At 47.7% G+C, this 125,690-nt stretch overlaps 7 protein-coding genes across 10 annotated transcripts; 4 read left to right on the top strand and 3 right to left on the bottom strand.

Annotated features, from left to right (window-relative positions):
• Positions 1–7,318: 7,318 nt before the first annotated feature.
• On the top strand, positions 7,319–8,768 carry SOWAHA (sosondowah ankyrin repeat domain family member A). Its single transcript, XM_082063252.1, has one exon. The coding sequence runs from the start codon at positions 7,328–7,330 to the stop codon at positions 8,663–8,665; it is 1,338 nt and encodes a 445-aa protein (XP_081919378.1). The 5' UTR covers positions 7,319–7,327; the 3' UTR covers positions 8,666–8,768.
• Positions 8,769–16,382: 7,614 nt separating this feature from the next.
• Positions 16,383–45,206, bottom strand: SHROOM1 (shroom family member 1). Its single transcript, XM_082063663.1, has 8 exons — positions 45,116–45,206; positions 24,419–27,127; positions 24,101–24,250; positions 22,926–22,996; positions 21,556–22,128; positions 21,056–21,206; positions 19,260–19,532; positions 16,383–17,474 (listed from the first exon to the last, which is right to left on the bottom strand). The coding sequence occupies exons 2-8, from the start codon at positions 27,020–27,022 to the stop codon at positions 17,220–17,222; spliced, it is 4,077 nt and encodes a 1,358-aa protein (XP_081919789.1). The 5' UTR covers positions 27,023–27,127; positions 45,116–45,206; the 3' UTR covers positions 16,383–17,219.
• A 3,262-nt stretch (positions 45,207–48,468) lies between these two features.
• Positions 48,469–50,740, top strand: GDF9 (growth differentiation factor 9; the record flags this gene model as incomplete). Its single annotated transcript, XM_082063528.1, has 2 exons — positions 48,469–48,892; positions 49,788–50,740. 2 exons carry the CDS (start codon positions 48,469–48,471, stop codon positions 50,738–50,740), a joined length of 1,377 nt encoding a protein of 458 aa, XP_081919654.1.
• A 2,650-nt stretch (positions 50,741–53,390) lies between these two features.
• On the top strand, positions 53,391–53,967 carry UQCRQ (ubiquinol-cytochrome c reductase complex III subunit VII). The gene is made up of 2 exons (XM_082063268.1): positions 53,391–53,605; positions 53,749–53,967. The coding sequence occupies exons 1-2, from the start codon at positions 53,452–53,454 to the stop codon at positions 53,841–53,843; spliced, it is 249 nt and encodes an 82-aa protein (XP_081919394.1). The 5' UTR covers positions 53,391–53,451; the 3' UTR covers positions 53,844–53,967.
• A 3,145-nt stretch (positions 53,968–57,112) lies between these two features.
• On the top strand, positions 57,113–59,767 carry LEAP2 (liver enriched antimicrobial peptide 2). Its single transcript, XM_082063269.1, has 3 exons — positions 57,113–58,049; positions 58,627–58,757; positions 59,631–59,767. The coding sequence occupies exons 1-3, from the start codon at positions 57,993–57,995 to the stop codon at positions 59,665–59,667; spliced, it is 225 nt and encodes a 74-aa protein (XP_081919395.1). The 5' UTR covers positions 57,113–57,992; the 3' UTR covers positions 59,668–59,767.
• Positions 59,768–60,288: 521 nt separating this feature from the next.
• On the bottom strand, positions 60,289–104,508 carry AFF4 (ALF transcription elongation factor 4). Of its 3 annotated transcripts, none has more exons than XM_082063258.1 (22): positions 104,102–104,508; positions 90,673–90,799; positions 88,541–89,320; positions 87,290–87,334; positions 86,321–86,407; positions 81,763–81,799; positions 80,325–80,373; positions 79,510–79,530; positions 78,902–78,956; positions 77,871–77,908; positions 77,382–77,544; positions 75,936–76,853; positions 73,849–73,937; positions 72,141–72,369; positions 69,871–69,962; positions 69,190–69,253; positions 68,614–68,750; positions 68,142–68,213; positions 67,345–67,438; positions 66,957–67,000; positions 66,277–66,497; positions 60,289–65,876 (listed from the first exon to the last, which is right to left on the bottom strand). In XM_082063258.1, exons 2-22 carry the CDS (start codon positions 90,793–90,795, stop codon positions 65,758–65,760), a joined length of 3,477 nt encoding a protein of 1,158 aa, XP_081919384.1. In that variant the 5' UTR covers positions 90,796–90,799; positions 104,102–104,508; the 3' UTR covers positions 60,289–65,757. The 3 variants fall into 3 exon arrangements, with proteins under 3 accessions (XP_081919384.1, XP_081919385.1, XP_081919383.1); XM_082063259.1 differs by lacking the exon at positions 104,102–104,508 and adding an exon at positions 96,681–96,879; XM_082063257.1 differs by lacking the exon at positions 104,102–104,508 and adding an exon at positions 96,757–96,863.
• A 2,285-nt stretch (positions 104,509–106,793) lies between these two features.
• Positions 106,794–117,430, bottom strand: ZCCHC10 (zinc finger CCHC-type containing 10). Of its 2 annotated transcripts, none has more exons than XM_082063545.1 (4): positions 117,375–117,430; positions 113,812–113,973; positions 112,001–112,042; positions 106,794–108,602 (listed from the first exon to the last, which is right to left on the bottom strand). In XM_082063545.1, the coding sequence occupies exons 1-4, from the start codon at positions 117,413–117,415 to the stop codon at positions 108,335–108,337; spliced, it is 513 nt and encodes a 170-aa protein (XP_081919671.1). In that variant the 5' UTR covers positions 117,416–117,430; the 3' UTR covers positions 106,794–108,334. The 2 variants fall into 2 exon arrangements, with proteins under 2 accessions (XP_081919671.1, XP_081919672.1); XM_082063546.1 differs by lacking the exon at positions 117,375–117,430 and adding an exon at positions 115,014–115,182.
• Positions 117,431–125,690: the final 8,260 nt, after the last annotated feature.

The raw sequence follows: 125,690 nt of genomic DNA, 5'->3' as shown, positions 1-125,690 counted from the left end.
GGGAGAGCCACGCAGCATCACCTGCAACACAGAAAACCTTCGTGTTGGAGTGGGACTTAGCGATGCTTGTGAACGTCTCCAGGGCGGGGGGCAGAGGATGGAGCAGACTCTGTTCAGTGGTGCCCAACGCCAGGGTGAGGAGCGACGGGCACAGACTGAAACACAGGAGGCTCCATGTGAACATGAAGAGAAACTTCTGTACTTTGAGGGTGCCAGAGCCAGGACCAGGCTGCCCAGACAGGCTGTGGGGTCTCCTTCTGTGGGGACACTGAAACCACCCAGACATCCTGTGCAACCTGCTCAGGGTGAAGCTGCTTTAGCAGGGGGGTTGGAGTAGATTAGATGATCTCCAGAGGTTCCTTCCAACCCCAACCATCCTGTGATTCTGTGGCTGTAGAAGTGCCAGGAGCATCCCCTGAATCCTGCAGAGGATATGTGTGTATATATATATATATATATACACACACACAGAGGTATATAGAGACTCATTTCCCCATCTCAAGAAACTCCCAAGTGTTCGGCATCCTGGAAGGCCATGAGATAGCGCAGGGCAGCAGCGCCTCTGCACCAACTTGCCTGTCACACAGGAGTTACACCCAAGTTCAAGTACACTACAGGGGACTGTCAGGTCTTTCCTCTTCACTCCTTCCCACATGAAGCACAAAGCCAATCCCATAGCCAGCATCCTCAGTCTTTGTAATCTGCAGACATTTGTATGTTACAAGCTGTTAGCACAGAGCATAGTTTTCCTTGCTTTCTGGTGCCCTCTGCTGCAGTGCACCCAGGAAGGAGCCGCTCACCAGAGCCGCCTGTGCTCTCCCATGCAGCAGGGTCACCACACCAGGACCTCCAGCCCTGAGCCACCTGCTGGTTTTGTCTTCGGCTTTCCCGTCTTTCTGTCGGTCGCTGTGTCCTCGGCTTTTCCCCTCACCCTCTCTCTCTCAGCAATGCGTTCTGCAGCATCCTGTGCACAAAGGAGGGCCACAAATATCCTTGTTACCTAATTATGAAACAGCTAAAGCTCCGAGCCCCACCCCAATTGCTAAAAACAGTGAACAACTGTGCTTAGGCCCTGTTGCCAGTTGTTTTTCAAAAGGTTTGCCAAATTCCAACTTTTCAGCAAGGAAAAGGAAAGATACCCAATATCCCAGTTCCTTTTATTCATTGCCCACAAAAGCACAGTCCCTGGAGAGCCCTAAAGCAGGACTGAAGTACTCAAAGACAATCAAACCTCAACAACCAAATTAAAACAGAACTTAGACTTAATTAAAATACTCTTCATGTTAACTTCTCTCTTCTCCCTTACCTGCTATTTGTGCTCTTAACAAAGGTCTCCTGCTCCCACGGCAATATCAATAAATGGGACGGCGCTGTGCGGGTGGGCGCTGAGCTCCGTGTTACAGCAGCTGTGCAAGATCCTGTGTTGTATCTGCACATCTTTGGTTCTTCCCAAGACTCTTTGGGATCCACCTGCACTGCAGGAGCTCTGGGAAGCACGATTCAGCCCAGGAGGGGACTGTGTTGGTGCTGGAGAAATAAAACAGGATATGAAAATGAGGAGTAGATAATTAAATAGAGGGGGCGAGGGTCATCACATGTAAGCGCTTGTGATCAGGCGATGAGGAAGAAGGTTGTATTCTCCCTTGAAGCAATTTCAGGGCATTTTCTGAGGAGGTGTTATCCAGGTGATGTGCTTTTTGAAATATAAATCCAGAGCAGGTCAGAAGAGCTGTTTTTCTGTCCTTCCTGAGTGGACCACCTACGACCAAATTAATTCTGCTAATCCATATACTAGTTCCGGCTAAAGCTAGGTTGCAAGAACATTGTATTTCTCTAAAAAGGCCATTGCTGAACACCATCTGTTAATTTATTTTCTTGGATCACCAAAAATGACAAAAAAAACCCACAAAACTCAACCTTCTTCCTGTCACAGCCACAGCTTTTTGTCAGTGCAGCCGTGTGCCGGAGCTGCAGGGACAGCAGAGCTGCCCGCGGGCCGGGGACACCACGAGCCACAGGTCCCTCTGCCCTCAGCAGGGCCGCAAACTCCCGGAACCTTCATTCATTTATCCCGTGGAGGTGTCACCTTAGTGCAGACCTGACACTCACTTTGCCATCTTGTTTCTTTGGCCAATTCCCAAAGGTTCTCCAGTTCTCTCCTTCAGCAAAAGTGGGGAAGGTAGAATCTGGTATTTCTAATGCACAGATGCAAGTAGAATAGTTTATATAGAAGCAAAGTTAATTTTCCAGGCTGCCTTTCCATATCACAAAGAAGCAAAAATAAACAGATAAAAAGGTTTAAAAGTTAGGCATTTTTGTGGGTTTTTGAGAATCCAACCTTCGGATTCCTGATTTAAGACAATGTAAAACTCTTGTTTAACACATGCTTAAATGCCTTTATGCCAGGTACTTTGGGAGGAGTGATTGAGTTCGATTCATTAAGAGCTCTTTTCCCTGCCGCTAAAGTCCAGAATGTAACAGCACAAGGCTGACAGCAGATTCCCAGAAGCTCCTGGTTTCTGTGAGCTGCAGCCTGGATGCAAAGGCTCGGGGCATGAAGGACATTCTGGGACATCGCAGCAGATCAAGGGACTCGCTGCTGTGAGCACCTGCAGCCGAGGGCTCTCACCTGTGTCCCAGCGTGGGGCACGGCCCTGGGACAGCGGGCACTGGGGAAAAGCTCACAGTCATTTTTAACCACCTTGTTATTTCAAAAAGCAGACTATTTCTACTGCCAGTTAAAGAGAAACCCTGCCGATTTCAAAAGCTTCAGGTGCATAAAAACCGCTTCAAGAGGAGAGAATTGGATTTGCTGGCTCCTTTAACTGCTAAGGCTTCAGTTGTTATGGAAATCATTCCTAATGGTTTGAGAATTAGATGTATATTACAGCTGGATGCTCCTGCAAGGATTTTAAACTCAGTGGAATATTTGTACCTGCTAAATCCACAGTGAATTTAGGATGAGTTGCAATTTTCTACAGGTAAAGAGCTGGGGCAGAGAAAACAAAGGGCTGGAGAGCAATAAACGTGCACAGAAATGCGATCACAGGCCCTTTTACTTCACACGAAGCCACAGTGGGCAAGGGATGGTCCTACCAGCCCCATGAACACCACAGCAAGAGCAAGGCATTCGGAAGGTGGCTGCATCCCCCAGGGCTGGGTAAAATCCTCCATCTCCAGACCCAGGTGCTGTAGATAAACAGAATTCTTCACATTTCTCAGCACGGGCTGGAGGAAGCAGCTGGGCACTTCTTGCCAAGTATCCTTCTGGGGAATATTAGAAATCAAACAGTTCAATAGCTACTCTTTTAGCAGCGCTACCGCCAAGCACCTTCCTAGACTTCCATCAGTTATACTGATAATATACGAGACCTAGAAGTCTTTTTCTACAGAATTGCTGTCTTTCTAACCTGGAAATGAAGAGGAGCTGTAAATCCATTTCCCCTATGGACACTGAGCAGTCCCAGTGGATGTAAGTGGGATGGCTGGAAACAGACCCCAAATTTCCCCGCCTGCTGATGTTAAGGGCAGTATTTCCACACTGTTCCTCACGCCAGGATTGCGTTGTCCTGCTGGAATTCCCCCAAGTTCACAGGCACTATCTGAAAATCAGAGGATGTCGGGGATGGGTCCTTGCATCATCTGCATAGAACAAGCAGTATTTAATAAATACAAACTCTGAGATACGTGGAGAAGTGCATTTGAATGGTTGCTATTGAGAAACACCATCTGAACTGATTACTGAGGTCCTTGAGTTACAACTGAACCTTGCTCATTTATGAGAAAATGCCTTTTATCTGCAATACTCTTCCCCCCACTCCCTGCCCCTTCACTGACTTTAGCTCGATTGTTTATCTATGGAAGGTTACTGCATTTCTCCACGGAACAAAGGGCGGGCTATTTTCTTCACAATGCGTTCTCTCTGTTTCACATGAATATATCAACAAGGAAAGTGGAAAACCATGGGCTTTGTCATCCTATTTATTCTGGGAACCCTGATTTCATTTCAGAGGAAAATAAGTTCTCCTTGAGGTACAAATCCCAGCCACAGTCAGTAGCACCTGAGCTTTGCCCTTCAGCAAAGCACAGGTGGCCTGTCCCACGGAGACTATCCCCTGCCTTCCCTTTTTCTCCCTTCATTGCTTCCACCCCAGTATCTCACCTTCCCTATGGCTCTGCAGATATCGTGTGGGACAGAGCAGGACCTGGAATGCCACCTCCTTCTGTTTGGAAGTGCCCAGAGAAATCACTTTGCTCTAAGTGCTTGGCTTGATCTCCCACTGTACTTCCTGGTGTTGTGCAATGTCAATAATTACAGTCAAATAACCTTTCCCTTCCTCCCCTGCGGGGGTGGCGCAAGGCCCCAGACTCTCTGTGCCACTCACTGCACTGCAATGCTGATCATTGGAAAGCTGGTGGAACATCTTCCCAGGAAAGATAATTCTCCTTAGTCTCACAGTTCAAAATAGAGGCCGGCTCTCTACGGCTTGTGACGTAGAACTAGCACTATTTGTGTTTAAAAGTAGTAGTAAATTAATTTAATCATGGGTTTCTGTACATTTTTTTTTGTCTCAGCCAGTAAATTAAAAATATCAAGACAGTTGACTTGAAATCGCCTACGAAGCAGCCCACAGAATTCTGTATATAGCCCCGCAAAAAAATACTTGCTTTGTAGGTTTTTAGTGACACAGAAAAAGAGGCAGAACTTCTCATGCTTTTTAAGGCTGGAAATTTCAGATGGCTGAAGAGCATAACACCCATAATGCTCCAGGCTTTTATTATCTATATTAATAAAATGCCTTCAAACAGCTTAAGTTTTGCAGCACAATCTGATCAGAATATGACCAGCCATCAGCAGACGAAGAGGAGGTCACTGGGGTCTGGTCTGCGGTACCTGGCACTCAGCATGAAGGGTGGGCAACCAAAAGGCATCAACAGGTAAAGGGAAAGGTTGGCAAACAGGATGCACCCCGTGCTGCGGTCTGGAAACGGTACGGAGGGTTAGGCAGAGGCACTGTTTTCTTAATTACAGAAAGCACAGGGCTAATCTAACACCCTCTCAAAGACCGGGAACAGAAGCATAACCACCCGGCACGGGCTGCCCGCAAAGGATGAAGTGAGCGCACGTGGAACAGGCGGTTGGATGCATCACTGGAAAATTACCTGGGGAAAGAGCTCCTTGCAGCAGCGCAGTCGAACGAGAGCAACCAGCCCACGCGTGGCACGGCCCGAGGCGCTGGCAGACTCCTCTGCTGTGACCTCCTGGGGACGGGGACGTGCCCTTCTGCTCTGCAGCCACCAGGAATGCCGGGACCTGCAGCGGGGAACAGCATCGGTAACACCCCTTCTCGGGACCCCCACCCAACACAAGCTCCCGATGAGGTGATGGGACCTCAGTCACCCAAAGGTTGCGCTCGGTAGGAGCAACTTCTCGCTGTGCATTTGTAACATAAGAAAATGTGTTTTAAAAGAGCCTTTTATTCTGAATTGTTTTCCCTCCTCCCCTTGCTCATTTGCAGATGTGAGTTATAATCCTAGGGTATAGCTGGAAGTTTGCAATGCAAAAATCACAGACTGCTGAGATTTTCTTATGCTTGCCATAGATTCTAGTAAGGAAAATAAATCAACATTGAAAGCAAGGCATAGCAATTAGGGTTCGGATGCATGCTCATTACTCGCTCTCTACAGCAGGCAAGGCAGAGCCGCAGCGATGCCCTGAGCCAGCAAGCGCTGCTAACCCAGCAGAACACCAGACAAGTGGCTGCCCCAGCAGAGGGCAAGGTTGCTCTGTACGCCGTGTGAAAGGCAGTAATGAGAGGTGTGTGATTCACGCAGAAATACTGAATTGCTACAAGCAGCACGAAGATTACACACTATTATGTGAAAGAACATTAGAGCAGCAAAACGATTTTGAGGAGCTGGCTCAGCGCCAGCTTGTTAGCAAGAGATAAAATAGCTTTTAGGAGATTTGCACGAAGATGGAGAGCAAGAGAAGGGGAGAGACTGCCAAAGGAAGACTCTGAGCAATCTGTGGGCAGAGGTTCTTCTACAACCAGTAAAACGTGTGAAGAGGCAGACGGGAGGTCAGCATCATCAAGATGGGAGAGAGATGCACTGCATGGGGATCGACACACCCCCCATTGCCTTCAAAATGGAGACTATGGCACTGGCTGATACTCCATTTTATTCAAGTTCTAAGACAGTGAAAACAAACCGAATCTGTTTTCTTATCCATCCTTGTACGGACAGTTACATATATCTGTCTTCTTACCACACTGACTCTGTTCTGTGTTCAGTCTCTCTTGCAGTTTTCCTAGACAAACTGCTCAGTCAGTCAGGAACTGATTTAGTGATCTCAATTGCAACACTCAGTGGAGAAGAAAACAAGTTTGCAGGCTGCACATCATCGCTCCAGGAGGCCTTCAGTCCTGCTCCTTCAACTGGGGAAACGTGTTTGTCTCTGATTTTTTTTTCGCCTATAGAATTGACAACAATAATAACGTTAAATGCTTAGGCAGGAGTAACTGATGGGGCAGCAGAGACGGCTTCTCTCTTTATAAAAAGCACTCTCCTCCGGGTGTACATGAATAGATGCAAACATCTTGTATAGATTTCATCTATACAGATACTTACATTATAGACGCAATATAGATAAGAGACATATAAATAATAGGTATGATATATATAGTATCACATAGAGTTGAATATATTTCAAAAGACTGACCTGTCCCCCTGTCTTCTGAACTATTTTGAGGCACGAGACTCCAACCCAGAAGAATGGCAGCTGGGGCAGAACAGCGGGGGCTTCTAAGGGCATGGAAACCTGACTTTGCAGAGTGAGTCCTACCGAAAGCTGCGCCGCTTATCTGCTCTGGAAACAAACAAACAAACGAACGAACAGAACATCGTCTCGAAGAGACGAGAGACTCTGGTCTCACCGACACGCGTCTCTCTGTCACTTGGCGGAGACATCGGAGCAGCAAGTGACACGGGGCCGAGGGACCGGGGGTCGGAGCCGGAGCCGGGGGGTCGGGGGACCGGGGGCCGGGCCCGGCGGTTCGCCCGCAGCGCCGCCCCGCGGGAGGAGCGCGCCCCGGTGCGGCTCCGCTCGCTCAGAGGCGGCGGCGCGGGCGGGGCGGGGCGGGGCGGGGCGGCCCGAGCACCTCGGCGGGAGCGGCCGCGGGGAACGCGCTCGCCGCCGCCGCAGGTGCTTCCTGCCTGCAGATCCCGGCGAGCCCCCGAGGGCGGGCGGGCTGCGGGGCTCCCTCCGCCGCGGGGAGTCGGCGGGCGCGGCGGCGGCGGCTCCGGCACCACCTGTGGCGGCGGGATGGCGGAGCTCGACATCAGCCCGGCGGCCGTGCTGGGCTTCCTGCAGGAGCACGGCGGGCGGGTGCGCAACACCGAGCTGGTGAGCACCTTCCGGCCGCTGCTGGAGGCCGACGGGGACGCGGCGGCGCGGGCGGAGCGGCGGGAGCGGTTCAAGGCGGCGGTGAACGCCGTGGCCGTGGTGAAGGAGCGCGACGGGGCCAAGTTCGTGGTCCTGCGGCGGGAGCTGCGCGCCGCCCCGCCGCCAGGGGGCGCGCTGGCGCCGGGGGGCGATGGCGGCGGCGGCCCCGAGCGCGGCCCCGCCGGGCGGCTCTCGCCGGTGCCCCCCGAGGAGCTGCCGTCCCCGCGGGCCGTGTCGGAGCTGCGGGGCCTCTTCCAGGGGGGGGGCGGCGGGGTGCCCCTGCCCGCCAGCGCGGGGGGCGCCCGGCGGGAGCCGCTCCCCAAGCCCTGCATGCTGCCGGTGCGCTGCGTGCCGCCCCCCACCGCCGCCGCCCCGGTGCCACCGGAGGAGCCAGGGTCCCCACTGTCACCCCCACCGGAGGAGGACGCCGGGTCCCGCTCGCCTGGCCTGCGGCGGGGGCCCAAGAACCACCGGGCCAGCGAGGAGCCGTCGGCGGTGCCGCTGGAGGAGGCCGAGCACCAGTGGCTGGTGCTGGCGGCCGGCGGGCAGTGGACGCAGCAGCTCCACGGGCTCCTGCTGGGGGACGCCAGCCTGGCCGCCCGCAGGGACTTCATCTCGGGCTTCACCGCCCTGCACTGGGCCGCCAAGAGCGGCAACTGCGACATGGTGACCAACATCATCCGGGCGGCCGAGAAAGGGGGGGCCCGCGTCAACGTGGACGCCAGGTCGCATGGCGGCTACACGGCCCTGCACCTGGCCGCCATCCACGGCCAGGAGAAGATCATCACCATGCTGGTCTACAGCTACCACGCCAAGACCGACCTGAGGGACTACAGCGGGAAGAAGCCACACCAGTACCTGAAGGAAGGGGCCTCCTCCGCGGTGCGGCGCCTGCTGGGGGACCCCAGCCTTTCCCACAGCGCGGAGCCCTCCGTGCCCATCAAGAAGTCCACAAAGCTTGCGGCTTCCATCTTGAGCTCTACTAGCACTTTTCTGGGGGTCATATCGGATGACATGGCTTTCTACGATCTCACCAAAGGCTTAAGGAAGCCCTCGTCCTTAAACAAGCTCCTGGCTGCCACTACGGGTCCCAGGAGGAAGCCAAAGACCAGAGGGGGTTTCCCTTCGTATTCCTCCCTCTCCGAGGCGATGGAGGAGGAGGAAGAGGAGGTCGTCGTGAAACGCAGACCCGTGTCTGAGCTGTTCTTTGGCCACTAGTCTCCGCCTTCTTGGCATCAAAATCATTTAATAACATGAGTGGGGTCTCGCTTTTTCTCTCACAGAAGCAGCTTGGATCTCTTCGCTCCATGTATATCGTTTTGGATGTTTAACTGAGTCATTGATGGGGTCTTGCCCAAAGGCTGCTGCGTGAAAGGCAGCTCAGACACCTGTGCAAAGGGAGCTGCCCAGGGAGCGTTACAAATGCTGCTGATGGATCGCCGGAGACCACAAACTTTGTACTTAAAGCCTGAAAATCTGTAACAACCTCTGTGTCTGTAGACAGGTTAAAGTGCTTAAGGTACGGCCTTCTTGATCTGTGTTCCTTGGCTGGAGGGCAAAAGTGGGGTAAAGAGTTGCATATTCTACACTGTGAACAGCAAGCTGGTAGCTGGCTACTTTAACATGGCTTGTTATATAGCGGGCTTAAATTATTAGAGGAGAGATGCATAATTTTCTATGATGTTTCTGATTATTTTGGTAACAGAAGAGGAATATTTCTATTAAAAAAAAAGTGTACTTTTTCAAAACAAAGTTTCTCGCTATCAGAAATACTAACATAACAATCTCAATTATTGCCTAAAGCATTTTATTAGATAAACAGATTTTAAAAATTAAAAAAACAACGCTCGGCACTCAAATGACCATGTCCTGTCTACCTCAGGTTGAAGCTAGGTTGGCATTTTTAATTTATTCTTTTTCCTGAAAGACTTTTGACCAGCTGGTACTAACAACGTGTCTTGATGATACTGTGAACACTGAAACTTGACAATAGCTCAGTCACTTAATCTGAATAAAAACCTTGTTGATAGTGAAAAACTGAACTGAAAAACTGGGAACCAGATCCTGCGGAGTTTCTGAGGAGGCACCTGGAATCAAAGTTGAGCTTGTGTGTCTGATTCTTCTTATTTAAAACTTGGCCTTTGATTTTGCTCTATTTACAATAAATATTTGTAAAAATTGGGCGTATGTTATGTTAGGTGTTTCATGATAGAACGTCTGCATGACCACAGTGTTTATCACAGCAGCATGAGTTATTGGCTTAAAACTAACTCTTCTTTTATGTTGTAAACATAATTGTTCTATATATAGAACTACATGTAGCTCCAAAAAGCATGCTAACTGCAGGTTAATAAGACATTTGCAGTGAGATTATTATTTTTTTAATTACTATTTTGGTTAAAGTTAATGTGAAGAGGCAGAGCTCAGAACAGAAAGCGTCTGGGTCCTGGGGCCAGTCTGCTAGACCGTCACATTTTCTCTGAAAGCGTAACTAAACCCCTGTATAATTCAGAGGCGAAGGGTGATGGTGATACTGCGATACTGCGCTTGCTTTGCTTTCCAGCCATCAGGTGGTTTGGTTTCTTTACCAAACCACTTGTTTGCACACTTTGCCTTTCTTTCCAAGTCATTGACTTCAGGAATGTTTTGTTGTCAGCCTTGAATTAAGCCTGGTGCTTCTAATTGGCTGTAATTGGCTTCTCCCAAGCACCAGGAATGCTGCAGGACGCGCTGGAGGTGGTGGCGCTGCCCTCCTTCGCTGCAAAATGTTCTTCCTGAAGCTGCTGATGTTTCTTTGCGAGCGTTATCAGTGATTGCAGAGGGGGCTGATGCACCCGCTCTCAGCAGAGGCTGGGGTATTCTGCACCAGTCTGCTTCCCTATTGAACTAATTAAGTCGTTAAGTAAACGTTAATGATCAAGCACCTCATGACTTCTATATCTGGAGTAGGGGTTAAGACAAATAAAATCCTAGTTGCTGCGTAGCTGTTGGTGTGACCATTGGCCAGCGTGGCCATTTGGAAGCGTGGCTGGTGCTGCACCGCGTCAGCTTGTGTGCTTCCAGGAAAAAGGAAAACAACACAAACCTGTCGCTCTGTTTTCAAAAGTCTTTCCAGGTTTACTGACCTGAAATACTTTGTGTGTGTTAACTGAAACCACAGAAGCACACGCCTGTTCGTGTTGTTGCACAGGCAGGACTGATACGCGTTTCTGTATCTGTGAACTGGAAACACTCTCCAGTTTGACTCGGCCTTGCTGGGATGTTTGTTCATTAGTCACAGGAATACACGTGATACTTGTTCAAATTACACAGCTCAATTTTTACTGCTAGTTCTGAGTAAAACCCACTTGAGTCAGAGGTAAGGCTCCAGGATGGAGTGTTTTCTGCTTAAAACAAAACAACCGACCAACCTGTGATCACCACAAGGAAAGCGCAGAGGAGGTTTCGTTGCTCCTGTGTTGCTCTGTCAAAGGAAAAGCAAGAAGTCCCAGCTGAGATGAGGCTCCTTGCAACACGTGTCTTCGAGGAAACTGTGCACCACTCGTTCCTCGGAGGCGTCCCGGCAATGAGCGGGTGCGGCAGCAAAACGCCAGCGGCGCCAGAGCCCTGGTCCGTGCACGAGGCAGCGCCGGGACGTGCCAGCGGGGTTGGGACAGGTGGGGACTGGCAAGGTCAGGCGGTGAGCGAGTTCCTGCCGTGACTCAGCTCAGATGAAGGAGAAGTATTTAGACAGGCTGCGATTCATATATAATGGTGTGCCCAGTGCTGCATGGCTTCAGGTGCAAAGAAATACCGAGAGGTATTGAGAAGGTGCTGTTGTAAACTCACAAAAATATCTATCTATTACCTTTAGTTTAAGTACAACCAGTCTGTCAGCCTTTCTGGGGTTTGCTTCCGTCTGTTGTTGTTTACACTGTAGGACAATTGTGGGAGTGTTCTGGCAGAGCTGAGGCCGGGACTGTTTTCTGAATCACTCAGCTTGATGGATTCTCCTTAATTTCACTGTACCGAGCCCAAATCCGGCTGAACGCTGTAGGATTCTCACCTGAGCGACTGACGGCAGTGACGTTCAGCCAGGACGCTTCCCCAGGCCACAGAGCCCGGAGGTCTGTGGGGCCGGGACTGCGCAGCGTGTGCCGCGGGCTGGGCAAGGAGCCCTGTGACCACCGGGAGCCGCCCTCCCCATCAAAGCTGGTCACAGGAAAGGATAAAACCCAACATCGGAGCCCCTGTGCTCCGCTCCTGCCGGCTGGAGATGGCTCAGGTGGTGGAAGGCTGGAGATGGCTCAGGTGGTGGGGAAGGCTGGAGACGGGAGGTGCAGATAAGGCACAGGGCAGGGATTCGGGGGCTCAGGGTTGCGTTGTGCCTCCGTTACTACCCTGCCTACTGGCCACAGCTCAGTTTTCTGGCCATAAATTGGAGATGAACCCCAGTCACTTCTTTAAAGCACACAGTTAACACTGATATTCCAAATCGAAATTAAGATCATTTTTTTAGACCCGTAGGCAGCACGAGCAGTGTCGTCCACAACCCGTGATGCTGTGCATTCAGCAGAGTGCCTACACAAATCAAACTGGCTGGGAGCGGAGTTCAGCAGCAGAGATCAGCAAAGCTCGTGTTTGTCTGCCCCTGGCTCAGGCTGCCTCGCTGAAGATAACTCACGTTTGCCTGCTCCTCAGCACATTTTGTTCTGAGGAATATCAGCTCAAGAACCTGCACGGAAGACATTTGCAAACAACCTTCAAGCCGCATTTCTCTCCACAACGCCGGACTTTGCCCCCCAGACATGGCTGTTTGAGCAGCGTGGTCGTTGTCAGGCTCAGATAAGTTTGTGTCCATCTCCGTTCCCTTGCCAGTGCCACACAGAAACACTTATTCTACAAAAGCCCCAGGAAATGCCACTCCTGTGCTGCAAAATCTCAGCTTCATCACAAAACCAAGGTCTAATGGAAAAGTCACTGAATAACTCAAACAGCCCAACGGGAGCTGCAGCCGCCAGGCGAGGGCAGAGGCCTCTCCAGACTGTCCCAAATTCCCCATCGCTCGTCCCTTCTGCCCTGCACGGGTCCACCGTGACCTACATTCCTTGGACGCATTTGTCTCCTGATTTGCATATTAATCTGAGCAAAATGGCAACATGGCAGTGGCTGAAGAGGCTGTTAACGGGTCCTTGGCCGGCACAGGGCACGGGCACGAACAGCGCGGTGGTTGTTCCACAGGAGAAGAGATGACACATCCAAAGCTCTGTATCCTAATGAGGAACATTCCTATTCCAGTTCCAAGGTTTGTTTCACTGATTTCTAACACAAAGCAAACCATTAAGCACATTTAGAGGCCTCATACCCCGAACTGAACCATGACCAGCTGCTGGCTGTTGAACGGTGGTGGTTGGTCACCTCCTGGCCCTTTTGGAGTGAACTGCCAGGGAAGTCCCATCAGGAGATGCTTCCTAATGGTGATGCAGCTGCCTGCAGTAAGGGCATCCTCACCAAATAACCCAGACTAGTTAAAGAAAAAGAATAGATAGATAAACGGCTATCGCAAAACTCATTCCCCTGATAACACTGTTACACCTGCAAAGACTTCCAACAGAGCTGCTGCCGCAGCACACGGTGCAGCCCCAATGGGAACAGCCCGGTCCTGCTCCCCGCTCCCGAAAGGGACGTCTGACAACGACAACGAAGAGGAAAGAAAAAAACAAAGCACACACAAAAACCTAAAAACCAAAAAACAAAATAAAAAAATCCAATTGCACCACGAAACATTTTTGAGTAAATGCGTGTCAATTAATGCTTCTGGTAGAAATGCAGATAATACAAGAGAAAGACTGTTTCTCTGTGTAGAACTTGCACCATTCCTCCAGTGGAATAACCCAGCGCTCTACCACCGACCCCTCTGGAGCCTGGGATGTCCTTGTTCTTCCATCACGGGCTGGAGCCATCACAAAGACACTTGCCTGTTCATGCACATTTTTAGCAGAGTCGCTTATTCTCTAAATCAAGACTATCAGTTCAGCCCATGTTTTCTCTCTGTGGATTTATCTAGGAGATGAGTCAGCTTCAAGGCTCATGAGTCTCTCTGATAACCTTTAATGCTGCTTCGTTCAGCAGTGAAATTCATGTGCTGCTTCTTGAGCGCACTTTGCGAAACCCAGAGGTTCCCTGATTCCTACAGCCTGATTGTTCTTTAATGCGTACGTGGGCTCCTGATCAGCTTTGCAGTGCTGCTCTCAGTTTATTTTTAAAATTTTATTCAGATGGTTGCCATGAATTCCCAAAGCAGAGAGAACATCCTTCTACTTATTAAACGCAGCTCTCACAAGTACCAAATAGATCTTTCGCAGAGAACATTTACATTAACCCCTGTGCCCCTCCATTCCTTAATTAGCTCCACATGCAAAAGTCCCACAGAGTAACACCCCAGCAAAGAAAACAAGGCCTGGTTTAAAAACAAAAATTAAAATCCTTCGGTTAGTGCCTGAAAGGCTGAACCAGCAGGTCCTGATCCAGCAGCGACTCCCACACATCCCTGTGGGCGTTAAATCAATTTCTAAATGAGCTGCTACTTCCAAAATCCCTGCAGTTGCTGCCAAGGCACCATCAGACGGGCACAGAGCAGCGTGTGCTCCCACGACCTGGCCCACACCTGTAACGCTCATCTCTGGCCCTGGGCAACAAAATGGGTCCGTTTGTCCTGAAACGGGCCCCACCTGCTCTTCCTTAGCAGGACACCGGCTACTGTGGTTTCTCCCCCCGCGCTGCGTGTTCGTGGATGGCCAGATGAGCTTGAGATCATTTCTGGAAAACCAGCGGCCTCCCACAAACCAGGGAGATCCAGGCTCTTGCATTTTGCCCAGTTCACCTTCTTTCTTCTCTATTATTTTGCTTTCCCCTGGCTGTAGCTGTAATTAATTCAGACAGACACACCACGGCGGGTCTCCCATAGCAGCCCTCTCGTGGTGGGGCTCCGGTTACCTTGCACCGGGGATGTTAAGGCAGCATCAGGTTTGCCGGCTGCAGGAGAGCCCCCGGTGTTCCTGTTCTGTCTCCCCAGAGGTTCTCGCAGCGGGAGCCCTGTCATTCCTTATGTTCCCCCAACACACTTGACTTTGCAAGAGAAACAGCCCAGCAGGTCTCAGCACTGGTAAAATGCCGAGGCCCTGAAGCCCCTGGAAACCCACAGCTTTCCTGGGCTCCGGGCAGCAGAATCACAGAATCATTTTGGTTGGAAAGGACCTTTAAGATGATCGAGTCCAACCATAACCCACCCCGGTACTACCCCATGTCCCTGAGAACCTCATCTCCATCTGTTCCACCCTCCAGGGATGGTGACTCCAGCACTGCCCTGGGCAGGCTTTTCCAGTGCCCCACAGCCCTTTGGGGAAGAAATTGTTCCTAATAAATTGATTAGGAAACAACACAAAACAAAACCACACGGCTCACCTCGGGATCCAGACCTGCTGGTGCTTTGGAAGGGGGGTTTCCACTTGCCAGCAGAGAGATGTCAGTGTCATCGCTGTATCCGTTCTCATTTGCCTGAAATTCACCATTCTAACAAAGCAACAAGGAGCACAGATGTGACTTTTTGGCAAACAGGCTGGAAGTCGTTTCTAACTGTTGCTCTTTGAAGTAAACCTGGGAACGGTGGAGGGAGCAGCAATCTGCCCCAGGGCACACGAGAGAAACCCAACAGCACAGACCCATTCTTTCAATTAAAGGCAAGTGTTAGCTTCAATTAGCAAACATTTTCAAACCAGCTGGATTTTCCTCAACTAGGAACAATAATAGAGTGCAGCTTCAAGTTAGGCTTCTGAAATAATGCAAACAGCTCACTTAACACGGCTCATTTTTAAAAATTCTCCATTCCGTTAGCATTACTTCTGCTATTTTAAAGACCGTTTTCGAAAGGCAGCCTTCAGATTTACATATTCAAAGGATGTACTTATGGCCGTTTGAGAACCACGGACAAGATCTGTGTCTGGCTGCTCTTCCCTCCCATTGGGGCAATAACCACCTTGGTCACTGCGCTCCTGGAGCTCCTTGTGCCGAGGGACACGGTGTTTTCAGCACTGAGCATGGTGTATTTTGCTCAGATCGCTGCGACAAAGCGTTAATATCACAAAACTACTCTTTGCTCTATACCATCCACTCGCACACTTCATTACAAATGTATTCACTGATACTCAGAACACATTATAAAACTGACTCCTGAGGCTGGGTCTTTGCCGCCTTACTCAGGGTACTGAGCTGTTTCTCCTGAAATGTGAGCAGGGCTATAGATACAAGTGCTTCTGCATAAATATGCAAACGCAGAACAGAACAATGCTTCTCTGTCAGAGTCTGGACAGTACCTGATGATACATCCATTTGTTGCACTACAAATACAGAGCAGCTGGCAACCTCGCAGGCTGGCAAGGTATTTGTGCTCCATTGCAGCATCGTGGGACTCCCAGCTCGGTTTCCTCCTTCCCTGGGGGGCCGGCGAGTCCCCCTCAGCAAACACAACACACACAGGGTCTCCTTTCCATACGCTGTCACCTCTTGATCAGTTCATTCGTGTTGCCCAGTGGGTAAACTCAGATGAAGAATGTGATCTGAGGTAAAACAAACCCAGCCCTGTGTTTCCGGGAAGCTCACGCAGCCCCAAAGCAGACGATGCCTCAGGAGCTGCTCTTGCGGTGATGATACCCGAGTCAGGACACACACCCCTAGTGAAACATTAACATCTCTTTTGCCTGTGGAAGAAACCTGAGTTTGATTAGCAGCCACCTTATTCATGGTCTAGGTATGTGGCTCAGATGGAATATTCCTCTCACTGAATACTTAACAAAAAAACCACCACACTCAGATTTTAAATACAGCAACATCACTGGCTTGACTCAACACACAATATTAGTTTAAAGTATTTTAGCCGAGGGATTTATTTAAAGCCTCATTGAAACAGAACAGTCTCCCCCACTCGTCCCAGCCGCCCCGCAGTGCAGCTTCTCCCTCCCGTCCGGCACTTCTTGTGCGCACTGACAATGGAAAACTGCCTAAAACCAACCCTTGAAGGGGCTGCTTCAAAAGTAAACCCTTCAAAGGCCTGGCGAGGACTTCGCAAATGACCACGCGGGAGCAGGGGCAGAGTTTATCATTCCCTGAAGGGTTTATTTCAAGTGGCTTCATCACTGATCAGCTTTTTGCTGTCAATGAGGATGACACTTTCCTGCCCTCCTACCAAACAGCCCATCGGGATCCCCCAGAACCAGGGAACACTCACGGTTGGCCGCTGCCAAGAAAGGAAATCATTATTTACTTCCATTATAGTGTATTTTTACTGTGTCGTTCATATAAACAGTAGAAACGAGGAATCTCACTGAAATAGTCCATAAACATTTCCTATGGCTTTGTGCAATCTCCATTTCAAATTTGAACACCCACATCATCTCTCATTTCAAATACCCAGCCCACCCACGAGAGGAAAATACTGGTATCGTTCTTTTATTGAGATCATGTCAATCTGGAAACAGATGGACAGACAACAAGAAGGGGAAATACATGCCAAGTTAATAGGAGCAACACATCCTATCAGTCGTTTCCAAAACACACACTGTTGGCTGCTGTCACTTGGCCCATCCGGGGGGGAAGGCACGTCCAGCCTGTGCCCAGAGCACCCCCAGAGCACCCCAGCACTAACGGGATCACACAAATTCACCAAACCCAGCCCGGCGAGCGCCTGGGGAACATCACAAGTTACTGTGTGTGAAAGCTGACGCCCTGCTGGTGGGTACTAGAGGGGGATGCTTTTCTCTAGGTTTTCTAATTGTTCTTCGAAAAATTTAATCTGCTCTTCGAGGTCCTTCTGTTCGATCAGCAGGGAGGTCTTGAGCTGAACGAAGTGTCGGTAGCCCTGGAGCTGCTGCTCGGTCAGGTATTTGGCGAGGATGCCGGCGACCACCCTCTCCCTGCGGTCCAGGTTCTCCTTCAGGTCTTTGGCATCCTCCCGCTGCCTGGACAGGAGCTTGTGCCGTTCGTCCAGCGATTGCTAATGGGGGTAAAACAAAGCAGCATGCTATGAAAACTCATCGCTCCTGGCAGACTCGAGATCTTCATTTGGAAGCCACCCTCAATTTAGTTTAATTACTTCCTCTTGTGGGCTTTGTGTTCCACATGAGTTTTTCCTTGATTGAATTACGCATTCATGTGGCTTGTGAGGTGAAGACACCCAGTAGACCCCACCAAGTCTCACTTCTTCTGTGTTGCCCTCAGGAAAATAAATAATAAGAATCAATATACTTAACATTCTGGTAATTAGAGTGTAACCTGTGCCCATCCTTCATTTAATTAGAAGTTCTTTAAGGCATATATCTTTGTATTCTCTGAGCTGCGTGTGTCTCAAGTGCTGATACCATATTAAAAAGATAGCGTGACTTCTATTAAAAGGTACATACAATAAAAGTATCTTTGATGCAGACATAACGGTTCAAAGGCTTCTTTTTAACAAACCCATGAGAATCAAGCCTTGTCTGTCCTACAGGATTTCAATCCCTTTCACATTTCAGGTAATTCTCTTGCAGCTGTATTGATTCACACGAGGACAGCACTGCTGGAAAACACCCAGTTTCAGGACAGCGCCCATAAATCTACCACAGAGCAACGGTCACCATCAGCGCCCTAAAAACGGAGCCAAAGCTGGAGCCTGCTGGTTTTCCTAACGCTGGGGCAATGGCAGCAGCGGGGATATGGCTGTAAAAATGCTGCTACGTAACCAAATCTTCATTGAGCGTGTTATTCAAATTCTCGAATACATTATTTTAATGTATTTACTGTGCAGAGTATAAAGATAACACTAAAGCAACAGCTAAAAAGTGTATTTCAGACTTGAAAAGATTTCCCAGTGGCACGAGATAATTCCTAATTATCCAGCAAGACAGGCCAGTTGAGTTAAACTGCAGGGAATTTTATCTGAAGTTACGACCACATCTTCCTCCTGCTCCCTACAGTTAAAACAAGTACGTTAAGTGAAATACAATTTCAAAAGCAGTAATTACTGCATTTAAATTACCAATGAGAAACAAAACAGAATGACAAAAACCCCTCCTGAAGTGCAGGTTGGGAGCTGCTCCCAGCGACCTGCCCAAGCTCTGGGGCGGCTCCCCCGCAGCGGCCCCTGCAGAGCCGCTGTTCCCATCGCCACCTCCAGAACGCGTCCTGCCAGCAATCACGACCCTAAAGATACAGAAATCCGTTCAGTTTTAGGTCAGCCCGCTCATCGGGCAAAGATAAGAGTGATCCACAAAGTGCCTCATTGGAGAGACTGGCCTTGCAGCTTTAGACATTCTGAAGCCCACACAATCAGTTGAGTCCCGCTGTAACACACGTACCTTGAGACTGTTGGGTCAAGCATCCTTTAGGTGAATGTTGCTCATTATACACTAAAATGATTATGTACCCAGTATGACTCTTTAGGACTGCCCTGAGTGTGATAAGATTTTGTATATAACAGCTGCTACTTTTCTTTCTGCTGTGCTGGCTTTACTCCAGCATCCAGGCTTGTGCAACTCAGTACTAAACATCTGTGTCCTTGAGCTACAAACTTGGCTTTTCTTTTGCACACTGGGTAAAAAACCCTGGTTTTGGGACAACAACTGTGCACCAAACCCGTGCTCCACACCGGGGTCATTGCCTCGGTGACACCAAACTCTGCCCGAGCAAACGCTGCGTGGGATTCCTGTAGAATTTACAGCTTTAGAGCTATCGGACAAATGAGGCGAGCGCAGCCTCACCTGCGGCGAACAAAAACCAAACGCCCCGCTCGCTTGTCACTGACCCTTTCCTCGGCATCCGTGTTGCCATCGATCCTGCTCATGGCATTCTGGACCCTGGCGAGGCGGCTGGACAGGCACAGCAAGAGGCTCACGACCTTCTCCAGGTCCCCGATGAACGTCTCGTAGCGCTCGAACTCGTTGGGCGTGCAGAGGCGGCGCAGGGCGGCCGCCAGCTCGGCCCCGCGCCCCGCGCACTCCTGCGCCTCCCCGCGCCGCAGCTCCCGCTCCGCCCGCAGCGCCCGCAGCTTCCGCCGCAGCCGGGACGCCAGCTCCAGCTGCAAAGAGGGGAACAAAGCCACGGAAAGCTCTTATTGCCAAAGAGAATCTCAATTATTTCTAGAAAATCTATTTTCCTGGCGTCGTCCTTGCCAAATTTTCGAGTTTTAAAATAATTTTAAGCTCTGGGAAAGAAAAACCAAAAGAAATACATTTTTTAACTGTGGGAAACTGCAGCGGGTCTGTGGAATGCTTGACAGAAAATATGGGAGTAGAGATCAGCCTTGAAGATATTAAGATTTACCCTTGAGAAGGATGGGAGTAAAGGAGTATCCGGAGAGAGGAGAGATGTACCTGTGAGAGAAGGGGATAGAAGAATAACATGGATGATAGAAAAATTAACCAATGAGATGTTAGTGCTGTAACTTGTAACCAATAGTGAAGAGACACATGAATTGGTAAAACTGTATAAAAATGCACTTGTGGCAATAAACGGCGTCTACTACTTTCATCCTGGAAGAACTTGGTCTATGTCGTTTGTCCGTCTCAACCACGAGATCTAAGCTGTACTTAATTCTCAAACTCTGAAAAGCAAAGTACTGGTGATCGCCTTAACTGGTGATATAAGCCCCAGCTCAGAGAGTGAACTACAATGAAGATGACAACATGCCACGCGGGTTTTGCTCCGAGACGTGAGCATGAAGTCACAGTCCCATTACCAACCTTTATAAGAACTGCCTGGAATTTCATTTCTAATATGCCCAGTTCTGGGGTGACCCAAGCACGCCCTGGTGCCTGCACAGCAATGCGAGCACAGGAGGCTGCTTGGTACAGAAATGTTGATACAGAAAAGGGCTCCGAGAGCTGAGTGGGAGAAGAACCCTCTCAGCTTTTTCTGAAAACAGCCAATGCCACCATGAGCAGCAGCAGTGAGACAGTGGGTAACAAAGAGCGTCACCACCCATGGAGCAGGGGGAGTTTGGGAAGGCAGGCTGTCATTCCCTGGGTAGAGCATGGCCAAGTTTCTACAGGAGAGGAAAAAAAAATAATAAAAAACTAATTCTTCAAAGCTACATGTTGCCCTTCCCAGCTGCTGCAGTTCTATCATAGTCCAGCTCTGTCTGAGCTGCTTCTGTTCCCTGCACGGATGGACATTAATAGGGCAAGGTAGAGCACAGAAACTGCTGCCAGGTCTCTTATTATTTAGGCTGCCATTTGTAATGAATCTTATTAATTTTGAGGCCAGATTTGAACATTAAACTGTGAGCGAGCTGCCGCGCAGGAGCCGGCCTGGCAAGGGAAGGTCTCACCAAGCCCGCGCACCTGCTCCAGCTCCAACGAGAAAGGTACGTGGGAGGAGAGGAATGAACCAAACCTGGAGTCAATTAAATACACCCCTTCTGATCAACACGCTGATTTGCCAGAACTTCACCTACTGGCAAACGTGGATTCGAAGTTGTCTATTAAACAATATTATTGGGATAAAAGTCAACTAAAAATAACCACAGTAATATATGTGACACTAATAATGTTTCTGTGCTGTGTCACGAAGCACCGGTGCCTCTGTTGGGCATCCACCTACTTTCTTGGACGTGATGTCGTCCAGGTTGCTGGCGCCGTCCCTGCTCCTGTGCGGGATTTGGGTTCCCCCGGAGGCAGGACCTTCACTCCCCCGCTCCGCATCGTGTTCAGACCCAGGACATTCTTCTGCTGCACCTTTATGACTTTTCCTGCTATTGGAACAAAGAATAAATACCTGTGGCAAACACTTAAGAGTTTTGTTCACGAACACTGCGTTCATTGCTTCAAAAATCACTCTCTTCTCACAGCAGCAATTCTTCTAAGCTTTTAAAAGATATAGAGGAAAAGATTTGCAGCTCAGGCTTGTTACAGTCCCATTTTTTGAGATATAATTGAACCATAGGCTCAGATATTTCTTGATATGTAAATCAGGAAGATGAAATATTTTGCTAATGAAAGAAAAATTAAAAGTGTGCTCAGCTCATCTTGCTACAAGTATATATATTAGATTCATATGGTAACATAGCTTAAAATACTTGATAATTGGTTTTGTCTACTTACTCACACTCCTGTGCATACTGTACATCTCCCTTTTTTCTGTGTGATTTATCCAGCATGGAAATGTTAATGGGAAAGAGACCGTCCAGCAGGTCGAGAGCCGTTTTTCTAAGAGGATGAGGCACGAGAATATCAACAAGCGAACTGTCTTTGGCAGCGATCTCCATCGCGAGCTCCTCACAGCGCTGGTCTTCGGGAGACGGCCGCCTGCCCGCGGGCAGAGCCGGCTCTGGGGCAGGGGGAGCGTCACCTTGGCTGCTGGGCACGGATGTTTGCTCCGCAATCAAACCTTTGGCCGTGTGTCTGTCCTGAGCTACCGCTGGACGGCAGCACGTTCCTCGCTCGGGAGAGGCTGCCGGACACTCCACTAAGGTGTTGCCATTTGGAGATTTAGTTCTGCATTCCTCCTCGTCGCCGTTTATTGCAGGACACTCCTGAGCATCCTCCTTGTTTCTTGGGGTAGGAACAGAGGCTGCAGGACTCGGCTCCTGCGCATCCTGACAACACGCGTGTCCAGTCGCATCATTGTCTTTACACTCGTGATTCTCACATCCATCTTCCTCAGGATCATGGAAACTATAAGGAGACACTTCCTTTTACTTTATACACTTTCTCTACAATAGATACTTTTGCAGACTGTTTAAGCAGCTACAGTTAATTATCATTATCTTTCCAGCTTTGTTTTTAATTCAGATTCCACAATACCTATTAATTTTAGAGTTATGTTTATAATGCTGCTGTTCTGTCCAGAACTCCCAGTGCCATTCATACTGACCTGCAAAGCCTCTTAGCCAAACTAGGAAATTTAAGAAACACTTCAATATCTTACTAAAAACAACTTATTTCTAACATGATCAAGCCTCTAGGAAAGCATTTGGATCTTTTTGAATGACTGAAACAGCAGAAATTCTATTACCACACAAGCATCAGCATCACTGCCTTGTTGAGACAGAGTTCAGACACTTTTCTCCGCGATGCTCCCCAAATGAGCAAAGCAAACAGAGTTAACACACAGACTTTCCAGTTAGCTCTGTGTAAACGGCACAGTAATTTTTCCCTTTAAAAATCCCATCAAAAGCCCCTATTGTCCCACTCCGAGCACACAGATTTTCCAAGACTGGGCATTTCCAAGCTGCTGCAGGTGCCGTTTGTGCCGGAGCTCAGATGAGGGAGCTGTGAACTCAGAGAGCGAAGGAGAGCGGCTGCCGCGGGGATGCAGCTCGGCTGCTCTCTGCACCTTCCACTTCTGCTCCACGCAGCTGAAATGAACTGTCCCAAACCAGAACAAATAGAACATCCCCGTCTGGAGAAGCAGGAACCCCAGGACAGGAGGGCAGAAGCAGCCGCTGCGTTCACACCTGGCGCAGCCTTACCTGGGGGTGCCGGGAGAGCTCCCGCTGCCCCGGGACGGCGCCGCTGCCCCATCGCTGCGTCCGCACGGGTCCTGGGAACGAGAACAGAGCACTGGGGCAACCAGCACTGCGCAAATAGGCAGCTCTTTCATTTTACCCCCCCGTTTGTCATCCCCAGAAACAGGAGCCAACAGTAAGTCTCTGGGTAGGTACAACAAGGTTTTCAATTTTGTCTGTCTCTTCTTGTTCATTAAATTGCTATTATGCTCTTCCCAGGTAGAATCATAGAATGGTTTGGGTCGGAGGAGACCTTTGAAGGTCCTCTAGTCCACCCCTTGCCATGGGCAGGGACATCACCAGCAAAGCCCCGTCCAAGCGGACTTTGAACACTTGGAGCACAACCACAGGAAACAACTTTCTGGTCATTGTTAAGAATGTAAACATACAATAAATAAATAAATCCATCACTGTCAAGGAAGCATCCAGCTCTTTTTCCTACAAAATCAAAGAACAGCTGGCAACAAAATACATGTTCTCACTGGCTCTCACAGCAGTTCAGAAAGCAGGTGGCACTTTGTCAGCCTCCTCAGTTGGGTAATTGTAGCAGCATATTAGATTATTGGTTTTCTAACCCTTTTATGTTCTTTATTCTCAATGAAAATATTGACAGCTACTGTCCTTCGAATCCAGGAGCAAAAAGGCTGGTCATTTATAAAACTGTCTCTACAATACCCTTTTCTGGGATAGTGCTCTAATGAAGCTGCCGCAGTTCACAACAGCGACTGCTGAAATGCAACCAGCCTTCTCTTGCAACGCTTCCCATTAAAGAACACCCTGCAATACTTTCTTACAAGCATTTTCAAGAGAAACAAATTCTTACCATCGATCATAAATATTTAGAGCATTAAAATCAGTAGCGCTTCTCTCAAAATCCCCTCAAATTACTTCTCCTGCACGCTGCAAAGCAGAGCACGCATTTTGCTTCCAAATGGCTACATGGTGTTTCCTATAGATTAAGCAAACGTGGCTTTTCTCCTCCATCATCTTGCTGCTACGTGCTAAAAAGTTAAAGTCTTAATTCCTCATTCATGACATTCAGCAGTTCTTCCTGTGAAGAGCCTCACAGTTCTCTAAGAACAGGAGGATAGTCATAAGATGGATTCAAACAACAGCTGCTATCTTAACATCTTTCTTACCTGTGTGGAAGGAGGAGTGGATCTGGATCTCTGGCGAGCTCTCCCAGCCGCCGGCTCCCCGGCCTGGGGGACGCTTTGGGCTGGCACCCGCGGGCCCGTGCGGGTCCCGTCCGCATCGCTGGGGGACGGGTCGTGCTCCGGCGTCCCGGCCTGGGGGACGCTTTGGGCTGGCACCCGCGGGCCGGTGTGGGTCCCGTCCGCGTCGCTGGGGGACGGGTCATGCTCCAGCGTCCCGGCCTGGGGGACGCTTTGGGTTGGCACCCGCGGGCCGGTGTGGGTCCCGTCCACGTCGCTGGGGGATGGGTCGTGCTCCGGCGTCCCCGCAGCAGCAGAGCTGGGATCACACCCACCGGGCGCGCTCGGCGGGGGAACGAGAGCCAAAGGGGGAAGAGCATCTGGTGGCTTTTCTTTAGAGAAAACCTGGCAGGAAACCTCTGTGTTTTGCACCTTCCTGCTCCCATTCGGGTTGGAGACCTTGCCAGGAGGCCAGTTGGGATGCGACAGCCTCTTCTGCAGGGGCGGCTTGTGCAGCGGGAGGTGCTGTGAACTACCTGGTCTTTGACTGATCTTCCTCTCCATGTATTCGATCAGTGCGGTATGCTGGATTTGCTTCAGCTCCATCCTGGAGATACTTGAACTGGAAAGTGCCCTCCCTCTGTTTTCCAGAGTCTTTTTCCGAGCTGCCACTACGTCTTGCTCAGTGATTTCATCCCTGACTTGATTCCATGACACCTCCTTATCTGCCAGCTGATCGAGTTTCTCAGGTTCAGAATAACAGAGTTGTTTCTGCTCCTTTGTTACCCTTTTCCTTCCTGCTATTCGACCTGTTTGTGGCCTCTTAATTTCTTCATCTCTGTTGAAACTTTCCATGGATTCTAGATGAGAAGGGGAACAAGGAACAGGTTTGGCATCCTCGCTTGCACTGGATAAGGAGAAAGACCTCAGGTGTTCAATTGAAGGCCTTCTAGAGGATTTCTGCCTCAGTCTAACGGGCAAACTCATCTGTAAGTCTTTTCTTTTAAAGGAGGTTTCTCTCAGAACCTTTTTCTGAGCCACTTTAAGTTTCTCTCTGTAGTCGTTCTTGAAGCTCTCATCCACGGACGAAGCGGGACTCCTGCGAAGGAGACCTTCAGGCTGGAGCAGGACATCACCAGCACCGCGCTGACGGTGGCGGTCGGTCCTTTGGAGCCGGTTACTTTCCCTTTGTATCTGCAGACACCGCGCGGGGGCAGAGGGGCCGCTGGCTGGAAACTCCTCCGGTGAGCTCCTCGAGTCCTCCTGGCACCGGGTGAGCTTGCTGGGCTGCAGCAGGTTGGTGGTTTTCCCCCCAGAAAGATAGTAAAGCATGGGAGTTGTCTGCCTGGTTATCTGCTCACCAGCCAGGTCATCCTGATGTTTCTGATGGGGGACAGAAGGCTCCTCTTGTCCTAGATGTGTGCTCAGGTCAGGGCTGCTGTTATTAGTCCGTTTTTCTTTTGTGGTTTCATGTAAAAACTGAGATGTGGAATCTTCCTTTGGCCTGGAAAAAGATGTTTGATTGGGATGATCACAGCGTTGCCCGTTTCCCTGGTCTGGCCCCTCCCAGTGAGGGTGCTCCAGTCCCACAGCATTGTAGCAGCAGGACAGGGATGACCTCGGTGTTCTGACTTGCTGATTCAGGAGCAGTTCCTTAACATCACTCCCAGTTTTTCCTTCGAAGTCGCAGCACTGATTTCCACCTGTACAACTGTGGAGCTTCCTGGAAGCAGATTCCATTAGAAGAGCATTCTCCATATATTTTAAGTCACAACTGCCCTCAAACACATCCTGATACGAGTCTGGATGCAGCTGGGTGAGCAGCGGGCACTGAGCGCAGGGCCAGGGCCCTTTTCCTGGGCTGGGCTCCGGCGCCGCGCTCGGCGGATCCGCCTCTCGCAAACCCGGCTTGCGCACAACGCAGGGACACTGTTCGTCTCCTTGTGCATCGTTAACAGAACTCGGGTGGGTGTGCACTGGGCGATAGGGCCTGGAGCTCTTCTCTTCAGGAATTTTATAAGCATGAACTGAATTATAAGCAGAAAGTATTTTAGGGACATTAGCCACAGAGTCAGTCTTTAAATATTCTTGAAAAATGAATGAAGAAGGTCTCCTGAAAATGTGTAGGTTGCTTCTCTTTATAGGTTGTTGCGATGGGTTCCACTCTCCATTTTCCTCTGTCTTTAACCCCTGATTTTTTGATAGAGCGACCTCATTTGTAGAATCAGCAGAAGAAAGGCCCTTGTTTTCCAGAGTCCTTATCCTAGCAGCCACTGTATCCTGCTCAGTGCCTTCATCCCTGGGTTGGCTCCGCGGAGCATCCCTGCCGGCGAGGGGACCATCCTGCGCACCGCACTCGCTGTGACTGCCGGAGTTGTGTCTCCCTCTCGCATTTTCAAGGTGTTTGGTGACTTTATAGCTATCGAGGCGCGCGGGAGGAGAAGGCGGAGGTGCAGGCAGAGGCAGCAGCCCCTGCCGTGAAGTCCTTTGGGCGGGAGTGACTCCACAGCGTTCCGCAAGGCTGGTGCTCTGGGAGTTATTCTGGACGCTCAGATCTGGTGCCTGGTGGGGATGCGGGCACCCCAGGTCAGAGTTCGCTGTGCTGAGATGGTAAATACCTCTCACATATTCCGAGTCCATGTACGGTACCTGCTCTGGGGGCAAACAGCAGTTCTCACCATAGCACATTGGGGTGGGATACTCTGGAATGTTTGATCCCCCTGAGAAGGAGCTGTAAGCAGAGTCTGCTCTTCCGGGGAGGTGCAAGGGCTGATCTGCGCTGCCCAGCGACTTCACCGGTGAAACACCATTACTGTTTCCAGAAGAGGTCCCAGGCTCTACCAGCTCCCCAACACTGGCCCCTGGCCCGTGAGTCCATCTTTCTGGCTCATTTCCAGATGAAGCCATGTTGGAGCATTTCCAGACACCAAAATCTGATTAAATGTCCACAACCGACTTTGTAGAAAAGCACATTTTTCTTTGTGGTCACATCCTAATAATATCTAAAGGATCCTAAAAAGAAAGAGAAACAGGTGAAAAACCAGAGGAAAATTAGTTCCTGAACCTGCCTAGAAACAAATCGGAGAGGTTGAGAATCCCAGCTCAGATACGATGCTAATGCTGGAGGTGCTTAAATACAACACGCACCTGGCTGGTTGAAGTTTCAAAATGACTTAGAGTTGTGCTTCCAAAAATGCTCATGGACCCAGAAGAATTATCAAATAGAAAGAAATCATCATTATAATCAGTCTTATCAGCCTTCTCCCCACTCCGTAAAAGCTTCCATCACCCTCCAACCCTCCGACACCCCCAGAGGCAGCACCAGCCTGAGAAAAGCCTGACAGGTACCAGCCAGGGGCCTTATGCAGTAACTCTCATTTAAATGAGTTTTAAAGACTCAGAAAACTGGCCCTGAGGGAGGTTTCGGGGGTGATAGAGCTGTTTAATCAAAAAACTTCCCATTCCTGCCTCATTGCAAAGACAGTCCTAGTATCATTCATTTTGAGCCAAAGGAAGAGATGGAAAGGAGCCAGAATACACAAGTTAATCGAATTGATACAGTGAACTTGGACTGGTGGGGCACAGTAAATAAATTAACTAGTTTCTGGGAAAAGAAAACAGCATAACGCTGCACAGTAGGAATTTCTGTTGGGCTTTTTTTTGAAATTTCAGTAAGAAACAGACTCCAGGGGGTCTGGAGAAGTTCTCGCTCTCTTTAGAAATTATCTAAAAGGCAGCTGTGGAATTTAATTGTCTATCCCTGAATAACAGGGTCACATAGGTAACAGGAAGCATCAACAGCTGCGACTGACGTTCCCCATCCTTTTCACCACGGCGGTTTGGAGAATTTAAAGAAATAAAAGCCTTAGACACCTGGTGAAAGGCAAACTTTTGGTTTTCTGAATCTGCACAGAAAGCAGAGCAGCGGGGAGCATGACTGCACCGGCACTCAGTGCCAGCTCAGACTGTCCCGCAGTGGCTGTCGCTCCACGGCTACATCACCCACATGAAATCCCATGGCGTGGGGTCTCACCGAGCTCCGCGGCGTCGGGAGGTGCTGGGAGGTGCCCAGGACCCAAGCCCACGGAGCCACGTTGCATGGGAGAACCAGAGGCAGATTCCTCTGTCATTCTTATCTCCGTTTTTTAACTCAAAACGTTGTTCCAGTGGATCTTCCCCACGCAGCTCGTTCCTCGGCTGCTGTTAACAGGCCAAGCCGAGGCTCTGCCTGCCCGTGCTGGCACCGCTCCACTCAAGTCAATGGAGCCGCCCTGATTTACAATGGGAATTTGGCTCTAACTTTTCACAGCTTTGTGTAGAATATAAATAACAGTTGTGCTTTGGTTTATATATATCAACAAAAGTACTCTCTTGGTTTCCCAAGATCTCTTTCCCTCCATTATTTCAAGCGACCTGTTGATGATTTACACTTATTTATTATATTGACTCCAGCACTACCTAGGAAGCCCCACACAGGGCACAGCCCTGCAAGCAAAGCCGTTTGCAAATATAAAACATGCGCTCTCTGCTCTCCAGATCTGACAATCAGAGGATCACAGAACGGCCTGAGTTAGAAGGGACCCACGAGGAACATCGAGTCCAACTCCTGTCCCTGCAAACCAGACCGATGACATGAACAAAAGCATGTAAGAGAACCTGTAAGGATCAGAACCCCTCTAACGCCTCAGGCTGATGGCTGAGGAAGAACAAAATCCAAGTGACATGGGACATTGTGTGCACTGGGCTGCGCTGTCTCTGGCCTAAGATAACCATGCTTTATGTCTCAAAACAAGACTTGTTCGAAGTTTCCACCATAATAATGGCAGAGAAAAAAAATAGTAGTGGCAAAGCAGTGGGCATGGCCAGGAAATTCACATTTTTACAGCCCACGCTGTACGTTTTCTCAGCTCAGGTACCAGTGCTTGCATTGCAACTTCTTCACCCAAACGTTTATCAAATCTCATCCGGGATTAAAACACCGGCCACCAACTCAACCTCTGGATTCCAGGGAAAGTGGTTTGGATTGCACAATCTTGAATTCCTTGCAACCAACTTAGTAGGTCAAAGCCTCACGTCTCTGCCAAATTAACTCTGTACAGAGAAAACTCAGCAGCTCCAGGCTGCAGTCAGTTAACGTGTCACCCGCTTTAGGAGCAAGCTTCCTTCTCCTTACACTTTGTTCTTGTTTGACCTCATTTAGGCTGGACTAGCTGCTGCTAATTAATCCATAACTCACCTGCAGTTACATACAACGCTTGCCCAAAGCGTCACCCATCTGAAACACAGCGATTCTCTTCATCCAGCCTCTGATTTATCTCCAGCAACCCCAGAAAACCAGCCCTGGCACTGAATGCAGCCACCTTTGTGTGCTTGTGCAGTTCAAGTTTACCAACACGATCTTTCCATCAGAGAAACAATTAAAACCTTCCATAATAAACACAGGCAGAGTTCAAACCTCCTTTTGAGGCCGGGCTGGTGGTGCTTACAGCTGAGGAATTGTAACTTTGGAAAAGCAAAGAGGATTTCTGCCCCAAAACACCGCGGAGACAAAGGCAACACTCTATGTTTGCACATGGCAAACCTCCTGGATCTATTTCTGTCAAACTGCCTTTTTTAAACAAATGGCTCCATGGAAATAAAGGGGGAAAACACAGCCATTAATCCATATCAAACAACAATATGCAACTCTTCTCCAAGCAACGAGAACGGTAAGTGTGTGAAATGCAAAGCAAACACCGTGACCAACCTACCAATATTATGTCATGTACATGACTGTAAATGACCTGTTTCTTATCAAAGGGTAAACACCCCATGTAAATATTAGCCAAAATTCTTCAGATTCCAATCAGTTGCACAGTCCACAGCACCCAACCCACGTGTTTCACAGACCATGGGCTCTAATTGCTCCCAAAATATCATCTGTGGGGCTCTGGCTGTAGCGGGCAGTCCCAGCGGCCGTCCCGGGGGGTCTGCAGGGCCTGAGACTTGGGAAGGTGAGAAGAGTTGCTGGTGGGACACACACCTTCAGTCGGGCGCCAGCTGCTGGTCCAGCCCCGGTTCCTGGCCTGAAATCTGGGCGCACTCCCAACACGACCAACCTGCGCGTCCTCGGTGACCGTGTCTCTTCTTGCTGAGACACAAGCTGCCCGGCAATGAGAGCTGCTCCTTCGACCAGACCGTGAGACATCCCGAAAATCCAGACAAATGTCTGAAGTCTTCAAATTCCACCACTTCCCCGTGACCGTGGACAGTGTGGCTGGCGGGTCAGCTCTGCACCCAGCAGCTCCGAAACTCCCTGGTTCTCTCTTGGCTGTTGTTGTTGCATTTTTTGGTTGTTGTCGTCGGCTGTTTTTTTAATAGATACATTCACTATATTATTCTTTTTCTAATGTATAATCAACAATTTGATCCCCTAGGACTCTCAGCTTTAGGTTTCAAACAGGGTGGCAACATACAAGAATATATCAGAATATATCATCCACCCCTTTAGTTGACTAGAGAATACACATTCCACTAATCCGCATTTTTCTTGCAAATATTTCTGAAGACTCTAAAAACCAGATTTCTCATTTAGTGTAATGTCCAGAACTATCACGCAGGTTGCTAAGGGCTGCCAAAGATATCATACATCAAAACCCAAGGACAGACTTCCAGGTTTGGCTTATGCAGACCCAGTGGGAAACTCACCCTGCTGCTGCGAGCCAAGGAAAGTCCAAACGTTCTTAAAACAGAGCCTGTGTCAGATTTTGATGAGGTTTACATCTCAAGTGCACAGAAATAGATCTCACCATGGTTTGAGGAACGTGAACATTCCCAGTCAAGACCATGGATCCAGAGAGCGGAGCTTCGCTGCGGCCACGGTGCCCAAACTGCTCAGGTTTGGCAACTCTTCCCAGTCCTGCAAGACCTTTTCTGAGCACCCAGCAGGGTCCGACCTTTAAATCAGAGCGGTCGCCCACCACACACTTCCCCATTGGCCTCCAATTCTCTGACTTGCCTTATTCAGCCTCAAAAGTTTCTCTTGGCTTCCATCATCATTACTGCTTAATCTACTAAACACCAAACCCTTATTTTTCTTTTCTACCTCTGAAAGCACTTTAAAAAACGCTTTTGTCAGAAATCACAGCTTTATCCCAGATGTACGCATTGCATCCCTTCTTACCTCATCACAATTTTCATTTTTTTAAATCTAATCAAGTTCATTTGATGCCATCCATTCACCATCCATACTGCTTTGACATGCTACAAGAACAGGCTTAAAAATATTGAAGAGCGTTTGAGAATGACAGACTCCTAAAGAACTCAGCTTCGAAAAGAAAAACTAACAATACTGTTCATTTTCAGACAGGTTTCTTTAGAATTAGTGTGTACTATCCAGTAGCCTAGAAAACACAGGAGAAAATTCCAGCTAAGTGAAGAGGGTTCCCTCACCTCCTCCCCGCCCCGGGGTTGGCAAGAAATCTGCTCTTTAAGGGCAAAAAGTGACTTTTCTGTCCCCTGCTTGTCTCAGTACCAATAGAGAGGTGAGAAATCTCAAACAGAGCAGGACACGTTGAGAGAACTGTGTTCTCCCCGAGGGATGAGCCATCGGATTTTAACAGGTATAAAGGAAAAAGAGGTTTGATTTCCAGGAACGGCTGCAACATGGGCACGTGCTCACGAAGCAGGGGCAGGAACCGTCTCAGGAGGTGTCCAAGAAACACAAAAATAGCATTCTCACAGTCCTCCTGAGCTCCTGCTGACCGCACGGAGCCGCCCGCAGCCTGGGCACCGGGGGAAGAAACTGGCCGCTCAATAGATGAGATCCAGGGCAGCACCTCTTTCCCCAGATGGGCGGTTTGGCTCCAGAATAACTGACAGGAAGAGTTGCTTAGTACTCTGGGCAAGTAGTTTTAAAACATGTCTATTATTAGTGTGTTACAATGTGTAAGGGACCAATAATTTTAGCATTTTAAAGATGAATTTTCTTGTATAAACAAAGTTCTATCCTTGTTTACTTATTTGGTTATACTCACGCATTTCCCTATGAAAAGCATCACTTGTGCACACAGACACAGGACAAGCCCCGAAGCTCAGGCTGCTCTGTGTGCTCATGTGCCTGAGGCTGCTTGCAACCCCAGGTTAAACATTTCTACACGTGGTTTTAGTGTTTTCCAAGATCCATCCTGCTCCGTCACCTGTTCTCTGCTGTTACAGAGGGGTGGGAGCCGATGGACTTTGGCAGCAGATGCTCTGCAAGGAACCCGAGTTAGTCCTTGGTGAGCAGAAAGGTTCGACAAAACACAGCAACGCTTCGTTTTCCAACGTTGCTCTTCCCTCTCTTGCCACCTCCACGCCTGGGTCTGTTCCCACCAGATTTACAGCACACAAGATATGAGCAGCACACAGTAACCAGAATGTTATTTCCACTCTTTGCTTGCATAAAGCAAATATACAGATAAGCATCACAGCAGCTGTTGAATGACAGAGAGATGCTGTGTACCCCACACAGCCATCTAGACTGCATCCACATGCACCGAAACGACGTTTGGCTCGTTACCTCTAGCGATCTGAAAGCACATTCACAGTCAGTTTAGCCAGCGCACATTTTCTACCTCCAGTTTTATCCTTAGAAAACAAAAGCTAACGCTTTGGGTCCACATTCCAGCCGTTTCCACAGGAAAGACCTGAAAGTCGGTGGAAAAAGCAACTGTGACTGTCAGAACCTGTGGTGCTTTGGGCGCAGCTCGTACCGTGTCGGGGTGGTTTCCCGGTCTCTCTGGTCCCTCCGCACACCCGCGATGTCTCGGAGGCAGCGGCTGCTCCACACGCGGGTACAAACCTCTGCCTCCCCGGGGGAAACTGCCCTTCGCTTTACCCGCCGCACGCAGCGTTACAGCGGCAAAGCAAGACAAGCAAACAGCGGGCTCGGCCGTTTCATTATCTCGCCAGTCAATTATTAACGACGGTGCTTTTTCTGCCCGGCGGACACGACTCCCGCGCGGGCACAACTGAAAAATTCCATGAAGATGCTGCCAAGGCCACGGCAGAGAGGGCAGGTGAGGCCCTGGGACCCCGGCACCCATCCCGCATCCCACCACGACGGCATCACCGGGGAGCATCCTTCACCCCCTAAACCTCAACCTGTCCCCAGCCGGGGTCACACCAGAGCCCTGGCTGCGGGGCAGCTGGGAAGCACCGCTAGACAACAGCTATTTAAATCCAATTGAAAATAGATTTAATCCAACAAATCAGTTAGATTTGATTTTCTTGAAGAACTATGTGCTGCTTTCAGAGGGGAAGAGAAAAAGGGTTGTATGATAAAGCTGAAGGAAACACTGAAGCTCTGTTTTATACGCTGCAGGGTTTTTGTTTTTAAGGTTTTCAGTTGGGTTTTGTGAAGTGTCTTGTTCATAAAACAGCACAGAAGGCACACTGATTGAGTCTCATCTATTTTTGTGCAACTTCGAATCAGCTCAAGCCTCTGCAATAAATTCTTTCCTGCCTCCAAATATATGTGATAGAGCCTGATAATAACATTTTATAACATCCTTATCTGGTAAGATGAATTCCCACTAGCTTCCAGCTGGGCTTAAAAAATAAGCTGATTTTACGCCACTATTCTTTTCCTCAAACTAAGCTGCCAACTGGATAGTGCCATGCAGGCAACAGCTCCTGGATTTGTTCTTACGTATCGTCTCTCAAGGGAAACCAGGGGATCCCTTCCACGTTTCCTACAAAACCAACGTTCTTGCTTGTGGCTGCATTCGGTTTCCAGGCGGTGTTGGGAGTGACTGTTCTGCAGCGGGACGTGGAGCCCACCGCTGGTTTTCCTGGCTCCACCAGCTCTGCAGCCACCCCAGAGAGCCCAGAACCCGACCCTGGGTTAGTGCACAGAAGCAGGAGAGGACAGTGAGATTTGCCCAAGAAAATGCTCCCTTCCACACCTCCTGTGTGAGCAGAATACAGGAGTCTCCGAAATACAGTTCACTGATGACTCATCTAACCCATATTTGAGGTTTTTCTGTGAGCAGCCGTCCAGGCTCCTCTTCAAAATCCCAAACACAAACAGGCCACCCCTACAGCTAATATATATATATATATTTTAATTCCACCAGCACATAACATGATCAGTAACCCCCGGAGTATGGAGAAGGGCTCCCGGGCAGTTACTCAGTAACTAACTCGGTGTTTAGTCACTGCATTAAACGCTGTTTTCACAAAGCGCTGCCTGGGTATCTGATGGAGTCGAGTGTTCTGGCACAGCAGGTGAGGAGAGCGCTGCCAACGGTCTGAGAAACAAGAAGGAAAAATACCCACATCTTGCACCGCAAGGAAAAGACAAACCTGAGCAAGTCCCCTGCTGGGTGACAAGCACAGCTCCGGCGGGGACGGAGCCGGTGACCAGCAGAGCTCCGGTGGGGACGGAGCCGGTGACCAGCAGAGCTCCGGTGGGGACGGAGCCGGTGACACTGGTCGTGTCCTCCCTGCGCAGGAACCGCCGTGTGCTCCTTTGATAACAGCACATTTGGGGCAGGTACGTCCAAGGTGACCGATTTGTTAAAGTGCTGCAGACAAGTCCGACCTTAGTCCTACACAAATAACGAAGGTTCAAATATAAGACATGAGAAAATAGGGAAAGCCAAAGTTGTCATTTTTCCACCCGGTGTCTCAGAGGGTCCAATCACAAACTGCTGCTGAGTTCAGGCCGGGCTCCTCACTTTGGAGAGCTTGGTTTAGCTCTGGGATTTGCCACAGTTCTTTGTAAGGTTTGGCCCTTATATTAGAATTTTTTTATATATATATATTTATTTTTTTTTATTTATATATATATACATATATATATTTCTATTTTTATATATATTTTAAGACATTTGAACACATCAAAACTGAGATAGTGTCCAGACCCTTCCAATCCCAGCACGGTGCCCAATGTCCGTCTCCTGACCACTCTGGACAACAACTGCACAGACTCAAAGTGCAGGGGCCCTTAAATGAAGTGTCCTGTACGTAAATTGGGGACAAACACCATCCTTCTTGCCACGCCGCTGTCAGGACAAACCCGTGAAAACCTGTGGGGCTCTCAGAGACAAACAACCTCCCTCCCAACCTGGGGGCGCCAAAAGCTGCTGCGAGGGGCAGAGTGACAGTGACGGCTCGGAGATCAATCACTTGAGACTTTGCAAAACAGCACAAAGCCACAGGAAAACGGCCCCGTCAGCACAGTATCGTGTAACTCCCCGCTCTGAACCGCCAGACCTTTACTAGTAACTTGCAGTAATACACAGCACCATGCATGCAATAATATAATGTATAATAGCTCCTTTAGGGCCCCACCTGTCGCAGTAAATCCACATTTTGCAAGTATTAACAATTAAAGCTCTGCGCTGCCTTTGCACAACGTGCTGTAGGTTGGGGTGAGTGTTTGCCCTTTGCTCTCTGGGATTCAAGCCCAGCAGAGCGGAGCTGCTCCGAGGGACAGCAGGACAAACGCGCTCCCCGAGCCGGGCTCACCGCAGCCCTGCCCCGGCTTGGGTATGAGAATGTGTTAATGACTAATAGTGATTGAATGAGACGCAATGGAGAGACTCCAAAAGAGAGAATTTACAGCTGCTCTTGGCAATTAAAACCACCACAATACATTAGAACCGGAGAACCCGATGGAAGCCAGGCAGAAACCTCCCCGCGCGTCAGACACAGGCACAGCAGCCCATCGGTCATCACCGCTGGCAAATAACTGAGTGTTCTCGGGAGATCTACACGGCATGAAAAAGCCCACTTGGGTTTGTTACCTATAAACTTACATGGTAACAATAATAAACAGGGCCTAGAGTAAAAACAACCAAAGGATTTGGTAAAAACAGCCGAGCTGAGGCTCCTTTGATCTGTTCCTGAATGTTTAGAGTGCATTTACATTAAGTTATCAAACTCTTCTTTGCAAACAGAAATACCAATATACACAGTGGATTTCTTCATTGGGAGCCAAGACTTTCAGGGAAAGTTGAATTTTTACAGCGGATGCTTTCAGAGATGCATAAAATCTCATTATGTTCATGATGAAGTTGTCGGTGGTTGACACCAGGACACCCTTCATTTCTGAACGTGGCCACCGCACAGAACTGCTTGGGAGCAGAAAGGCAATCATTAGGATTATGGCCAAAACTCGGCTCTTAACACTACTTTACAGACCTGCTCGATCTGCATGTCGCTAGGATGTGTTCCAGCTTGTGTGCTTGAAACTCAGATAAAACACAGAAAAGCTCAGCGATCAACAGCCCCCCGGAGCTGCTCGCTCACCATTCACCAGCATCGCACGTTCTGCCGCTGCCCCGTACAGCAGCCATACAGAGCCCACCCCGCCAATGCACAGACTGCAGGGGTATCAGATAAACACAGCATTAACTGATTCCTCATGGCTGGGACAGCCTTTCATCCAGCCTCAAATACACCGAATCTGACACCGGTTACTCATGTGAGCCCTTAAGGCAGCGGGATAAATAAAACCACAGCTGGGTGCTGTTGCCGTCTCACACAGATAAGGAGCAGCGGACGGGCTGATCAGAGCCCCCTCCGCCCCGCGGTGCTGTTCCTGAGCATCTCCCTTCCCGGCCTTTTCACAAGGTGTTGGAAAGTGAAATCCAAAGGGGGAAGCAATGCAAACAGCAATTGCTACCCGGAAAAACTTCCAGTTGCCCAGCAGGCTGTTACCTTTTGATGTTATTTTCATTACTCGGCATCAGCTGGGATACAGATGGCTGCTCAGAGCTATTGGCTTCACAAACTAGGTCAACGGTGGCACAGATATAAAGTAAAAATCAAAATCCTGGGGTTTACCCACCAAAACCATCTCAGCAACAGCCGCCTAATGGACAAAACAACATTCTCAAGAGATCTCATCAATCCCAGACTGCAGCTGCCCTACCTAGGAATCGAACGGGCTAGCAGGGCAGAGACTGAGACAGGGGTATTACAGACACATATTCATTGTTTTTTCATTAGAATCCAATAATTCCTATCGGAGTTAATCCTTCTGCATGACATTACAGCAAACATAATCAATATTTTTTGGCACTTCATATTATTGAGTTAATTGGCAACAGTTTATAGAAGGTAACACAAAGCCACTGCTATTGTTCTAAGCCACGCTGATATACTGTGGATCAAAGGCAGGTCCCCGTGCTCCTTCAGTCCCCACTTCATACAAACGGTTCTGCAGCAAAGCGACATACCGAAGTTTCCTTTGCTCACGCTGCTTTTAAGGCTGTTTTCCCAATGCACAGCAACACAAGCAGCTGCAGGGAGGGGGGTTTTCTGCCACAGCGCGGGGCAGAAACAAGCAGCACAGCTTCCAAAATTACCTTAAACTGGTGTCACTGCCCAAGGGCACAGCCACACACTTAGTCATGTAAATCTGCGCTGGGAGCTTTGACTGAGTGTGGTTACAGGATTCATCCCTAGTAAAGTATATAATCACAGATATGTAGGTGAGAACAATCAAATAATATTCAAAAGCCTCATTAGAAAAGTAAACCAATATTTAGCCAACCAAGGTTTCCAGTTGAAACCGCATTGCAAGCCCATTTCAATGTGTCTGAGCTCTTTGAACCCACAGAACAATCTTTAGAGAATATCATATCGCACAACAGCGGGATGTTTCAGCTTCTGAATCCAGGGGCGGCAGCAGCCTGGATAAGCGCTTTTAACCTTACTGTTTAACGTTGTTTCTGAAACCAGCTGAGCCTCATTGTGTACGGCTCATATAGATCACCAGCGATCCCGTGTACGGCTCATATAGATCACCAGCGATCCCGTGTACGGCTCATATAGATCACCAGCGATCCCGTGTACGGCTCATATAGACCACCAGCGATCCCTTGTACAGCTCATATAGATCACCAGCGATCCCTTGTACGGCTCATATAGATCACCAGCGATCCCGTGTACGGCTCATATAGATCACCAGCGATCCCGTGTACGGCTCATATAGATCACCAGCGATCCCGTGTACGGCTCATGTAGATCACCAGCGATCCCTTGTACGGCTCATATAGATCACCAGCGATCCCTTGTACGGCTCATATAGATCACCAGCGATCCCGTGTACAGCTCATAGATCACCAGCGATCCCTTGTACGGCTCATAGATCACCAGCGATCCTGTGTACGGCTCATAGATCACCAGCGATCCCTTGTACGGCTCACAGATCACCAGCGATCCTGTGTACAGCTCATAGATCACCAGCGATCCCTTGTACGGCTCATATAGATCACCAGCGATCCCGTGTATGGCTCCTATAGATCACCAGCGATCCCGTGTATGGCTCATATAGATCACCAGGGATCCCTGGGCCCCAGAGCAGAATCTGCTCAAACCATTTAAACAGCAACACCTTCCCCTCCTGGAGCCGCACTTGGCTGGTTCGGTTTGTGATCAGGGTTTTTATTCCGTTTTCTGCTGGTTCATTGAGCTGCAGGAGTTCCAGAGGAACCGGGTGACCATGGAGCAGATCCCAGAGCAGAGGAGCGCGCTGCAGGACGGACGCGTTTCAGCAGCATCAACACTAACACAGAAACTCATCCCAAATCAATTCGCGCTCTCTCAGCGTTAGTGCTGAGTTGAGTTTCCTTCAATACAGAATGGAGTCTGGGTACAAAAGGCAGAAAGCAGCAGGGCCCGTCCCCGGCGGCACCGACCGCGCATCCCTGGTGCGGCACCGGGACTCCAGCCTGCGAACGGCGCTGGGCAGCGAGCGGGGGCTCACCAGGAACCCGCACCGGGTCTGCTCAAATCTATGGCAAAGCTCCTTCCTTATACCGGCTAAATGAAAAGGCATTAAGAAAATAACCAGGGCATTCTGTTTCAGGAGCGCGTCACTCGTCAGAACTTGTACGCTTCCTTTTTTCATAGATTATAAAACTTGACTTTCAAAGCAACTTGTCACTACATTAAAAAAAATTTCAGGAATCGCACTTGGAGCTAAGTATTTAAAAGAAGCACAGGATGCTAATTAAAAACTCCCAAAGAAATAGCGATTTATTTATCTTTTAAGCATTGTAAAATGTGAGAGAAGTGAGAGGAGAGGGAGCTGCTGGTTCCCCGGGACCAGGCTCGGGCTGGAGCGGAGGCGCCAGCTGCGCCTGCCCCTGGCACGGGGACCCGCTCCTCTCCTCTGCACCCGGGAAAACCAACACGTTCTGCCGGTGCGTCGATCCGGTTACGCGACCGGCGCCCGGCCCTCTGCTTCTCCCACAACACTCCAGCACAATGGTGTCTTTGTCACGGGGAGGCTAAATAAATAATGTAGCCATTAGGAGTCATAAAAAAAAGGAGCATTACGCGATTGAGCCCCAGATAGAGGGGGCAGCTCCGCCGTGTCCCCGTGAGCCCGCGGGCGGCAGCTCCGCCAGCGCCTGCTCTCTAAGGGAGAATTACACAGGGTCAGAGATACAGAGCGTGAGGGTCTGGGCATTAAGTACAGTTCAGAATAACGACTGCTAGCAGGGATTTCTTCCTCACACACCTTCGTTCTCCACAGTGGAGCATAGAAATCTATCAAACCAGCAGGTTCTGAACATCTCTTGAATGTGGCTTTTGAAAAAATACCAGCCTGTCTCACAACGCAACTTGAGTAGACATATTTTCACGAGAAAAGGCAATATTATCCTAGCAAACACTAATATCTGTTTCAGAGGCCTGCAAGCTAACCTGGCTCATTAACCACATAACTTCCCGCTTGGTAAGCATTCGTTTGGCCAGCGCTCTGGAAATGCCAGTTAATCATTTAAATTCTGGAGCGTTCCTGAACTTCAGAAGGCATTGGGATGACAGAATAACATACAAAGCCATTTTACACTTTAGATTAATATTTTGGGAAGCATACATTTTCTCTTCTGTGGCCCTTTTCTGCTAATAAGGGCCTTGTTCTGCAAGCTCCGCACCATGGAAACGCCACAACAGAGAGAGTTCCCATTATGGAAAAAACTCGGCAACAAGTTTCAAGATGTTTTTCATGTGCTAAACTTGTAAGAAGTTATTAACAGATAACAGGATGCATGAGAGGTGTCTGCTCTGTAAGTGGATACACAAGATGCTACAACTGATCTCTGCTTTCCAAATTTGACTTTATATATTAAAAGCAGCAATTTTCCTACGTACACAACATGAAGTTCTATAAGTCTCATCTAATGACTGGCAATTCACTAACAAAACGCACTAACATGGAAAGGATTTATTTCTTATTTAATATGAGCAAGTTGTTCTTGTTTTAACAGTCTGTTTCATATAATTTAAGCAAAATTACTCGAAATACATATATAAATACATATAAAGGTGCTTTGAACTCGGTGCTTCTCAGACGCAGAGCTGACGGAAGCTGTTCGAGGGACAGATTTGGAGCTACGCGGCGATTTAGACACGCTCATGCAATAAGTTAATGACAAAAGCGGAAAGAGAACAAGTCTACCGTGCAGTTCCCTGCTCTGTGGAGCAGCCCAGCCTTCCTGGGGTAACTAATCACAAACAGGCGAGCTCTATGGGGGCATTTCCAGAGGTCAGTTCAGGTTATGGTCTCAGATCCTTAAGCCCAAGACACCCAAGAGCACACGTGCAAGCTCACAGTCCCTTAGCGTGTTACAACAGCTTCTACTGACCCTTCCGAAATGCCACCCGAGACACCTCTGAAACACCCCAGAAGCAAATCTAAAAACCACGTCGCTTACCACAGGCCTTGATATGGATTGAAGTGTCTCCTCCAGATCCGCGCGTGAGATGTGCCCTGGGGAAAGGAGCTGGTGCCAAGGGAAGCGAGAAACCACCGTGTCCGAGTGACCCCCACCCTGTCACCCTGAGCCCCCCCCACCCCGTCACCCTGAGCCCGGCTGTAGCTCCGTGTCTGACCCGCGGGGCTCCCCGGCCCTCGCTGGAAAACACCACACGGCAGAAGCTGTAGCTGAGCTTCCCGAGGAACAGGCGCTACGTACGGAGAAAGTCACATTCTCCAGTTAAACAGCTGCTTTCTGTTGAGGGTTTGCGGGGAATTCTCATGAGAGTGGGGCTGGAGACTCAAAATTTCACAGCAGAGAGACAGAGAAACGAACCTCGGCAGCCGAGATATGCCAGAACTGCTTTCTGGCATTGGCCCATAATACGTATTTTCATTTTGACAACTGAACTGGTTAAGTAAGAATTGCTTTGGTTCATCTCATCACTTTTTCAGCCTGTCTACAAAAAGACTTAAAAGTAACTTTTGGCTTGTGCCAAAGAAGACGTTCCAGTCCCAGCCCAAATTAAACATTCTATTTCAAGGTATTTGGGACATGAAAAACTATCAAAGAACCACCAAGGAGTGGAAGTGCACAGCGTGTCACCTGGCAGGGCTGCGACACACACTGAAATCGGGACACCCTTGGGCAGTCAATTGCTGCCCAGGCCTGTGGGCAGCGGACGCCGTGAGGACGGCACCCTGACCGTACAACCCTGCAACTCATTGTCCTGGAGCTGCTGCTGCAAACGGCCCCAGCAGCAGGGACGGGGAAGGAATAAGGGGAGGGAGGCTGGGACAGGTGCAAACGGCACATTCGCAGTAAGCGGAAAGACGCTATGCCTGGATTAGATAAAATCAGTATGAGCTCAGCTGATTTTAAGCTGGAAAGACCCTTGGATGTATAAATCCCTCAGCAATGTGGAGCACGCACGTACGGCACAGCTGACCTCCTTCCAGCCCACACCAACCGCACTCTGCGGACAGCAGCCCCGCTGTGACCGCTCCGGGGTCACAGCCGCCCCACGTTGTTCCGCGGGTACGTCCGGTGACAGGCGCAGGACGCTCTGGGACAGCAAGGGGCTCACAGCACGTCCCCAGGGCAGCGGGTCACTCAGACACGAGGCGCGAGCAGCGCGTGTTTCACCCCGTACCCAACACCCCCAGCTGCTCCGACGGGAAGGCAGGTCCTGTATTTACAGAGTGATGCTGATCTGCAAGAGCAAGTACAGGCACTCCGCTCATCTGCACAGGAAAATAACCTAAATCTCATTCGAGACACGTAGTCTACAGCCATTCATGCACACTGAGCCAAAAATGTAAATTCTGTGTCACTTGTGAGCATGCACAGGACCCTATTCTGGCAGAATTTTCTAACCGCCTGGTTCCCATTCCGGCTTGATGTGCCTCGAACAACGCGCAGGAAACCCGCGGAGTTGGTGTAACCGCAATGTTGGTGTAACCAGCTCCGCGCCCGGCTGGACCGTCCAGCCTTCATTCCCTCACCCAGCACCATTCAACACCAAAACTGGAAACACTTTGAGCCATAGAATCATCACTTTGTGATAGAGGAAGATCTTCTGCGTCACCAGAAAACGCGCTTGTCAGATTACTTATGGAATATTAAAGTGCATTTATTCACTCTTAAAGACGTACATAATTTGACAGAACATTAAGTTCTGTCGCTGTCCTTTTAAGAAGTTTTTATTTAAGGCCCACTGAAGTAAATGGCACCTTTACACTGATTTTAATGTTTTGGATCAGATCTAAATCAGACCCCAAAAGCAGGCAGGAAATACACAATGTAATTAGTCTTTTGCATACCCTTGAGATAAATATGTCCCTTGGTTAAAGAAAATGTCCACTTGCCCTCTGTTGTTTGAGTGTGCAAATAATGGTAAACTGAAGAAAAGGTGCCTCGCACTTGGCCAACAGCGGCGGTGGAAACCCTGAGGAAAATATGAGAACCCAGGTACTAGAAATCAGAGGGAACTTTTCAAAGAATAAAGTTCACAAGGTGTATGCAGATTTGACATCAATGACATTTCTAACACGGTTTTTCCTTTGCAAATAACTTCTAAGGAAATTAAAACTTCATTTTAATGACAAATATTAGCAAAACATTAAAAGAGGAACTATGATTAGTTCATTCTCCCCCACGCCCCCTTTTGCTGTTTGTTCACTCTGTATTAAAACTCTATACATACAAAATGATACTGGAAGAACACTCACCGACCTCCCACCCCCCTGTGTGCCAGCACCACCCCTCAGATATTTTTCAGATCCATCTGTAAATCACTGTTTTGAGGCAGCGAGTCTCCCCTGGGCACGGCGGGAGGCCCCGCCGGTGCAGGACGGTGACGACCCGGTTCACCAATACAGCTCATTGATCCGGCTCATGATCGGAAGCCACGGGTCAAAGGCGGAACCATGACCGACACTTCGGGACCGGCAGAGCCGGCCCAGCCGCGGCTCTTTGGAGACTCCGGTGTGGCCAGGACAGAATCTTCTGACATTTCAGTTACCAAAAAAAACCCCAATTAAAAGCAAAGCATGTGCATTTTTCAGAGACTTATTAATCGGCCAGACTTGGGAAGATTTTCAGAGGAAACAACAACAAGAACATCCCTGATGCAAATTCATGCAAAACAAAATTCAGTTCCTTTCTCCAAAGTGTGGGAAACAAAGTTGTTCGATGACCGGTCAGATAACAGGCAAGACATGATTTCCACCCCTCCCCCAAGCTGCTTATTCTTAGAAACACAGGTTTCATTTTGTCCATATTTTCCCAAATTCTGGGCAAATCAAACAAGCAGAGTGAAAATTCTCAGATGAAAGACTGGCACAGTGCGAATGAGGAAATGAGCGTGTTCACCTGAAAAGCCCAAACCCCGCAGCGCTCCCCGGTGCAGCCCGTCACCCCGGCTCAGGGCGGGCACGGGGCTGCGCTGGGGGTGCGGATCCAGGCCCCCCCGCCCCATTGGGAGCTCAGGACGTGGGGGGCGGTTTCCAGAGCCGGCCCTGCCAGCACAAATCCGCCCCCTCGCATGTTTGGGCTCGTACCTCAGCACCAAACAAACCCAAACCAGAGGCAGCATCAGAGCTTCCACAACCCCCCCGGCAAACTCGCAGATAAACACATTTGCATCTTCTCTCACCATTTGTAAACGGCTGGAAAGTCTCACGCGGTTCCCTCCCACACGCACCTGAAAACACTTTTCTTTCTCTCACCTCCCCTATTTATTCAGCCTGGATTTCTATCTTCTAAGTGCGCACTCAAATTGCTTTTCAAGTTTCAACTTTAACGCTCCCTCATTAATTTTCACACTTAAGCGCATATCATTTGGAGATGTTTCTGCTTTTAAAACGTATCACTTCATCACTATTTTTCGAAACACTGAACACTCTAGAGTTAAGTTTGGAATTCTTTAGAATACACATCTCCATTGAAAAACATTCCGTTTCTACCTGACACCGCTTCATTCTTGACATTAAATGCTGCTAAGGAGACCTTTCTTTCTGAGAGAAGAATCCTATTAACAGGTCTCTGCACAACAGGAAAAGAAGGGCTCAGGCAATTACTGCCCCTGTGATTTTTGCAGGAAATAATTATGTAGCTCAGGTCTTTAAATCAACGGAAAGATTAAAAACCCTCCTGCTGAAGGCAGCACAAATAAGCCACATTGTTACAGCGGAAAACTGGTTTAGCACCGTAATTCCACACACTCTAAACTATGAAAGGCTGCTTTTTACCACTGAATATCAGGTTAGACACAATCACTTTCAAAAACTCTGGTGTTCCGAGCAAACGTTACCTGGCAGGTGCCTTTAGCCCCGCACACCCCGGGAGCAGCGACACCCCACGGAAACACAGCCGAGCCCCCGCGTCCACCCGTGACCGCTCCGAACGGGGACAGGGCTGCTCGGCCCCACGGCTTCCCCGCGGGGACCCGACCGGCAGCCCCGAAAACGCCGGGTCAGGAGCTCAGGGAACGGCTCAGGGAACCTCGAAGGGCTCCGCTGCCCCAGCTCGCTGCCCCTGCATCCCCCGCACAGCTCCGTCCGCCCACCCGCGGCGAATCGATTCCAGACGGGCGGGCACGGCAATTAGAACCGATCAGGGTAATTAACAGACACTGATCAGCCCCGCGAACATTCGTCAGCTCAGACTGGAGCTCCCTCCGCCCGGCCCGCAGGGACAAAGCCCCCTCCGAGCATCCCATCCCATCGCATCCCATCCCATCCCATCCCACCCGGTTCACCTGCCCCGTCCAGCTGTTCCACCCGCGCCCCGGGACGGGCGGACGCGCCTCCCGGGCTCCCACACGGACAAAACTCCCCCGTGTCGCCGGCCGGAGCTACTTGTACCCCGGGCAGGGCCCGGCCCAGGGGGCGGCCCGGGGGAGGGGTCAGGGAACGACCCGGAGCCGGCGGGGGGAGAAGCGGCTCTGGGTCTCCCGGCTCCTCCTGCAAACGGGGGAAAAGCGCCGCGTCCGCGGGGCAGAGCCCAGGGAGCCCGCAAAGCATGGGAGCGGTGGAGACCCCGCTGCCAGACACGGCGTTCGAGGCACCGCGCTGGCTGGAGGGTGGACTTGGAGTCACCTCGCTCGGAAAAGACCTTTTGAACCATCGAGTCCAACCACAAACCCGCCGCGGAGCCGCACACTAGACACGCGTCCCTGTGTGAAGAGTGAGAATGGAAAAGAATTCTCCAGAATTCATTTTCCTGCACTTTTAAGAAGTTAAGCTATAAGTTAACACCTTTCTCACTAAGGGTCACATAAGGACTCGCATCTTAACCATATCTGATAGTAGTGCAAAATGAACCAGACCCCCACAAATTGAAAAATGCAGTTTCCCAACTCCTGTCTTACAGCCACAACTGGACCCGACAGCAGACATGCTGCAGGAACGGCCAGAACTGTTATTTTACTCAGGAGCAATAAAAACATGTCTAAAAAGTCCCATCTGGCAGCCAGCGCTGCCCCCGCCCCGCACGCCGGCCCAGGGAGGTCTGAGCGAACAGCAGCGGACTCTCCATTCTCCACAATTCTTACTCTCCAGGGCTCCCTTTGCTCTCCGGCCTGTGAGCAAGAGCTTTCCAGGCAGGGAAAGCTGAAAGGGATGATAACGAGCACTGCAAACTCATCAGTCCGCACCAGTACACCCAGGCAGGAGGAAGAGCATCCAGCGTAAGACCCTAGTTTCCTAATATTGAAAATAGTGTATTCCAAATATTGTCTTTTTCTCTTCTGAAAAAGAAGGTAACTCCTGCAGTCCTGCCAGCGTGTTAACAGAGAGAAAGGAAATAGAAGTTCTACCTTTTCCACTGAATCTTTCTAGGTGTCTACAGTACGTAAGCTGTACCTGGCCGTAGTGCTGTGTGAGTTCGCGTTATAGCTAAATGACTAGAAGATGCTCTGAAAGCAGCAGGTCACCACCTCCACCCTTTGTCCCGGACAAAGCCGAGACCGGGCTGCCCACAGCTCCATACGGCGTGTGCAGCCGGGAATGGGCCATTCAGCCCCAGGGCAGGGGAAACTTCACAGGGAAAAGGCCCAAAGTCGAGGAGGAAAAGGCGAAGCCCACCCTGACAGCAGCGGCACGAAAATGCATTAAATATATTCCAAAAGGCGCATTTTGTGGAGAGATATATACATAGCACCTCCCTGCACCAGAAACAGCAGGTGCAAACAAACGACAGTGCTGTTCATTAACTTCACAAGTTTTATTTCAATAACAAATTAACTATGTGAAAAGACTGTCTCATCCGGGCTCCCCACGGGCCGTCACCCTTGTAAGCGCACGCAGACCTTGTCCTGTAACAGCTCTTCAAAGACCCACGGGAAACACGGCGATGCCACCGACGACGCTCCTTGCAGACAGTGCACAACGAAACCACAACCTTCAGGGTTTTGCTGATGCCACAGAGCCCAGAAACCCCAGACACGGAGATGTCCCCCCAGAACCTTCACTTGTACAAAGTGTTTGGACTTTGACTTCTCTTTGACAGCTGAGAAATGTGGGTGAATTTTATGAGACTATGTAAAAGAGCAGGATGTCTCCGGCAGGGCAAGGTTTAAATCTACAGTTAAAATTCTCCGTGTTCTTTCACCCGTTTCACGAACTTTTCAGTCCACTTCAGTAAAATGTTTGGAAGTTACATGTTTAAGAATCCCCTCTTCAATGCAGTGTATATATAGAAATCTGTAGGATTATCTGGCACTCACCCTACAGAATAATGGCATTTAGCATCCAGAAGTACCACTCATGCCCCATTGAGCCCTGAATTCTCCACCACAGGCTCCATTGTCCTCAGCTTGTCCAGCGCTTGCAGTGAGGCAAAGCAAATATTCACTTTTTGTTGGGTTATTTTCCTATGGTTTCAGCTCCCACCACAAGATCTGATAACATGGAAAATCAGTGCAAAAGAGAGAGCAGGAATGCACATGCGTGTGTGAAGAGGGTTAGAGGGCAGCTTGAATTGGCACGGAACAGTAGAAACTGTACTTACATTTGTTTGAAACTAAAGTGCCGCTAATTCAAAGCCCCGAGGGAGGGAGCAGTGGGTTGGTTTGGTGGGAGCACACCTGGCTGAGGGGGGATTTTTAGCATTAATCAAAGCACAGATCACCGTATCCAGAACAGTCCAAGCACGGCTGACCTCAGAAGCGACCGTGTCCCCCTCTTGCCCAAATCAAATCAGCGGAAAAGGTTAGATTGTTTCATATTGCAGATTGGTATCTGAATTAACCTTCCCTCCACATTTAAAAATGCCAGACCAGCATCTTTGTAAGGTGACAGAACACTCTCCGAGACAGCAAAGCCTCACTCAGAAGCCTTAAGATGTGCAAGTTAGATTAGGGGTGACATTTCACTAGATTATTGACAGCACAGTTCTCATTAAAAACAACTGCCACGAAAACAGATTTTTTTCCCTGTATTTTCCCAATTAAATAAAACTAAACTCCATCCTTTTAGTTGTGTTCAGCTACAAGAGTTTCTGAATATTTCTGATGCAATCAATATGACCCCATTTAGAGCCTTTTGGACCGACTTTGCTTTTTGGATCCTGCACCTCAGCCTGGAGGTCAATCTGTGCAGGGTGCTGGAATGGAAGCCAACCTGGCGGTCCTGCAGACACACTTACCCCGCTCTCAAGTGGACATTCTTGTCTATAGGGATGTGAAATGTGAGAAATATGTTAGCAGAAAACAAAAAAAATTTCTTTTTTTATTTTTAATTAGTTTATAATTGTTAAAAGCAGTAATATTTAGCTTTATTTCTGCAAATACACACGGATTTAGCTACAGCATCCGACACCATCCTGCCTCCCCAGCCCCCTCTGGAGGCCGGTGCGCACCCCTGGGATCCAGCATGTGGAAAAGGTTCACTCTGAATAGGGAATGAATTTATAAGCTGCTTCCATGGGCCTCAACACTAACAAGCATGAGGGTTCAGTTCACCAGCTGCGGATCTTCCTCCCTGGCTTCTAATCAGAAGGAAACCCCCTCCCCTTCCACAGCTGCAACATATATAAGGGATAAGGCTCAGCTCCTCTTTCTTTCTTGAATATTTTAGGGGAGTCGTTTTTTGGGCTGTAGCCCTAAAGAGCATGGAGAGCACTTGGAGAATTTGCGTTTGCTTCTGTTGCTGCCTCCACTGGTTTTCTGCTGGCGTCCAGTGTTCCCCGCAGCGCCGCGCAGGCTCCGAGCGGCTCTCCGGGCTCCCGGCGGCTCCCGGGGCCGTGTCCAGCGAGCTGAACCCCGTGCTGCAGCTGCCGGGGGGCGCGGGGCGCGGCGCTGCCCCCCTGCCGCCCCTGCTCAAGGTGCTGGCCCAGCGGGGCCCCCGGCGCTGGGACGGCGAGGCCCCCCGGCTGCGCCCGGACGCCAGGGCCCTTCGGTACATGAAGAGGCTCTACAGGATGTCGGCCACCAAGGAGGGAATCCCCAAGGCCAACAAAAGCCACCTCTACAACACCGTGCGACTTTTCACTCCGTGTTCTGAGCACGAGCACCGCCACAGGGACCTGGGGAGAGGTGCGTGTGGGGCGGCCCCAGCCGCAGGGGTTACCTGGGGGTTTTCCATGTGTTCTGTGCTTGTGCCATAATGTAAAACTATCTCATTTCTTTAGAGCTGTTGCTGTTCTAATCCTGATGGCTCTGCTCTTAAAGCCTACGAGTTTTCATAACCTGCTTCTCCTGGAATGGTGCTAGACGAAGGCTTCTCCATGGTTTGGGAAAAGCTGCCCAAATGGGATTATGCTCAAGATCAAACTGAGGTTTTGGGCTGATTCATCTTGTTATGAATCAGAGAAAACTCTACAATCACTTGTAAGAAACGTGGAAAAAATGGTTGTACATAATGGGCATCACGTTTCCTTCTACTGCCGAGTTTGCATAAAAGAGAAGTGATGCTCGGGAAAGAATGAGAACTTTTTCAGTTGTGCTAACAAATAAATTCCTGCCTTGCTGTTACTCAGACTTGCCGGCAGCTCCTGGTCGAGAGATTTAAGTAGGAGAAGTAGGAAGAACAGCCAGAGTTAATGCTAAAAGCTCTGAAAGCGCTCACTTTAAAACTCCAGCTATTTCATTTAACGGCTTGTACAACCTGGAGTTTCTAGTTCCTGTTTCACCCTATCAAGACTGAAAAGACAATGGCTAACTTCTTCCTGTTGGTTGGTTTGTTTTAATGACATTAATCTTAATACTTCTTAAAACCCTGAGTTTTCTTGGTTTTGTTGTCATTTCTTAACTTTTACAGCTTATGTCCCTGACCAAAGCAGAAACTCCATGTAATTGAGTTCAGGGAGGGCATCTACATTGGGTTCTTCTGCTGCTGGATTATTTCTGCTTATCTGCTACGTGATGTTATTTATGTCTAGGGGGAACATTAAGATGTACTAACTGTACGAAATGGTGTTTCCCTTCTCAGGAGACGTTCACTCGGTGGATCTGCTCTTCAACCTGGATCGCGTTACTGCTCTGGAGCACTTACTCAAGTCTGTCTTGCTCTATTCCTTTGACACGTCGGCTCCCGTTTCTTCTTCCATCACAGGCACCTGCCATTTGTCCGTGAAGGAACACGACTTCTCCAGCCACGTCTGTCCCAGCCTTTCTCACTCTTTAGCTTTTAGCCTGCACTTCCAAGTTAGAAAACGCAAGTGGGTTGAGATCGACGTGACTTCTTTCCTCCAGCCTCTAATTGCTACTAAGAGGAGGAATATCCATATGGCCGTGAACTTCACTTGTCTGCTGGGTGATCCACAACAGAACACTGAACTGGAAAATGCCATTAATATGGTGCTGGTCCCCCCTTCTCTTCTTCTGTACCTGAACGATACCAGTGAGCAAGCTTATCACAGGTGGAACGCGCTTAGACACAGATGGAAAAACCCCGCGCGGCCCCGGCAAAGGAACAGTCCACGACTTAATCCTGCGGGTGACAAAGGGAAAGAGAATTCACAGGGTAAAAGGGCCTCTCGGCAGCGAAGAGATGAGAATCTGAAAGAAGCACCGGCAACTCCACCTTATAATCTCAGCGAGTATTTCAAGCAATTTCTGTTCCCTCAAAACGAGTGTGAGCTTCACAACTTCCGCCTGAGCTTCAGCCAACTGAAGTGGGACCGATGGATAATCGCACCGCACAGGTACAGCCCCCAGTACTGCAAAGGCGACTGCCCCAGGGTCGTGGGGCATCGTTACGGCTCCCCCGTGCACACCATGGTCCAGAACCTCATCTACGAGCGGCTGGACCCCTCTGTCCCCAAGCCCTCCTGCGTCCCCGCCGAATACAGCCCCCTGAGCGTCCTCACCATCGAGCCCGACGGCTCCATCGTCTACAAAGAGTATGAGGACATGATAGCCACCAAGTGCACGTGTCGGTAGTGGGAGAGCCCTGGCTGGTTTTACTCCGGGTTTGGGTATTTTTGCATTCTCCAAGCACCCGTAGCTTCAGTCGACTGAACAGTTAGCGTCACTCTAAGAGCTCTACTAAAGCAGTTAGGATTTGGCATTTAGAGGGTGTTTGCATCATAGCACTTATTTTTGTAGCCACTCAGCCTTTCGAGAATGTGAAATTGTAAATAATATATTTTTATTGGAAAAATTTTGCATTTAAAATGTCAAAAGGGTTGCGACTTCCAGATGTCTATTTTAAGCTGTTTTGTTATAGATTAAAAAAGAAATAAATGCCTATCATGCATATGTACGTTCAGCGCCTGCTCATCTTCATAAAGATGCTCCACGTAAAGAAATCTTCCCTGTGACATCTGCAGAAGTGTCTGGGAATAGAGGGAAGTCTTGAATGTTAAAATTACTCTTCATTCCTTTTCCTTACCGTGTTTCCACGCAAGAAAACTCTTCCTTACAGTTCCGTACCAAGTTGCAAGGTTGTTTCTTGCTTTTTTTGTTGTGCTCTTTGGGCTTTCCCAACAAGGGGTGGGAGGAATTTAATGACATCTGTGTGGCAACTTGTAAAAACTTAAATCACGCAGCTATTTGAGTCAGGCCCAGCACCAGCTTATTGTTAAGCACAGAAAGGTTTGATCGAGTTCAAGAACCAAGCACAAGCTGTTTGTGGGGTCAGGGCGCAGGATCCCGCATGTGCAACAGCACTTGCTGCTTCCTCAGCTATGAGGAAAGGTTCCATCATGTCAGCTTAAAAATAAATAGAAGCCTATTAAATTAGTTTATTTAAATTCTGTTGAATTGGTTTAGTAGACTGAACCTGAAAATGTGGGGCCACAGCCCCATTTCCTCTCACAATAGAGTAGTAGGTAATGGTGCTTTAGTTCTACATGCATTCAACCCAAATCTTTACTACAGTTGATTTATTTTTTCCTAAACTTTTCTAGTTTGAAGAGTTTTGTCAAAACTGCTGCTCTCGGGCTGGGGACCCATGCTGGGAGAGCTTTAGGCGGGGCTCACACAAACCCAGCTTTGGCAGGGAATTTTGTGTTGTTTGGTGTGTTTTGTTGGGGGCTGGTTTGTCCTAGCACTGGTTTTTAAAGTTGTTGTTTTCTAATGCGTTGATACATAAATGCTGTGACTTCCTAAAGCCGCCTCCCCAGAGCCCCGGTTCAGATCCTGCCTGTGACACTAATTCCACTTTTCAAAGTCTGAAGAACCCTGATCTGTGGAAACATCATGTAACTCCTACCACGTGGAAACCTCATGTAACTTCTACCAACATGAAGTCCCTCACTGAAGGTCGCGCCGGCCTGGAACTGTTGAACTTCAAACGGCTTTGGCTCCAGTTCAATGTATATTTGAAATAAAGGCCAAAAGCTCAAGGCAAACATCTTGCTGTCAAATAAAAAACCCCAGCGCAGAGTCTCTACATTTGGTTGGTTTACATCAAATCGCCCAACGCAACATCACCCTTATGAAAAGTGGGAATTCAGCCTCACCCAGGGAGCAAAATAAAGCTAAATCTTTGTTTGACGCAAACAGCAAAGCCTATTTAAGATAACGCACTGGAGTTGAGCTGAAGAAACCACATTTTTGGGTCGGTTGCATGCAGCCTCAGAAATAATTATGTTACCTCAGTAACGGATTAAAGATTGAGACAATGCTTTGTCACCTTGAGTGAGACACAGTATCACAGTATCACACAGTATGTTTGGGATTGGAAGGGACCTCAAAAGCTCATCCAGTGCAATCCCCCCATGGAGCAGGAACACCCAGATGAGGTTACACAGGAAGGTGTCCAGGCGGGTTGGAATGTCTCCAGAGAAGGAGACTCCACAGCCCCCCTGGGCAGCCTGTTCCAGGCTCTGTCACCCTTACTGAGAAGAAGTTTCTTCTCAAATTTAAGTGGAACCTCTTGTGTTCCAGCTTGATCCCATTACCCCTTGTCCTATCATTGTTTGCCACCAAGAAGAGCCTGGCTCTGTCCTCATGGCACTCACCCTTTATATATTTATAAACATTAATAAGGTCCCCCCTTAGTCTCCTCTTCCCCAAACTAAAGAGCCCCAGCTCCCTCAGCCTTTCTTCATAAGGGAGATGCTCCACTCCCTTAATCATCTTGGTTGCCCTACGCTGGACCCTCTCCAGCAGTTCCCTGTCCTGCTGGAACTGAGGGGCCCAGAACTGGACACAATATTCCAGATGTGGTCTCACCAGGGCGGAGTAGAGGGGAAGGAGAACCTCTCTGACCTACTGACCACCCCCCTTGTAATATACCCCAGGAATTCAAATTCAAATTCAAACAGTAACTTTAACACTCCAGACTGTCGCTGCAGAGGCAGGAAAGCACCGTCCCAGCCCCAGGCCGCCTGCTCTGTGAGGTAACTGGTATTTGCTGTTCCTGAGAGGATTCTGAGCGCCGCCACACATGAAGCGTTAGCGCCTCTCCTGTGGAACCCCCACTCAGGACAGGCGCCCCCGGATCAGCTGCTTCCGTTTGCAGTAATCGGTGAGTTTACAGCGGTGATCTGCAGCAGACCGGTGATTTCACAGCGGTGATTCCACAGCCCCGCCGCCCGGCGGCAGCAGCGCCCGCCCGCCCGGAATGGGACCCGCCCCCCGGCCGCCGCTTCCCGTTCCGGGGCGGGGGAGGCGCCGGGGGCCGGGGAAGGTGACACCGCCCGGCCATGGGGATCCACTTCGGGAACCTGGCGCGGGTCCGCCACATCATCACCTACAGCCTGTCGCCGTTCGAGCAGCGCGCCTTCCCCAACGTCTTCTCGGACGCGCTGCCCAACGTGTGGCGCCGCTTCAGCTCCCAGGTCTTCAAGGTGGTGCCGCGTGAGTGTCGGGACGGACCCGCCCGGGTTTTCCCCTTTTTTTGTGGCATTTTGGGGCGGGGAGGCCGGGCGGGGTGACCCCGGGGCGGTGTGACCCGGGCGGTGTCGGGGCCGGGCCCGCTCTCAGTGTCCCCTTCCTTGCAGCCTTCGTGGCCGCGTACCTGCTGTACTCGTGGGGCACGCAGGAGTTCGAGCGGCTCAAGAGGAAGAACCCGGCCGACTATGAGCACGACCAGTGACCGAGCGCGGGAGATCCTGACCCGCCGCGTTATCAACCTGCTGATGCTGAGCTGGTTCGCATGACTACAAGGGCATTAAGAGGGAGATAAGGCTCATCTAATAAATTTCAACTTTGCCCCGTGACTTTGTGTGAAATCTGTGCTTTGAGATGTTTAAGGCGAGAAACATCAAATCCCTGCGCGGTTCACTCTGTACAGAATGACAATCAGGCAAAAGTTCCGTAAGCATAGAGCATTTGCAGCCTTTTCTGACTCATTTTTCTTTGAAGGGTGTCCCGGTGCATCCAGCGGAGCCGCGGCCGCTCAGCCAGCGCTGATTTGAAATCCCGGCTCCTCGGTGAACTCGCTGCTCCCTGTATCTTTCCATCACTCCTTTGTCCTCTGCCCCTGCTGTGTCTGACAAACAGGCCCTGTGATGTGGCGTGGACCAAGCTGCCCGAGCTGCCCGGCGGCTCAGACGGAACGTGGACTTTGGCCTCCGGACAGGGGCTTCTCCCTTCGCAGGGAGCCACACGGCTGCGGGCACCACCTGCACCGCGGAGGCTTCATCCCCACGTGGGACAGGAATCTGTTCCCGTGAGAACCGCCCTCGCTGCAGGTTTTGGGGATGTGCCCGACAGGCGCTGGGAAATCGCGTCCGTGCTCCCTCCCAACAGAGGTTGGGCCGGGTGATCTTCCAAGGTCCCTTCCAACCTGGGCTGTTCTGTGGCAGTCGCTGGTTATCATATTAATTAACGTTGATCAGATGATTAACGGCAATTCTGATATCTAGTTAGCCTTAGTAGGCTGGATTAGAGGTTTTATTCTTGGAAACTGCTAAACACTTGATTTAAAAACAAGTGCTGTTAGTAGAGTCACTTAAGTACGTGACAAGGAAATTCACCCCAGGGTTCCAAGTGTAAAAACAAGCTGCAGTGCTCAAGGTCAAGAACATCTGGCTGGTTCCTTTCTCCTTAGTTTTTCTGTTCAGTCTTGAGCTGTCTCGAGCTCGTGTCCCACACAAAGCAAACCCGTTTATCTCCAGCCGTGCTGCTCCTGGAGCTGGTACCGGGTTTATCTTATCCGCAGTGCAGCAGTGACGTTTCCCCGTGTTCAGCTGCTCAGGGCTGGGCTATCTGGAAGACAAGATGCTCAATCACTTCAGGAATTTGGCGGTTAATGCAGTTTTTATAGCTGAACACTTTATTCTTTTGGGGCGTTTCATATTAATTAAAAAGCACATGAGACTAAGCTCAGCCTTAGGGCTGTTCCTATTGCTCTTGTGTTCCTGAGGGTGGCAGAAACAGGAGTAACACAATTTGTCCAGTGCTGCCCGTTGTGCCAAAAATATCCTGTGCTTAAATTAACTCTGCGCTTCAGTGCGTTGGTATTTCTAGGCAGCTTAAGCAAGGGGGGAGCAAGGAACTGGCTACTGCAATTGTGAGAGCTGGCAAAGACGGTGAGAGGCAGGTTTCATTCCCAACCTGTGCTTGTGTCCCACTTATTCAGCCTCCAGGAGCACCCGTGGCAGTGGCTGCGTAGCCCACGTGAGAGCACGGGTGAACCGCTCCGCTGGCAGCTTCAGTGAATTCGGCTCTGCCGAAGGCGCGCAGCAGCTCACAAGGTCTCTGCCCCCGTTTCACAGCCAGCTGAACTCCCCCTGAACCAGCTGCCAGACGACAGCAAACAGCGCGGCACCGGCACCGCGGCGCTGGCAGCGGCAGCGCTGGGACCGCGCGCCCTGTGCTGCACCGCCCGCTGTCCTGCGGCCCCTCGAGCTCATCCCCAGCAGCGGTTCCCCAGCTCCCTGAGCCATTCTCCAGCTCCTCCAGCTGTTCCCCAGCCCCTCGAGCTCATCCCCAGCAGCGGTTCCCCAGCTCCTTGAGCCATTCCCCAGCTCCTCCAGCTGTTCCCCGACCCCTCGAGCTGATCCCCAGCCCCTGGAGTGGTTTCTCAGCTCCTTGAGCTGTTCCCCGGCCCCCCGAGCGGCTCCCCAGCCCCTCGAGCCGTTCTCTGCCCCCGTGCTCCCCCAGGCCACAGGGCAGGGAGCCAGCCCCTCTGGACACGGGGCATTCGCGAGTCCAGCCGGTGGGTATTTCAGAAGCTGAAAATTTCTCAGTCATCTTAATTAATTTCTGTTCTCCCGTTGCTAAATGTCAGGAGTACCCATGTTTTGTGGGGATTTTTTGTTGTTGTTATAAGGTGCACCTTTGCTGTGCTGGACTTACATACGTGGAAACAATTGGTTCAGTTTTGGTTTATTTTGGTTTTTCCTTCAGTTTCTTGCACAGAGTAAATGAACTGCTTCCACTGGGCACTGGTATGGAACAGAGACAGAAACTGCTGACACTATTAGTAACCCAGGACACACAACAACTTTGACATATCGTCACAAAATACAAGTCTTACGTAGGCAAAGACGGTGAGTACCGAGGCCTCGGAGAGGGCGCTGCTGTCAGAGCTGCAAAGCTGCCGTTTCTAACCTGGAAATCTGCACAGATGCCGTCAGGCCCTCCTGCTGCCGCCTCCCGTCTCCCTGCCGCTTCTGTACCAGCGCCTGGTGGCAACAGCAGAATTGGGAACTGAGATGCACAGAAAGAAAGGACTTCATGGGAAAAAACAAGCGAGAAAGTTGAAGTTTGGCTGTTTGATGTGCTATGATTCACTGACCCATTTCCTTCACTTCATAAGACCCAGGAAGGTAAAATAACGAGGGGTTTGATTCCTCCTCCCAGGGACGGAAGACAAACAGGGCAGAGGAAAGAGTATGAGAAGAAGCCCAGAAGGAACAGATTTTCCAATAGTGGCTGCAGACAATGTGCTGGGAAAGGTTTTTATTTAATCCTGGTGAAGTTTGGGCTAAGGGGCAATCATCTGACAACATGGCATTATCTTAACCTAAGTCACTTGCCTTCCACGCTGGCACTTCTGCTTCCATGTGAAGCAATCACAGAAAATGGCAGCTTATTACACCCAGGTTTGTATTTGCAGTTTAGCTAAAATATTGTTCGCTGCTTTATGCAGTACTTTCCTACTGGAAGTAACTTAGAACATTGTGTGCTCCCAAACCTGCACACACTTAACATGGATGAGTTGATATTCTCTTTATGTTACTCTGCAATGTCAAAAATCCTGTACCTGGCAGATGTGACGTACATGGGACAGATGTGACGTACACGGGACAGATGTGGGAGGCAGAGGCACAAAACCTCAGGGAGGAGGAGGAGGAGGAGCAGCGAGTCCCAGCACATCCATGTACAGACCGGGAACCTTCGACGTCCACTCTGTCCATCTGTCCCAGGGTCTGTAAATTGAGAAGATTATAGAGAAGATGAGGTGACAGGCAGCTCTTCAACATCCTTTTCTCTAGGATGTTGCAATCTCATGTCACAATGGAACAAACTAATTAATTGCAAACTGTCCATCCGCATCAATGGGAGCCATGGCACCTTTTAAGAGACGAATGGTGTGTTACTTCAGGGATTAGTTGTCCAGAGATTATTATCTTTAATGACACATTAGGATCCTTGGAAGAAGTCTATTATTTATCACGCACAACACGCTTTCTACATCCCCAAACCCATCTGCAAAGTATTACATCTGCTTTTGAAATACTGTGTGTGTGGGAAGGAAGGTTAAGTACGTTCCTCGTGATTCTTTCGTGTACCAAGACTGAGAGGCAGAATCAAAAGTGTGATTCTTTGCTCCAAACAAGGTTAAGACAACACGCCCAGCTGACAAGGCCGCACACACCGGGAATGTCACCAACGCGAAGTAACGTTACGGCTTTTATCTTTACCAGAACACTTTGGGCCAGGCACCCTTTGGCTTGCAAATACAGCGCGGGGTTCTGGTAATGCGTTGGGTAGGCTTTAAAAAAAGGACCAGTTGGCACATCTGGTGCGCTGGGCAGACAAAGTACAAGTGGAAGGAAAGTAAATCATTAGCTCGACAGACAGGCCTTGAACCAGATCGCTCCGGCAGATGCTAACTTGGTAATTCCCTCTCGCTCCGAAACGAACTTTGTTCCTGTAATGACTGACAGGTGATGCAACGATAAGAGAATGAAGTCTATAAAAATCCAGCTGAAGCTTGGAAAGTTCTGTCTGGGGCTTTTCCTCCCTCCGCCCAACCCTGGTCCTGCGGTGAAGCGACAGCTCCTCTGCCAAGATGCGCTGGTGGAAAGGGACGCTGGTCGTGTTGCTCTGCACGCTGCTGCTCAGCCAGGTAAACAGAGAGGGAACTATTTCAAGTGGGAATGCAAACGGTCAGGCAGCTATAAAAACTGTTCTAGTTTGCATTAATAACCGTCAGGAGCTAGAGGTGACAGTACAGCTCTTATAGAGGATTCAGCACCATAAAAAAATAGAGTAACTGCCTAGTGAATACTGAGTTACTCTGGGGCATAACTTAGCCAGTAATTGTGCCGCCTCTCCCAAGATTAAAAAATGTAGCTAATTTTCATACTTCTCACTTCTTTGGGGTTAGGATACAAGCAATTATACTTTAACAGAGCACGCTACAATGAAAAGGAGGGAGATTTAAAGTTTTTCACGTAATGCTATCGACCTCAGCACCAGAATGACCAAGCGCCTGAGGGCACCGCGGCTCTGACGGTCACTGCGGCTGTGACGGGCACCACGGCTCTGATGGGCACCGCGGCTGTGACAGTGGCCCCAGGTGGCTCTGACGGTCACCGCGGCTCTGACGGTGGCCCCAGGTGGCTGTGACGGTGGCCCCAGGTGGCTGTGACGGTGGCCCCAGGTGGCTCTGACGGTGGCCCCACGCGGTTCGTGTGTTGCAGGCGCTGGCGGCCGCGGTGCCGGCCCGGGCAGCGCGGGAGAGGCGCATGACGCCGTTCTGGAGGGGAGTCTCGCTCAGGCCCGTCGGAGCCTCGTGCAGGGATAACAGCGAATGCATCACCATGCTCTGCAGGTAAACCCTGGTCTGTGCTCAGGCTCAGCGACACCCAACAGTGGGTTGTGAAGGGGAAGTCCCAGCTTAATCTCACCCAAATGAGATAGGGATTTAATTTTGTGCATAAAAAAAGATACCAGGGATAGGGATGTGGCAATCGCTTCAGACCTATTTTGCAAGCAATGCAAACAGAGCAGAGTCCACGTGCCCAGGATTACATTGCAACCCCATGTAACCTGTCTTTTCAAAAAAGAACACGACATTCCAGACAGCTTTCCAATAATCAGACACCTTTAAAATAGCCCTTCTTAAAGCCAATACTATTTACTTTAAAGCGTATGTCAATTAAAAGCAGTATCGTACCCTAAATTAATCACTTTACAGTGATTCCTTAAGCTCATAGTTTAAGAGGCCACTTAAATATCAAAAGCCATTCAGTTCTCGTGAACATAAGCAAATTGTCCAACTGTACGTAGTTAAATTGATTAGTTAGAATTACTCCTTAGTGACTGAAAGGTGATTTGTATGGTACCTACTGCACATGTACCAGAAAGCAAATAGAGACAAGGTAAAATGAGCCATTTTGGTGGATGTGGTAGTTGGGCTGCTGTTTTGCACACATTCAAAATGCATCGTTTGGTTCTACTGATCAACACGGGAACTGTATCAGCAGCTGCAGGAAGATACAGACAGAAAGGCATCCCTGGTGTAAATTCCATACCACAGCCTGACCCTATAGCACAGGGTAAGGTGCGTTTTGGAGTTGCTGTGCAAAGCAAAGAACAGAAGATCAATGGAGACAACGGGAATCGCTGCAGGACAGGAGGGGGTGTCTCTGGGGATGAGCCTGACCTGCCCCGCGGCGCCGCCTCAACCCGCTTTGTGTTCCAGGAAAAACCGCTGTTTCCTTCGAACCGCCGCCGAGTGACCTGCAGGATGAAAAACACCCATCGCTGTTACCGTGAACAACCCTCCCCTCCACTTGTGAAATATTTATTGACCGTTCAAAGCCAGAACAGCAAATCGAGCAATAAATACATTTAACATCTGTCACATGAACTGCTAAAAGGACCTCAAAGAGCTCGAGAGCGCTCCGTCCCCACGGCTGCACCGCGGCGGCACACGCTTCAGGACGCCGCTCTGGCCAAGCTCAATAAAAGGACTCTGCATCCCACGTTTGGTTTGGGTTTTGTGTTTATTTTTTGTTGTGTTTTTTGTTGTTGTAATATTTAATTACTTTTTTTAAGGTGTGCATTAAAAATTAAACCTCAGCAAAGCAGCGTGGTTTTCCTTGTGTCCCGCGCGGGGCGTGTGGCGAGCGCACTTCAAACTTACTTCAAACTGGACGTCAGACGTTCTTCCTCGTGCCCGCCGGGGGAATCGCTGCGGTCCCACCGCGGTCCCACCGCGGTCCCACTGCCGAGCTCTGCCCGGCGCCAGGTAACGGGCTGTTAGACAGAGGGAGCAAACAAACCGGTAATGCTGACAGCATCTGCGACACCCCGAATGCAGCCAGTGATAACCGCAACAAAAAGTATTCATTTGAATTACTTCTAAACAAATTTACTTCAATGACCTAAACTGACTTGAGCCACTGGAGCGTCTACTATTTAAAAATGTTGATCGAAATCCATTTGTATGTTCACTTGAGGAACAAAGGCGCTGTGGGTTGGACAAATCTCAAGTCTGGGACACAGACACTATTGACCTTGGTCACACACACCAGGGTTGAAAACACCCGCCTGACGCTGCACGAACGCCCACGCGACACACACAGCGCTTTGAAGTTTAATACAGAAAATCTATTTGATATTTATTAAACTTAGTTTCTCCAGTTACAGTTTCGCATTGTACAAAGCATTTTAATGACACAGTAGTTAAAAAGATCTTTACAAATTGAAATGTGATACCCTTTTCTCCAAATATTTTAATTGCCATAAATTTGTTTAAAAATACACATTAAACGCATGTTTCAGACACTAAACTTTCTATAATCTCAATACCACAAAATACATAGAATATACTATACAGATGTGGAAAAAAATCTAGTTAGTATATAATACTTTGCTCACCATTAACAGCTTTATTACGTGAAATGCACATACTGACTTAGAAATCCTAATTTTGAGCCCCAAAGTACCCTTTGAAATTTCAAATGTATTGCAACAAATAAAATCACAGGGGGGTTTTGTGGTTTTTTAGGTTTTGGTTGACGACAGATGCCTAATTATTGTGATAGAAACAAAATGTAACACATGGACTCGTCATGTACAAAGCATGAAACAGAGACATCCCATTAGTTACTAACAGTACCTTCTGTTTGACTACTAAGGGCTTCGCTTATAAGTGACAGGTTAAAAGTTACCTCCCCCCCAAAAGAAAAACCCTTCTGCACCAAATAATAATTTCAAATAAGATAAAGGATTTTTAATAAATATATAAGCACTTTATCCTCCATATACAAAATTTCTTAAAACAATTTAAAAGGGGGACCAGATACAAATGTCAGGAACTGTGCTTGCAAGAGTCGCGCCTGGTCCGTGAGGGTTGGGGACGTTGTGCACAACCATGGGTGTGAGCACAACCCACGGGCGCGAGCACAACCCACGGCGCTGAGCACAACCCACGGCGCTGAGCACAACCCACGGCGCTGAGCACAACCCACGGCGCTGAGCACAACCCACTGGGGCGAGCACAACCCACTGGGGTGAGCACAACCCACTGGGGTGAGCACAACCCACTGGGGCGAGCACAACCCACGGCGCTGAGCACAACCCACGGCGCTGAGCACAGCCCACACCGGCTGTCGGGTTGGGTATAAAACCAAGGACAGGGACAGCTGCGTCCCAACCAGTCACCCCAGGAACCGACACGCTGCCGCTGAGCGCCCACTGAAATGAAAAGAGGTGAAGCGTTTACGCCAAGATACCGCGGGCGAGTTCTGAGTGTGACCCAGCATCCCCACCTGCTCCGCAGGGCGCGTCGAGTGACAGTCGGCACAACGCCAGCAGGACGCGGGCGCGGACACCACGGAGCGGCCGAGCGGAACCCCCGGCGCCGCTGGTCGCAAACGGCACCGCGGCACTGGGACCGAGCCACGGAAAGTCACGGAGCTGGACGCGCATCGCGATTCCCTGATTGCTGGAGTTCACGGAACTTTCCTCCCCGGGGAAACGCGTCTCCCAGGACGGGTCTGGATGTGTGTGAGTGGGCTGGCGGAAGCTCTGGCTCCCCGTTGTACGGCCGGGGCACGGAATGCGCCGCGTTCCTTGGAAACACAGCGCGTTCCGTGACACCCGCTCACCAGGCGGAGTCATTTAAACCCTGACCAAAGTATTTGTCAGAAATCTAGGAATTTGGAAGTTGTTTACTCCCCAATGGGCAATTCAAACTCGACTTGCTCAGGCCCTCTTGTGTCTGCCTTAGTACAAACACGGCAGTGACAGCAAACACCTGCCAGGCAAATGCAATATTAAATACAGCAAAGGTAGTCTATCTCTTTCCAGTAGTTTGCCATTTTGGCAAGCTACATCATTATCTGCCTACGGCTTTATTTTACTTGCCCCAGGCAAGAGCTACATTATTTCCATAAAGTATGGACTCTCTGTATGTTGGGGCCATCCATAAATACATTTCGGGGCATTTTTTTTGTTATCACAGCAATCAAGCCTCAGCAATCTAAAGGAATATACATTGCACTCCTGTATAATATGCAAGATTCGTCACCAATAAGATGGTGATTCAGCACTCAATAAATAATATATCAATATAGTCAGTTGCACCATTATCTAAAAACAAGTATAACATATACTTTGGACAGACGGAGTTCATAGATATATACATATATATTAAAAGACACATACAATACAAATTGCATACTGCCATCAAAAGCCAAGCAGAGCCATCCGTACGCTCTGCTTTATGGCTGAGAGTTTCAAATCAAAAGAAAAGTCTCGGGCTGTTTTACTCTGGTCTCCTGAAGGTTGGTTTATCATTACAGACGGTTGTACCTTATCACCCAGGAACCTGCAATGTGTCAGCAAATTCACAGCGGATCGATCTCTGAGCAAGCCTAGTCTGATTCAGCCGGTTATGATTCGCCAACTGGGACCGCATTCAGCGAGGGAATTAAAATTACAACATGATATGTATTTAATACACAATTGTCTGGGGAATCCTGGAGGAAGCAGGAGCCGGGGGCTCCCTCCTCGTTAGTCACCAGCACGTTGGAACCGAAGTGACGCGATTTCCAGGGCTGCGGTGCCGGGTGCGAGGACACGTCCAGCCCTCCACCCGCACTGTGGCACAGGGATTCCAGCCCATTACGCAGTTGCGGTTTTGGTTTGGTTTTTGCTCTTTTTTAATCTATGAGATCTGACAAAAGTACATCCCTTTTCTCTTGGAAACAACGGTAAATCCCAAATTAAGATGCGCTTGAAGAATTGCGAAGTTTAAATGTACCTGTCTGAAATAGCCCCAGAGGCGTAAGGCGTTTCCTTGGCTGACAAGCCCACCGCGCATCCCCGGACAGACAGACAGACAGACAGAGCTGGGCCAGCACCGAGAGGATCTGTGACTGCAGAGGGAACCGCTCTGCTGGGACCCCCACAGCGCGGGGCCACTTTGACACCAGGTACAAAGTCTTCCGGTCGTTTGAAGACAAATTGTATAAGATGCACTGATCTAGGGATAAGTGATACATTTTTAAGAGACCGATTTAGCGTGACACCAAAAGGTATTTGTGGGACTCTAGTTAAGGAAAAAAAATTCCCAGAGATGAGAGCATTCCTGCCAAGAGGAATGGTAACTGTGCACGACGGAGCAAGCCAAAGACCGGCCCTGGGGCCAGCGCAGCACTACACAAACATAACTACGAACGCAACTTCCAAGAAGGTTTTTCTTATATAGCGTCAAAAGTGTGCTAGGCACTTTAGAGTATTAAAGGAAAAATAGTCGACAGTGTCCCGTTAACCAGGATGCGGAGCTGGAGGGTACAGAGTTCTGTCTCAAACAGCAAACACCAACAGAAACGTGAGCTCGCACAGTGATTCAATGGGAAGGACGCTCCGACAGACCCGCGGGTAAGTTCAGCTCTCCCGGAGGAGCCGCGGGTCTGTTACCCACGGACGAATTCGGACGTAGCAAAGCTTTTCTGGAAGTACAAAACACGCTGGAACGCAAAGGAAGCTCTACGAATATGCAGCTACCTTGTAGTAGGTTACTAATTTGCAAAACTTCTAAACTCTTAAAGCCCATAGGACATACTGCAGTACTAAGTAGCGTAGAATTCTATTCCTTCTCTCGAGGTTGCCGTGATTTTGGCACTTAACTACAACTACACAAAAATTTAGTGCAATAATTTTCCTGAACATGCACGTTCATATCTGGTACAGAAGAAAGAGTTAAATGGGAGAGAAAACAAAGCAGCAATTCCACAATCTCAGTCCAGAGGATTCCGAGTTTGACTCTTGGAAAGGAGACCACCGCAAGGAGGAGGCAGTTTGCGGGACCGGCGCCGGGACTTTTACAAAGGAAATGGAATTTTACCAAAGTACTGCAGAAGACCACTGCATACAGTATACCTGGTCCTGCTGTAAAACATCTTGTAAACAGTTCAGAAAATCTTCATCTAAAAGTAAGGCATAAGGCACAGCAGACGTGGTAGGGGCACTCAGCAATACCGACGGCAGAAGCGGTTCGGACCTCCGACTCGCACAAGCACCTCGCGTGGAAAGGTACTTTGGTTTGCACGGCGTGGGAGCAGCCACCTGCAGCTCCACCGAACATCCCCCTTGCACCCGGTCGCTCCCTCACAAGTGAACATCACGCTCCGTAAAACACAAACAGGACCCTTCATGGGGTAAATCCAAGTGTTCGATTCATTCTGCATGGAAGCAGAGGACGTCCCTGCGCTGGCTGCACCGTCAGCCCGTAGTGTCGACACCCACCAGCCCCTCGGGGGAAACACCGACCGCGGCTTCTGCTCCGGATTCCTGCCTTCTCAGTCAATGGAAATGATGCAAATGACGGTTTGGTAGGAATTTCACTACTGTTGTTTTTTTAACCGATTTGCTAAGTGTCAAAAAATGACAAGCAAGGAAACGAGACTTATTTTAAATGAAGAGATACAAAAAAGCCCAAGATTGTCGGTTTCAGAAGCCTTTCCTGCACGCGTCGCACCCAGCAGACCGAACGTTGTTCCTACACCATTACTTCGATATTACATTAAATGCAAATTACTGTAATGTTTTGTGATTATTATAGTGTTAATCGATGTTTTGAAACTGCCTTGAAAACAATCCAAGTCAGATCCAGCTAAATACTTTTCCATATAAATTTCTTTATAATTCATTTAAATGAAACATCTTAATACGTAGAAGAATATCTGGAACTTTTCTATTTAGTACAAATTCTGCAATAATAAATCTGTAGTTGTCATTTATTAGTCGACTCGTAGGCATTAGGCATGGAAAGTATGGTGTCCCTACGGTTAGAACCTACCAACCCTACTTCCTTTTACAGGCTCTACCACCACAAGACATTACAGAGTAACAAAGCTCACAAGGTACTTCAATAAAGTGTCTATGTTTAATTTGCGCTAAGTACTCAAAAGGGTAAATTTAGGGAAGAAATAGCTAAAAACTGCCCCAAACTGGGCTTTTCAAAATTAAAATATTTAAAATAAATAGGATTTAAACTGACTATTTCTGTATTATGACTGGAATTCCAATGGTCTATCCATGATAGATCAGCAAATCCACACCTTTAAGTGTAGCAAATTTTAAAATATTTAAATAACTTAAAAACGGGAATACTGAAGAAGTCCATTGACCAGACGCTTAGGGGTTAAAACACAAACCACGAATGAGGGCGGGAGACGTGGCCGCGTTCCTTGCTCGTAGTGTCCCGGACGATGAGTTATGGCAGTCTTCCTTATTGACACGACACAGTGTTGTGGAGATCGATCAGAGGCAGCGAGAGAAACGTGTTCCGTTGGCCGTTCCTTCAGTTCCCAATATCACTTGGCATCCAGGCGCAACCAGTGCAGCCCCTGACGGGTGTAACGCACCAGGTCTGTCATGATGCTCGAATTAAATATCAGAGGGCCCATCACTTTATCCAGTTCAGCAAAGAACTCTAAAACAACAGAAACACCAGTTAACATGCACGTACTCCTTCACATGGGCTGCTGCGCGGGAAAGAGCACACCCTACCCCCATCCCTTCAGCATGAACCTTTGGGATTAAGACAGGAGAAACGAAAGAGGCTCAATGATGGAAGAATAAAGGTAAAATGTCCTTTCTAAGCAACTTCTCTACTCTTTTGCAGAAGACTGGTGGATAAGGAAAATCAGAGTATGGTTAAACTGTGTGAAAACTTGGCTGGAATCAGAGGTTTAACTTTCCATCTTACTTCCGCAGAGGACCCGGTTGAGCATCCCGCACACCACAAAGCGCAACTCCAAAACTCCAAGCCCGCGAGCGTTTCAGCACAGTCGGTGCCTCTGACGTGATCACCCACCTGTGCCAGCTCTTACCTTTCTGTTCTTTAGACAGCTGCTCGGCTTGGTCCCAAATTTCAGTGGCATAGAGGAAGTTGGAGGTGACCTGGACGTAGCTGGCTGCCATCTGATGGATCCTCTGCGGGATCGTCACCGAGGACCCGCTCCCTGAAGGGTTGGCTGCCCCGGAAGAGTAATTTCCTGAATTCCCTGGAGACAGCTTTGGAGAGACTGGAGACGGCATACCCACGGGCTTGCTGCGCCGCAAACAGAAACACCACATTGGAAAATGCATCTAGATATATCTATATATCTATATATATATATATATAGATGTACTTTAGGCATGTGATGCTGTGAGACGCCCTCAGAGAGCTCTCTCCCCCCATCTCGGGTGTGAGATGCTAAAGCTCTCCCACGTTACACATCAAGAAGTCAGGATTTGCCCTAAAAACACAACTGCTGAGGATCCTCCAACTTTTATATTTTAGCTTCACGTACAAAACGTAATTACCAAACCTCATTGCCTCTTAATTCAGTAGTCTTAAATTCATCATTTAAATTAACCAAACCCAAACTGACACAGAGAACCGCGGCGAATCCGCACCCTTAGAACAGCCACCCCAACTCCTCAGAGTGCAAAGCCGCCCTGAGCACCCCCCAACACAGGTACAAAACAGCCACAAGAAATACAGGTAACAGCTTTTACTACTCACCTTCCCATACCAGGTGATGGTGCTTGAGAATTATTATAGGAATTCTGTTTGGGGAAAAAGAAATTTGTCACCTGATTTATGTTTATACTTTAACCAGTTATGCATTATCTGGTTATTTAATTGGTTATCTTTGAACAAATTAAGTTTTGTAGTTTTCTGTTTAAGCGATAACCACATTTCTGAATAATATCAAAGTATATTCAAATTTGGGAAAATACCCTTTTTGACCCATGACTAAGACGTAAATGAAGGGATTATTTTAGCAACATATAGGGTGTATTCCAAGTTCACATGCAGCAGTCTGAAAGCTGGATTGAGGAATTTTAAGTGATGAAGAGCTTTAATTTGATTAGGTTTTAACATTCAAAGAAAATACAGATGCAATTACCTTCAGATGTTCGGTCAGAGTTTTAGAATATTTCAATGCACTTTCCTTTTTCAGTTTGAAAAGCCGTAGGTATAGCAGAGATTGGCACCGGAGGCTGAGCAAAGGCAGAACAACAAAGCAGTTACAGTTACAGCCCAGTATGAACTCAGTGAAGTCACAAACTGTGTTCCCAAAGCCTCCTCTGTCGACTCAGACAAGGCAGCTCTCAAGTTACAACTCAACCAAAAAAACCCATAAGCACCTTTAAATTCTCAGGGAAATAAGAACAGCTCTTTGTGCCTTAAGGCGAAACTATTTTTTTGCGATTTTGCTGATACAATTAGTTCTGAGCTTAGGAGACAAGACTAAGTAACTGCTACACAAGGGTTTCATTATTCTGTGCTCGTGTCAGGACATTCTGAGCCCAACCCGTTCTGCCGCGGCCACCTCTTCCATTTGCACTGACACGCGCTGGTTCTGGTTGTCTGCACCTCCTGCAGCCGTTTCGTTACCGGAGGGGGCCCGTGCCGACTCTTCACAGCCAGTTCAAATCCAGACGTAGCACGGGGTGAGAGCACAGGCAGGACCCCCATCCTTCCTGCTGCTCCTCAGTACTTCAAAGACTTGGCCCTCATTGTCACTGACCCTCCGCCCCAACATCGCTAATCAGACACAGCATTAAGCTCTATGTACAGCCAAGTGAAAAACTCTCAGATTTGGTTCAGAAACCCCTGAAAACTCAGCGTAATACAGCATTTTATGTAGATGAAACACTTCAAATTAATCAGTGCACTGTATTAAGGTCAGAAGGCACATACCAAAGCACTGCCAGCCTTTTATCTGCAGCCGTAGCATCCGGTGCCAAGTAATTCTTCAGTTTCATAGTGTATCTGCAAACAAAGACATCAAGTAAACAACAAAATAAAGATTACGGTAGATTTAGCAATAACCAAACACTGACGTTCTTTGCATTTCTAGTTTCAACTGTCTTCACCATTTCAGGAACTTCTCTCAGACCCTGAACAAAACGCTGACCAGGTAGCAACTGGAATAATTTGCTTCTCGTGCTTTGTGTTGTAGAGACACCTGAAGAGCCTCAGCAGAAAGGATCTCAACCCTCAGGAAAACACTTTAAGCCCCAGCAACTGGAACAAACTGGTAAGTGGTCCAGTTTTATGGGAGAATGGTAAGAGATCTCACAAGTTGGTGGCAAAACATTAGTAAATCTAGCAGCTCTTCTTTGCCTCTTTCCCACCCACTTGACTTCTGTATATGCTCTGCAATGCTTACTTGATTAATTCCACAGTTTCTGAATACATAGGGAACGGGGACTTGGATTCCTGAGCGTTTTTCTCCAATGCATTCCCACACTCGATGAAGGACACGACGGCGTCCAGGTAGTACACGGCCTTCTCAAACCTGTCGGACTGGGGACATCGGGAAACGGTTTCAAGGACAAAACCCAGATAGGATGCGTTAGGTTGGTGCAAATGTAATTGCGGTTTTGGACCGTGAATTTTAAATCATTTTAACTAGGCTCAAACACATCTTTATTAATCAAAATAGGAACCGTTACAATCGATACATTTCTGCCAATAAATGTAAAATAAATGGCAAGTAATAATCAGTAGAAAAAAAAAAAAAGTGAGAAAAGCACATTCGAATGCTGTATAATATAACCGCATTTATTTCAGAACGTATTCCAATATCAAACAGCAAATTTCAACAATACACAAAACCGCAATTCCTCTTGCACCAATCTAATACAAGAAAGCCCCGGGAGAGCAGGGCAGCAAAAAGGCGAAAGCAGGAACCAAACCCCAGTGAAACGTGCAAACTCTGGGAAAGGGTTGGAGATTTACTCACCAATGCATCTGCATTATGTTTTAACTTCTTTGCTTCTTGTAAATAATGATCAGCTGAGTAAGTCCTGCAACAGAGAACACAAATGAATGGACGCAGCTCCACCCATATTGCATTTCCTTTTATGACTTTAGCGTCTTACTGTTGTCCAATGATAAAACTGTTTAAAAAGTTGTTAGTTAAGTAGTATGATTAGTTACAGTATGAATTGGTACAAGTGAAACCCAAAGTCTGCACAAGATGCTGAAATATTTACTTTCTTTTCCAGGTGTTTCCTTTGACCCCCCAGGACTAAAGCCCAATCCCACTCTTGTGGAGCTGGAATTTCAAAAACCAAAGTCTCCTCCCTGCTCCCAATGAGCACAATGCCTGACACAGGCTCTGCTCAGAAGACCAGGCAGCAGCAGGGCCGGGAAGCTGGAAAGGACCCAGCAGCATTTACACCAGGAGACCCCCGAGCTGCGTGCAGCCTCCTGCTCGCAGGATCGCGCAGCGCAGGACGCGGCTGCAGCACCGCGCTGTCCACCGAGAGCAGCCACACACACGTCGCTGCAGGAACAACGAGTGGCTCCGCACTCCTGGCGTTTAACACCTTCCGGGCAGCAAAGCCAGGACCCCTCTCGGCACGGAGCTGCCTGCGCTCCCACCGCCCGCAAAGGGAAAGGCGCCTTCCGCTGTCCTCACCTGTCATCAAAAACAAGCTTTGCTCTTCTTGACTTGGAACTTTCTGTAGACTGAGCAGGAGGGCAGTTTGATGAATTGTTCAGAATCTTTTCCTGAAAGGAAAATTGATAAGAAATAATAAGTTGAAAGCACAGTTAGGTCAATGCTGTCTTCTAGAAAAGCCTTTCTTGTGTGAATTTCTCTTATCGCTCCATGCATTATATGCACTAAGGTCAGTTTTGCAGCTGCTGTAGCTGCCGTTCACCACAGACAGCAACACGGGCTCCATGGGGCCTGCACCCACCGCTGGCACAGAGGACGACCCAGAGGCTGTAATCAAGCTCCTCACTAACACACCAGATCCCATTAGAGGCAGAAATGCAGCCCAGGCTTCCTAGACGCTCCTGGCTCAGGAAACCCCTCCCTCGATCTCCATGTCACTGTTTCTCAGGTCTGTTTTTCCACTTTAACAAAGAGGTGATGAATATTTTTATGATTTCTCATTTGTCTCAACAATGCACTCTGCTCAATGTCTTTGCCTTGGGAAAAAAAAAATACATTTTTGGAAGGATAAGTATCGCCTTCAGGGAGAAAAGTCAGCTGTCTCCACAACACACTGTCCCTGCTCCCCTAAATTACACATGGCCCAAAATGACACTTCAGGCTAAAGACTGGACACCAGAAACATTCCGAGAGTCATAAGTTAGTCTGTTCTTAGTAGCTAAACAGCATAAAACTACTCCCCAACTTCACAGGATTTCACGCTCTTTTGATTTATCATGACCAAAGGCCATCTATGTAGATGTATTTCATAACCTGCATTTATCAGATTATTGCTAAGCAGAAGGATCCTGGAGTTGGAAGGAACCAGATTTGCACAGCAATGTACTATCTACTGTTGTAACACAGAAACAACAGTGTAACAAGCAATGCAATGCAGCACGGGCATGTATAATAGTACTTCAAGAAAGGCATGACCAAGCGTATCTGAAATATAAAACGATAAACATCTCACAAATTAACAGCTGGCACCGGGACGCCTCACGCTGATGAACAGAGAGCGCAAAGCCTCAGCCTGTGCGGTAAATTCACCATCTACAGCTCCTGGAGGCGTCTGACGCAGCCGCTGACACACACATCCCGGACAGGCTTCCAAACCCCACGGCACCAGCACCCCAAGAACAGCCCGTGGCCCCGCTCAGATGAGCACCAGCTCCACCCTGATGACTACGGTACCTTCTGCCATTGCTAATCTGCCATTGCTAACGTCTGCTTGCTGCTTTACTCCTCCCCAAATCAATTCTCTCTCCTGAACAGTTTCAGGCTTTGTTTCTAAGCTCTTCAGAGACTGCAAATCCAAGTACTGAGGTTTAGCAGTTGCTTAAACTCCCCGGAGGCTTCGGGGCTTTGCCGCAGAGCCGCTGGGGACACACAGGGCGGCTCCAGCAGCACCAGCTGCACACACTGCGACTGCCCAGACAAACTGGGATCCCTCCCAGTTAAACACACTGTGCTCAACAACTGGCCGTACAATCCAAACTGCTCATCACAGGAATTCAACAGTGCACTCTCAGATGTCCCCACAGGCTCCTTTCCGTCCAGTAACACACATTTATTTACTAATGAAAAAGCATGTTACAATTTAGTGACCTGAGTACCATCTTCCTGTAATATTTTAAAATTCCACCGTCTAAATACCTTCCGAACCTAAATCTCTTGAGGAATATTTTCTGCACCGTCTTTATAACCATGTTTTCTCCACTCCAACCATAGCTAGTGCTGTATATTCCTGAGTGGGAGTCCAAATAATCTGTCTGGAGTCCCCCAGGCATACAATGAGAGCTGCAGCTTCACATCCCAGCACTGAGCGGGGACCGAGCTCCCGCTCTCCCTACAATTCAGGGCAAAACCTGCATCTGTTCCAATAAGAGTGACCTCACTTAGCAGCTGTTAAGTTCCAGTTATTGCTGTATTAACAGCTCTCTACTGATACTTCTTATTAACAAATTAAACAATAAATAACCATCGCCAGCAATCAAAAGATTACTAAACACATTTCACTAATTAACACAAAAGTTTGGTAGGAATAAGCATTAGTATGGAACAATCTCTCCTAAGTTATTTTCTAACTTACTGAATTCCGAGGTACGTCAGCACTACGACATGAAACAACGCATACCTGAAAGTAATGACATTTCAACTTGAACCGCCAAGGATTGTTTAGACCACACTGAGCACGTCGAACCGCACAGCAGAGGAACAGGCTGAGCACGGACAGACGAGCCCGTTACCTTGGCGTCCTTGGCGCTGCCGGGGCCCTTTCCCTCCGTCTTCTTCTGCTTGGACGAGCTGCCCTTGCTGCCGCTGTCCTTGCCCAGGGCGCTGCTGGACTTGAGCGCCGAGGACTGGCTGACCGTCCTCTTCCGAGAGCCGTGCTCCTGCTTGGGGTCCTTCTGCAGGGCCGGGGCGGCGGGCGACGGCAGCAGCTCCTTCTCTTTAACAGCGCTGGGCTTTGAAGACCTGGACAAAACCAACACATTCAAGTTTATTTTTTTTTCCTTAAAAACAACCGCCACAAAAACAAACAAACAAAACACCCAACACCACAAAACTTTGTAATTTTAAACAAAAACTTAAAATAAAATAATAATAATAAAAAATCAATATTTTTATTGTGACACTCAGCAAACTGGCTACAAAGGGAAAGAAAGGGAATAATCATCTTGATGGGCAGGTTTCTACAAAGCCAGACTGAACTCGTTTTCACCGTTTTATCTGTTCCGACCTGAACACCCAGCAGGCAAGTTCTACCCATCAAACCACATCCCTACAATAGGCCTTAAGCAAACAGCCTCGGCCCTGGCAGCGCCAGGAGCCCCCGGCAAAGGCAGCGCCGCGCTGGTGCTGCGCACCCGGCAGCACGGCCGCGCCAGAACACGCCGTCCACACCAAACCACGCCGTCCACACCGCGGTCTGCGACCCAGGACGCTGGGAAAGCTCGCTCGGCGCAGCCCGTCAGCGCACCCGGCCCTGGACTTCCTACAATAATTACTTTTACACATTCTTTTTATAAAATCATATATTTTCATTTATTTAAATGCCCTTCAGATAAATGCAGAAATAATGGGTAAAAAAATATAATCTGTTTGTTCCACATCTGTTTCCTAACAAACAGTAAGACACTGATTCAGAACAGGCAAACAAGATTTCGAGGATCTGATGTGCTGCAGCGTCTCACACGTTTGTAATTTGGAAATTACTGCAGAGAAATAATCTCCATAACATAATTACACCAGTTTCCAGTTGCTTGATCTGAAACAGCAGTTTCAAAAGGCAGCAGAAAAAAACTCTGACTCTTTTCTGTGGATTAACGCTGACCAAGAAATCAATCAAATTAAAGCCCAACAGCTATTGAAAAAAGCATGGAAAATTCCAGAAATAACAAACAAGTAAAAGAATCAATGTTATTGATTTGCTAGTTCTGTATTACTTTGGTTTTGGGTCACTCCCACATTTCTTTCACTAATCTGTCACACAGACGTGAGGCTAAATCCATGGATCCAGATCTCAGTGCCGTCAGCTTCCCAAACAACACCAGGTAAGGAATTTATTCTCAGTTTACAAACTTGATAAACAGAGAATTGCCAGACTGGGTTAATTCAAAAGCACAGATTGGGCAAGATCAAAAAGCCAGATGCACAGCTGATTTCTAAACCAGAACCAAACCCACTGTGCATTGGAGAAAAACCAAACCAGGCAGCATGTATTCCATAACACAGCAGCCCTTGGCAGGAGGGGTTACCCTCTGCTCAGTAAAACAACCGTCCTTGGCCAACATTGTTGGTTATGGGAATTAATTTCCCCCAACTACTAGAAGAAACTCGGAAGTAAGTTTTCGGAAGGGTAAGAAAGCAATGACATTTTCCCCAGTGATTAATAATGAGGAGACACTGTTGGGAGAAGGAGCCTCCAGCGTGAACACCCGGCCGGATACTCACTCCCTGCTGCTCGAACTCTTGTGTCCTGATGGAGCTTTTTCTTCCAGTTTCGTCTTCTTGCTTTCACTGGCTCTGCTTTCATCCTCATTCTGCATAAAGCAAACAAGAAATACATCCAGGCAAATGTCCACACATACAGCGGCACTAGGAGGGGCAATGTTTCACATTAAGACGCCTCATTTAGCAGGTGTTTTGCGGTGTACAGAATATTATACGTACAGACCATAAAAACATGCCCTACAGCATCTAGTCCGTATCAGATATTTGAGCAGACCCTGGTATCGGAACATAACGAAAAACAAAGTCTGGTTTCTAAATTACCAACCTGCATAAAAGAAGTAGCAGCTAGATCGTTCATTTTAGCATGAACATATTATCACCGTGACATACCAGAAATATCTTTCACAGGCTTCAATAAGAGATCAGGAGGCAGATTTGATGCTGGGAAGCCTGACAGAGCTGTCCTACCAATGCCAGGAAAGCGGTAAAAGCCTTGCAGTCTATTGAAGTAAGCTCAGAGATGCTGAAGACTAGATTTTTATATCAATTTAATCCTAAAGGATTTTGAAAGCAAATTTCTAAGATGCCTTCAGCAAGCCTTGGAGGTATCACAGTGAATCAAATGGAACATGTGGCCTCACAGAACAAGTCGCCTGGTAACACAACCCAGATTAAAACCCAACGGTTTTGGTTCTGTTCCAGGGATGCTGCAGCCCTGAGCCTTATGATCGAGGAACCAGAGCAGCAAATACCGCGTAGAAATCCAGCGGTGACAGCTGTGTCAAAACCTAAAAAGCGGAGGGGTGGGGGCAAGGGTGGGTTTGATTCGGTTGCCTCAAACAGGCTTTTATCTTCCCTGAAAGCATCCGGGTCATCTGAGGATCCAAACCAATTAACACCAGGCTACTTGCTGGGATCAAGCCCACATTTTGTTGGTCTTACCAAAACCTTCTGGTTCAGATGTAAGAGCACAGATCTGTAATGCTGTAACTCCAAACATGTACTGAAAGGCGTAAAAGTAGTACAAACATGTACTGAAACTGCTCAAAGAAACAGCACGTGAGTGCATCCCCATCAAGATTAGGAATTATACAGTAACGCGTGCAAAAATAATTAATCACTGTACTGCTCAGAGTTATTCCCATTTTACAAGGAAATCTCATAGTTTCTCACTTCATTTTCTTATCCAGGTAAAATAGGAATCTTAGTTAGGAAGAGTACAGCGGAACCCTCTGTTTGCAGTTACATGTCAAACCTCCTACCTGATACTCATTTCAGTAAGTGATCAAGTTTACTCAGGTTGCTCAGGAGGAAAACGGGTTTAACTGAAATTCTCCCTCTCTTCTGGAGAGTCAAACGACTCTCTGAGTGCTATCACATAATCCTTTGACTCCACCTGTCAACCAAGTCTTAGAACCACTGCCAAACCCGTCAAAATGACATTTTCAGAATGAAATCCGGAGTAGCACGGCGATCTGTGAATCCCTGAAGCGGGACTTCCCGGGAACCAGCAATCGGAAAGAGCTCAGTGGATCGCTCAGCCCACCTGAGAGGTACCGGTTTGCTCGTTATATCGACTGACCACGTTCTGAGGGTCCTAAAAGCAGTTTAAAATTACACCACTGACGGCTTCTTACCATTCCCCCGTCCAGGGCAATTACTTCTATTTATCTCCCCCATCGATTCCTGTCCATTTTACTCCCTCCAGGCATTCCTGCTTTTTATTTATAGTTGAAAAGACAAAATGCTTTTTTGGAAAAGATTAAATATTATGGAGAGCCCCCTCTGTGCCTGGTCCAGCAGCACCCTCAGCTATGCTTTCTGCTGCTGTGCCCCAGGCCCATTTCTGCCCCAGCCCCTGTCCTGGTGATATAAAATATTGCACAATTCAGTGCTTCAAGGGGCTGATCCAGCTGAAAACTGCCCTTTTTGGCCAGAAATAGCTACAAAAATAGCTAAAGTCACCTCCTAAACTGCTCAGTCAGTGCAATGGGGAGTGATGGGGCTGTTGGGCTGCACACCTGACACCAGCAGCCACCACCACGGGGCTGAGAGAACACGGAAATCGCTCTCTACAGAATTATCACCTGCTTATGTTTCCTTTTGCCTTTTGTAGAGCTCTTGTCAGACGTCTGCTTCTGGGATTCTCTCACGTGCTTCTCCGGCACCGTTTTCTTTTCCGCTTTGGGTGCGTCAGCGTCCTTGTAAGGCTTCCCTGGTATTCGTGATAAGAGGCTCAGGTCAATCTTCACAATAAGTGGGTACCTTTCATCGGGATCACTGAGTGGTGACAGCAGCTCTTTCTCTTCCATAGGAGAGAACATTCTTTGCCGAAAAAAGCTGTCATCCTCCTCCATGGAAGATTTAACAGGAGTCCTATTGCTCTCAGAGTATTTGGGTGTTTGTGATGAGGGAGGCAGGCTCTCATTTTCATCTGAGTCAGAGGATGAGGTATCTGTTTCTATGAATTCCCTGGATTTCTGGGCAGATTTGCTTGAAGCCTTGTATTTCTTTTTCTCCGTTGTAGGCCGAGGGGAAGATTTGGGCTCTTTCTTTATATTGGGTTTCCTGGAGCCTTTTGTGGCCGCCTTATGCCTGTTTGAGGGTATATTTGTTGCCATGTCTACTGGGGTTTCACTCTCTATTTTAAGACCTCCTCTTGGCTCTTCAACCGCCGTCTTTTCCACCTTCTTGGGCTGCTTTTTACCCACAGTCCTCCTCTGTGTGGAGCTGTCGCTCTGGGCAGGTGATTTCTGCCTCCCGCGGCTGCTCTCCGAGCCCTTCTGGGTGGGTTTCGAATCTCGCCCCGGCGTGGAAGAGATCAAATCCTTGGACCCGCTCTGATCAGCGTACCCGCTCCCCGGCCCCTGATCCCGGCCCTCCTTCTTGTAGCCTTGGGAGGACGGGATATTGCTGTCCACGGAAGAGGCTGGTGACACTTTATGGGAATTAACTTTGTTCAACCAGTTATCCAGTTGCCATTTGTTTGTTGGCGGTGGCTCTGGCTAAAAACAGATTAAAAAAAAACAGCATTAGATAAAATATTTCACATTTCCATCTTTTGCACAGGACAGCGGCATTACGCTGGGTGCCAAAGCAAGAGGCGCACCCAAAACCTGCGGTAAATAACAAGTGAAACGCAGGTTGGTGCACACAGGTACACAGAACAGCTCTCATTTTCCTCCAGTTGGAACAGCTGTTTTATCACCAGGCGCTATTTGCTGCCACGGCTTTCCAGACTAAAAGCCGGCACTTTTTAAGGCACTGTCACCATATTTGACTTCTGCTCTCCAACAGAGAACTGCTGGCAAAACTCACCTCAAATTCAAACATCAACCTCGTGTTTATATAGAGACTGTCACATGTCCAATGACAGGTACTTCAGCAGAATTGTCCATCTTCAAAATGACCCCACAGACTGTTTGGTTTGGGGTTTTTTTAACAGTTTGAGAACGCATTGATCCTTTCTGCTTTTAAAACCCAGGATTCATGCCAAGCTACTGCAGACAGCCCAAACACATGAGAAATCCCACCTCGGGGGACGCGCTCTGGGACGGTTCATTAGCTTCGCTGTCACTGGAGCTGCTTTCGCTCTCAGAGTCAGATCCTGAGCTGCTTTCGGACCCGCTGTGGCTGCTCGAGTCGTCCCTTGAATTATCGGCTCCTTCGCTGTTATGTTGGGAAGGTTCAGAATTACTGAAAGCAAAAATGAGGAAAAATAAACAAACACTATTCTAGGTGCAAATACATCCTAAAAGTCCTTTCAGTAGAGAGGATAACATGTAATATTTTAATTGACATTTACTAGAAAATTCAACATAACTGAACACAGTTCACCCAGGCAACAAACAGCAGCCTTTGTTTTCTCCCCCTTCCCAAAGCGGTTAGTGTCATTTGCAGGACACCGCTATTTTAATCACTGATTAAATTCTAATTCCCTTTTGCTTTAACACAGGCCAAGAGATCAAGGTGAATTTCAGCAGCAGAGCGAGTCCCGCGCGTCCCTGCCATGCGATGCCCACCTGCCGGGCGTGCTCCGCGGCACCGTCTTGTCGCAGTCCTGCAAGGCACAAAGACAGCGTGAAGCTTCTAGAAGTTACTTTAGGATTTTATATGCAATTAAGTTGCAAAGCATTGATTTAAAGCCTTTAAGTTTTAAAAATTCTTTAGCCTGAATAGTACTTGCAGTAGTTTAAACTCGTCCACATTTCCCTTAAGCAGAAAAAGTTCTTTCTCTCCAAGCTTTCACCACAAATCTATTATCTCAGAGTCCCATATATCGCCTACAGACCTCAGAGTTCCTGTTTCCACCGCTCACTAATCCCACGTTTCCATCTTTGTGAATCAGACAATTCAGACCCTCCAGTGCTATTCCTGAGGCACCCGGAGCACCAGGTCACCAACCAAAAGTGGTATCTCCAAGTTTCCCACATGAAGAAAATCAAGTACTGGGACTGGGAACACGAAAAGAAGAAAGCGTGGAGGAGGGTGGATGGACAAAACCAGGAGAGCGCATTACTGCGGGCTGCCACACACCCTGCACGCATTTTTAATGTAGCACACTAAATAGCATTTCTCACAGAAACTGCACCAAGTTAATACTGAGAAAGAGGAAAAAAGAGGCTTTTTGATAAAAATTGAGGTGCTGCTATACTCCCTGTTACAGATACAGAATCCTTTATCATCCCAAACACAGTCCCAAGTTACTACCGCACAGACATTCACACCATGTGCTCCTCAGGAGCGGCAGAACATGAAGGGTTCTACCACCAGCAGGACATGGCGTGTGTTTTGAAGTAAACCATCACCATTCTCTGTTCTGAGAAAGCCCCTTTGAAATCACTACAACAAAACTTTCCAAAGTGCACGGTTTTCACAAAACAGGTCATTTTCCAGAAGTTGGTCCAAAGAGATTCCATTTGATTTTCATTTTTTAATCATAAATCTCCTCTTAAGCCGCTGAGTTTGCTGTTGGAACATTGAACGCGGCTGAAGTGCTGAACCGCGAACGCGTTCGTTATGCTTTGCCAAAACTCGGATTTAATGAACGTACCTGCTCGCCATCGCTGTCTTCGCTACTGCTGAGTTTTAAGTCATCTTTCAACATACTAAATAAAAGGGAGAAAGTGAGACAAGTTTTTCCATGTACTTTAATTACTTTCAAAGCATTCTGCCATATTTCACCACGCTATTGTTCACACCACAACGCGGGCTGCGGGGGTGAAACCCAAAGGATACCTTTCTAACGTGTAATGTTTAAGAACAGTAAGTTAAGTCGCTCTTTAGAGAATAAGGTTCTAGCGCTTTGACTCCTTAGTCCATTCTGTTAAATTTAGAAAGGAAACATGACACCGTTTACGAAAGCAGGAGGAGCTCACTTGTGTATGCTCAACTCTTTATAAATGGCCAAGAATACTGATTTAAATAGACTCCAGAAAGTTACCACTAGTGGCTGTTTCCTGTCCTGTGGCAACAGCCCAACTTTTCTAAGCCGTAATTATTTTATTCTTATTCAAAGCCATAATTATTTACGGTAGTCATACAAACACACACTATTTCACAATTCTGGAAGTATCTGAATGCACTGAAAACATATAGCAAGGTACAGGGACTGTGTGCTTATGGAGAAACAACTTTGATTACAAAAATAAAATGTCTTACTCTGTCTGGTTCGATTCGCATCTGGAGAGAGAAAATGAGAAAGGATTAAATGTTTAACAGTTGAGTTCCACAGTGCAGCTGCTCTACCCACAAGCTGGAGAGAACCACCAGCCTCTAGGATCTAGTTCCTGAAGTATTTTTCTATCCTCCTGTTTTTAGTGAACCTCATCTGAGCTTCCCTCCTGCGCACCCCAGGTCAACATGTGCCCAGTGCTGCTCTTGTTCTGGGCCGTCTCGCACTCCAGCTCTGGGCAGAGCGCAGCTCTGGGTGCTCTGCAATGCTGGGACAAGCCCATGTGTCAAACTGGCTGCATATGAGCCTCTTCTCACACCTCCGGGGTCTGGGAAACTGACTGTAAGTCTAGAATAACTGAGGGGGGGTTCTTTTTGGGCTATTTCCTCCCCAAAGGTCGTGTGCTTTTTAATCTTGGTAATTCATGCACTTTGTGATTGCACCACCACAAATGTTCACTTAGAATGACAAGTTTTCAGAATCTACAACCAATTTCACTAAACACACGATCAGCTGGTAAACCTTTATTTGGTTTAGAAACAATCTTTTAACGGGATATAATTGGCTTTTAGGTATGTGAAAGGCAGCCTACAGCCATCTACAATATTCCAGTTGCTTTTTACTTTTGATTCCAATTGCAGGATTGCCAAAGCGAAATGTTGGGTCTGTGTGCGTAACCAGTGGAAATGAGAACGATGCTGAAGTGTCTGTGCAAGAACTGACACATTCTACTAAAAGAAATAGCTACTTTCCATATCTCTTTAGCTATGGTTTGAGAAACATTTTATCAACAGCCACTTACGCTTTGGACTGATGGCCATTGGATGTTTTTGATGAAGGATTATACCGTTCTAGAAGAAAAAACAAACGCACAGTTGAAAACAGACAGCAAAACAAGTCATGTCCATGTTGCCACAAGTGTAGGGCCCCAGACCAACCAGCCAGGTCCAGCCTCCCACAGGCGGAACCAGTGAGGGGCTGAGAGACAAAATGCTAAATATGGCAAATAATTTCATCAAGAAAATCTAGAAAATTATGTAAGTTATTGATGTCTAAACCAATACAGACTCAGTTTGTTATTAGCGGTGTGAAAAACTGTTTTGCTCCTATCAAGACTAAGCTATTGCTTTCTACATGCAGGAAACAGGATCCAAACCAGCTCGTCAGGTTCTGACTCGTTTCAGCATCCCCACTTTGCTTTTGAGTGCGTGAGCAATCTTAGATCCAGAAATGAAATCCAGAAAACAATTTGTACTACAGGAATACGTCCTGACACAATCTGCTTTTAGGGGTTTAATCCCGGCTAATCTCTATGCCCAGTTCAACAGAAACCAGAACTGAGGCTGGGAAAAGCTTCCCAGGACATTCAAACCGGAGTTCAAACCTGGTTGTGTGTTCTGACTGGGTTGCCTCTCCAGTCACAGACCTAAGGATCAGTGGCTCCTGTAGCATAAGACTATGGCTTAGCATTATGGAATTAAGTTTTAATTTGTTTCCTTAATTTCCTACTCTATCAGGTGTTTAAATTAAGCTGCTTGTTAATATCTAGGAATAAACCATTCTTCTTTCACTATTTAATCTGGTTAATCACTCCAGGAGGGAGTGGAAAGACTTCTGGAAGGTAACAGCACCAATCTAGTTCAATTTTACTTCACTCGTGCTGAATTCTTAATTTCGGTAATATTCAAAACAATGATACAATTAAAGAGAAATCAAAGCTGCTTTTGTGTAAAATCTGAAAATGCATTCTGGACAAGGAATTCAAGGCTATTACTAAGCATGTTACTATATGAGAGTTAGTTCTTATTTTTTAAAAAGACAAAGTGAAAATGAGCAGTGAAACTGCAATGTGCTTTTTCTATTGAAATAGACCCATAAGCGCTATTTGGTTTCTGATATGTCCCCAAGCAGGGAGCTGTATTATTGTATCCAGCTCTTTTCAATTAGATCAACCAAGGAGGGATTTTTTCAAGAATTAAAAAATGTGACAAACTAAAACTCCATTATTGTTTATTCCTAGAAGGTCGTAACAACCCCGGGAACTCGGGTTTAACTTTCTAGACCTCAACAAGAAATGCAAATCAGCCAATTGCTTCATACGTCACAACTTGAGAAAGAACAGAAATCTTCACTTGGGCTCCATCCTGTGACAGTCTGGAAAGCCTCATCTCTACAAACATGACACGCTAAGAGTCACAAGAAAAACATTAAACATATTACAGGAAGTTGAATATACTTACTCTGTTCTCCAGTGCCAAAACTGGACTGTTGAGACTCCTAAGGGAAGAAAAGATCATAAACATTTGTTTCACTGGGAATTTCAACATCTCAGAACCCATCCCTCAGCAAGATATTCTTGCTGCTGAAAGGATGGTACCTGACATCTAGAAAAGAAAACAGATAGTGAATCATAAAGTGATTCTTTACGTGGCAGTTCAGTGTGTTCGCCCTCCTGACACACAGGAAAGCTCTGCTGCTGCTTTTCTGTACTTTCATTCCAATTCTTTCCTCTTTCAGACACGTACAGCATTGCAGTGGCCAAGCAATGGGTACAGTAACTACCTATCAACAAAAATAAATCTCAGCTACTAAGGAGCTCAAGAGACAATGAAACTTAAAATAGGATATGTAACTTCCTTTGATACAGAATGAATCTGAAATCCAGCCCTGAAAGAGGACGCCTTGCAAATTTCAGCACTTGGATGATCCGCAGTATTGCCATCCCGGAACACAGGAGATTATCAGTTCTTTTAAAACACTCAACTATGGCTTTAACAAACATGCAAAAGCTACCGAGTGACTGAAAACCTCCTTCTAGGCCAGAGTGCCCTTTTAAAATAGGACCTTCCCGACCTCCTTTGAAAATGAGGACAAGTGGTGGCACCAGAACTAAAAACTGGAAATGTTGGGCTCGATTCATGAAGTTAAACACGCGTGTTACTCAAACACTCTGGCGATGGCGAACCAGAACGGCGACTCAGCAAGAGCCAGGTTTTGCTGGCACAGCTGCGAACCAGTCGTCCCAACCGGCCAAACCAGTGATGGGCAGCACTCAGAGACACCATTTGCAAAATTTAACTTTTTAAACACATGAAAAAATTGCACAGCAAAGCACTCTTAGATATTCCTGATTTCCCTTGTTTTTTTCAAAAGTAAAAGCACTTGCAACAACGCATCGAACAAGTTGTTATCCTGACAGGGAACCTGATAGGGAACTGTTCTTGCAGGGTGTTTCAAATGCCTCTCATCTTTGTTAACTGAAAGGGACAATAACAACAAAATTAAGCTATGTTTAAAGTGCAAAGGGAAGACGAAGTTGGAGAGAAGCCTTGTGACTTCACCAGCAAGCAACAGCGACACTTCCAAATCAAACCTGATCTGTATCTTTCAGACAGGCAGGAGGAGCGCACGGGTGATTCCCTGGGTGTCCTTTCCCACCGGCAGCTGCACAAGCGGACAAACCGTGACTGGCAGGAACCAAACGGCATCACCAGAGCGGCCGGTGAGCGCCAACCCGGGCACCGGCGCCTTCCCCCACCACCTGCCCCGCACCGCTTCACCGACACACGCTTCAACGAGCTGTTACGTTTAAATGTGCAACTTTTTCCATCTCTCTTGCCAGCTATTTTGTCTTTGAATACATATTTCTTTAAGAAACTAGATTGAAAAAAAAAAAAAAAAAAGCTACGCTTTCAACTCCAAAGTTATTTATAGCGGTATCTTCTAAAGGCTTCAGAAAGAAGAAATTAAAAACAACTTAAAGGAAGGAAACCCTTTTCACCAAAGTGCGCTAGACTGCTGAGGTTAGATAGTGAAGACACTTAAGCAGGAAACAAAATCGCAGCCTGTGCTCAAACACACAAGCCGTGGGGAGAACAGCCCGGCCAGGCGAGCGGCGGCACCGAGGCCTCGTTTGTAGGTCACCGGCTTGGCTGCCGTCCCGGCTGTGCTAACGGGACCCATTTCCCTCTAACGTCTGAAATCTCAGGTCAGATCTGAGGGTTCTTTTCTCAGAAGAAGGGTCCTGTGTGACGGTGACAGGGCCCTGAGCCCGGCCCGCCCGGGACCCCCCGCCCAGGGCGGAGAACCGGAGACACGGAGCAAAACCCACCAGAGCTGCCTCGCGTTGAGACAAAACCCTTCCACCCCCTAAGAAACAGCTGCATTTTTTAATATCTTTTACAAACACAACAGTATTTTTGGAGTTTTGGACCACAAGCTTAAAACAAGCTATATAGGATAAGATTATGGAGTGTTAGGCCATTGGATAACATTTTTTTATCAGGACTCAGGAATACGCATTTTTTTCATAGCATCCATAAAACTTTTCCTGACCTATTTTCATGAAGTTTTAGCATCTGATTCAAAGACTTCCTGATAATTATTAGCTATATTTATAGCAATGCAGAGAGGCCCCGCTCGGAAGTTTGCATCCCTTCCAGCTACTCGCTATTTAAACACAGGGAAAATCACCTTATCCCAACAGTCTTACAAATAAAACTGGTCTAAAGGGAGCTTGATTTTATGTGTACAGGCAAAACAGCCAGAACTTCTGCAGAGAGAAGGAACGCTGTGGAACACCGCAGCGTCACTTGTGAGTGCAGCATAGGAGAGAAGGCGCTTTCCTTGAACAGCGCTGCTTGATTCAAGCGAAGCTCTGCTGTGTTTTGTTTGCTGGATGCTGCTCTGCACAAGCCTGGGGCTCGGTGACGCGCTGGAATGCTGCGAGGCTCCCGCTGCCAAGAACCACAGAGGGGACAAGGCAGAGGAAATTACAGGCTCTGGATGCGGAGAGAGAATCTGAGCAAGTTCCATGGCTAAGATGTGCAGCCGCAGGAAAGTAAAGCCAAGCTGGCAAAAAGTCAAAGAGACTCAGAGCAGCCATAAATGGAATTTTTTTGCAAACTGGGTGAAGAAACACAATCCAGGTTGATAGGTTCAAAAAACCGCAGCTTGCCTTTTTTGTTCAATCAAGATGACTGTGCAATCCTAGGAAGGTCTTCTCCGCGTCACAAAGACACATTTCTTCACGCTTTCTTCCCCAACTGAGTCAAATACCAGAGAAATGCGGAAACGAGCAGTTCTAGGAGCCCCACAATCAAGTGTGCTCAAAAGTATGTGAAGGGAAAATACCCCCGAAAGGTTCAGGAATAAGTTTTCAAAGCAGACAAAAAAGTACCTTTGTTGATGAGGAAGGGTGTGGAATTTCTGTCTTTACAACAAAAGGTAAAGAAGGATTTCCAGGTTCAGTTTTATATAACACAGCAAATAAATCCTAACTAAAAGTAATATATACAAGATTAATATTGATCTTGTGTTAAGAAAACGGATGACATGAATCATTTCTAGATATGCCTTCAAAAGTAAAGCTGAGAAGTGTATAGTATGTTCTGCATTTTGAGGTCGCTGGAGAGAAGATGCAGCGAGAGGGACACGCGATGCGGAGGGCGATGAAAACGGAGACACTGAATTTGCACCACCAGGGGCTTGTGGATGTGCATTTACAACACGGGGCCTGGAGTCTCGGGCCAAGAAAAGGTGGTGCCAAAGCATTCACATAAGACAATTGGTTTAGACAGGTTATGTTGGAGATCTCAGTGAGAAAATCTTCTTAAAATACTTTACTGTTGTGTTTTGGGGAGCAATTTGGATCAAACAGGAATCGATAACAGCAAGCGGTGCACTAGAGCAGCAGCCTGAGCAGAAAAAGCGTAGTCTGTGGTATTACAAGGGTAACCTTTAAATGACAAACAGCACCATTTCTTCACTCTGAAGCTGTGCCAAATTCGTGGTGGAGCACCCCAATCTACTTCAGAGATACGCTGAGTCTGGAGAAGTATTATACAGTCGAGGTAAACCTTTTCCCGGTAATCAGCAGACACAGGAAACGAGCCCTGAAGCAGTGAGTCAGCTCTGCCCCCCTGCCCGCGCTCCGAGGCAGCAGCGCCGGGCGGGCGCTCCAGCCGGGCAGGGAGCAGCAGCCCGGAGCCGCGGCTGCCCCAGCGTGGCGGCTCCAGCGGCGCTCCTGGAAACCCGCCCTGCGCTGGCAGCACCAAACACCGCGCATTTCTCTTGACAATTCATAGCTCAGCTGCCACCAAACACCGCTCATTTCTCTTGACAATTCATAGCTCAGCTGCCACCAAACACCGCTCATTTCTCTTGACAATTCATAGCTCAGCTGCTTCCGTAGCTACGAAGCATGCGGAAGGTCAGGAAGAGATCTTTCCAGACAGGCGATCTGAACATTTCTTTAGCAAAACATCAGATTTTAAAAACACCTTTTTTTTTTTTTTCAATTTGAAAATTTAATAGAGCTATTAATGGACTTCAAAATTATGAGGAAAATCCACTTTATGCAGGAAAGTACACTTACAGTCCTTAGCACTCACCAGCCAGTCTCCATCGCTTTGCGAGACGGAAGCAAACACAACACTTCCCTTACACAAAATGGTGCAAAGAGCTGCCCTAATATGGCAAAAGGTGCAATGGCCCTTTCAGGCTCCAGGGCTATCTTGAAGGAGGTTTGAATTTATGAAACAAAAATTAAAAAGTAAAAGGAAAGCTATATCATAGAAGTCTTTGCAGACTGTTCTGTGTGTGCATAAACCGGAGGAAAAATGATGGCATTCTTCATAAGGCTACTGCTGACATATTGTTGTGAAGCAAGACAGAGAGATACAAAACACTGGAACAAACCCAGAACTATACAGAATTGAGTTTAAGAGAGACAAAAATCCTGATCTTTCATAGGAGTTACCCTTTTGACAGCGTTCGGTATGTGAGCACAGCACTGACCTTTGTTGGAAAAGGAAACTTTGACGGTTCGGTTTTGCAGGGTGTGTGAATCGCGGTCAGCGGCGGAGGCCAAGAATGGGTCATCTCCTGCAACCAGAGCAAAGAGAAGCTATCAGCAAAATTAAAGCAAAGATTTCAGTTACCATCTCGACTCAAACAGTAACCCAGTCTCTCCATTTTCAGTTCACTGTCCACACTTCACTAAACTTTATATTTAAATCTTAATTTCCCAAATGTGTAACAATGATTTTGCATATATACCTGAATCTTAAATTGTTACCCATGAGAACAGACAGTTAAGACATAATAACAAGTAGAAAGGCATAAATTGGTAAAATCAGTTGGCCTGAACACGAACTGCAGTAGGAGTCAGTCTGACCACTGCAGACTAAGAGCACGTGTAGGATGCAGGGGCAGAAAGAAGAATCCTAGAAAAGGGAAACCTATAAAGTTTGGGGGAAAATCAAACGCCTAAAGCTGGGAAGGAAGCGCCTGTGCTCACTCAGCAGCTCCAAGGACCAGGCAGTGCTGAGGGTCAGAGCAAACAATAAGCTGTGGAAATGCTCGAGGGGAGCGTGATGATTCCTGTGTGACAGTGGACGTATGACCAGGGGACCACATGAGGGGTAACGAGACTTGTGGAATTAAATAACCCAGGTAGAAAGTTCTGACATGGGGTAGCAAAAAAAATTACTATAATCTAGACTTATGTTGGAATGCAAGGACTGTATTTTGGTGGAAGACGCGGGTAATTGTGGTCGGGTTAATGTGAACAGGAGGCAGCGAGGCCACACGGGAGGGGACGCACGCCCAGCGCTCCCCGTCTGCCTGTTGGAGGAGGAACCGCAGGGCTCGCCTGGAACAACTTGCAGTCGATTTAACAGACACAAGCAACTGCAGAGCGCCCTCCACCTCCTCAGCCAGCTCTGCGCTCTCAACAAGTTATCACCGAAGGCACAGAGAACTTACTTTGAGGATCTCATCCACACAGCTCACGTCGCCAGACGCTGATGCCTACAAAGCAAAACTCAAGATTATCATCTCCCAAAGCAAATCAACACGAATTTTAATATCAGATAGATCTGTATTTTTATGGTATGAGTCACATCCAGTTATGAAAAGCAAATACATGAGATCTACAATCTTACTTTTCACTTGACAGTTCAAGTGATCTCAGGCAATCAGGGATACTAAAAACTTCTAGAGAGAGAAAGAGAATTGCAGCTTCCAACCATTTCCTGGCAGAATCCACTGGATAATAACTGGATTCAAATGCATGAGCGTTAATGTACAGTAATGACAAACTGCATCATCAAGTCAAACATACCTTACAGCATCAACCTAAAATAAGCAATAATTACGAAACAATGAATCTTCTGCAGCCCTGACTGCTACAAGCAGAGTGGAAGCAAAGCTGCCATCCCATCCTCTGCAGCAGCATTAGCACGTCAAGTCTTCACAAATAAGAACGCAATTTCCTTACCTGTGTCCTGGATCTTATTTTGCTATTTGTTGAAGCCCCAGGAACAAAGGCTTGTCTCTAGCTCCCACAATTCAAGCAGTTAAATGGGAGATGCAAAGACATCATGAAGAGAGGCACTGTCCTTGTGAGCTGTAACCAGAGTCTGTACCGTAACGATTCGGGAATTACCAAACTACTCCAGGCTGGTAAGGCAGCCGGATCTGGATGCAGCACACTTGACACAAGCTCTGAGCCCTGTTCAGTTTGCTGTGCTTTAGGGCTGGCTTATTTTCCCTAGGTGAAGGTGTAATAATCACATCTCATAATTGCTGCACACTTCAAAAGAAAATCTGACACGTGCAGATAGTATCACTGGTCTAAGACAACATAGCTCCCAGTAACGACAATATCTGTATCCAGCGCCTCAAAATATTTGTGAATATCCTGCTATTTCACCAACTTCTGACTACTGACGTACACTATGAAAATTCGCCCCTCCAGGTTAAGTCAGCCTTTCTGAACATCTCATAGCCTTATCCACATGGAAGAGGCAGAAGGAAATAATAATTACTTTTATAGGTTCCACATTTAAAGTACACATCTTCACTGCTTAAGTTTAAGGTTCTTTGCCTAAAAGAACTCCTCACTATTACTAAAAACTAAATTTTGGTTACAAAGATTGGGATTTTCAAGAAGCTGGAAAATCCCAGCCCAAAGGGACTTATATTTAGGAAGCCAGGAATCAGAGAGCAACTTACATCTAGCGGCTGGGAGGGTATTTTCAGCTTGGTGAGATGTGCTTTGCTGCTGGGCTTCAGGTCGCTGCCGCTGCCGCCGTGCGTCTGGCCGCTGTAGTGTTCGGGTAACTTTGGTTCCATGGACTCCTGCCCGTCCATCGGCCTCACGTACGCCGTGGGTTTCTGTAACATCGAACTGGACTTGGACATTAGCGAGGGTGGGAAAGACTGAGTAGAGTGTTGTCCACTTGAAAACGAGGGTACACGGGAGGGAGAGTCCCAGTTGGCGTCAGGATCGCGGGGGGATTTGGAACGTTGGTGTTCTTTGCCATGGTGATCATTGCTGTGGGATCTCGAATGGCTGGAGCTCAGCGAAGACACAGCAGAGGGTTTTCCCGGGCTGGAAGAACGGGGTTTGGAGTGTTCGGACCCATGCTGGCTTTTTTTGCGGCTGCCGCCGCCGTAGGTGTCGCGGTCGTGCCGCTGGCCGCCGGTGTTACCGGCGCCGCCGCGCTGGGCGCCGTGCCCGCCCGGCAGACCCGACGAGCGCTTCTGGGACTGCGAGGACGTGCTGGGCGCCGGCCCCACCGGGGTCCATTTGCTGCTCTGGTGGGAGCCAGCGCTGTGTCTCTGATCACCAAAGAAACTTTGGTTCGATTTTTCATCTGGTGTTGAGGGTACGGTTGGTTTGGGAATTCCAACAAGCTTTTGTAGCGATCTGTCTCCTATAAGATCCTTCATTTCATCATAGTTACCGAGCATGCTCTGAATACGACTAGACAATTTGTCCTCCTTGCTGGTCTGTGAAAATAATTTTGAAAAAGAATGCGTTAAAATTCACAACTTCACTTTCAGTTAATTGACTTGACAACTACTGCAGTTAATCTAAATTTCAGGGCTAAGATCATGAGTAGCATGCACATCTTTTTTGCTGTTGTTTCCAATTGCCAATTTCAGCTCTCCAAGCAGTGATGTGATAACTCCCTAAAGCACAAGCAAAGCCCCTATTCCAGCAGCAAGAGCAGCGGAGGCAGCGTCAACCAGCACTGCAAACAACGCACCGCTGAGCTGGGTGCCAGCTCTAAAGTTGGAGATGCCTGTCACCTGAAAGACTATTTATGTAATACAGAATGTATTAATCCTGAAACGTTTTAATTAACAGTAAAATAAAATCAGCTCAACCTCACCATTGTGTGTCATTTTTCATTGGTATTTATACCGGCACAATTCTCGTTGCCAACAAGATTAGATATGAGACAGCGTTCTAATCCAGCTGGTGTGTTTTCAGCTCAGGTACACTGGATCGCTACCCATACAGCCCAACCAGCTTTAGTCAACGTCACACATGTGGGATCTGGTTACCAAGCCCAGGAAAGTGATGGGAGGACAAGAATAATTAAACCAAAAAGCCCCCACAAACCATCTCTCAACTTTCCTCCCACAGGAGAGTTTTCAGTCTCAATGTTTTACATCCACCAAACAGCTGAATCGTGATCAGTGAATGGGTTTGTGTGCAGAGGGACCAGAACTACCTACGGAACATCTTAAATGGCACTTTTTTAGCTGTCCCAGGATTAGGTTATTTTTCCAGTTCTGTTGAGCAAATTGAACCCGGAAGGAAACGCAGCCCAGGTTTAAAGCTCTATGAGATCACAAACAGGCAACTCCTTCAAAACAAACGAAAACATCAGATATAAGCAGCTGGCACCCCAGTTAAAAGCTGATAATTCTCTCGTATCAGGCATTTCAGCACTTAAAATCAACCCCCTATTTAAACATTCTCTTTCTGAGCCAGATTACTTTCATTGCACGTTAGGAAGTTTAGCAACAGGCTAAACACCCCCCAAAAAGCCACTTTGGCATGACATGATGGGCAGTTGAATTGTTTTGAGTCACTGTAGCAAAAGCAGAAGAAAGAAACAGAAAATGTCATGGTTTTATCATCTCTTTCCTCACTTCATAAACAATATTAGAAATCTGCCAGTAGAGCTGGTTTGTAACGGCCCATCCTTATTTTCCAGCTCTGTTTAAACACCTGGTTGACATAAAGAGCTGTGGATCCAGAAAGTTTACAGATAAAGATACATTTAAACCACAAAGTCCCGTATGACTTCAGCTAAAAAACTGCATTTGTAAGAACTGCATAGACTCACAACTTTGTACGGCTCAGCAAAGAGAGGAGAGTTGGGTGGAAAGGCTTCTTCACCCTGCTGAATTTCTTGATTTCGCCTTTCCCTTTCTTTCATACGCAGCACATTCCGGTCTTCACGGTTCATGTTGCTACGAATAAAAACAAACAATTCCTGGTCAGAGGAGGAAGGAGGAGGGTCAGGGAGCCCCGAAGCTGCTCTGCCCCCGGAGCGGGGCCGGGAGCCCCCCAAGGCTGGCAGGTGTTTGTGCGGCTCAGCCCGCGCGCCGCACGCAGCTGCTGTTCCAGCCGGAACGGACCAAAAACACACACAGAAAAGGAAAGAAAAATCCACCGAGTCCTCAGGCAAGTAACTATTTCAACCCGTTTCAGCCGTTTGAATCATTTGCTGTTTCAACCCACGCTGCACATCTCCCATTCATTTCTAAAATACTTTTTCTTCTCAACATCTCCCAAGTGTTATGCGATTCCACTATCTCACCCTCCACCCCATCTCCTCTACATTTGGGGTTATTTGGCTCCTGATGTACCTTTCTTGGCACCCATTCTCCAACATATTCTGACCTCAAGCTTTGATGTTGTTTCCTGGTCTCCCTTCCTCCCAAAAGACATTTCTACTCAAAGCAGTAATTTCAGTGAAGTTCTGGCAACATCGCACCTTTTCCTTCGATCCGGCCGTGTCCTCCCGCTGCAGAACGCGTGCTCTTTAACGTCCGCTAACTGCTCAGCACCGAGCGCCATTCAAACCATCCATACCAGAAACACGATTTTCATTTCTCATTCCAACATCTCACAAAATCCTATTTGGTGTTTCGTGTTTTATGTCAATCCAAAAAGGCCACAGCGTTGGCTGGAGTTCAGTCAAGCCATCATCATCATCATCATCTCGGGCTTTGTCACTCGCATTGCTGGGGGACAGGACCCAGGTGTGGGGCTTTTGGACCACGTGTTCAGTGAGAAACAAACACAACACCCCAAATAACCCACGACCAACACGCCCACATTGCCAAGGTTTTGCTGGCAAGGCTGTGGAAGGAGAGGGGCCTGGCCTGGCCGGCCCATCTCCAGCTGCCGGTGGGCAAACCCTCATCCCAAACCCTCGAAACGGGACCCAAACCCAGCGCTGTCCGCCGGGGCACCGGCAGATCTGCAAAGCACCTCTGCGACACCTGAATGAGTTCCATAAGCAAGAGAAAGCAAACAGTTCATTTAGGCAGTGCTGGTTAATTGGCTGCGATGAAACACTAATTCTGTTTGACAACATTTGGCCCTGAACGATAAACAGTCTGCAGAGAGAAGGCGCGTTATCTGGCAATGGGTGCGGGGCGCACCCAGCCACACCAGCCACAGCCAACGCAAAGCCATTTTAAAGGAGAGGAAAAGAAAGCTGGAAATCCGGCTTGTAATGAGGAATGCTACGTTTTCAGAAGTCATTTAAAAATACCAAGAACTGCCTTAATGCTGCATCCAACTGCCCCCTAAATATACCTGTTTCAAATATGTTTCTTGTACCATGAACAGCAAGGAGCACCTGAGGAGCTGGGACATGACGCCGCTGCTGACCCGTGTGCCCAGTGCGGCATCGCTGCTGGTCCTGTCCCTAAATCACGTACCCAACCCCAAAACGCTCCGCTGCCAGTCATTAATACAAATGCACCCACGTGCCAGCTCTCAAAAAACAGAGAAACTAAAGAAAAACACCCCCCCCCACAACAAAATCAACAAAAACTCACCAGCACACCAAACCAAAACATGCTCTGGTGTCACCAAGAGCTAGTGAATGCTTGTCACATAAAGGTGACAGTGTAGTCTTAACTATTGCCTTTCTAAGTTATGGCAAAGAGAAAAAAAAACAGGAAAAAATAAAACATTTCCTACTAAAACGACACCTCTTTGCACAATGAGCTACAACCGGCTCGCTCCTCCAGATAAAGTTTAAAGGGCAATCACCATGTTGCAAATACAGAAGCACCAAAGTCACCTTCATAGTTTTATAACACTGAAATAAGGAACAAAACTAAGAACAAGAGTTTACAGAGAACACAAGTAATATTCGTATGTGTCACGAAACAGGAGAAAACACCTTTTGGAAAGGCCACGGTATTTATTCAGGTTTGTGTTTCTCCCGGCGGGTCCCCCGTGCAGCTCTGGGCCGCGGTTGGTTTGCGGAGGCTGCAGGAAGAGCTTGGTTAGACAGGCAGGATTCCTCCCTTCCAACTCGGGGCTGCACCGTGAACACCAGCGAGCTGGAGCCGCCACCTCATTTAGAGACCTGGACGCGAACGAACTCCTGCCCAGCTCCAGCACAGAGCTACCACCACAGCTGGACCGGGAATTCACTATAAATACAAACCAGTTAATATAAATGTAAACGTTTCTCATTTCTATAACACCAACATAAACGTTTCTCATTTCTACAATAAAAATATAAACGTTTCTCTCCCACCCTTCACATCAGGGGCTCCTTCTGCACATTCAACTGGGAGACCATCAATACCGTAAGAGCTGGACGTGAACACCTTTGGGTGGGAGAGCTTTAAAACCGATAAATCAAATGAAGGCCAGGCGGCCCAGGCCAGGTTAATGTTTGCCGAGCTCCCAGGAAGGCAGCGCTCGCACTTTGCTGCCGGCGCTTCTCCCTCCCCGCTGCCAGCGCAGAAAGCCCCGGAAAGCACAATGCGCCCGGACTTGCTGCTGCTCGGAGCGCAAATCATCACCCACGGCCAAGAAAAACTGCACTTTTTTAAGAGCATGTTGTTAATTCCAGTGCCTCGGTCAAGCGATGAAGAAGTTGCTACCTCCTGCTCATCATTTTATCTCATCCCTCAGACCTGCACCAAGCACAACCAGCTGTGTCTGCTACCTGAGAAACCACCACAGCACAATGAGGGGTCAAAGAAGGACAGCGACCAACACTAACGCTGAAAAAGGACCTGGGGACCCCTTAGAACTGAGGAGGCTCGCCAAGTGTAACGCTTGGTTAAACAAGGTGGGATGGGAAATGGGAACGTCGCTCGGCACACGCGAGATTCAGCACACGGAAGCCAGGGCTGCACTTTGACAACGGTAAAAGTTCACACCCAGCAACTGGATTTTAGAAGCCGAGTTAAGGAGGAGATTTCTAACATCAGCAGTTGCAATAAAGCTCATTTAAAATCATGTTTTAAATCCATTTCTAAAACATGCTACCAAAATAGCTTAAAATCATTTTCATCCAGGAAGAATTTGCAAAATTGGTTTGATGTAATTTACTCAAGGGATCTTAAAAGATCTCAAGCTACCTGTTCTTTAAAATGTCGTACTTTTGTGCAAAAGCATTACGCCATAACGAAAAGGTCCGGTTCTCTCCCCCCGATGAACGTTCCACAGAAACAAGGGTCCCCCTGGTTTCCTCCGCAGAGAGCGGAGCTGCCCACGGGACACCAGCTTCCCCGGTTTCTGCATTTCTATTTGCTTCATCTTGCAACACCAAAATATTTCCAGGGACAGGAGGCTTTCTGAACCAAGGCAATGATGCTCTTTGTAACACCGCCTGAAGCTCGAGCCCTGAGACCCTTGTCAAACAGAAGCAAGAGCGCTGCAGAGCAGCCAGGACTCGGGGCTTTGCCGTCCACTGAGAACACACAAATTCGTTTCTCACACAAATCTCAGCTCCCCAGACTTCAGCCAATTCAATGTCACGCTCAAACGACGGCATTTTCCTCAACCTTTCAATTCTCCATCGCTGGCAGATTCTATAAGTTGCACAGTGCAAAAAGATGGAGCATCATGAACACAAAACTCTCCCATGCAGCCCTTTCAAGTCCCCACAGGTTGACTAAATCATATTCTAATACTGTTTCCCAACAATATTCTGCAGCTGAATTGGGCAGACACTTAATAACCAAATTCCTGTGCCTACATGTTCTTCTCTTTAAACTTTGAAGCCAAGACAAGTGGTGTTTAAATTTTATTAAGCAATAGTTCCTCAGACATCCACCATTAATCTCGTTGTTATAGTTCTAACTTCCTCACATTAATTTACTTTCATAAAAGACATAATTACATCGGAGTGTTATGAACTCGACAGCATAAGGATTAAGGAAGGATTATTCACTTAAGAGAAATTCTCTGATAAATATGCTCTGTGTAAGATTTGAAACAGCAAATAATGTTTTAATGAAGTGCCATCTAAACTAATAGAGTGAAAAAGGCAAACGGGAACAGTCATCTTCATGCCCAGGTTCACATCCTCCTGCCACCTGAACAGAACTACGAGTTCACCCCCGACACCACGCGCGTTTACCTGCCAGCTCCCGCAGCCTTAGTGAAGGACCATCCGCCTGCACCAGCCCACAGGACATACCTGGGACATCCTATGGCGCCCAAGGTTCCCACACTGCTGCACAACGTTCTACAAGAACATCGGGTTGGAGATAACAAATCCTGCCGCTGCACAAACCACTTGGGTCTTTGGGGACTGCTCGCAGGAGTAAGGTCTCTTCCACGTGAGAGCGCGGAGTAAATACCAATAGCATCTCTGCCTCTTCCCCTGCTCTTTCAAGCACGGCTTATTTTCTAAACATCGCTTTTATTTGATGCATCTTCACAACACAAGTATCAGAGCGACACAATATTTTGGCGCTATTAGAGCCCAGCTCTACATGGCAGTTGAAGCAAAAGGCGGGTTTTGAATTGGCAGGGGTGTGGATCCAGGAGCCCGAGCAGCTCAGCCCGTGTTGTGCTCCTGGTGGTGCTGACGCAGCCGTTTCTTGGAGATGCTGCAGCTGAGTTAGGGAAACCTGTGCATGTTCAAAACACGTATTTTGGGGACAGTGCTATTGTGAAATACAGATAAGTTTGAAGGCTCCACGGCCCCCCCAACAGTTCCATCAGCATTGCAGAGCAGGGATTAGCAACCTGTTTAAAACAAAACAATGAAAATCCAGAAAAGTCTTGTTAAATTCCTGCCTGTGTGTTCTGTGTCGCAGTGTCCCGGGTGGACTCTGCAAGAGCCAACAAGCAGCGTGGTCAGGACTGACGGACAGCGCAGGAGGACACTGGAGAGCAGGTCGGCAGAGCAAAGGAACATCAGCGCTTTGGGACGCAACAGCGCCCCTTGGATGGACCCTCCCGAACCAGGGAAAACACCCGATGGTTTATGTTTTATATGGGTTATGCTACAGAACAACAGAGTCATGCAACCAAGTGAATGACGTTTTCAGACTGTTACAAGAACAACCGAAGGGGTGGAGGAGAAGCATCTAAAAGCCAGGTGAGCTCATGCACGGTGGCACATAAACGCATCTGCGAAGTGACGGCTGGAAGTGGCGGTGCCGGGGCCCCTGCTGCCGGTACAGCACTGCCAGGATTGCTTTACGTCTTGAAAATGGGAAGGGTTGGAGACTTCAAAAATCCACAATTTTGAGTCCCAGAAAGGAGAGAGTAAGAATTTTAACTTTGATTCCCAGTTTTCAGCCCTGACTGTATGCAAAGTTGACCAAATTCATTTGGTAATTATTCACAATAATTTGCTCCCTGTCTAAAACCTGTCAGTAGTACTTGAACAGTGTGACAGCTTTGAGACCTGGGATACTTTCTGGGAACTTAAAACTTGCTTTTTGAACTGAAATACACTGAAGATGATGAGAGCACATGTTAGTGAAACTTTGGAAAGCCCCACCAGGGCAGAGGAGTGTTTGAGATTTGCAGACAAGGCAAAAAATCATTTGGAAGCAAGAGGAAGCAACCAGAACCATCTCGAGAGGTAAAGTGAAATTCAGCAGGAAAGCTGCAGCTTTGATGTTGGTGCTTCCAAACAAACACCAGTTAAAGGAGCTGGAAAGCTGGAGCCTTTCATCCTACCCAGCAAATACCACCTGTATTTCATAACCCCTGCAAGCAGGCTGAGAAAAACATTCACATTCCAGCAACCACCGAGTACCGAGACATTTAGAATAGCGTCCATTGCTTCAGGAATAGTTGATCAACATTAATTTAGCCATACAAACCCTTTTAATAAAACGAGGTTACCTTGTTTTCAACCCTAATGATGTCGAGTTGTTGGGGATATTTTTCCGCCCTCAAAGTTCTTCCAGCTTTTTCTCACCTTTCTGGATGTGGCCTCACACCCAAAGTCAGGCTGGTCACACATCCATCACGTTTAAGCACCAAAAGGAGCCCAAGCCCCATCCAGGGACTGCACAGTTACACCACAGACACGACAATTATGAATAATCATCACGAGAAAGTATCTTCTGCAGAAGATCTAGAAACAGTTTTCAGACTACCAGAAACTCAACTTCTGCATGTGATGAAAAGCCCGAGCGTTGTGCAAGCTGGGTCTGAACCGCTGCTCCCAACGGACCTTGAACTATAAGCTAAAAGGCAGACACGAAACTGCAAAACACAGAATCATAACAACATATATAACTTCAAATCAGTGAGATTCACTGAATCTTGCCACTAGAAAAAAAAAATACACTTTTTCTTGTACAAACTTAAAGAAAAACACAAGCGCCCTTGCACAAGTCTTGGCAAGATTCAGTTGAATTTCAAAACACCGACTGCAACAGGCCGGCTCGGTTTGCACAGACTTCTGGCGGGTCAGTTTGTTACGAAGCTGGAACCTGGAAAGGGCTCTGTGAACAGATCAAACTGCTCCAAGCGCCCCGTGGCAGCTCCTCCGGGGAACTCACCGAATCCTACCGAGTACGAGCCAAGGTATAATTAACTATTTACTTACACATAACAATTTGTTTCAATCCGTTGTAAAACTTAATATTTTTAAAATTATCTAAATACAAAGTACTGTCCTGCTAGAAAATCTGCTCCGTTCTACCAGCCGGTGAGGCCTCTATCCTGTGCTCTCTCCAGCAGGAGCCAGGACTGCAGCCCACCCCGAGCCTGCGCGCGGCGGCTCCAGCCCGGCCCTGTCCCCACACGCTCGGATCCACCGAATGGCAATGACACCATGAAAACAGCTTTAAGCGCCAATTCAGCACGATCTTGTGTCACCTGGCCATAAAAGAACGCAACTTTTTCCTTTAAAAAATGACAAAATTGGAGAAAAAATGAAGAAAAAGAAGCCTCTTTTTTAGGAGGTTATTAGTGATGAACAAATTTAAGCTGAAGACTCCCTGTTAAAACTCTCTCCTAGTAAAACATATTTCTAGTAATTATTGGCTAAGAAGGTATCACGGTACAAACTTCTCACTCGTATTTTTTCCTTATTAAATATAATTGGCGCAGGTGTTTGCTCAGAATTAACCACTGCTCCAGGAAACACCTTTTTGAGGCGGCCTACCCCGTGCTTTACTGTGCTACATCCACATTGTCATATGATGCTCATTTATCGTACGGGCAGCAGGAGGACACAATTACTGTAAAACAATGGGTAGGGTGGGTACAGTGGTCAGAGCTACACGGGAACTGCAAATTCTGGATTTCATGGTAAATTTTGAAGAAACAAAGAGAAACTCCCTTCTCCCCCGCCAAATATATGAAAACCAACCCAAACCACACAACTGGAAGCATGGGGAAGCTCTTTGCCACATGGGAGCACCCAGGACGTCAAAACCAGACAGGAGATACCAGCCCATGTCATCTCACCTTGGCCAATCTTTATGCTTCAAGGCCCTTGAAGTGAAAAGAATAAAATACTAAGATAACTTTTTAAAATCAAGCGTTTTCCAAACACAGTAACTTCCATTAGGTTACTGTTATTATTTATGCCAGAACTCAGTACCACTTGCTACCTTAACTTTACGTGTTCCTCCATTAAGTCCTTTCACTTGTTCCCCTATATTCAATGTTTTCAGAAATTTTTATCTTAATGGCTCAATCTTACAGATTTGGACTTGGACCAAGCAAGTGTTTAATTCTCTTTAAATACGGAAACGCTTGTGCTCACAGTAACAGACACTGCAAAACGAAACTGGTACATTTTGGATTTCTTTTCCAGAAACTGCTGCTCTGCCCACAGAACACGTAACATGGCACAAAAACTCACTCCCGGTTTGATGTGGCTTTTTTTTTCTTGGCTTTCACCCTCCCTTATAGGAAAACCACCCCCTGCACAAAGACAACCAGGGACTCTTATCTCCTCATCCCGCTCGCTTTAATGATTTGTGCACATCAAAGCCAGACTGAAAGCATTTAAGCAGTTCCAACACTGAAACCTCCTTAACGCCTTTTGGAAATCAAATACCGACACAAAAAAGTCCTTGTGAATGTACAAAGGTGTACAATTATGAGCCGCTATTGATCTGTTACAGTAACGTTAGCACAGTATTTTGACGCATAATTTATATTAAAAATATCGCAGACGACCAACATGAATGTAACTATGCATTTCAGACACTTGCAGCACGATCCCACTAAGGACATTTCTGGCTGTTGTGCATTTTCTGACTGTTCCTCCCAGCCCCGAAGCACCAGAGGACAAGGCAGAAGAGCCGCAGGGGCAGACGAAGCCACCAGGACTCGTCCCCATCTCCCGGCGCTGGGACCGGTTACGCTAACATTGCCTTATAAGGCTCCTGGGTGGCTGCAATTTATCTCGAGTCCGTTCTATCTACGGGAGGTGCCTCCGGCCCCGAGATCCACGGGAGCAGCACAACATCTGCTCTGCCCCCTCACGTTTGTTTGGTTTCTATATTTGAAACACGTTTCCACGTCTCGTGTCGCTGCCCCATCACCCACCGCGATTTAACTCTCCAAGTAGGTTCCCACGTACCTGCTCAACTTCAATGACAAATAGGAAAGAGACTGTTCGATGGTGGGAAATTTCACCTGTTGAGGACAGTATCAAATATGGGGCAGTTTAGCGCGGTGAAAGCGTAGAATCTGAGATAAGGACGAGCCTGAACAATTTTTACTGTCTAAGAGTACGTTTTAACTGGTCACTGGTTAGAAACACTCTTTTGCCAATGCTTGGTTCTAGAAATTAAAAATGCAATATTTTTTCCTTAAAACTGGACAACGAATGTAAATACAATGATGTATGATCCAACCAAGCGCTCACCCCCGTCCCCAGGAGAATACAAATCCCAGCCCCAAACCTGGGTGCCTGTGCATCTCAACAGTGCACACAGTACAAGTTCGAAAAGCACCAAGTTTGGGGATCTGCTTTGGTTTGACAGCCCCCAACACCCCCCACGCCAGCAGAGCCCCCACGAGCCCTGGGGGACACACACAGCGCAGGGGGCACTTCTGTCCCGCCACCAATGAGCCGCTGAACTGCAAAGCTGCGGGAAGTTTTGAGTCCAACCCAAAAGAGAAGCTTCAAGCTACTCTGGGCAAGTGCAGATAACAGGGGAACATGAGCCTGCTGCTGGGAAATAACCACGCTGCTCGGGCCGAGAACCGCAGCAGACCCGGCGCCGGCTGCTCCGCCGGCCTGTGCTCCCAGTGCGCTTACTGGGAATAGATTTGTATCAGCAAGAACCTGCTGGGGGGCAGCAGGAGGGAGATCTGGAACAACTAAACCTGTCCTGAAAAACACCACCCTTGCAGGTTCATCGTATTAGTGAAGCACACTCTGTTTAATTATCAAACATGGAAAGTGACACGCTCTAGTAAATGATCAATAAACGTTATGACATGCACAGAAACTAAGACAACTGTAACAGAGAGAGATCACTAAAGGCAGCTGTGAGCTGTCTGGTGAGGAGCTGCTGGGACAGACAGAAGTGCTGGAAAACTTTTCCTAATGAGCCGCTAACAGCAGAAAATTACTTAGAGACTTCAGGGCAGGAACTTCTTCAATGTTTGTACAGTACTGAGCACAAGGAGATGCTTTTTCTTTTTCTCCTGTTGACACATGGTGCTACTGCCAGTTAATAAACCTGGGTTTACATTCATCAGCAAGAACTCATGGATCAAGTAAGAACAAGAGACATGACAACCTGAAGAACGACAAGCTAATGCACTTGGGGAGAAAGTACAGTTCACTACATTGGGAAAAGGGGCTGAACCACAAAGTTGGAGAAAGAAACTTGGAAAGCAGCAAGACCTGGAGAGCCTGGGGAGACGGCACACACCACCGAGACACGAGCACGTCACAGCGACGGGGAAAGCGGCGCTTGGCGGCGCGGCCGGAACCAGCACAGCCAGCAGAAAACAGCAGAGCCAAAGCAATTACTCAAAATGGGAAACCTCGGTTCAACAGGAATAGTTCCAGTATCTAAGGAGAGATGAAATCTGGATTCCCATAGAAGACAGCAGGACTACTTTTAAAATTCAGGAGAAAAGCTTTCTGACGGGAAGGAGCATGAGCCTGGGCAGTTTTGTTTCCTAAGCAGGGACAGAACCCGTCACGTCACAAGCTGCAGAGCATCATGTTAGTCACTAGTAACTGCAGAGACGGAACCAGATAATTCTTTCACCCTTAGTTTTGTAATTCTATAAACCTGAGTTCTTATTTTCTTACTTTAATACAGTTACCAACACATTTTACACACAGCTAACCCTCCTCTACCTAAATGTCATCTGTTCAAGTTTCCTGACTCATTTCCAGACAGTCCCTCTTCACCCTACAGCCTCTCCATCTCCCCACAATTTGGGGCATTTTTTCCTCACTACTTGGAAAAAAATGACATCAACACGGTTTCTTTCTTGATATCAACTCCAAGGCAGGCGGACTTGAGTTATTTCTCAGCCTCTGTTGAAGGTAACTGAGGCTCTAGTAACACTGGAGAAAGGAAATACGCCTGTAGAACAAACCACATGTGAGTAACAATCTGAAATTATGTGGCTGAGAACAATTACAGCAGCAGAAAAGAAACCTCAAAGTCACTAAAATCTCCAGACTATCCTTCCGTCCTCAGAGCCGCGGACCCCAAAGCCGGCACTGCGCGACCAGCCCCCAGCCCCACACGCTGCCGCAGGGCAGCCTCTCGAAGATGCTCCTGCTCCTTCCACACCCCAACAAACACAAACCTGCCCACAGGACAGGTGCCGACTTCACGTCCCAACCCTCGAGATTCAGCCTCAGACACAGGTATCACCGGGTGATATTTCTACCCTCAACAACGCAGAGTTCTGTTCATCTGGAGCAAAGAGTAGCAATGATTAAAACACTCACAAAGCGAGGTCGAGCAGGAAGGACAGGAAGGGAAGCACCAGGAGCAGTTACAAGCAGTTATGGCAACTCTTCCAAGCGCTGAAAAATACAGGAGGGGCAGCAGTTTCCCCATCACCTGGTCCCAGAGTCCCTGGATGCTCCCAAAGGCGCTGGACCCGCTCTCCGCCAGTACCACACAAGTCAGACGCGTCTTTAGTCACAGCCGACCCCCAGGAGCAGCCACGGGGGAAAAGCGCAGCAGAGCATCCTCACCAGCCGCCGGGAGCTGGGAAAGGAAGGAGGAACCAGGGCGTACGTGCCAATTCATCACCTACCGACTAAAGTCAGGGCAGATTTCTGCTGTAACTATCTACAAAACCCGAATACTGTGAATTGTATGGCATTTGCAGATAAAAATACGTGGCATCTTCTCATCAAATAGCTGGGTTATAACCATGCAAAAGCATTCCAGCCTACTAAAAAGAAAACCTGGAAATCCAACTACTATTTCCCTGAAGTTTTATTATGCTTTAAGAAGTTGAGTTCATTATAACTCGGAAGCATGTAAAACACACAAGTATATAGATGAACTACTTTTTTTGTTGGTTGCTGTGTGACTTTGTGCACAAAAAGCTTCCCCAGGGGCTCGGTCTCACTCAGTGTTTCACACAGAGGAGAAAAGTCACAAAACGAGAACTGCAGAGACATTTAAAGGAAATATCAGGGACCTGAAACTGGTTTTGAGACTGGAGTTGAAGTTTACTGTTTTCTTTCATGGCTGTTAAAACTGCTCAACAGGAGAACTTGCTCTTGCACAGAGCGGCAAACACACAGTGCAGCAGTTAGGAAATTAAAAAAGAGACATTAATAAAGCCAAGAAATTAATAATGCCAAAGCATAAAATTTTCTATTTACTGACCAACAAGAACGGCACAATTACCATGACAAACCACTGTATAACTTCAGTATAACAACCACACACAACCTATGTGACTAAGACTCTCTATGTCGCACCTTGCTGCGGCCGGGGACACAGCAGCGGCACCGTGAGTTTAATAATGAGTCTCTCATTAGAGGAGATATCAAAATGACAAATCAAGTGTACAACCACTCCTCCAAAGCACTTGACTAGATCCTATTTCGCAACACCCTGGGGCTGCAAAGCACAGTGTTCCAGGGAGTTAAGGTATTCAGAAGTTTTAAAGACACATAAGGAACTAGAAATACACCCATGGGGAGCAGTTCGGCAGCTAGAAGGGAACTGGCAATAAGGTGACAAATAGAAGCACAGATTTGAGCCGAACAACAACGGGTGCTGAGTAAGTGCCTGTTCCACGCACCGGGGCAGGTGGGAGGTCTGACTGACATCACCGAAACATGGGAACATTTCAAACCGCCCGAATCTCCCCAAGTAAACGATCAAAGCAGGCCGGCATAAGCCAAGGAGCCCGGCTGTGAAACGGAGGGGCCCACTCCTGTGAAGCAGAGCTCTCTTTGCATCAGAACGTCCTCTTCGCAGGCTGTATTTGCGATATGGGTAAAAACACGCTCAGTTTTTCCCCCGACATTAAGTTAACAATTTTCTAATTTCAAGCCAATAAATGACACGGCAACTGAAAGCACTAATATCTGCATCGGACATTTCAACACTTCCTTGCTTTTTGTTCATTGGCGGGGGGTGGAGGGGGAAGCACTTGTCAGCCCAGGTTCCAGAAATGTTAAGCAATTACTTTTTGGATCACACAGTAGAACACAACCCTCACCAGGGATGACACTTTATGTAGCAATTGTCTGCTCACTCACACGGATGATGCGACTGGGGGTCAATAACCCCTGAGTCTCTGTTCTCCCGACCTTCACCAGCACCTGCCCGAAACCATTTCCCACCACCCGCGCAGCTCCCGGTGCCCCCAGCCCTCCCCGCTCCATCCCAGAGAACCGCGGAGAGCAAAGGGGAAGGAACAAAGCCCTTACGTCAATTACTGGAACAGGATTAAACCCAACAGCTCAGAGAGGGGAACGCACCGGCCCCGTTAGCACCAGGACCCATCCTAAATGTCGGTTTTAACGGGGGCCGCCCAGGATTTGCTCTCTCGGGAGGGGAACCCGGCGGGACAGGCCGGGGGGAGCGCTGCCCGCACAGCCCCCCGGTGTGTGGCTGCTCTCGGCCGTCTGCGGGGAAACACCGCGGGCTGAGGCGGGAGAGACGGGCCGGAACCGCCCGGACCCGCAGCCCGGCGGGGCGGGCCGGGCCCGCGCAGATACCGCTGGCACGGAGGGCCGGGCCGGGAAATGAGCCGGGGAACGGGGGGAAGAGCGGGGTCCGACGGCAGCCGCTCCCGGGATCCTGCCCGCCCCCCGCCCCGCTGCCGGCCCCGCCGCCTCTCACCTCCGCTGGCCGCTCCGCTAGGCCCGGACCATTTCCTGGTGCCGCCACCGGCCCGCCGGGCTGGGAGAGGAGGACGAAGAGGCCCGAGGGAGCGGGGGCGCCGCCGCCGAGTCACCGCCGGCCCAGGCAGCGCAGGGGCGGGCTCGGCCCCGGCGGGGGACAAGGCCCGGGCAGTGGGAACAGCTCACAGGCGGGAGGCGCCGGCGGCTCCCCAGGGGTCCCGCCGCTCCATCGCGGGCCGGGGCGGGGTGACGGCGAGGCGAGGTCGGGGAGGGCCGGCGCCGTGGGCCTGAGCGGCCTGAGCAGCCTGAGCCCCCGGGCCGCTCGGTCCGGCCGGGCCGCGGCTCCTCCCGCAGCCGGGCACTCGCGCTTCCCGGCAGCCCCCGCGCGGCCGCTGCTCACGTGACCCGCCGACGGGGGGGAACTCCACGAGCACGTGACCCCTCCGAGCGGAAAGGCGGAGGGGGCGTGGCCGCGGTCCCGCCCCTCCCGCGTCACGTGGTAGGGCGCGGAGAGCGACACACACACACCCCCCCCCCCGCGCGCTGCGCCCCCTGGCGGCGGCGGGCGGCACCACGCGCGGCCCCCGGAACCGCTGAAAACGGTTGAAGTCCCTAAAAATGCGGCTCCTCCGCGAGCCGTTACACACGGAAAGAAGAACCACCCTCCTCCTGCACACCAACGCAGTCTTTGATAACCTGAAACGTAATGAACTCTAAAACCTACAACCGTATTATATAAACATCTACGAACAAAACCCACTTCTTCCACTTCAGCTGATTTGGAAACGTACCAGAACATAGTTCTACTTTAGACTCATATTTTAAAAGTAATACTTCATTATTTATTTGAAATATGTCAGTAAAGTACAGGAGAATGGCACAAAAACCCCTGTACCGACCCGCTGCACAAAGCCCCAGTGACAGCTTAAGCCCAGAGCCAAGCTCAAACCGTTTGGAACTGGTTTTAACTGGCAGCTCAACCTGAGTTTGTTATGACACCGAAATGAGACCAACACCACAACAAAACGTGATCAAATTGGGGCGGAACCCCAAGCTCCCTCAAAATTAAAAGCACCTCTAACTCCCCTCCATCGTCTGGGCAAGGAGCTGCTTGGAGAAAGCAACGCTGGGCTGTAAATAACAGAAACCAACGGGAAATAATAAAAATAGCCCTTTTTATCAGGTTTCGATGCTGTTTCTGGTTATGCTCTGCCAGTGGCATTTCTGATACACCAAATCTCAAAAGTCAAACTTACATTCTGCCATTATGTTTTGCATTGCCCGTGTCCCCCTTACACCTCCCAATTAACACAATTAGGCTGTGAAATCCATCTCAGACACCGCTGGTGTCTCAGCGTCTGGTTAAGGCAGAGCGGGATGAATTCAGGGGGTTTCCAACAAATGCTTTGAAATTGGGTCCCTGTATAACTTCATAAAGAAGATTAAGCTCATGTGGTTAAGATATATTGATCCACTTCTTTAAAAATGAAATCTGGCTGATAGCAAAAGTCCTATTTGTTAGGGACTCCTCCATAAAAAATAAATCAATCCATCTGTGTAACTGTGTAACATGGCTTCATCAGGGGCACCCAAACCATCATCAGGGGCACCCAAACCATCATCAGGGGCACCCAAAACACGGGTTCTGACCATCAGATGCTTGATTTAGCACAGCCCTGGATGGGCAGACCGGGCTGTCCCTCCCTCTTTCCGCCCTCCCACCAGTTCAGTGTTTCTCCTTGAAATTCGATGCCTTTTCCCGGGGCTGTTTCTCTAGGAGGCTGCAGCAATTGCTTCCCTTCAATTAGCAACAGTAGTTTCAGTTGTAATTAGAAGGATTAAAATGGAGGCTGTTCAGAGCTACACGGGTCTCATGTAACTGCTTAGGAAATACAACAATTTCTACTTAGTTGGTGGGTTTTCTTTTTGTTGCGTTTTGTTCTGAATAATGATCTTTTGTACTTAAGCTAGAGCCTTGGGAGACAGTAATTAAAGAAATACCTTTCCCGTTGAAAACAAAAATTGGATCAAGCCACCCAGTAAGGTATCAAGATATGATCTAGTGAAAGATGAACTGGTGAGGCTCCTGACAGGCTGGTTGGGTTTTACTCTGTAAAATAAAAATATGTAAAGACAAATTAAACAAAAAAGGCTATTTAAAAACCCAACAAAAATATTGCATTTGAAATTCAACATTTAAAAAAAAAAAAATCTGAGTACAGAGGGACTTATGGTTGGTCTCGGGCTTAATCAGCATTTGGCACTATCAGATATTGAGTGAAAGCAGAAATCCTTCTCTCTGGATCTCCACTCATGAGCCAACAGCAAATCGGAAATTAAATCAACGTCTCCTTAGTATCATCTGTAATTGCGTTACCTCATGGAGCTCCCACAGCAGAACCAACAGGCACGAGCGTTTCCTTTCGTCCTTGTGAATGGAGCCGATTTGTCCGACTGCGGACACCACACAACCCGACTCACTTCAGTATTCAGTGGTGCTCCAACCACCTTCAACTTCTCTTTTCTTGGCAGGGACAACTTAAAGGGGAGAATTAATATATTGGTGTGAAGCAACACACTTCTGACCAAACCATCCACACACAGGCGCAGCAGCACTGGATAAATGAATGTACAAGATGGTCTGAGCAGCACAACTATATCACATTAGCACCAAGCGTGAACTTAGTAACTAGTGTTTAATAATTTATTAATTTTTCCCGTTAAATGGTACATTCACTCAAGAATTCAACAATTTTCTGGTAATTTTATTTACAGTCTGCAGAGTGTTCTGTAAAACAGTAACGATTACAGACTAAAACACACAACATAGATATTTTCAAACACTTAAATATGCACAGTTTATTCAAAAGTAATTCTAGACACTACTTTATCCATAAAAATATAAAAAATAGTTTAGTTACTATATTTTACCTAAGCCAAGATGTTTAAGAATTCTCCCGCGTGTGATGCCCCCTCCCGCAAACCAGGGCACTCCAGAAATGAGCTTAAGAGACGGCATCACAGATCCAAATGCTAATTAATGCCAACTGCTTTGACCCACCGAAAGAACAAATCACTCTCCGTTTGCAACCAGCAATAATTGTTCTGCAGCACGTTTGGATTTCGCCTCCGTTGTGGTGTTTTTTGCACTGACTTCTCCCATTCGGATTTTCACGGACACGTACACACAACTACACACAGACCAGGGACTGGTGACACTGCAGACTGTAGCGCCAGTGTGCCAAACGCCACCATCGCTAATCCTGCATCACACAACAATTTTTTGCAAAAATATCAAGAGGGAAACACTTTCCTTTGGGACCTCTATTTAAAGGAGACTCCTTCTATTACTGAGCATCCCGTGAAAATAGCCTTTTTTTCTATCTCCTTGAAAATAGCGCCCATTTTTGTTTGTTACTACTATTTCTCTGGTTTTACTGACTGTATTCTGTATGGAAATCTAATGGAGGTTGAAAAACATCCACTCAAGCCCTTCTCTCACTAGGATACACTGAATTTACAAAAAAAGGCACAAAGATGAACCTCCTAAGCAGCATCAGTCCCAATTCTTGCCCTGCGCGCTGCTCCTCCCTTCCAGCCCCTGCTGCCAGAGACAGCCAGGACACACCACACACACCAGCCAAGGAACGGGCGAGTCCAAAAGCCTAAAGCCTCTGCACCATACACGTGGCATACTGATCATTAACAAATGAACACTATTTAAAGCTTTATGTTGCAGTTAAGACTGGTCCTGGAAGCATCAGGAAAAGCCATCAGGAAAAAGCTCTGCAGGTTTGTTAACAGTGAGACTGATGCGGTGCCCTCGGGCCCTCGCATGCTGCCGCTCCACAGGGCTCTCTATGTGTGAGTCAAGCTGTCAGCAGGGGAGCAGCAGCATATGATGCACGTTATGATCTGCAATAAAAAGCTTTTGCTTTCCAGCATGTAAACATCCAGGTTACTGGACCTCAGCTCATATAAACGAATCTGATGATAGATTTTTGAACTAAAAAAGTAAATTTTCCATAAAAGGATAAATCACAAAAATACTCTCTCAGTAAGTCTCACGTGCCATTTAATACCTCTCATGTCCTATGAACAACTATGCAAAACATTTAGAAAGTTTTAGCAGTAGAAATGTTGACCAGTTAAACTGTTTGGCAACCACGTGCTCAAAACACCTTTGCAGAGCGTTACCACTCACTCAACAACAGTTCCAGACCGTACCACGCTATTTCTTCTTCTTTTTCCTTGGTGGCTCATCATCAGAACTACTCTCTGTGCTGCTGCTGCTGCTGCTGGAGGAACTAGAATCCGACTCAAAATCTGAAGAAGAGGACGTGCTGCTCGAGGATGGAGAAGACGAGGAGGTAGAGGAGCTCTCGTCACTGTCGCTGTCATCGTCAGAGGAGGAGGTAGAAGAGTCGTCGCTGTCAGATGAGGAATCGCCAGCGGAACTGGCACTGCTGCTGCTGCTGGAGCTGGTCACGCTTCTGGATCTGGAAGGAAACAGACACAGATCAGAACAGGCCTGCTGGAGACAGCATTCCGGGCCGCGTTCTCTCGCTGTGGTACAGCCGGAGGTCAATTATCTGCTCTGAAAACCTCAGGCCTGACAATCCAAACAAATCCCCCCCACCCCTCCAATTCTGAACAAACGCATTTTGGGCATTTGAGCCAAGTGACACCACGTACACAAAGCAGAACAGGGCTGCAGAAAAAGGGTCATTTTGAAAGCTGGTGAGGATTTTGTTCACAGTGACTTGGCTAAATAGAAGAACAAGGCTGCAGGAAAAGTGTGAATGTCCTGCGCTGCTGAAGCCTTGGGGAAAATGAACTGGGACAAGCTGGTTCCCTGACACACCACAGCAATGTGGAGTGAAATTCTGGCAATGTATAAGCTGGTGGAAGTTCCATCAGTGATTTCACAACTGTCACAACTACACTCAACGGAAACCGTTCTTAGATGACTCCTGGCAAAAGAACCCAAAGTACCTGCGGTGACGGGACACTCCTGTTTGCGGGCGGAGAAGGGGTGGACGCAGTCCACGACAAAGACGGAGTTAGGAACATACCAAAGGGGATTTCTGTACCCTCTGCATTTTGTTTTCCATTTTTAGCCCTCACCGAGGCTCTTGTTCTCAAGATCAAGGTCCCTGATTAAGGTAACACAAATTCCAAGAAAGTACAATTGAATTACCCCGCAGGTCTTTCTCCAAACAAAGTGCAAAGGTACTAACTCACCCGACTTCCTGCCAAGTCAACCAAGCAGCACACAAAAATACTAGATATAACAATGCAGAATCCGCTTTCCATTTGAAAATTAACGTAGTAGTGTTTACCAGAGAGTTTGGTTAAACATAACAGCTCAGGAAACGGCTGTGGTAAGGCTGTTAGAGAAAGAGTGAAGTTTCTCATCATACCAGCCACGGTCACGTCAACTGACACGTCTGGATGTACGTATGGAGCTGTAAACCACTGATGCTTTGCTAATACACCTGTGATGGTATTTCTCTGCACACAGACAGAAAGGCTGTTTATTAAAAACAAATCCATAAGGGCTGGTTAAATACAGACTCAGTGCTGGTGGAAGAGTCTTAAGATAAGGAAAACAAACAAAACAATGGGATTAGTAGTTGGAAGTTTCATTAGATGTGGAGACCCATTTATATGGACAAGAATTGTTCAGAAAATCCCCTTAATGATAACTTTGACTGAACTTTCTTTTCCTCAACACCTTTCCTGGAATCCATAGAAGCAGCTCACAGACCTCCAATATTTAGGTGATAATCTGAAACGCACTCACAGAACTATCAGAATATAACAATACCGCTTCTCCCGGGGAAAGCAATAGCTACATCTATGAGAGAGAAAACAAGCAGATACTCGTTTTCAGGTGACGCAATATGTGCTCTGTTGGTAGTTACAGGGAGAGGATGGAGGTGGGAGCAAATAAAATTCACCGATTCACCTTGTCCTAATTAGGTAATGCGACAGTCCAGGCGCTATGGATTGGTCGGCATAAGATTTTTGTCTCTACTAAACCACTTTAAAGTACAACATTTCTCCAGCAGATCCGCATTCGCCCTCCTCTAAACAAGTTCACAAACGGCAGTATCCTGTATGGTCCCATGTGCCAGTCGTGAACAACAGCTGCATTTTGTAACACTTGCTATCGCCCCTCAGACTTCTAGTCCTTTTAATTCTCCTGCAACCATCCAGCAGCCCCAGGGGATTTGAATCATGCTACCTGAATCAAATCTACAATTCTGGGCACAACCACAACTGGGTGCCTGAAGAAAGAAGGGCAGACAGGATTTTACCCTTCAGACAGGTAGATTAGTGTGTGATCCGAGCGTGAAGTGGTCTTTCAATCGATAATGCACACGTTGGGGGACGTGGGAACGTCGCAGCCAACGTGTCCCCAGCAGCTCCGTGTCACCTGAGGTCACAACTTCGTACAACAGCTGCTTCGCCTGTTCCTGTTTTTCTGGTTAAACCTGTAGCTTATTACTGTTTATATCAAAACAAACACTATGTGAAAGGTCAGTGCTCACTGCTGCCAGCCCCTAACCTTTGCATTTTTTTCTCTTAATTTGGAACTTAATATATTCAACGGTAACACTTTGCTGAATTTTTTGCATTTAATTCTTCCTGTATCATAACAAATATATAAATACCAAATGTTCCAGAAATGAATCTGATATTGATGGATTCAGTGCTTGCATAAAAACAAGATAACAATTCTAACCTAGAAGAGCTTTAAAGTGTTAAGGAAGAAGTTCCCGAAGCACCCATCCCCATAAACCCTTCTGCTCTTTCAGCTTCGCACTGATTTAGAGCTTCAACACCCTGAGAATCAGTCACCCCAGCAGAGGGCTGCGGTGCATGAGGAAGCTGAGGCAGAAGAGCTCTGACCCACCGCTTAGAAACCTGTTCATTTACCAGCTCACTAGTTCTAAGTAACTCCAGCAATAAATGGGCACTGAGAAAGAAGCCTTTGGTAAAACATTCTGATAGCAGAACTAAAACACTCTCCAAGAAGCACCCCGATAAAGCCCCATTCCGCAAGACAGCCTAAAAGAAAGGCGGTTTAAAATACTGCTGTGGCTTAAGTAATGACTGCCAAACCAAGCAAACGGCCTAGTGTTGAAAAGCTTCTGAAAACTGTGTTTGGAAGATCAGATTTAGAGACAGAGGTGAACTAAATGCAAAGAGATGATGAGGCTACTACTGCAGAGACATCAGCCACAAATCAAACTCACCACGATCAGCAGGAACGTTACAGCCCAAAAGGGCTTTGCTACTAAAGACAGAATGAATTCCCAAGCAAAAGTTACAGCAAAGTGAAGCAGAAATAATGTCAAAAGATAAAAAGCTCTTGGCTCACATTAGTGCTGGGGGTGGAGGTTTGTTTCTTGGGTTTTGTTATGGTCTGGGACTGAGGGGGTTTGGTTTGGTTTTAGGGTTTGGGTTTTGGTGTTTTAGCAGCTTTATTTCATTCTCCAGACAGCGCTTTGGAGAGAGACAGCTGCTGTGAGAAAGGGATGGAAACAACAAAAGGGAGAGCAAGATGAGTAGGTGGAGCGATCGCACGCTAGAAACCAGCTGTTTAAAATACACTTGATCAGCTTTGAGGCCGAAATAGGGAGATTTTTATTATTGAGGCAAGATCACGTGGAGACAGAACCATCAGTAGGGAGAAAAGCAGAGAACATCAAAATTCAGAGTTTTTGAGCAGGAAGGAGCAGCAATTTTCCAGATGTCTGTCACACGGATCACTGGGACAGGCCACAAGCAGCAACATCAAAACTCTGTCTGCACTCCTGCCTTCCCCAGCCCCTCCCGATCCCCCGCCACCCAAACAGCCGCACAGCTCCTCCGCATCCCCACCTACCTCTTCTTCTTGGTCTTCCTTTCTGCAGCACTTTCTCCGGTGCTAATTAAGGGAGGAAAAAAAGCAACGGCTTTCATTAATGCAGGAGGAAAATCAAACTCAGCAGAGCTGAGTTTAATATTAGAAAACAAGTATCCCACCAGCAGAGCCATACTGCCCAAAGTTCACTCAGCACCTCTTTTCAGTTGCTATTCAAACCAGAACAACAATAACACACAGATCAGGAAAGGAAAAAATGCCTGCAATTCCCCTCTAGTGTTCTGTGTTCCATGTACCCTACTCTTCATATCATACGGGCAACAATGCTTTGGGCTGGGAAAAGCGGAGGAGATAAGGATACTAAAAATGTTCTGTGTTTCGCAATTTAGCAATAACTGAATTGACTGAAACAAAGGATAAAATACTGAATGATTCTGTAGCTTTCACCATGTATTTCTTTAAAGTACAAAAAGACACAGAATGTATATTGATGCTTTCCAGCTATTAGTCTTTCAGCCTTCCATGTATTCACACTCACAGAAAGTCCTTTCTAAGAAAACACTTAGATCTTTTTTTTGACCAGTCTTCACTTCTGGATTTTTTTAAGAAAATAAAATTCTGTCAGTCAAACGTCCCAGCCACACGCTCCTCTCGATGCACTGAAACGCATGGTGAAAGCTACATAACAATTCAATGGTTTATCCTTTGTTTCAATCAATGTACATATTTCAATAGAAGTACTCAATGACGTTCGTATACCAGAGAAATGAGATTTTTCATTTTTTAAATTGTCACATGCATGGTGTGGAAATATCATAATTACACAGAAGAGTTTTCCACACTCCCCACAACCTCCTGGCAGAACGTGATCTTCACGTTCCAAACCAGATTATAATTCCTTCTGTATTGCTGAATACTGTTAACCTTTATATTATTAAAGCCTTATACCCTCACTACAGGTAACCAGGTGTTTCATAGGTAAGAGAAGTCACTGTGAATAAAGAGAATTAGATCCCAAAGTACCTTTTAGAAGATGGGACCTAATTCAGGATGTGACTGACCCGGCTGCGGTGGCACAGGTCTGCGCCTCCCTCTAGTGTTTAATGTATATATAAGTATAGGGGTTCACCGCTTGATGGAACTATCACTAATTCTTATTATTACTAATACACGACTGAGGGGGCCGATCCCCTGCAGATCACCAGATCTCCTTCATGACTCCTGGTCGTTCTGCCTGTGGCACCCGCTGTCTTCAAAACCAGAAATAAGACTCGGGCTCCCTGGTTTGGTTCAGTGCAGTAACACCACTGAGGAATAAGCATTTCCTCCCCTTTCCTTCCTTCCCAACTCCTACTCTAGGACAGGCAAGCACTGGGCTTTACTGGTGCCAGTAAGTGAAACCTCCCTGATGTCCATAGGAATCGTGGGGTCAACACTGGGCAAACAGGAAGATCCTGGAACAACTGCTGAAATGAGTCAACGCTGAAAAATCTTGTATGTGGTTGTCAAAAGTAAATATTAACTTCATTAGACTCTGTTTGCCTTCTGGTTAATGATTCATTAGTAGATCTTTAAAGATGATTATACGAATACTTTGAAGCAGGCCTGTAGGAGACCCGGTTTCTCTGCTCATTTTAGATGAGCAGGTGCTCATGAACAACATTTCAGTTTTGTGGGACCTGAGTGTACACATTCTACCTGACACACAAACCAGCACTAACATTAAACAAGCATCACAGGGTCTGGAAGATGACAGAAAATGGTCTAGAACAGCATCTCTCCCACCCACCCACAAAATTACAAACTAGACATTTTCATTCTGCCACTCTTACCTTTGTTGGAGTAGTAGTTGCTTTTCTTTCTCTTTAAGAATTTTCGCTAATTGAGCTGTCCTCGAAGGTCTGTGCAGGTATTTTCTCTTCCCTGTACATTCATATGTCCAGTGTCCAAACTCTAAACATTTTTGACATCTCACATGCTGCTTGTTTGCCTCCCTATAAAAATGCAGAATTGCTTAAGTGACTGAATCCAAGGCTGTTCTACCAATTGAAAAAGCTGCTTTTAAATGATACAGATTCTTGGCAGTGTACGCAGTTACGATTACACCAGACATTCTTGGATGCTTTAGCTGTTATACATCTTAAATCAGGACAAGAACAGTAACATCTGATACATACGGAATTTAGGCAAACACACTTCCATTTACTAAAACATTCTCATTTCAACTATCTATAGCAGAGAACAAAAAGACACTTTTCCTCTATTCCACAGCTTCATTCTACATCTTCTTTTGCTAAAGTAGCAAATGCTGAGTTACTGACCTCAACTGGCAACACCACACTCACCAGCTGCACCCCAATTCCACATCTAGTTTAATCCCCGCTGCTGGTTAACCTATCTTGCAGTTTTCTCCCACCCAGAAGATTCCATAATTTCCCACCCCCTCTGCGTATTGTAAACAACTTAAACATTTTGAACAATGCTACTACGACCATTCTGTCAGTGACCAAAGATTAATCCTATCACCAAAGCCACATTTGGATCAAACTCATTGGCACAGCTTTTAGCACTACAGGTGAGAACTATACAACAGCTATAGGGAATGATTACGCTGCACACAATTTATCACTATCCAATAATTGCACATGGTTCCAGCTTGCTTCAGGTATATAACTTAAATGATGTTTTAGAACACCGCTAGCAAAGAGCAGGTCATTTCCAAATCCCAGAATTTAACACTCAAGTACCAAACTGCCAAATTCTCACCGAGAGCCCAGGCCTCAGACAGAGATGCTCCTGGTTGTAGCTTAGTTGAATTTACTAAGATTCATTAAAGTTTGGCAGAAGGTTTATCATAAGAACAGCGATTCCTGCTGACTTTGTACAATGTAAATCAAGCAAGACTTCACTTCCTCCTCTGCACCACCCAAGCACTTGAACTATCAGTGAGAATTTCATAGCCGTTATTTCAGTTTTCACACTGTGGCAAAAGCCTTTCATCATTTTTAGTAGCCAGGTAGAACAGAACACTCACCTCTTCATACGCTGGCTCTCACTCCACTATTCTGAGGCTGTTTTGTTATCTTCTCACAAACAGCCTCCTCCTCCTCAAACCAAGAAGCTCACACAGCAGTCAAGTGACTCACTCAAGGCCAGAATCACAAACGAGTTCTAGGGCCAGGGCTAAAATTAGGACTTTGTGCATCCCATGCAGTTCATTGCAACTGCTGTAACTTATTTCCACCTTCTATCATTGTTTTCAAAACACCAACATTCTAACATTTCAAGACCAGCCCATCTAAACTATCTGAAGGTAACAGCCCTGGCTTAACAAGGAGGAGGCTCCAAGACTGTTCATTTAGTATTTAGACAATATCAAGGGACGGAGCAGTAGAAAGCAGCTTACTCTCAAAAGGAGAATGGAATTTCAAGGCAAGATGTGAACGGCTTCTCCTTCAAGTCTAGTCCACACCTTTTGTGACAATCCTAAGGGAATCTACCACTTTCACAATGCAAAAAGTATTTAGCTTCATTGTCCAGCCTTAGAAATACTGATCTAAATGAGCACTAGAAAACTAATTAAACTTCCAACCTATGCTGCACCATTAAGTCAGGCTTGAACAGGCAGCAGTATGTCTAGCAACGAACAAAAAACCCAACGCCTTTGAATGGTTCTTGTCTTACCCTGGACTCCGGCTCTGGCACAAGAGTTACACATAAGCAGAACAAGGACACTCCCTCCGCTTCACCAACACACAAAACCATAAAAAGTCAACGTTTTTCTGTCTCAAACCAGCCCAGACCTGGCTCCACAAGAACAGAAAGGGAGTTTAAAGCAATGATAATATAACTCAGTAGTTCCGGGACTTTAGCACTACTCCCATGAGCAGGGCAGACAACTCTGCGTAAGCTAAAATGATACGGCTCAAGCCCTAAAAGCAAAATAATTACCAGGAAAGCAGATCAGAATAGCTCAACAACTATAGATCTATAAACTCCACACCAGCACCAACAAGGTTTAACACTAATGAAAAGCACAAGACTGAACCAAACTTTTAACAGGGAATGATGACCACAACCTAGAGTAAAGTCTGGAACCGTTCCTTGACTCACACAAAACAGCAACTTAAAAGAACAAGAATTCCATGAGGACTTTGAAATTCCAAGTTACCTTCCATGAAAAAAAAAAAAAAAAAAAACAAAACACCAAAAAACCCCTAAACAATAAAAAAGTAAAGAAAACGCAGAAATCATCCATATTCTGTCCCACTCTTATGACCAGGCAAAAAAATCTGAACACACTCCAAGAACTGAAACATGAGAAATAAATTATACTAAGGAAGGAAAAAAGCATGAAACAAATAGAAAAAAAAAACAAAACAAAACAAAAAACAACCTAACACAAGTAAAACATGAGAATGGAACAGAGGCACCAACTTAACATACATAACCAAGCAAAAACATTGGCTTTTCCTCATTTCACAGTTTTGCAATCAGATCCCTTTGGTATTGATAGAATTACTTGAATGCACTGTCCATATCTCAAGTAAAGGCCACTTGATTTCTTTTGGATTTTTCCCTCTCTCTTTTACTGTTGTGTCAACATAACAATTTTTGAACAAAGTTTGCGGCAAAGCTCAGTAAATGCCTGCACCACAAGATCTTACCCACTTCACTAAGCTACGGCAAGCCACCACCTGTAAAGTGGCCTTTTCCCAAAACCGTGCTAACTAGCGCTAACACCTGAGCTCAAAGTCCGCAGAGTTCCTCTCCTTTTCCACAGCTCTGGGTTCATTCACATCATTTCACAGAGTCACAGGATGTCAGGGGTTGAAGGGCCCTGGAAAGCTCATCCAGTGCAATCCCCCCATGGAGCAGGAACACCCAGCTGAGGTTCCACAGGAAGGTGTCCAGGCGGGTTGGAATGTCTGCACATAAGGAGACTCCACAACCCCCTGGGCAGCCTGGGCCAGGAACAAGTTTCTTCTCAAATTTAAGTGGAACCTCTTGTGTTCCAGTTTGGACCCACTGCCCCTTGTCCTGTTATTAGTTGTCATCGAGAAGAGCCAGGCTCCATCCTCCTGACACTCACCCTTTATATACTTATAAACATTAATGAGATCACCCCTTAGTCTCCTCCAACTAAAGAGCCCCAGCTCCCTCAGCCTGCAATGCTGTCCGCAGCCAGCTCAGCCCAGCCCAGCCGGCCTTCGGGGCTCCTTCCTTACAGACGAGCGGTAACTGTGCCCCCAGACACCCCCGGCCGCCCTGCCCCGGGCCCTGCCCCGGGCCCGCTGCCCCGGCCCCCCCGGGCGCTGCCCGCCAGGCTCCCCTCTCCCCAGCCGGCCCATGGACCCCCCCCCCGCCGCCCCACGGCCCCTCCCGCCGCACTCACGCCTGTCTCCGCGCGATCAGCCGGTGCATGGGAGTCGCCATCTTAGCGGCCAGGCTGGGAAGTGAGGCGGGGCCGCGCTGCATGCCGGGCCATGGCGGCCGCCGCCTCCTCCCATTGGCGGCAGCGGCGGCCGCCACAGAGACCAAATTTCCGCCCGCGGCTAGAGGGGCCGCTCTGGCAGGGCCGTGCTTTCCGGCTCGTCTCGCCTCCTCCCGTGTTGTCATGGCAGCGGAGGGCGCGGGGTCGCGCTGTGGGGCCGCTCATGGCTCCTGGCCCCGGCGCCTCGTCGTCCCTGCGCTGTCTGCCCCGCTGGGCCCGGGCCTTGCCAAGCGGCTCGGCCTGTGCTCTGTGAGCTCCCTTCTGAATAACTCATCACAGCTGCAGGTCCTGCTGCAGCTTCTCTGGCTTCTGCCTGTGCGACAAGTCGGGAGGCGTCACAGCTCTCTAGTCGTAACATGAAGGCTCAAAAAAATGTTAGCTAGATTTCAGAAAGGAACAATTAAACTCATTATCACTCCTAAAATGTTGGAAGCATTTAGTAACACACTAATTTTTAGCGGGTCAACTTTCTCTATGCCACACTGACAGAAAGAGAAATCTCAGTGCAATTGAGAAGATGGATTCTGGTACTGGTGTGAGCACATGACCACAGCTTAATTATCCATTAAACAATCTCAGGGCTTGGGGATACTGAAAAGTCATGTTCGTGTCGACCCAACGTGTTCCATACTTGATTGTAAGGAAATATGGTTCAGATATATCCAGGAATTGTAAGGCAAACTCTTTCTTCCGCTCCATCCAGCCCAAGGGACTGTTGTCTCCCAGCTATGCCAACAGCAGCTCGTATTTCTGGCTCCTACCTCATCTCCTCGCAGTTGCTGGCGTGGGAGGGGAGGTCTGGGCACAGAAAAGGAGGATGAGCAGCAGCGGCTGGAGCTTTCTGAGGACACGGACCGGGCAGACAGCCCCGGGAGCCTCTGCCAGCTGGCGCACGCAGAGCAGCCCCTGCCCCGCGTTCGGGGCTTCAGATGTTGGCTTTATCAAAACTCATTATCTCATTGGATCAGTTTTTAATTGATATCTTAAACGTCATTGCAAAAACCCTCAAGCAAGATTTCTTACATACGCCAGATTACTCCATGGAGCATATGGGCTTTTCCTTACACAGAGGCTTTAAAGATGTACTGTTTATTAGAACAAACCACTTAAAGTCCTTCTACCTGAGGAATCTGAAGGTGTTCACATAAGTTCTAAGTCTGCGGGTTCCTACAGCCTGAAATCTGGGTTTCGTGGCCATTCTGTCATTCAGCGTTAATTCACCACGGGACTGACGGTTGCACCGGAGGAAGCGACTCCGGGACCCTCCGGACTGAATGTGCAGAGTCACCGCGCGGCGCTGGAATCGCTGGCGGGGGGACGGTCCAGGGAGCTGCTCAATGAACCGACTGCGCCCATAAATCCTGCCCTTGCGCATCAGGCTGCTATTTAAAGTTGCAGTGTCATTAACCTATTTCTGAATATGCTGGGCAGGGAAATTGCTTTCCAAAATGTGCCCCTCTCCAGGCAGGAGAGGCAGGAGGCGCAGAGACAACGCGGGAGGGAAAACCGAGGAAAGTGCTGAAGGGTCAGGGGCACCAGCACTGAGATGCCGTGTTGGCTCCTCAGAGACCTTCCTCATGGGGCTCCCACCCACCAGCACTTTTCCCTGCAAATAAATTGCTTACAAAACAAGGTGTTTTCTTTACATTTTGCCAGCTGGTGGATTTCAGTGAGCTGGCGTCATCACAGCGTGTTTCAGCACATCGGGGAAGGGAACTCCAGGTGAGATCCCGTCTGTCTTGGTATTTCAGGTGACTTGCTTGTGAGAAGCAGAAACATGGGAATCCCTTCCTAGGCATAAAATAAAGCAAAACTCAAAATCTCTCAGTTGCGTTTCTCTGTCTCATAACTTCCCGAGCATGATGTGTTCCCTCATTCCCTCTTCTGGATTTGCCTTGCAGTGTAAATTGCTGAACGTATTATGACAAGATATTTGCGTGGTGAGAAGGGTCTCCTCCTCTGGCAGAGTCACAGAAAGTATTTGTTTCAGCTACAGAATGGGAGATCTTGGAAAACAGAAGTATTTACAATATATCTACATTTAATACCAGTAGGTCTGTTCTAGTAAAATCAATGCAGATACTCAATATTTATATCAGTAACTAAGAGCAGCCGCTGGCTCTGTGTATTAAAATTCCAGGCTTGCATAATATCAGACTCCTTTGGTATCCACGGTATAAACAGACAACTAGAGGATAGTACAGAAAGCTGAACGGAAAAACATGGGCACGTCAGCTGGAGTGTTACTTGACGTTCACATGAAAGAACCTTCTTGAGCCTCACATCAGATCAGTCTGTTTTAAGAATGCATTGAAAGAGAAAATGCACCCCCAAAATCTGTAATCGATATGGATGCCCAACCGCAGTTCCCATTGAAATAAAGACAAAAAAAAAAAGGGTTTTATTATTAGAATGCATTTAAATGAACGAAATGTATGATCTGTGACGTTGACCCGAACACCCCTTTTCCGGGGGTGGCTTTGGTGTGGTGTTGCTATGGGGCTGTGCTGTTATTCGGACTGTACCCTCAGTGACTGCCAGAAAACTCGGCCCTATTTTTAGATCCTCCGCTCACATTTCAGCAAACGCCGAGAATCTCTTTGTGTCAACAGCTGATGAACGTCCTCCGGTGGAGCGTGAGGCACGTCGTCGTAGCGCCGACGTCACTTGTGCGTGCAGTTTGTGGAAGCTGACATCATCGCATCTGTCACTGTGAAGTCTTAAATTGATTTAGACCGAATTCAGGTGTTTTTTGTCTCCTGGGCACAAGGCCAGCGGAGTGCAGGGCACACAGGAGCCTCGGCGGAGCGGCTCGGGGTGGATGGATGGTGGGACGCGGTGCCGGCTGCGGTCCCAACCCGGACGGGACGAGAGGGGACGGGCGTCACCGCACCAACCATGTGTGTGCGTCACACAAGCTGCTGGGACTTTTAGGATGGTCCAGATGGAGAAAAGAGGGGCTGAGCTCCTGGTGCGCAGCCACAGCCCTTTGTCCCTCCGAGATGGGCTCACGGGGCCGAACTCTGGGGGCTGTCAAGAGGACGAGTCCCGGCGCTGTGGGGAGGGTGTGACGAGGGGTGACAGCAGCCTCAATCCTCAGTCTCTTAGGACTTGTCTGCTTTGGGATCCAGAGCTCAGTTACCCACCGGGTACCACTTCCAGCTATGGTAGGAACCATTTCACAGAATCCCATCTCTACGTTCATGCCGACTCAGCTGTAAAGCTGTCTGTTTGCTCCTCCCAGCTCTCTTTTGCAGGCTTTCCAAAGCTTTGATCGCTGCAAGATCCCCCTGATTTCTGAATTAATGTATTGCTGGTCAGTTTATCCGTTTGTTCACAGCAGCTGTTCTTTAGTGTAAGTGCCTGTTCCCATCCCCGCTGTGGTTACAGGCAGTGATTGTATCCCCTCTTGTATTCATGTCACCCGCAACACTGAGTGCCCACCCCCCTGACCATGAGAGGGTCGCTTCTAGGGGTCTCCTCAATGCTTTTGAACATGCATGACAAGAACTAAGTGTGGTATTATTTCACATACAAGCACTATTATTTCACGTACAGGCACTAACACTTTCCTATCTCGGGTGGAGATACCTCAGCATCTGAAGGTACCTTTTTCTTTATGTTTGCAGGACACTTTCCAGCACAGCCATCCTCTGATCAGCCTGGCTGGATGCAAGTCAAGCCACCCTCCTCTGCCCTGATCTCCTGCTGATGTGCTTCCAGTTTCTAACAGATTTTTTTAGCTCTTAGTTCATGTGTGCATGACCTTAATCCTTGTACCACTGAATTTCATTCTGGTCTCATTACTCCAGTCATCGGGATCATGCAGTTTTTCATGGGGAATGCCTCCTAATTTTATGTCTCCTTCAAAAACATCATCACAATTTAAAAATTTTATCTCCTAAGGGGATGTACCTTTGCATGTAGCATTGATCTTTTTTTCCTTTAACATAGCCACATTTTGAAATCATATGATACCACCCTGACTTTATCAATCTGTTGACAATTGTGTCTCTGGACCCGCAGCTCCGTTCGGTGCCTCCAGCGTTCGCTGGGGCGCTGGCGCTGTCATTACAGCCTGGCCAGATAACGCCTCTTGCCTTTTGCTGCCACGTTTCATGGACCAGCACACTGGGAAGCATCTTACATGTCTGAAAGGCGTCCATGCGGGCAGGCTGCCCCAGGCACTCATTCCCAGTGCTAGCAAGGAAATGCAAAACTGTGAACTGGCCTCAATAGCACAGCTGTGATGTGTGCGGAATACACAAGGTCTGGGAGCAAATCACAGTCTCAGGAAACACTGGTGTTTAGACTCACACGTTTGTTGCTATAGAGCCCGTCACTTTCCAATATTGTTTTTCTTGTGTCTGTTTCCCCTCCTTTTTTCTATTTGCTTTTGCTGTGTTTCTTTGGGTAATTTTCAGTTGTTTGTTCGGGTTTTGCTTGGTGGGCAACTGTCCAGCTCTGATACTTCAGTAGCTGTGGTGGCTTAGTTCATGACCACATGAAATCTAATTACCTTTCAAGCTTGATAGAAAACTGCAGAGACCAGAATAAGAGGGAAAATAATCTTTTCAGCATTTATTTCACTGCGGATTCTTGAGGTAACTGCGCTGGTGAAAAGGGCTCCCGAGTAACCTCGCACAGCACAGAGACACAGTATTTTCTGAGAACTGTGTTACATGGGGTATGATCCACATCGGAATCCAGGGCAACACGATCCTGCAGCTGCGGAGATTGCAAAGCCCACTTGTATTTGAATATCCCAGAATAGCACTATGAACCATACATGAAATGACACACAATGACTATTTCCAGCAGCCCAAAGAATAGCCTGTGACAGATAGGACTTATTTTAAGCCTGTATTGATTTTCACATTTGGCTGGCATTAATGAATTGCAAGACATGCCACTGTAAACAGAGTCTGAGGATACGGGGCATACTCTGAATGAAAGCGTGGTGAGGATACGTCGAAGAACAGACAAAACCACCCATAGCATAAAAATTAACCGCGATGCATCAGCCTTTTCCCCGTTTTTCATAGCCCTGGGTTTGAGGACGAGGTTTTTGCAGAGACCCGAGCGCAGCTCAGAGCAGCCAAACGCTGTCAAGTGTATCGACAGCAAGCTCTTCCTGCTTTAAAAAAACAGCCACACGTTATCATTATGTTTTGAATACATTCTCTGGCCCATGTTTTCTTATATATAGTAGTAGGTGATCAAATACATAACTGAATTCTGAAAGCCTTGAGCATATGATGTGATTATGGAACTTTAATGCTTTTGCTGATTTGTTCACATCATCTCCAATAGTCTAAGGATCGCTGAGACACTTTGTTCCTAGAATAGTTGTCATCTGTTTTAAGAGAGACAACCTGCATCTTTAACAGCCCTTTCTTGATGATTCTTCTGCCTTTTTCTCCTGAATTTAAAATAGAATTACTGATTATTGCGATAACAGAAGAGAACAAAAAGTATGCAGCTACTTATCACTTTACTGATAAGCAACTAAGTGGCAACATGACAAGGTTCAAAATGGCACACACAGTATGTTTAAATAAGGAATATTTATGTCTGATAGGGATTCACAGATTATGTAATTAAGTGCATTTTAAAAAAGACAAGTTACTTGCTCAGAAGAAAACAAAGTCTGCGTTGATGCAGGAAATGAAATGACTTTCTTAAATGGATGTGGCGAGGTGCTGTGCTGCCTCCCAGCTGAGCCTTGCCTCGGGATTTCTCAATGTCTTGAGACGTTTCTTCCAGTCATGCATCTCCCTTAAAAGCAAATGTATCAGTGCTGTAAACCCGATTTGAAAATGTGCAAGAAGCTTGTAAAAGCCATGATGAACATTCAGGTTTCTCCCCATCATTTCCAGCGTGTCAGATTTATTTATTCTTCATTTTCATGCTCCAGGTCTTCTGGAATAATTAGATCCTGTGACAGAGTTCTAAAAATGTAACATAATAAATCCCCCTATTAATTAAAAGCCAAAAGCCACTGAGCTTAAAATTCATGAGACCTTGGCAATTCCAGACCAGCAGTAACTCAACATCCAAAGTGAACGGGCAGTTTCACACGGAAAAGCTTGAACAACCTGATAATCTCCTTACACCAGAGGACTCAGCCGTGGGCACCAGGGAGCAAATCCTGGCTCTGAAGCTCCTGCACAAACCTGCACGTCCCAGGCAACTTCCCTGAGCGTCCGCAGGGAATCGCAGCCAAGTGTTGTGCCCCGTGTTGGATGGGAGAGTTTGGGTTTGTTTGCGGGTGAGGGCAGGTGGAGCAGCAGAGTCCACGGGGAGCTGGACGGGGCAGGATGGACACGGGATCCGCGTCCTCCCGGGCTCGCTGCTGAGCTGCGGGCATCAGACCCAGACCAGGGGATAGAAACAACAGCAACTTGGGTCTGTTCTTTCTTCAGTGCTTTACTGTTGTCCTGGGGAACGGACACAAATGCTGTCAAAGAATGTGCTTTCAGATCAGGCCGCCCATTATTCCAGACACTTTTTCTTCCCACTCTTCTTTCTCCTTATTTTCCCTCTCACTTTTCACATCTTCTCCTTCCTTCTCTATGTATTTTACCCACCTGGCTTCATTTCCCAGTTTACTTTCCACGCTAACATAAGCAATACAGAAATTAAGACTTACCTATTGAGCACCTTTGGGTTTTAGATTGCTCCTCTGAGGGTGATTGTCACTCTCTAATAGCAATTGTTTGGAGTTGTTACAAATTCAGCAGACAACAAACACGGATTTATCCTGTGCTCCCACCTGGAGCTGCCACACCAAAGGCTAGAAATGTTGACCGAGGTCTGATCTCAGCAGGCATATCTGGATCGGAAACTGGATTCAGATAAGACCAGACACTTCTGTTATTCCAATTCCTTTCCAAAAGCGAAGCTTATCAACTATGTATTGCTGGTTGAGCACACACCCTTGATCTCCATGGGGAAGGTGAACCAGGGGGTGCAGAAGAGCCAACATTGTCCGCAGTGCACCCAGGGAAGAAATGATAAATCCTAACTGAGGAATGCTTATTGCAAGAATGCAGGCTAAGCTATGTGCCTTTCAGCTGTCATCAGATCCTAACTTCTTATTGGAAATATTTCCTACAGTCTTTTCATGTTTTGTACGTTCAAAGTCTCAATTTTTTGAGAAGAAAACTTTTGGCAAATAGAGGAGAGTGGGGAGAATCATGGCAACTGTTCCACTTCAATGGCTGCATCACGACTCCTCAGGTTTCGAGTTGATTTATCTATTTTCCCAGATGGGGGTGTATGTGGTGACTGTCCCGTTGGAAGCCAAAAGGAAAAAACAGAAGCTAAACCAACCAACCAAAAACCAAGGAGAAAACGAAACCAATCCAACAAAAACAAACGAAACCAACAAAAAACCCAAACAAACAAAACCAACTGAGCAAACAAACAAAAAATGAGAAAACAAAACAAAGCAAACAAAATGAAACAAAACCAACCAACCGAACCAAAAGGAACGCGGGTGATGTTCTCTCGGTCCATCACGCCGCGGATGTGTGTTGTACAATATTCCCCATGCGGAGCAGCGGGCTGGTTTCGTCCCCTGGCACCTCGCTCTACGCTCAAGGACGCCCGAGGTTAATCACTTGGTTATTATTCTGTCATTAGCGGTGTGATGCAATTCCCAGCCCCCCCAGCTGCCAGGGCCCTGTCACGGTGCCGGTGACGCTGCCAGGAATGGCAAACGCGCGCCGGGGCTGCTCCGCGGCCCTGGGGAAGGAGCCCTTCCTGCTTTAAATATTGAATTTCTCTGCCATGTGTTTTCTGAACCATTAAAACAAGGAGCAGCGATGTAAATATAGGGCTGGGGATTTGGAAACGTACGCTTTGTAACACTATACATGGCGATATCTTAGAATTAAAACGTTCTCAAATGTTAAGTTTCACAACATCAGTTAATATAAGACAGGGTACAGAAGGAGGTTTGTGTTTGATAAATCAGCCAGTCCCTTGTGCTTTCCTCCCCAAACGCTCCCCGGGGCAGCTCCCCCCTCCTCGCTGGGGGTCCCTGCCCCATCCACCCCCCCCCACCAGCACTGTGGTACCTGATGGAGCTCTTTGTGATTTTTAACTAAATTTTAGCTTTTTAGGTATTCCTGATCAGTAAGAAGGACTTGTGTCCAGCACAATCACAGTGCGCTTGGTGACCAAACACTGCCCGGAAAACACAATTTATCT

The sequence above is a fragment of the Streptopelia decaocto genome (assembly GCF_964273445.1).
Source record: "Streptopelia decaocto genome assembly, chromosome: 12".
Taxonomy (NCBI): domain Eukaryota; kingdom Metazoa; phylum Chordata; class Aves; order Columbiformes; family Columbidae; genus Streptopelia; species Streptopelia decaocto.
The sequence above is the reverse complement of the archived record's forward strand: the minus strand, read 5'-3'. Positions and strand labels throughout refer to the sequence as shown.

Bases quoted from the DNA above. Each gene is read 5' to 3' on its own strand.
- SOWAHA (XM_082063252.1), top strand. From the start codon at position 7,328: ATGGCGGAGCTCGACATCAGCCCGGCGGCCGTGCTGGGCTTCCTGCAG.
- SHROOM1 (XM_082063663.1), bottom strand. From the start codon at position 27,022: ATGGCTTCATCTGGAAATGAGCCAGAAAGATGGACTCACGGGCCAGGG. The intron at 24,251-24,418 runs ACGCCGGAGCAC...AGCGTCCCCCAG, and splicing joins CCAGCTCTGCTGCTGCGGGG to GCCGGGACGCCGGAGCACGA. The intron at 22,129-22,925 runs GTAAGGCTGCGC...GTCTCCTTATAG, and splicing joins AGCTCTCCCGGCACCCCCAG to TTTCCATGATCCTGAGGAAG.
- AFF4 (XM_082063257.1), bottom strand. From the start codon at position 96,839: ATGGGGCTTGGGCTCCTTTTGGTGCTTAAACGTGATGGATGTGTGACC. The intron at 79,531-80,324 runs GTAAGTGGCTGT...TTCTCTCTCCAG, and splicing joins AATGGCCATCAGTCCAAAGC to ATGCGAATCGAACCAGACAG. The intron at 65,877-66,276 runs GTAAGAGCTGGC...CTGTTGTTTTAG, and splicing joins GCTGTCTAAAGAACAGAAAG to AGTTCTTTGCTGAACTGGAT.
- UQCRQ (XM_082063268.1), top strand. From the start codon at position 53,452: ATGGGGATCCACTTCGGGAACCTGGCGCGGGTCCGCCACATCATCACC. The intron at 53,606-53,748 runs GTGAGTGTCGGG...CCTTCCTTGCAG, and splicing joins GGTCTTCAAGGTGGTGCCGC to CCTTCGTGGCCGCGTACCTG.
- ZCCHC10 (XM_082063545.1), bottom strand. From the start codon at position 117,415: ATGGCGACTCCCATGCACCGGCTGATCGCGCGGAGACAGGC. The intron at 112,043-113,811 runs GTAAGAGTGGCA...TCCCTTAATTAG, and splicing joins CAACTACTACTCCAACAAAG to CACCGGAGAAAGTGCTGCAG. The intron at 108,603-112,000 runs GTAGGTGGGGAT...GTTTCCTTCCAG, and splicing joins AGGAAGACCAAGAAGAAGAG to ATCCAGAAGCGTGACCAGCT.
- LEAP2 (XM_082063269.1), top strand. From the start codon at position 57,993: ATGCGCTGGTGGAAAGGGACGCTGGTCGTGTTGCTCTGCACGCTGCTG. The intron at 58,050-58,626 runs GTAAACAGAGAG...CGTGTGTTGCAG, and splicing joins GCACGCTGCTGCTCAGCCAG to GCGCTGGCGGCCGCGGTGCC. The intron at 58,758-59,630 runs GTAAACCCTGGT...TTTGTGTTCCAG, and splicing joins TGCATCACCATGCTCTGCAG to GAAAAACCGCTGTTTCCTTC.